The 144,179-nt window shown below is 44.9% G+C and overlaps 1 protein-coding gene and 1 non-coding gene across 2 annotated transcripts; one reads left to right on the top strand and one right to left on the bottom strand.

The window, feature by feature from the left end:
- Nucleotides 1-39,978: 39,978 nt before the first annotated feature.
- On the bottom strand, nt 39,979-105,533 carry LOC140207925 (NACHT, LRR and PYD domains-containing protein 3-like). Its single transcript, XM_072276463.1, has 14 exons — nt 105,453-105,533; nt 89,758-89,943; nt 73,345-73,397; nt 71,550-71,724; nt 70,779-70,958; nt 66,186-66,315; nt 63,581-63,859; nt 62,937-63,124; nt 54,096-54,267; nt 53,933-53,998; nt 43,409-45,146; nt 40,554-40,640; nt 40,231-40,398; nt 39,979-40,066 (listed from the first exon to the last, which is right to left on the bottom strand). The coding sequence occupies exons 1-14, from the start codon at nt 105,531-105,533 to the stop codon at nt 39,979-39,981; spliced, it is 3,591 nt and encodes a 1,196-aa protein (XP_072132564.1).
- trnal-cag (transfer RNA leucine (anticodon CAG)) lies at nt 102,880-102,993 on the top strand. The gene is made up of 2 exons: nt 102,880-102,917; nt 102,959-102,993. It is a non-coding gene; the product is annotated as a tRNA-Leu (tRNA).
- Nucleotides 105,534-144,179: the final 38,646 nt, after the last annotated feature.

Raw genomic sequence — 144,179 nt, 5'->3', positions numbered from 1 at the left:
ACAATTGTCAGAGCGCATACAGGAGTGATGAGCAGGGATCTGGAATAAATGTAGATATTGTTGGTCTGTTCCACTAAAGCAACGACAATAACCACCATCAGATCCGCTGTTGCCATTCCGACAAGGTAACGGGTGATGCATTTGGAGAGACCGCATTTTCCCCGAGATAGGATCACAATCGCCGTTAAATTAACTGCAAGGAATTTGAAAAAAAAATACCGTTAGCAGCTCCAGTCCGAATGCCGTATTCTTCCAATCTTAGGTAGTGTATGGTTTGTTTGGAAGCGCAAAACAACGTTCAGTCAGTGCGAGCTGCGTCGCTGCATTTGTGCTGGGCAGAATAACGGACTGGAATGATATTGGGTTGGCAATTTTCCGTCAGCTTGTTGAGAGCATCTAATATCGCCGATTCACTTACCGGTGACCGCAAGATTGACTGCATTTCCATTACGAATGGCGAAACAGCTGAAGGGATATTTGTTAGTGGTAACAAGGTGAAATGAGGAAGACATAAAACACAGGTTTTGATTTATTGATTTATGGAAGAACAGACATATGTGTGGAAAATAAACTGCCCAGTCATTTGAATAAGCTGCTATGTTGTTGATGTAAGGTGTCTGTATTGATAGAAATTCCCACCTAGAAAACACATGTCAGAATCGCTTCAGAAACCCGAGCAAGGTGCAATTATGAAACAATGACAATATCGTCACCAACTTAACTGGTTAAAAAAAAAAAAATCGCATCGCTTAAAATACGGAAAATGGAAATAAAACTATCCGATGCTGGAATACTCCATTCGGGAAACACGTTTAAGACGAGGGTAGAATTTGTACTGAGTAAAACTCGGAACAAAATCAAAACGAAGGCACCACACGGAGATTGATCAGCTCAATTACCGGGGACACCAATTGCTACCAGGGCAGGATAGAAAATGGCCGCGATGTAGTAAATCGCTGGATATCCCATACTCGGTCAGACACAGCGTTCTGTTGAACGGAACGTTCCAGCTTCTCGTCTGGACTTGTCATCAGTTTTACAGAGTTATATGCAAGTGAGAACAATTCCTCTGGGTCAGTTAGTGCGGTTATCTCATCAGTATCTTTAGTGCAACCAACTGCACAACGCTATATTGAACTGTTTTTGCTCACTCTGTCACCGTACCGTGAATTTCACTGCTCAGGGATATTTCAATCTCTGTACTCTAAAACAAACTATAATGTCAATCTTGTCAGTTTAAATCGCATAACACCGGGCTTCAGCTAATTAAATAGGACATTTTTATATCAGATGTTGTTTCTTACATAGGCAGTCATCTTGAAATACATTTATTTTGTATCATTTGGCGTAGCACATTCGATTTTGAGGGAACGTGCTAGCCTCACATATGAAATGAAGAATATTTCGTGTTAAAGGGGAACATTCGTTCGTTATTTTCTTTCGTTCCCTCTCGTCATTTGGGGTGGTTTGTGTGATGGAAGTCGCAGTAACAGCTGGTGGCATATATCACAATGAAATACATTGTACTTACATTCCTCCAAACATTTAATAAAGAACCACAGTGATATTCCAAGGACTTGTCATAAAAAATGGGTCCGCGCCTTCACGATATTAGCGAGGGTTGTGGGCAGTTTGAAGAACAATGCTTTCCCACACTCATATGGCCGTTCGTCACGAAGACCCTGACCTTTCCCAGTGAATGATTTAACCACTCCATATCTTTGACATTCGGTACGATCTATTTAACAATATGACAATAATCAAAGTACCACAATTCCAACGTTATTTCTCAACCCATTCTCTGTTTGAACAAAAGTAGCAATTCTGTTCCTAGGTTATTCTATTATTTGCCACAAAGATTTTTTTTAACGTGTTTTTCCTGATTTACTTTGAGGTAATCGCCAAAACAAGTTGCCATCAAATGTTTATACGTTATATTAGCATTATTGAATTTGTGTGCTGTAAATCCGAAGTGCTCCTTCTGACCCGGGAGTCACTGCTGAGTCATTACATATTTTACATCATGTTACTTCCACGTTTCATTCAGACACATCAGACTAAAACAACGTGGATCCAACGCTGGTCTTGTGGAAGAAGTCAGAGAGCGGATGTTTGGTTCTTTGACTGTGACTAGTATTCTGCAAGGATTGGTGTTAGGTCCGTTGTTATTTATCATCTATATTAATTATTTAAATATCAATAAAAAAAAAAAACAAGGATCAGAAAAGATGCGGACGTCTCCAAGTTTGGGAGCGTTATGTACAGGTAGGAAGGTCATCCTAGCTTATAGCGTGATCTCGACCGGCTGGGAAATAGTTTGAAAAATGACTGATGGAATTGAAGGCAGGCAAGAGTGAGGTGGTCTGCTCTGGATGGAAAAAGGTACAGCAGAGTAAAACGCGCAGTTTGAATGGTGAGACGTTGCTGTGCAGTATTAAAAAAAAGAGAGAGCCCTGAGAGTACAGATCCATAATTCCAGGAGAGCGAAATGAGAGGCAGATTGGGCTTCATTACTACCTCCAATCACATGAGCGTTCACAATCCATTCAGTGAGTTCAGGAGTTGGTACCTTATGTTGAAGCTGTACAACACCTTGGTGAGGAAGTAGAACATCGTGTGCTGTTCTGTTCGCCTACCTACAGTTTAAAAAAAATGATACAAAATGTGCAGTGATCGTTTACGAGGAGATTTCAGGAATTGAGGACAAGATTTAGAGGGAAAGGTTGAATAGGTTAGCAATTTATTCCCTGGAGAGCCGGAAAACGAGTGTAGAACTTACAGAAGTATACAAAATTTTGACAGTTACAGACCGGGTGAATGCCCGCAGACTTTACCCGTCTACTGGATAAATAAGACCATAAGCCCATAAGATATATGGAGCTGAAGTAGGCTTTTCTGCCCATTGAGTCTGCTCTGCCATTCAATCATGGGCTGATCCAATTCTTCCAGTCACGCCCCTCCCCTGCTTTCACCCCATACCCTACAGCTAGAATCTTCATCTACAGTTCATAGGTTTGTGAAGAAAGATGAAATATGCAGAAGGGGTATGAGGGGATTCTTATTCTCTGAGATAGTCGAGCAAGTTTGGAAGGAACGGTCCACGTAAGTGGTAGATCCGGATGCAATTGTAAAATTTCCGAGGAGTTTGTGTGGGTACGTGGATAAACAGGCAGACGGAAGGTGCAGATAAATGTGAGCAGGCAGAAGATCACAGCGGATTTATCGGGGAGGTCTGAAGAGCCAATTTCTCTGCAGTAAGAATATATGACCCCATGGCGATCTCTATCCAATTTACACATTCAGTGTCTTCTCATTTTCCACTTCGTCACCAATCTAAGTTTGTGCAGAGCTGTGAATGTGTTCAAGTTCACCTTTCCATGACAATTCCTTCTGCTCTTGCAGTACACCACTCCGTGCCTATTGTGGAACTCGCACCGATGAGTGGCTCTCGGTTTATTGGAAAAATAAAATCTAACCATTCTACTTCATTGTGGATCTGGTATCGATGAGCGGCCCCAGCTCACTGTAGGATAAGTCACTTCTTTGTGTCCATTGTGGAACTGGTTTCGAATTGCAGGAGACGGCTCACTGGAGGTTGACTCACTACTCTGTATCCATTGTGGAACTCGCACTGATGAGTAGCCCTCGGTTCATTTGAGAATATCTCAGCACTGATAACATGCTTCACTTTCTGACACTTTGAATGCCAGGTGTGAGGCTGACTGCGTCAGTCTCATCATTTAACTCACCTTTTCTTCTGAATTACTTTTATTCCTATTTCATAAACAGCTGCCCTTTGTTGCGATAGCAGTTCATTTCAATTCCTGTTCAGCCACTTTATTGTCAACAGCGCCATTAATCAATACATCGGTCTATTGATTAATATATCAACGCTCGCACTGTTTTTTTTTTATTCCTTTGCAATATATACGTAGGTACACTGGCATGCAAATGCTTGAGTACCCCTGTTCAAAATGTCTGTTACTGTAAACAACTAAGCGAGTAAAAGATGACCTGATTTCCAAAAGGCATAAAGTTAAAGATGACATATTTCTATAATATTTCAAGCAAGATTACTTTTTTTAGTTCCATCTTTTACAGTTTGAAAATAACAAGAAAGGGAAAGGGTCCGAAACAAAAGTTTGGGCACCCAGCATGGACAGTACGTAGTAACACCCCCTTTAGCAAGGATCACAGATTGTAAACGCTTTCTGTAGCCAGCTAAGAGTCTTTGAATTCTTGTTTGAAGGATTTTCGTCCATTCTTCCTTGCAAAAGGCTTTTAGTTCTGTGAGATTCTTGGGCCATCATGCACGCACTGCTCTTTTGAAGTCTATCCACGGATTTTCGATGGTGCTTCGGTTGGAGGACTGTGAGGGCCATGGCAAAACCTTCAGACTGCGCCTCTTGAGGTAGTCCATTGTGGATTTTGAGGTGTGTTTTGGATCATTATCCTGTTGTAGAAGCCATCCTCTTTTCATCTTCAGCTCTTTTTTTACAGACGGTGTGATGTTTGCTTTCAGAATAAAATGGTATTTAATTGAATTCATTCTTCCCTCTACTAGTTAAATGGTCCACTTTCTGCAAAACAAGCCGAAATCATGATCGATCCACCCCCGTGTTTACCAGTTGGAGAAGGGATCCTTTCATGAAATTCTGCACCATTTTTTTCTCCAAAGATGCCTTTGTCATTGCGGCCAAATAGTTCTTGTTTAGATGTTCCTTTGCAAACACCTGACGCTGAATTTTGTGATGATGACGCAAGAAAGGTTTTCTTCTTATGACTCTTCCATGAAGGTCATATTTGTGCAGGTGTCGCTGCACAGTAGAACAGTGCACCACCACTCCAGAGTCTGCTAAACATTCCTGACAGTCTTTTGCAGTCAAACGGGGGTTTTGATTTGCCTTTCGAGCAACCCTACGAGCAGTTCTCTCTGAAAGTTTTCTTGGTCTTCCAGACCTCAACTTGACCTTCACCGTTCCAGTTCACTGCCATTTCTTAATAACATCACGAACTGAGCAAACGGCTTCCTGCAAACGCTTTGCTATCTGCTTATAGCCTTCTCCTGTTTTGTGGGAATCAGTTATTTAAATTTTCAGAGTGCTAGGCAGCAACCTAGAGGGTCCCATGGCTGTTGATTGATGGAACAAAGTTTGAGGAGTCAGGGTATTGTGAAAACTTTGAAATTTGCATCACCTGGCCTTTCCTAATCCATGTAGAGGAGATATCCTTATTGTCCATCTCTTCTTTTTCCATCTGTCACTTCCAAGCTTCCAGACACATATTTTCATTTGCAAGACTAAATGGAATGCGGTGCACTTATACTGATGTCTTCTCACATACAGTTCTGTAACTTATCCGTTTAGATTTAAATCTACACACTTGTGCAGATCAGTGAAAACAGAAACAGAAGTTGCATAGACATGCGCCACTTGTATTCAGAGGCTAGAGGTGCTGGCCCCAAATTATGAATTCAGAAATATTGTTACTGAATCACTGGCTGTTCAATGGTGTGTAGAACTTTATACTGCACAGCTGAACCTGTCTGCTGCTTCGTGTCGTAAAGAATGCTTTAAAAGTATTCTTCAATATATCCTGTCTCTTTCTAAACAGACATTTAACAAATTGAAACAACGTTTTCTTTCGAATACATTGCAATGTATGCGTCTGCTTCGTTGTTTCCACCCAGTTGTGTAGAAAAGCAAGAAAAACTTACTGCACATCACGAATAAGATGAGCAATAGTCGAGAAGATACCTGCGTCGATTCAGAACAGTTTTGACCACAGAAGGAAGAGAGTGGTAGCAGATGGAAAATACTTTGCATGGTGTTTCGCGGGGATATGGTCCGGGTGTACTGCTCGTTAATTTTATTAAATAAACGATGTATGAGAAAGTGGAAAATTTGGTTTGTACATTTATAGGTGACAGTAAGGTTGGTCATGTTTATCTAGTGTATATGGTTGATTTAACTTAAAATGGGACATTAATATGAAGAGGGACTGAGCTGAGAAGTGGAAGTCGAAGTTCACTTCATACAAGTGTGAAGTCACACCCTGTTGTGGCTGAAATTAAAGGAAGACTATGGGGTTATTGGCAGGATTCTTATCAGTGAGGAGGAACATACCATTTTGCTGACCACGAGCATAATTCAGGGATAACGAGCACATTGATAGTGTTGTTCAGAAGGCGTATCATGTGTTGCCATTTATTATTCGGGAGACTGCGTTCAACAGTCGAGAATTAATGACGAGAACTATTAATTGTGTTTAGACCACACTTGCAGTATTGAGTTCATTTCTGGTGCCCTCATTATAATAGAGTCCCAAACTAGGGCCGTCCATTTCGTACAGAGATGAGGAGGGGCTTGTTTGACCAGACGGTAGTGAATCTCTGGTATTCATTGCTACAGGCGGCAGCGGAAATAACTTACTCAACATAGTATTTAAAGCGGAACTTGATAGGCTCTTGATTAGTAGGGGCGTCAAAAATTATGTGGAGAAGGTAGCAGAATGCTGTGGGCGTGGAACTCACTGTCCGGAGTGCTGTTCGAGTCTGATGCATTAGTTACATTTCAGCGACTCTGTAGTAGGCGCATTAATGAAAAGAAAGGAAACAGAGGGGTGTGTTGGGTTGATCTTGAAGCATATTAAGAGTTCCGCAGAGTTTTGTGGCCTGGTACTGTTCCACAGTCTGCATGTTAGAGTTCAACGGTGGATCTGAGTGGCTGTTGCGCCAGTATCACGCCAGCAGTTTCCACGGGCTCGCCCCCATCTCACGTCCATGGCATAATTATCAATAAGGGGTCAATTGGCTCTGACTCCAGACTTAAAATGTTCTTTTCCATTGACATGCTCATATCAACACTGATAACTCTAACGGAGTGAAAACAGACGGTATATTGAATTTCGTGTGACATATTTAACAAGATGCTTGAGAAAACGGGTGACGGAGATGTTTTCGGGCGAATGAAGAGACATTTAGACATTTAGATCTATCTATCTATCTATCTATCTAACTATCTATCTACCTATCGATTTTTCTGTCTATCTATCTGTCTAAGCATCTATCTATATGTCGAACAATCTATTTATTTACACGCTTACATTGGTGATAAACTGAAAACCTCTTTCTTTGGAATAGTCGTGGTGATGGTTTCTTTGGAACGTTTGCAGAGTCATAACTAGTAAACAAATGCATATTTGCAATGTTTGTGAAAATGGTGCACGGTAAAACACCGGAAGAATATTGATGTTAGCTCCCTGTTATGTCCTTCCTAGTATGTTTGTTATTTTATTTTTAATTACTGGACGTCACTGCTTAATTGTAGGTTCACATCTATTGTTGATTACTTATTACCGGATTGTTCAGCAATTACCTTCAGCATCAGGTCGTCCATTTTCAGATCATTTGTAAATTAACTTTTGTCGCTATGAGCACTTAGTTAGAAGTCGAAGGAGCTCTAATGAATCTATATTTCGTGAGGACACCGAGACGTGCTGCCTTTTTATTCAGTTCCCTGGGTACTGTAACACGTTGGTGAACAATAAAACTACGGCGGGGCTAGAATTTACCTATCTTCTTATCTTTGGAAAACGGGGAAAGCCGTGAGCGAGGACAGACTACATTGACTTAATTGACGCACTCAACAAAGCAACTGAACAAAAACAAAATCAATGATACAATAAAAAACAAAAGCTGATGTTTGAATTCGGAACAGTGCTGGAAAGTATCATCAGAAACATTTGTGCTGCGACTGTTCTGGGATGCAGCGGATAGCAAGAAAGGGAAAGCATGCAAATTGCATCCTGCTTACAGACGGCTACAAATAGAGTGTAGGAGATATTTCCCATGTAGTAAATCCATGCCTATCATAGATTCCATACGAAGTAGCTACTAATTTTCAATATATTCCAACGGACAACATTGATTTGTTTGACGGGTTTCTATACACAGAGGCAACGGCAGCGGTCTCAATTAGTGTGACCTGGTCCTCTGGCCCATCAGTTACAGTACACTGAAAAACACGAGAGATTTTATGATGATAATGATGATGACTATGATGATTATTAATTTTATTCACTGGATCAATTAGCAACAGATTTTGTCACTAATATGACAGATGTCCTAACCACGCTAATTGCCTCAGTGGAATGACTCTGAACTGTATATAACTCTGTAAAACCTGCCACCAGTCCATATGAGCAGTTGGAACATCCCGTGCAACTGAACGCTGCCTCTGCCGGATTATGGGATATCCAGCGAATTATTACATCGTGAGCATTTTCTATCCTGCAATTGTAGCGATCGGTATCCCTGGTAAGGCACTGGAGCTGGTCACTCAATGTATGGTGCCGTCGTCACCTTGCTTTCGTTCGGTTGCACTGTTCGGACTTTTACTGAGCACAGATGCTACCTTCGTCTGAAATCTGTTTCCAGAACTGAGGATTCAAGCATCTGATAGTTTATTCATTCAGCTTCCATATCTTTTCTATGTGATACCTTTTATTTCTTTTGTCAATTGCGTTGTTGCCGATATTGCCATATTTCCATAGTTTCACCTTGTTTGGCTTTCTGAACCGACAGTGGTCGCTTTTCCAGATCCAAAGCTATTTCAATTGACCGGCCAGCTGAATATCCATATACCACTAAATTATAATTTATGCGTTAAATTTCATGATTTCACCACAAATAATCCCTTCAGCCATTTCACCTCAAACAGTGGAAATGGTGTTGTTTATGGAGCGATCGACCTTCACCGGGACGAGACATGGAAATCAGATGCCCGGCTCTGATCTGTCGGAAAGTCATCAACTCACTGCTACTTCTGTCCAGTATTGTCCACCCGGAGAGCACGGACAGAGTCCGCACAAATTGAATTTATGCTTTTAACTTCTAAAAAAAAAATCATATCCTGCATAGCATTGGAAAAATAGTGGGCATTCCGACATTTTCAGCTACGATAATTCTGTGTTGACTTATTTTTTCTCTCCAAATTTCTTATAGTTAATTTAACGGCCATTGTGATCCTATCACGGGGAAAATGCGGACTCACCAAATGTGTCACTTGTTACCTGGTTGGAATGGCAACAGCGGATCTGATGGCGGTTATAGTTTACGCGTTAGTGGATCAGACCAACAATGTCTACATTTATTCTAGATCCCTGCTCATTACTCCTGTATGCGCTCTGACACTTGTAGTATTTGTTGTGGCGAGGGACTGTTCTGTTTGGCAAGACACTGGAGCTGGTCACCATATGTATGGTGCCGTTGTCTTGTTCGCTTTTTGTTCTGCTGCGCTGTTTGGACTTCTACTGAGCACAGATGAAAGGTATTTCCAGAATGGAGGGCTCGAGAAACTGATAGTTTTGTTATTCACTTTCCATATTTTTTCAATGTTATGCTTTTTTTTTCTGTTGTTAATGGTCGCTTTGCGAGATCGGAAACTTTTTCAACTGACCGGCCAGTCGAATATCGACACTCTGGTCTGTTCTTCCATAAGCCAATAAATCATAACTTATTCATTAAATCTCATGATTTCACTACAAATAATCCCTTCAGCTATTTCACCTCAAATAATGGAAATGGTGTTGTTTATGGAGTGATCGACCGTTCACCGGTACGTGAATAGTGGAAATCATATGCCCGGCTTTAAATGGTCGGAAAGTCGCCAACACTCTGCCGCTTCTGTTCACTTCTCAAAAAAAAAACACAACTATACCGTGCATAGCATCGAAAGAATGGTAGACATTCAGACATTTGCAGCTAACCATAATTCTGTGCTTTTTTTTTTCTCCAAATTTCTTGTAGTTAATTTAACGGCGATTGTGATCTTATCTCGGGGGAAGTGCGGACTTTCCAAATGCATCACCCGTTACCTGGTTGGAATGGCAACAGCGGATATGATGGTGGTGATAGTATTCTGTTTAGTGAAAGTGACCAACGATATTTACATTTATTCTAGATTCCTGCTTATCACTCCTGTATGCGCTCTGACACTTGTATTTGTAGTGATGACGAGGGACTGTTCTGTTTGGTTTACAGTCAGTTTTACCTTCGATCGTTTCATTGCAATATGTTGTCGAAATATACGGGAACGATACTGCACTGGCAGAACAGCAATGGCGGTTATGGTTACCATGGTTATACTGAACTGCGGGAAATGTCTCCCATTTTACTTTGCCGTTGCACCTTATGCCATCATTGACAACACCCCCTGGCATTGCGCCTTCACACATGAATACGCTACTTCACCCCTGTGGAAAGGGTTCGTATTAATGGATAGCATTTTAACACCGTTGCTACCAGTCGGCTTAACGCTAGTGTTGAATGGGTTAACAATAAGGCATATCATTGCGGCAAATAGAGTCCGCAGAGGGCTTCGGAACAGCAGTGATAATCAGAAAGATACTGAGGCGGAAAACCGCAGAAAATCGATGATCTTGTTGTTTGCAATTTCGGCTAATTTCATATTATTTTGGATGCCCTATGTAGTTCATACCCTGAAATGGAAAGCGGAAAACTATCTTTATGAGGACAGGTACTTGAGTTCCCCGGTATATATACTACAGCAATTTGGGTTCATGTTGCAGATTCTGAGTATGTGCACCAATACGTGTATCTATACACTGACACAGAGGAAATTCAGAAAAGAGCTAAAGAATGGACTGAAGTGTGTGTTTACATTAAATGGCCTTCGGTGTAGATAACGTCCACCTCCAAATGCAATTCAGCGGAGTCATCGAATAAACAGTTTTAAACATGAGTAGATTTGTCATAAATTCAAAGAATCATTTGCCTGGTCATCCTGAACTTGCATTCTTCATGGAAACTGGGTAAACTTTCAATGGGCTGGCATGATTGTTACATTGGTTGAAGTAAACTCCAAACTATCACAGAAAATTGACAAGCAGAAGGACGGAGTTGGCTTCCAGACATACCCGGGTTCAGAAGTTTCAAAATGGAGAGAATCGGATTACGAGAGTAAAGGGAGTTCCATTGAAACACGGGGAGTGATTTATAGTTACACAACAGCAGCGAGGAGAGAAACCATGGAGATTGTCTATGGACAGAGAATCCAGGATGGTTTGCTGCCTCCCGCGTGCCAGGGTCAAGGATGTCTCTGATCGATTGCATGACATTCTGAAGTGGGAGAGTGATCAGCCAGATGTCGTGGTGCACATCGGTACCAATGACATAGCAAGGAAGAGTGAGGAAGCCCTGGAGAGTGAGTATAGAGAGCTTAGTAGGAATTTGAAAAGCAAGACCTCGAGGGTGGTAATCTCAGGATTGGGGTGAAAATAAATGATGTTAAAAGTTCAAGCAAATCCGCTAATAGAAAGGTTGTGAGTGGTGGTAAAAATCTTCTGAGGTGTATATCTTTCAATGCTAGGAGTATTGCGGGGAAAGCGGATGAGTTGAAGGCGTGGATTGACACGTGGAATTATGACGTTATAGCAATTAGTGAAACTTGGCTACAGGAGGGGCAGGACTGGCAGCTTAATATTCCAGGGTTCCGATGTTTCAGATGTGATCGAGGCAGAGGAATGAAAGGTGGGGGAGTAGCATTGTTTGTTAGGGAAAATATTACAGCAGTGCTCAGGCCGGACAGATTAGAGGGCTTGTCTACTGAGTACTTATGGTTGGAGCTGAGAAACAGGGAAAGTATGGCCACAATAGTGGGATTGTATTATAGACCACCCAATAGTCAAAGAGACTTGGAAGAGCAAATCTGCAGAGAGATAGCAGGCAAATGCAGGAAACATAAGTTTGTGGTGGTAGGGGAGTTTAATTTTCCATATATTGATTGCGTCTCCCATACTGTTAGGGGTCTAGATGGTTTAGAGTTTGTAAAATGTGTTCTGGAAAGTTTTCTAAATCAATATATAGAGGGACCAACTGGAGGGGATGCAATATTAGATCTCCTGTTAGGAAACGAGTTAGGACAAGTGACAGAAGTCTGTGTAGGGGAGCACCTTGGTTCCAGTGATCATAACAGCATTAGTTTCAACTTGATCATGGACAAGGATGGATCTGGTCCTAGGGTTGAGGTTCTTAACTGGAAGAAGGCCAAATTTAAAGAAATGAGAAAGGATCTAAAAAGCGTGGATTGGGACAGGTTGTTTTCTGGCAAGGATGTGATCGGTAGGTGGGAAGCCTTCAAAGGAGAAATTTTGAGAGTGCAGAATTTGTATGTTCCTGTCAGCATTAAAGGCAAAGTGAATAGGAATAAGGAAACTTGGTTCTCAAGGGATATTGCAACTCTGATAAAGAAGAAGAGGGAGTTGTATGACATGTATAGGAAGCAGGGAGTAAATGAGGTGCTTGGGGAGTATAAGAAGTGCAAGAAAATACTTAAGAAAGAGATCAGGAGAGCTAAAACAAGACATTAAGTTGCCTTGGCAGTCAAAGTGAAGGATAATCCAAAGAGCTTTTACAGGTATATTAAGAGCAAAAGGATTGTAAGGGATAAAATTGGTCCTCTTGAAAATCAGAGTGGTCGGCTATGTGCGGAACCAAGGGAAATGGGGGAGATCTTGAACAGTTTTTTTGCGTCTGTATTTACTAAGGAAATCGGTATGAAGTCTATGGAATTAAGGGAAACAAGTAGTGAGATCATGGAAACTGTACAGATCGAAAAGGAGGAGGTCCCTGCTGTCTTGAGGAAGATTAAAGTGGATAAATCCCCGGGACCTGACGGGGTGTTCCCTCGGACCTTGAAGGAGACTAGTGTTGAAATTGCAGGGGCCCTGGCAGAAATATTTAAAATGTTGCTGTCTGCAGGTGAGGTGCCGGAGGATTGGAGAGTGGCTCATGTTGTTCCGTTGTTTAAAAAAGGATAGAAAAGTAATCCGGAAAATTATAGGCCAGTAAGTTTAACGTCGGTAGTAGGTAAGTTATTAGAGGGAGTAGTAAGAGACGATATCGACAAGCATTTCGATAGACAGGGACTTATTAGGGAGAGTCAACATGGCTTTGTGCGTGGTAGGTCATGTTTGACCAATCTATTGAAGTTTTTCGAGGAGGTTACCAGGAAAGTGGATGAAGGGAAGGCAGTGGATATTGTCTACATGGACTTCAGTAAGGCCTTTGAAAAGGTTCCGCATGGGAGGTTAGTTAGGAAAATTCCGTTGCTAGGTATACATGGAGAGGTGATAAATTGGATTAGACATTGGCTCAATGGAAGAAACCAAAGAGTGGTAGTAGAGGATTGCTTCTCTGAGTGGAGGCCTGTGACTAGTGGTGTGCCACAGGGATCAGGGCTGGGTTCATTGTCATTTGTCATCTATATCAATGATCTGGATGATAATGTGGTAAATTGGATCAGCAAATTTGCTAATGATACAAAGATTGGAGGTGTAGTAGACAGTGAGGAAGGTTTTCAGAGCCTGCAGAGGTACTTGGACCAGCTGGAAAAGTGGGCTGAAAAATGGCAGATGGAGTTTAATACAGACAAGTGTGAGGTATTGCATGTTGGAAGGACAAACCAAGGTAGAACATACAGGGTTAATGATAAGGCACTGAGGAGTGCAGTGGAACAGAGGGATCTGGGAATACAGATAAAAAAAATCCCTAAAAGTGGCGTCACAGGTAGATAGGGTCATAAAGAGAGCTTTTGGTACATTGGCCTTTATTAATCAAATTATTGAGTATAAGAGCTGGAATGTTATGATGAGGTTGTTTAAGGCATTGGTGAGGCCGAATCTGGAGCATTGTGTTCAGTTTTGGTCACCAAATTACAGGAAGGATATAAATAAGGTTGATAGAGTGCAGAAAATGTTTACAAGGATGTTGCCGGGACTTGAGAAACTCAGTTACAGAGAAAGGTTGAATAGGTTACGACTTTATTCCCTGGAGCGTAGAAGAATGAGGGGAGATTTGATAGAGGTATATAAAATTATGCCGGCTATTGATAGAGTGAATGCAAGCAGGCTTTTTCCACTGAGGCAAGGGGAGAAAAAAAAAACAGAGGACATGGGTTAAGGATGAGGGGGGAAAAGTTTAAAGGGAACGTTTGGTGGGGGGCGGCTTCTTCACACAGAGAGTGGTGGGAACATGGAATGAGCTGCCAGACGAGGTGGTAAATGCGGGTTCTTTTTTTAACATTTAAGAATAAATTGGACAGATACATGGATGGGAGGTGTATGGAGGGATATGGTCCGTGTGCAGGTCAGTGGGACTAGGCAGAAAATGGTTTGGTACAGCCAAGAAGGGCCAAAAGGCCTGTTTCTGTGCCGTAGTTTCTATGGTTTTCTATGGATAGACTGTGAGTAGATTTCAGAAGCAGAAAGGGATCAATCACTCGTTTGGGAGTATTCTATAGAGACAGCACACCCAACCACCCTACCCCACCCCACCGTATCACCAAAAAAAAAGCAATGCGGAGAAAAGAAGAGCTGTTCGTGAGATAGATTTTGGACATCTGCCATATTAACACGGCTGTTATCACAGGCAACTTAATCTCCGTAATATTCAATGGCACTTCCTCAGGTTAAAATAGGACAGAATTTCTCAGTTCCGTCTCGGAAAGTGTCCTAGCACAATAAGCGGGCAGCGAACTGGAGAACAGGACATCCAGAATCTAGTACCAGAAAATGAAGCAGATCCGATGGCAGATTTTACAAGATCATATATAAGACAAAGGAGCAGAAGTAGGCTGTTCGGCCCATCGAGTCTGCTCCGCAGCTCCCCCATGAGCTAAACTATTCACCCATCTAGTTCCAATTTCCAGCTTTTTCCCCATATCCCTTGATACCCTGACTAATTAGATACCTGTCAATCTCCTCGTTAAACACCCTCAATGATCGGGCCTCCACAGCTGTATGTGGAAACGAATTCCACAAATCCACGACCCTCTGGCTAAAAAAAAATCCTCCTTATCTCTGTTTTAACTGGGTACTCTCTAATTCTAAGACTATGTCCTCTTGTCCTGGACTCACCCACCAAGGGAAACAACCTTTCCACATCTACTCTGTCCAATCTTTTGAACATTCGAAATGTTTCTATGAGATCCCGTCTCATTCTTCTATACTCGAATGAATACAGTCCAAGAGCCGACAAACGCTCCTCATATCTTAGCCCCTGCATTCCAGGTATCATCCTCGTAAAGCTTCTCTGAACTCTCTCCAACATCAGTACATCCTTTCTAAGATAGAGGGCCCCAAACTGCACACAGTATTCCAAATGAGGTCTCACTGATGCCCCATAGAGCCTCATCAACACCTCCTTACTCTTATACACTATACCTCTTGAAATGAATGCCAACATAGCATTTTCTTTCCTTACCGCCGATCCAACTTGGTGGTTAACCTATAGGGCATCCTGCACGAGGACCCCCAAGGGCCTTTGCACTTCCGATTTTTGAATTTTCTCCCCATCTAAATAATAATCTGTCCGATTATTTCTTCTTCCAAAATGTACAACTGTACATTTGTCAACGTTGTATCTCATCTGCCATTTCTTTGTCCACTCTCCTAAACTGACTAAGTCTCTCTGCTACCTCTCCGTTTCTTCAACATTTCCTGCTCCTCCACCTATCTTGGTGTCTTCCGCAAACTTAGTCACAAAACCATTTAATCCATAATCCAGTTCATCGATATACATCGTAAAAAGAAGCGGCCCCAACACCGACGCCTGCGGAACACCACTAGTAACTGGCAACCAATCAGAATAGGATCCCTTTATTCCCACCCTTTGCTTTCTGCCTATCAGCCAATGCTCCACCCATTTCAATATCTTTCCTATAATTCCATGGCCTCTCATCTTATTAAGCAGCCTCATATGCGGCACCTTATCGAAGGCCTTTTGAAAATCCAAATACACAACATCCACAGACTCTCCCTTGTCAAATTTATTCGAGATTACCTCAAAAAATTCCAATAGGTTGGTGAGGTAGGATCTTCCCTTCATGAAACCATGCTGGCTTCCGCCTATCTTGTCATGCACCTCGAGGTATTTCATAACCTCGTCCTTGAGGATTGACTACAATATCTTTCCAAATACCGAAGTAAGACTAATAGGTTTGTAATTTTCTTTTTGTTGCCTCCTTCCTTTCTTAAATAGCTGAACTACATTTGCGACCTTCCAGTCCTCCGGAACCATGCCAGAGTCTATTGATTCCTGGAAGATCATTTCTAATGCTTCCACAATCTCCAAAGCCACCTCCTTCAGAACCCTTGGGTGCACCTCATCCGGACCGGGTGACTTATCTATTCTTAGTCCACTTAGCTTCCCAAGCACTTTCTCTCTAGTAATCTTGACTGTAACTAATTCTATTCCCTGATACCTCTGGCTATCAGGTATATTGATCATGTCTTCCAGTGTGAAGACTGATGCAAAATACTGATTCAGTTCCGCCACCATCTCTTTGTTATCCATTATAATTTCTCCAGCATCATTTTCAATCGGTCCCGTATCTACCCTTGTCACTCCTTTACTCTTCATATATTAAAAAAAATACTCTTAGTATCCTTTTTATGTTAATCGCCAACTTCCTTTCATAATTCATCTTTTCTTTCCTAATGACTTTCTTAGTTTCCTTCTGTAAGTTTTTAAAAGTCTTCCAGTCCTCATTTTCCCACTAATTCTTGCTTCCTTGTACGCCGTTTCTTTTGCTTTTATTTTTGCCTTAACCTCTCTCCTTAGCCACATTTGTGCCATTTTTCCATTCATGCTTTTCTTTTTTCTTGGAATATATTTTTCCTGCATTTTCCTTATTTCTTGTAGGAATTTCATCCAATTCTGCTCTGCCGTCCCTCCATTTAGCTTACTTTTCCAATCGACTTGGGCCAGTTCCTCTCTCATACCACTGTAATTTCCCCTTTTCCACTAAAATATCGATACACCTGATACCATCCTCTCCTTTTCAAATTTGAAACTGAACTCAATCATATTATGGTCACTGCTTCCAAGAGGTTCCTTTACCTCCAGCTCCCTAATCGCCTCAGGTTCGTTACACAGCACCCAGTCCAAAACAGCCGGTCCCCTGGTGGGCTTCTGGACAAGTTGCTCCAAAAAGCCATCCTGTAGGCATTCTACAAATTCCCTCTCCTGAGATCAATTACCTTCCCGACTTTCCCAATCCACTTTCATATTAAAATCCACCATAATTATCTTGACATTTTCCTTCTGACAGGCTTTTTCTATTTCCAGCTACAACTTCTAGTCCACATCCCGGCTGCTGTTTGGAGGCCTGTATATAACTGCTATTAGTGTTTTTTACCCTTGCCATTTCTTAATTCTACCCATAAGGATTCTACCTCTTCTGATCCTATGTCCCTTCTTTCTATTGATTTGATATCGTTACTTACCATCAGGGCCACGCCACCCCCTTTACCTACCTTCCTATCCTTCCTGTACACTGTGCATCCTGGGATATTCAGCTCCCAATCACATCCATCATTTAGCCATGACTCGGTGATGGCCACAATGTCATACCTTTTAACGTGCAGCTGTGCAGCAAGGTCATCCACTTTATTTCTAATGCTGCGTGCATTTAAGTACAGTACATTTAGATCGGTACCTGTTGCCACTTGTGCTATGTATCTATTTTGCAGCGAATTATCCTGTATAGTCACCGGCCTGTCCATCTTACCATCTTTGCTGCACAGTATTTTTGACTTATTTCTATTTTCCTCTTCCTCGATCCTAACACCTTAGTTTCCTTCCCCTTGCCAACTTAGTTTAAACCCTCCCTAACAGCTATTAAACAATCCCGCTAGGATATTAGTACCATTTGTGTTCAGGTGTAATCCATCTCTAATGTACAAGTCGTACCTTCCCCGAAATAGATCACAATGATTCAAGATTGGCTGATTTGTTCCTCAACCCCAATCTCTTTCCTCTCGTAAACCGTTAGCTCCCTCACCAATCAAACATCTTCACACCCCTTTCTTCCCTACACGCAATGACTTGGTGTCCACACCTTCTGCAGCAGCAAAATCGAGACCTCTTGAAAGTTAGCCTTCAAGTTAGCCTTCAGGGAATCTACAACAAGAACTCATAAGTCTCTATGCATCCATTGCTTCGTAATTTTCCCCCATTAGAAGCCTATCTACACCATAATCGTTCGTTACGAAGTGCATATCCCGCACCTCCACACATTGCCTTCCACCTGTCACTTCTTCGCCCACTCGGTCAAAGCAACCCGCTGCTGGCGACACTGCTTGTCTCTGCAGGTAGATCCTGTCCATCTGAATCACATCCGATAGCTGACTCTTCGTTATTGAAAAGCTCATCTGCCGGTCGTATCCTGGTTTATCTCTGTTTCTGAATATGCCGACGGATGATCTATCTCCCGGTATTTTGATATATTACATAATGATCTCTCCCAGGGGCACAACAACCTTTTGATTGTTTCCCGTATTATCCTCTGATAAAGATGGCCGGGATCTGACTACATTCATGATGAACTCCTATAAATCATCCATTCTACAGTTGATAGCACAGTTCCCTCCAGTAAGCTCACAAACTATGTCGGCTTCACCAGTGAATGTAGATGAGATGTATTAATTTAATATTTCTGTGGTTTTCTGTGATTCTACACATAGATCAGCCTTCACACTATCAGTGTCTATTCGACAAACACACCCGACACCCAGGCATGAAGTAACCCATTAACCCCAAATATACAGTATACAAATATACAGTACTGTGCAGTTGCGACGAAGGCCCGTCACTAACTACGGACGGCACATGGGGCACTCGGTAAAACACTCATCCCCAGCAGTAATAGTGACTGGGTCTGAACCAGACCTGCTGCACGGAGCTGTCTCATATAGGGGCAGCAGCAACCTGCACAGGTGTGCTGATGGTGGAGGATACCAGCTTTAATTCGATAATTGAGTTAATTAGCTTTTGGTTGGTCTAGGGGAAGAGGCTTAGCAGTTATAAGCCTTAGGTTACCAAGGCTTTGGGGTTAGTTTTCTTTTGTGTATGGTCTGAGGGGGGCTCTCTCTCTGTATATATATATTGATTCTTTTTCCGGTTTTAGTCTTGTTTTTTGGTAAATAAAAGCACCTCAATTTATTTTTGCGACTCAAACCATCTGGTTATTTTTCTTAAACAATTGACGCACAGTTTTTCGTGACCGCAGTGTAGCAAGGATACCCATTACCGCTAATTTTTAATACTGTACAAAAGACGTAGGCACATATATGGAGCAGGGATGCCTGAGATTACACAGAAACATAGAATCCCTACAGCACAATACAGGCACTTAGGCCCACAAAGCTGTGCCGATCATGTCCCTACCTTAGAGCTACCTAGGCTTACTCATTGCCCTCCATTTTTCTAAGCTCCATGAACCTATCCATGAGTTCCTTAAAAGACCCTATCGGTTCTGCCTCCAGCACTGGTGCCAGCAGCCCATTCCACGCACTCACCACACTCTGTGTAAAAAAGAAATTGCCACTGACATATCCTCTGTACCTACTTCTAAGCACCTTAAAATATGTCCTCGCGTGCTAGCTATTTCAGCCCTGGGGAAAAGCCTCTGACTATCCACACGATCAATGCTTGTCATTACCTTGTACAGTACACCTCTATCAGGTCACCTCTCATCCTCCGCCGGACCAAGGAGAAAAGGCCGTGTTCACTCAACCTATTCTCATAAGGCATGCTCCCCAATTCAGGCAACATCCTTGTAAATCTCTTCTACACGCTTCCTATGGTTTCCACGTCCTTCCTGTAGTAAGGCGACCAGAACTGAGCGCAGTTCTCCAAATAGGGTCTGAGCAGGGTCCTATATAGCTGCAACATTACCTCTCGGCTCTTAAACTCAATCCCACAGTTGATGAAGGCTAATGCACCGTATACCTTCTTAACCACAGCGTCAACCTGCGCAGCAGCTTTGAGTGTCCTGTGGAGTTGGACTCCAAGATCCCTCTGATTCTCCACACGGCCAAGAGTCTTACCATTAATGCTATATTCTGCCATCACATTTGACCAGCCAAAATGAAAAACCTCACAGTTATCTGGGTTGAACTCCATTTGCCACTTCTCAGCTCAGTTTTCCATCCTATCAATATCCCGCTGTAACCTCTGACAGTCCTTCACACTATCTACAACACTCCTAAACTTTGTGTCATCAGTAGATCTACTAAACCATATCTCCACTTCCTCATCCAGGTCAGTATAAAAATCACGAAGGATAGGGGTCCGGGTCCAGAACAGATCCCTGAGGCACACCACTGGTGACCGACGTCCGTTAGAATATGACCCGTTACAACCACTCTTTGCCTCCTGCGGGCAAGCCAGTTCTGGATGCACAAAGCAATGCCCCGCTGGATCCCATGCCTCCTTACTTTCCTAATAAGCTTTGCATGGGGTACCCTAACAAATGCCTTGCTGAAATCCATATACACTACATCTACTGTTCTTCCTTCATCAATGTGTTTAGTCACATCCTCAGAAAATTCGATCAGGCTCGTAAGGCACGACCTGCCCTTGACAAAGCCATGCTGAATATTCCTAATAATATTATGCCTCTCCAAATGTTCATAAATCCTACCTCTCAGGATCTTCTCCATCAACTTACCAACCACTGAATTAAGACTCACTGCTCTATAATATCCTCGGCTTTTTCTGCTCCCTTTCTTGAATAAGGGAACAACATCCGCAACCCTCCAATCCTCCAGAACCTGTCCCGTACTCATTCATGATGAAAAATCATCGCCAGATATTTGCATATTACGTTACTTGTCAACATGGAGAAGAGAGCGTCTTTGTAAATCTTCATTTCCAGTCTTTCCCTCTGCCTTTCGAGTCGTGATGAAAGGTCCCGGCCCGAAATTGCGGCGCCATATTCCTATCCATTGATGCTGCCTGACCTGCTGAGCTCCCTCAGCACAGTTGGAGTATCGCTCTAGATTTCTATCAACTGCTGTATATCCTGTGTCTTTGTAAATCCGTGGGGATCAAAGGATGTTGGATATGGGGAGTGTGGAGCCCCACTGGAGGGGTGTAGGACAGATAGCAGGAACGTAGTGCCAGGGGCGAGGGAGGGAGTGTTGCGGGTGCTGCCCAGCAATGGGATACCAGGCAAGGACATTTAATTGCAAACAATTTATTTATTGATCATTGCAGAATGCCTCTCTGGCTCTTTACATTCCGTCCCCTCTCGACCATGAATCCATTCTCCCTGCCCCCTTCCCACTCTTAGTCCACAATAGAGAAAATTAAGAATTGGTTTTCTTTTCGGCATCAGTACAGTGTGACACTTAAAACTACTGCAGTTCTGAGCGGAAGTCTTAGGCATGGTCACCATACGTCCCACTAATGTACTCTCAGGACCCTTATACTCAACAAGGAACTGGTCTGATTCCAGCTGCCTGTATCTGGCACATATCTCTTCTTTTCCTCTGCTCATGCCCTTCATGACCATTGACAAAAGAGCTGGCCTAATTTTGTCTGCGCGGCCAATTACTCTAACATGGACATTCTGCCACCAATGCCTTGTTAAATGCTGTACACTTTTCCGACGCCCTCTACTAACACATCATTTACCAGTTCCTTCTTATGCCATCGAAATTAGGTTTGGTAAAATTTAGGTCCTTGACCTGAAAACATTCCATTATCCGGTTGGTTGTCCTAAACTGCTGTGGCCCACGCTACTGCACTTCCCCGCAGCAACCCCATGACATAAGAAATCTTTGACTTATCTGTGGAGTAAGTTAACGACTGCTGTTCAAACACCAGGGAGCACTGAAGGAGGAAGGCCCAGCACTTCCACAAATCTCCACCATAGTGTTCCGGCTCAGGGACGCGAGGCTCTCTGGGCGGGGGTGTTGGTTACAGAGAAAGGTTGAACAAGTTGGGTCTTTACTCTTTGGAACGTATAAGACTGAGGGGGGACTTGATAGCTGTATTTAAAATTATGAGAGCGATAAACACAGTTGACGTGGATAGGCTTTTTCCATTGAGAGTGGGGGAGATTCAAACAAGAGGACATAAGTTGAGAGTTAAAGGGCAAAAATTTAGGAGTAACATGAGGGGGAACTTCTGTACTCAGACAGTGGTGGCTGTGTGGAACGAGCTTCCAGCAGACGTGGTTGAGGCAGGTTCGATGTTGTCGTTTAAAGTTAAATTGGATAGATCTTTGGACAGGAAAGGAATGGAGGGTTATGGGCTGAGTGCAGGTCATGGGACTAGGTGAGAGTAAGAGTTCGGCACGGACTAGAAGGGCCGAGATGGCCTGTTTCCCTGCTGTAATTGTTATATGGTTATGGTTATATTAATAATTAGCCAACAAAAACATGAACCCTGCAAATATGGCTGCTCCAACAGAAAGCTCAGATTTTGTCATAATTTCCACTGCTGACGTAATACCAAATAAATCTGATATATTTCTCTTCAATCTGCTCAATATTTACATCAGAGTCAATGGTGTTGAATAAAACTGTTTGCTCAAGTAATTGTAACTAATGACGTTAGTCAGGGGTATAACCGTATCTCTCGAGATTGCTCCTTTGTATAAATCAGGGACATTTTGAAAGCACCAGCTCAGAATTTCTGCCGGCGCTGTGAATTGAAAAGCAATAGAAATCAATTTCTCACTGAAATGAGTTATCCAGTCATCCTGAGAATAGGGGAAGTTTACTATCCTTTAATTTCAGCCTTTGGAATTCCCGGTAAGCCGCCGTATCGTTGCTGTAGGTGGGAACTGAAGTTGAAATCCATTGCTGTAATTGTTTCAGTCGCTGGATTCCACTGACACATGTCCAGTCCCAGTCTGCCGCATTTCAGGAATGAAATGAAAACATCGGGAATGTGGATTTCAGGATCTGGATCTAAAAACAAACCGATGCTGGAATTTAGCGATTCTGGAATTCAACGGCTCAGGCAGAGTTTCCCAGTTGCTTCTGTTGAATAATGTAATTTTCTGCTTTTGGTCCGGTGGTGGCTGTGCTGAAATCGGATATATTACTCCCCGTGTTTATACCGATTGATTGTCTGCATTTGTATGTGAGTGGTCGTGTGAGGTGCAATGATAAAACCGCCGACTGGTAGTAACACTTTAGAAAATGTGAGTAGTTCCATGTTGCAGCATTAAACTTGTGGATTTTTAATAAATGTGTGCGCTGTGACTGACTGTGAAGCAGTTGATGGACAACTCAGTGAAGTCGTTATTGAGCCAATTATCACAATAGACGTGTGGCTTCATAGTTATCAACACCATAAAATGTATTATATTATATCTACATCTGACACAGATTCAGTAATCTGGAAGCGACTCTGAGTTGTCTATAATGAACGATGAATTCCTCTCCCCTGCTTCCCTGTGAAGGTTTCAATAAGAGGTGTCATATCGCTCTCTCACGTTGTGTCAGATTGCGTTTTAATGGCGGCATCAGTCAATGTTCTATTGTAAAGTCACTGGTGAAATTTGCTGGATTAGGAAACAAACATGGAAAATTCTTTAAACACTAAATCCCAATCGGTTTGAATGGAAAGAGAAATCTTAACAGGTTTGTCAGGGACCTCTCTGAGAACGTTTATGAGAAGAGACACTTTAACTGTTTTTTGCTTCCAGAAAGCCTCTTTTGTCTGGATGCGTGTTTCCAGCATATTCCGTTCTTTTGTACCGTCCTTCGATTGTCCTGACAGCGAGCACCATAGAAGCTGATGACTGTCTTTTGGAACTATCATGCAATCAGGGTGCGGATGTACTCATTTTCTGACACGAAATGCGGAGGCGCCGGTAGAAACTGTTCCATCCAGTATGGACTGTGAGGAGGTAATTACCCAGCTTTCATTTCCCGCTGCCACTTCGCATTTCGGTCATCAGTAAGGAATCCGTACACAAATTATATTGCTTTTATTTTACTGTGTAACGTCCTTCCTTGTCTCCCCCAGATCTACGCCCTCTTTGGAATATTCCAGCACTAAACGCGTCAATGACATGGAAGTATTACGGTATCCGCTCACATTGCTGCACTGGGCTCTGTTCGGTATCTTTTTTTCAACTTGCTGTTCCCTGTCTCTCTTTCAGCGAACCTGCTGGCGATTGTGATTGTGTCCCGGCGAAAGTGCGGTCTGTCCAAATGCGTCAATCGTTACATGGTGGGAATGGCCGCCGCCGATCTCTTGCTGGTTATCTCCTATCCGCTGCTGACGTGGACTGCTTGGATTTATTTTCGCCGATCATTCCTTTTCATCACTCCTGTGTGCAGACTCCGTGTATGGTTTGTTTTTGCGAGCACTGCGACCTCAGTCTGGCTGACTGTCGCTTTCACCTTTGATCGATTTGTGGCTATTTGCTGTGAGAAGCTGAAAACAAAATATTGCACCGAGAGATCGGCGGCTGTGGTTATCGGGACAGTGAGTGTACTGGCCTGTTTGGAGTGTGTTCCCTGGGGCTTTGTATACGAGCCTTTGGTAGTAATTGATGGTGTTCCCTGGTATTGTGTTTATACATCGAGTTACAAAATTTCTCCCTCATGGGCGGCATTTGCAATGTTTCACCGCATTTTAACCCCTTGTGTCCCATTCTTTCTGATTTTGCTGTTCAATATTCGAACTGTTAGGAAAATTCTAGCAGCCAGCCGTTCCCGCCGGGGGCTCCGGGGACGAAGGAATGGAGAGAATGACAAGGACCGGGAGATGGAGAACCGACGCAAATCCATCGTTTTGCTCTTCAGCATAACCGCTAGTTTCATACTGTGCTGGATAACACGGCAGGCATTTTATATCCATCAACGGATTTCAATGAGATTTGTGTATTATTCTGTAACAGATCCCCGCTACCTCACTGAAGAAATATCGGGAATGCTGCAGATTCTCGGGTGCTGCACCAACACTTTTATTTACGCCCTGACCCAGAGCAAATTCCGAGAAGAAATTAAGAATATGCTGAAATACCCAATGAATCGGATTTTGAAGCTCAATTAAACGTTAGAAATGAATACTGTAAATTATTACAATCAAGCTGCCTTCGTGATCCCTATTCTGTAAACCACCTGTGTATAAATGGAAACAATGTGATGAACAGAGTTATAGAACTAACACGGGAGAAAATCTGCTGATGCTTGAAACAGAAAACAACACACACAATCATAATTTACTCTTTTCTGTAACTGCTATCTGGTGTGCTAAGTTATTTTAAGATTTTGTGTTTGTTGCCTTAAGGTAACAAACCAGCTGTTTACAGCTGTTTCCGAAGGCATCACTGGCTTCAGCGTCCCAAAGAAATCCACTTTGCACCTTACCTCACTCCCGGATTACATTGAACGTTGTGGCGAGTCCGTTACCTCTGTTTCTCGGCTCTAACACAACTGTCTGATCATGGGGTATACTTTCGTCAGTAAAACCACTGCTGATTGCGTCATAACCCATCCTTTCTTTCCCCCTCGCTTTTGTCTTTAGTGCAGAGAGTGAGAGGGAGAAAGAGAGAGAGAGAGAGATGTGGTGGCAGGGATAGGAGGAAGATATTCTGAATGTCAGAAATAAGTGAAGACAATGTAAAGTTTGGGATACTGATAGTGTACTGGGTCTCGGGGAACATGAGGAATCAACAAGCAAGTCAAATTGTGAATCGTTGGAGTGAATAGTGACGAGGAAATGTCTAGAGTGAAGAGTATTAACGGGAATCCCAAGGCATTTTATACATTGTAAATACTGTAAGCATTGTAAACACTGTAAACACTGAAAGCACTGTAAACATTGTAAACACCAGAAACATGTAAAACACTGTAAACACTGTAAACATTGTAAACACTGTAAACACCGTAAACATTGTAAACATTGTGAACACTGTAAACACCGTAAACATTGTAAACATTGCGAACACTGTAAACACTGTAAACACCGTTAACATTGTAAACACTGTAAACATTGTAAACACTGTAAACACTGTAAACACACCACGATTAAATTGAAGCTTGTGGTGAATCTGTTTCCCCTGCTTCCCGGTTCTGACAAGAAGGCCTGATCTTGGAGTATATTTCCATTTGTAACTATAATATCCCCCATATTGAATGGGATCCTTAGTGTAGAGGCTCAGAGGAGAAGAATTTGTTCGTCGTTATCCTGGAAAGACTGAGCGATATTTACCGTCTATACTACGTCAGTCTGTGCAGATTTAGCATGTCATCTGAAACTTAGCCAACTTCGAGAGTAGTATAGTGGAGAGGATCCTGTCTGGTTGCTTCATTGTCTGGTATGGAAACACCAAGTTCCTTGATTAGAATAAACAACGAGAAGTTGTGGATGCAGCCAGTCCATCAGATGTACATCCCTCCCCGCCGCTGAGAACATCGACAAGAAGTGAAATCACCGGAAAGCAGCATGATCATCAGGGACGCCCGTCACCCAGGTGATGCTCACTTCTCCATGCTGCTGTCCGGAAGGAGTGACAGGAGCGTCAGGTCCCATAGCAACAGGTTCAGCAATACTTCTACTCGTAAATGATCAGGCTCCTCCAGTAGAGGGGATAATTTAACTTACCCCAACAATGAACTCACATGAGAGGACTCCACAACTCATGTTCATGAAATTTACTCAATTAATAATTAAATAAAATCAATAACTTTAGTGTGCTTAGTCCATTGATAGATTATCTCCTTTGTCTCCTACACAACTCGTGACGAGTCTGCAATCAAAACAGTAATCGGTGGCAACTCAGCAAGAAGCTGGTCCCATAAATATCGACCGTATTAGTGTGTAAGTGCGTTGGAACTTGAAGCTCCCCCTTCATTACTCTGGTTCTTGCTGGGTGAAGCAAGTCTCGTCCTCTTATCTCCAATTCCGAAGTCATGTTCTCAATTACAATATTGTAACTTTCCAAAGGACACTCTTTCCACCCGTTGGTATAACTTGTTTTTGTTGTGGCTATAATATGCCTGTCCCACGAAAGCACATTGTAAGAAGATCTCATTCGTTATCGTCAGAGCAGACAATGAACAATCCTCGTAAGCACTGAAAGCATAATCCATGTATTTATGTTTTCTTATCACTTCCGGACAAGCACGTCTTTTTTTCCCTTTTATGACATCTGGATGATTCTATTCCTTACTTGGTACCATTCATAACAATAACACGTGTTGGTGGGTTACTTTAGAATATAAGTCTCCTCGTGATATATTTCCGTAATGCAAACTCTTCTCAAATTGTGGGCTCAATTATTTCGATGTCGGGGAATATGAAATAACATACCGACATAAAACATTCCTGTACTATCATCCCATGTAGCCAGTACTCTATGGATTAGTGTAAACCTTCTAATATTACACAAGACAACTTTACCTCAAACCCTTGTTTCTTATATAGCCCCCCTGGCCACCCTCAGGGTCGCTCGGCTCGCTCTCGTCTAGGGAAACAGCCTCGGCCCCGCCAAACTGGGTAATTTGTTTGTGTGGATGCTGTGTGAGGTACCCCACCCCGCCCAAATAACAGATAATACACCAGATGCAATTAAATGATTTACAGTTTATAGATATTACTAATTCTATGACATTAATATGCATTTGATACCGAGAGGAAAGTAATGGGAAAAAAAAAGGCGCCAACACTTATCAAAGTTCAATCTCTTCGTGCACAAAAACCGTTGGAGCTCAAGGACCTTCTTCTTCACCCTGCGACCCCCTCGGACCACCTCGACCGGCCGCCTGGGACCAACAACGGTGGTCGACCAGACGCTCCACACGAGTCCGTCTCCGTCTCCTCGCCGAACGTTCCGCTCGGGGTCCGACCCCGTTAGCGGACTCACAGCACCTGGTCCATCCTCTGTCTCGCTCTCCCGCCTTCTGCCCCCAAACCCCCTCGCAAACAGTATCTTCAAATACACCAAAAACCATAACAACTATCCCAATTGGTTAATAGCACCCTCTTATCACCCTCTAAACCACAATAAGCTGCTAGCGCAGACTTTCTCAGCGTTTAACACAACAAAGCCGCATTCCCCAGATTAACATAACAAAAACGCCATTTTAATTAGCCTCCGCAGTAACATAAAAGTCGAAACCCCCTTACACTCTCCCCCCACCAAATAAAGTCATGCCCTCATGACTTCTAAATAATTCGTCACCCAGTCCTACAGACACACAACACACACATACACAGATGCACACAGTGACAGTGCTCCCCAAACAGTAGACCTTACTCCCGTCCCACGGGCCCTAAATAGGCCAACCTATCTGGGAGCTTCTTAACCCTCTGAGACCCCCGTACCCCCTCACCTAAACCCAAAAGGCTCAGACACTACTAGGGATACCTCGGGCCTGCTTGCCAACTCCTCTCTCACTCAGGCCACCACTACAGCTCGGAGCCCCCTGTCCCGTGTCCGGGGCCCCGCCTCTCCTCCTTCCTGATCCTGCCGTAACTCAGACTGCCCACAGCTAGCCCTCCCCACTACACCTGACTCAGTGGGAGAAGGGCCAAAGGTCTCTTCCTCAATCACGGGGAAGTTAGCGAAAGGCAGCATGTACCACATATCCAGCACATCATCCTTCGAATCCGTATCCTTCCTCATTCCCTCGATCGATAGCTGCTGGTTAAGTTTCTCCAAACTGAAATATTTAGCCGGGGCTACCCCTTCAGCCTCCTGCAGTCGAGACGTCAGCTTCTTCGGGGACTCCTTCAACTCTCGCCACAGTCTCAGCAGTTCTGACTCAGGGTTCCTGGCCATCTCAATCTGGGACGCAGTTACCCCACCAGCTTCTTCCTCCCTGACCTGAAAAGCAGCAGTTAAAGGATGTTCAGCCTCCGGTTGTTTCTTCCTGAGGGCGTCTTCCAGGTCAACTTTCAGTTTTTCCACATTTAAACTCGCGATAGCCATCTTCAGGTTCCTTTCAAGCGTCCGCCTCCCTTTTCCGAGATCTGTCCTCCATTTCTTTACCTCCTCGGGAGTGTAGTCAAACTCCCCTCCCTGGGCACTCGGTTTTCTGTTGACCTTAGTCAGAACACTTCCTTGGTCTTCCCCAACTTGTAAATCTTCCAATCTGTTCTGAATGGACGTCTTGAGTTTCTGCTGATCCTTTCGAAGGTGGGTCATTGTTTCTACTCGCTGGATTAATTCGTCAGTATATGACCGCAGTGCGGTGCAAATCCCCTCTCTTCCCTGTGTCTCATTCAGATTGACGACCTGGGTTTCCATCCCCCGGTCCACCACCGTCTGTCCCAACACCAGGAAGTTCAACTGGTATATCGGGTCATTTCCCTCACATTGCACCAAACTCCTCCGGCCAAAAACTCCTCCACATTTGACACTTCGCTTCGGTCGCCCGGGCTCAGCCACTCGCCTCGCCTCATAGTCCCCCCAGGCGAATCCAAGCTCTAGGCGGTCATCCATATACGTCAAAACTCCACACACCTTCACTTCCCCCATGGTCTTCCTCATGCCCCGCGGGAAGGATGCAGGGGCTCCAGATATGCCCTTGGGCATCTTTTCGGATCAGAAGAATCCTAGGGAACTAGTAAAGGCCATCTTCGGCTCAACAGCCGCACTCCTCAGGATCTGGCAACATCCACCCCTCAGATGCAGCACATTAAACCGCGTCGCATCATCCACACACATGCTGCCTCCATCTTCCACGCCGCCATGGTCCAGTTGCCGCGACCTCTCTCTCACTGAGGTGCCTTCAGCGGTCAACTCCCCTCCCTCGTAGTGGTTCGGAGCATCTACTAAGAGGGTCTTACCCTCAGCTACTTTCCCCAGACCGTACCACCGCTGGTTCTCGTTTAAATTCGGTACTGGCTCAAGGCTGCTACACACGTCCTCAGAAGCAACTCGACACGCTGGGTGCCCAGACAATGCCCCCATGAACTCCAGGGTCATTAACCAATCATCGTCTTCTGGATAACTACTACCACTAGTACCCAAAGTCTCCGGTGCCCTTGCGGTTGTCAAGGGTAAATGCTTCAGACACCGGTTGTAAAACGAACTGTCCAACAACTTGATCTGTGCGCCGGGGTGGAGGATAGCATTAGCATCGCTTCCCTCTATCCATAACGACACCCTGGGGCGTGGCCCCTCTAAGCCTTCAGGAATAGGGTCTTTTCCTTGCGGAAGTTCAGTGGTACATTGCTAGGAACGTGCTTCCCCAGAGACCGCAGGCCGTACCCCCACTGGGCCTCCACTAAGTTTCCCGACACCTCTCTGATCAGCTGAACAACTGATCCCCTGAAATGATCCCCTTGGTACTACAAGCAATTTAGCCGCCCTCCTCGCCAGAGAAGACACACTGAAAACTTTCCCCCCTCTTTCAAATAACTGACAGCTGTCACTACGGTGTAAGTGAACCTGACAGCTCTAACACCGTCACCAGTCCGCCTACTCAAACTTTCAACCAATCCCTGTCGCTCTCCCTCAACCGAGCACTGCCACTCATCTAACAACTGAGAGATCCGCTCCGCCCACGTCTCACATGTCTCCGCCCCTCCTGGGGTGGACACTATCCCCAGTGCCAGGCGGAGCCTGCCAGAGCTAGAACATTTATTCGCAGACTCTACCTCCAAATCAGACCACTCTTTCCTCTCTCTCCCAACTGCATGGACAGCCCCGAGTGCCACCTCTAACTCGTCAATGCTAGTCTGAACTCGAACAAAGACCGCACCCACAACGCATACAGCAATCACTAGCAAATAACCCACAGAGACACACATTACAGATTTAAGCAGGGCACCCACAGAGCATACCAACAGACTCAAGCATCCCGGACAAAGCCCCCACAATGCAGCCCCCCTGGCCACCCTCAGGGTCGCTCGGCTCGCTGTCGTCTAGGGAAACAGCCTCGGCCCCGCCAAACTGGGTAATTCGTTTGTGTGGATGCTGTGTGAGGTACCCCACCCCGCCCAAATAACAGACAATACACCAGATGCAATTAAATGATTTACAGTTTATAGATATTACTAATTCTATGACATTAATATGCATTTGATACCGAGAGGAAAGTAATGGGGAAAAAAAAGGCGCCACACTTATCAAAGTTCAATCTCTTCGTGCACAAAAACCGTTGGAGCTCAAGGACCTTCTTCTTCACCCTGTGACCCCTCGGACCACCTCGACCGGCCGCCTGGGACCAACAACGGTGGTCGACCAGACGCTCCACACGAGTCCGTCTCCGTCTCCTCGTCGAACGTCCCGCTCGGAGTCCGACCCCGTTAGCGGACTCACAGCACCTGGTCCATCCTCTGTCTCGGTCTCCCGCCTTCTGCCCCCAAACCCCCGCATACAGTATCTTCAAATACACCAAAAACCATAACAACTATCCCAATTGGTTAATAGCACCCTCTTATCACCTTCTAAACCACAATAAGCTGCTAGCTCAAACTTTCTCAGCGTTAAAGCACAACAAAGCCGCATTCCCCAGATTAACATAACAAAAACGCCATTTTAATTAGCCTCCGCAGTAACATAAAAATCGAAACTCCCTTACAGTAAGAACACAAATAACTTTATATACTTGTCGAATATCTGTCATCCACCCCTCAATCGCCAGTGGGAATTTCATTTTCTTGGTGTCCGGAGACTTTCTCCCCAAACCTCACGCCCCCGCCCCCCACACCCCCAGCAAATATACTTGTTCCTGACCCCGTGCTGAACGTTACCGAATCAGCTCAGAGATGACGGACTTTGTACCCAGACTGCTGACAGACGCTGCCTTGTAAACAATGATTCTTGTTGATAGCTCTGTCTTTGTCATCTCAGTGCATTGCCCTGATAGGTGTATCTTCACTGCTGTGAGCTGAGATCCGTAAACGTTATGCTATGTCAGAATGTCCCTTCATATTCATCCACTACGTTTCATTATGATGTTCTGAGCTTTGATCTCTGATACTATCCTTCCCTCACCATAAGAACATAAGAAACAGGAGCAGGAGTAGGCCATCCGGCTCATCGAGCCTGACCCGGCATTCAATAAGATCATGGCTGATCTGTCCGTAAACTCAGCTCCATCTACCTGCCTTTTCGCCATAACCCTTAATTCCCCTACTGTTGCACGGGGCGACTGAGGATAACCCAAGTGCAGGACACCGGCACGTCGACTGAGTTGGGGATGCTGGCGTAGACGTAGACGGAGAACAGCAACCCGGAGGCATCTTGACAAGGAGACGGGATTTACAGGGACTATCTGGAAACTAGAGCTGAACTTGGAACTAAGAACGAATTATTACACGAAAATGGACCAACAAACTGTCAACCTGTGTAGTGCTGCCTTTGGACTTATTTCACAGTCTCTGATGCAAACCAGGTGTACTGTAATTAAGTAAACTAGCACCAATTGGAAATCTAATGGCTGAAATTAGGGCATAATCAGGGAGAAAGGAGCGTTAAAGGGGAAAAGCCAAACGGAACCATGACTCTACTCATTCCTCAAGAGGACCCTCCTGGCGATCCCCCAGGCTTGTCTGGATGGTGCAAATGGAAATCCCGGATGAGAGAATTGTCCAGAATTTAGGAGCGCGGAAACCAGGAACGTTTTTCCGGGCCTTAACCCTCTCAGTCGACCAGGTACTGGAGACCCCTGCCCCGACGGCGGACATCCAATAACCGCCGGACGGTGTACGCCGGATGGTGGTCGATTATCCGGGGGGGGGAGGGGGTAGGCGGGTGGAGGAGGGGGTTCGGTCGGAACGGACAAGGGACTGACCGAGACCGGATTTAACTGGGAGACTTGAAATGTAGGATGGATCTTCATAGACGTAGGTAGTTTGAGCCAGATTGCCGTGGGGTTGATAATGCACTCAACCTCGAAAGGTCCTAGGTCATGGTACTTCGCTGGAACCCTGGACAAGTCAGGGGGTTGGATGGCAGGTGAAGTCGTGATGGTTCTTACAAGGGGAAAAGGCCAAAGGGCCAACTGTAGACAAGTGGCTTGACAAAACGGACTCCATCTGACTATCTTCCCGGTGGACCTATCAACGTAAGTATTATGGCGGTTTAACCAGGGGTACACAAGAACAATTGGAGCTTGAGAGGAGGAGATTAAGTTAAATTGTACCTGTTCCCGATGGTTCCCAGAGAGAATCAAAGACAGTGGTGGGGTATAGTGAGTGAGTAGGGTCAGAAGTCTTCCGTCCAGTGCCCGGGCTTCCAGAGGTGTACTCAACGGCTCCCGAGGAATTCCGGCCTGGGAAGCTATGTCTTCATCCAACAGATTCCCCTCCGCACCGGAGTCTATCAAGGCAGACAAGGACAGGGACTGTTGGTTGTAGCTTACAGTGGCTTGGATTTGCATCCGTGATTGGGGGACAGAAGGGAATGTGGTCTGGCTCACCAGGGTCCCCATTTCTACTGGTGAGCCCTCCCTCTTGGCCTTAGGTAACAGGTAGCGCGAAAATGGCCAGACTGACCGCAATAGAAACAATCTCCTGCTCTAATCTCCGGAGTCGCTCTGAGGGAAAAAGACTGCTCCGTCCCAGCTGCATTGGTTCCTCTCCCGTGGTGGTTGAAACGGCCGGGCCGGATGCTATTCTAGGAGCGGGAGGAGGAGAGAGGTTAGGACTGGTTGTAGATGGTGAATCGTGCCGTGGGGTGGCCAAAGGACGACCGGTTCTCTCTCTCTGTCGTTCTCGCAGTCGGTTGCCCAGCCTGGTGGATAGGGCGATCAATGAATCCAGGCTGTTAGTGTCATCCCTAGCCGCCAACTCGTCCTTCACCTTGTAACAGAGGCCTTGCCGGAATACCTCCTGGAGTGCCTCATCATTCCAGCCGGAGTCGGCCGCTAGCGCCCGGAACTCCACGGAGTATTCTGCAACACTACGTGAGCCTTGATGGAGGGTGAGGAGCCGCTTAGCGGCATCTTTACCGCAGACAGGATGGTCAAAAGCCTTCCTTATTTCTGAGAGTAAGGTGGGAAAGGAAGAACAGGCCTCTGGGTGATTATCCCAAATCGCGGTGGCCCACGCTAAGGCATTTCCTCACACCAACCCCATGATGTAAGCTATTTTAGATCTGTCTGTGGCGTACGTGGCTGGCTGCTGCTCGAACACCAGGGAACATTGCATCAGAAAGCCCGGCACTTCCCCAGATCTCCGGCGTAAGGTTCTGGTTCGGGGACGCGCGGCTCTCTTAGCGGTCGTGTTGTTGACGCATCTGGAGTCGCCACTACAGACTGTCTGGGCTGGTCAGACGGAGTTCCCGGAGTAGGCGGGGTAAGATGGGCGGATGCTCGTCGACCTGTTCACTGCTGTCTCTTACATTTACTGACAGGGAACGGAGGTTTTCCATGACTTCCTGGAGCAGCTGATCCCAGTAGGAAGCCCTGGCTAGCGAGGGCTTGTTGCAGGGGATTCGTGTCCGCTGGATTCATGGTGGCCAGTTTGTTCTGTTGCACGGGGCGACTGAGCAGAACCCAAGTACAGGACACCGGCACGTCGACTGAGTTATGGATGCTGGCGTAGACGTGAACGTAGAACAGCAACCGGAGGAATCTTGACAAGGAGATGGGACTTACAGGGACTATCTTGAATCTCGAGCTGAACTTAGAACTAACGGTTCTAATTGGAGAAGAGGACGAAATATCACACCAGACTAGACCAAGAAACTGGCAACCTGTGATAGTGACGTCATCGTACTTATTTCACAGTCTCCGAGGAAAACCAGGTGTACTGTAATTAAGTAAACTAGCAGCAATTGGAAATCAATGACTGAATTTAGGGCATAATCAGGGAGCAAGGAGCGTTACTAGGGAACAGCCAAACGGAACCATAACATAACTATATATTTTGTTTCATTAACAATGTATAAATATACATTTGGTGTCAATGACAGACTCAGAAATGTTGAATTTGGTCCCTCAAGTTGACACTGTTTGGGAACAACTGGGCTCCAAGCACCGGTCCCTACAACACCCACTGGGACATCCTGCAGGCCCAAGAAGGGTCTGATTATTCCTTCTCTTTAAACACACAGACAACAGGAACAGGAGCAGGCCACAGGACATGGGATGATGTGGAGCGAAATAAGCTCAATGACTGACACTGTGCATGTGTGATATGATACTCTGGAGGGATTCTCACTCTGTGCCTCGCACAGAAATTTTGTAATGGGACGGCCCAAAGTGACATTTTCTCAAGGTCTGACCATGGGTGTTTACCGTGGGATAGTGCGGAGGGAATTTTCTGTCTCTCACCCTGTGACTGTGTGATCCAACGGTTTGGAGGGAACTAAACTCTGTGTTTGATCCGGGATGTGTGTGATGAGCGAGCGGTTTAAAGGGAGCATCACTTTGTGTCTGATCCTGACAGTATGTAATGGGACAGTGATGCGGCAGCTTCACTATGTGTCTGATCCGCAGAGTGTGAGGTAGGGTGGTGCGGTGTGAGATTCTCTCATTGTTTAACCTGCGGGCGTGCGATGTGACGGTGTGGAGGGAGACTCACTCTATGACTGACACAGGAATATTGTAATGGTACGACCGCAGGAAGATTTTTCAATGACAGACCCTGGGAGTGTCTCATCGGATGGTGTGGAAGGAATTCTCAGTGTCTGACCCTGTGAGTGTGTGATTCGATGGTGTGGAGGGACATTCACTCTGCGTCTTTTCCCGGGAGTGTGTGATGGGGAGGTGTGGAGAGCTCCATACTGTGTCTGATCTGGGAAGTATGTGATGGGACGTTATGGAGGGAACTTCACCCTGTGTCTGAACACAGGAGTGACTGATGGGATAGTGTGGTGGAAGCTTCACTCTGTGTCTGATCCGGAAGTGTGTGATGGGACACTGTGAAGGGAGATTCACTCTGTGTGTGATCCGGGAGTGTATGATGGGATAGTGTGGTGGGAGCTTCACTCTGTGTCTGATCCGGGAGTGTGTGATGGGACACTGTGGAGGGAGATTCACTCTGTGTGTGATGGGATAGCGTGGTGGGAGCTTCACCCTGTGTCTGATCCGGGCAGTGTGTGATGGGACTCTGCAAGTAGCTTCACTCTGTCTGATCCGGGAGTGTCTGATCGGAAGGTGAGGAGGGAGCTTCAATCTGTATGTGATCCAGAATTGTATGTCGGGACAGTGTGGGAGGATCTACATTCTGTGTTGACCTTGGGAGTGTGTGATGGGACAGTGTGGAGAGAGTTTCACTCTGTGTCTGATCTGGGCAGTGAGGGATGGGACAGAGTGAATGGAACTTCACACTGTGTCTGACCACGGGAGTGTGTGATAGGAGAGTTTGGTGGGAGCTTCACTCTATGCCTGACCCTGGGAGTGAGTGATGGGATGGAGTGGAGAGAGCTTCACTCTGTGTCTCACCATGGGAATGATTGAAGGGCTATTGTGGGGAGGGGGGGGGGGTGTTCACTCTGTGTCTGATCCCTGGAGTGTGTGATGGGACAGTGTAGAAGGAGATTCTTTTTTTTTATCTGATCCAGGGATTCTCTGATGGGGTGGTGTGGAGGGAGCTTCATTCTGTGTCTAACCACGGGAATCACTGATGGGATAGTGTGGAGGGAGGTTCACTCTGTGTCTGATCCCTGGAGTGCGTGATTCGATGGTGTGGAGGAAGATTCATTTCTCTCATCCAGGGATTCTGTCATGAGATGGTGTAGAGGGAGCTGCACTCTGCGTCTGAGCCGGGTGTGTGTGATGGGATGGTTTCGAGTAAGTTAAATTCTGTGTCTGATCCAGGGAGTGAGTAATGGGATGGTGTGGAGTGGGATTCATTGTGTGCCCAACAACTGTAGTGTTTACTGGGAAGATGACGAGGGAGAATTATCCTGTATTATCTCCGGGGAGTGTGTGGTAGGGTTGTGAGGAGGGTGATTCTCTCATTATCTGACCCTGGGACTGTGTGAAAGGATGGTGTGGAGGGAGCTCCACTCTGTGTCTGACCATGCGACTGATAGCATATGTTGGAAAGAGCTTCGCTCTGTGTCTGCCCCTGAGACTGAGTGATGGAATGGTGCGGAGGAAGCTTCACTCTGTGTGTCTGACCTCGGGAGTGTGTGATGGGACGGTGCGGAGGGAGATTCACTCTCTGTCTGACCCCGGGAGTGTGTGATGGGACGGTGTGGAGGGAGATTCACTCTCTGTCTGACGCCGGGAGTGTGTGATGGGACGGTGTGGAGGGAGATTCACTCTGTGTGTCTGACCCCGGGAGTGTGTGATGGGACGGTGCGGAGGAAGCTTCACTCTGTGTTTGACATTGCGAGTGTGTGATGGGACGGTGCGGAGGGAGATTCACTCTCTGTCTGACCCCGGGAGTGTGTGATGGGACGGTGTGGAGGGAGATTCACTCTCTGTCTGACCCCGGGAGTGTGTGATGGGACGGTGCGGAGGAAGCTTCACTCTGTGTTTGACATTGCGAGTGTGTGATGGGACGGTGCGGAGGGAGATTCACTGTCTATCTGACCCCGGGAGTGTGTGATGGGACGGTGTGGAGGGAGATTCACTCTGTCTGATCCAAGGAGTGTGTAATGGGACTGCGCTGAGCGAGCTTCACTGTGTTTCTGAACCCAGGAGTTTGTGATGGCACGGTGTGGAGGGATCTTCACTCTGTTTCTGGCCCCTATAGAGTTGTAGGAAATTCACCCTGCGTCCGATCTTCGGAGTGTGAGGTAAGGTGAGGTGTTCTCAAAGTCTGGCCCTGGGGATGTGTGACGGGACAGTGTGGAAGTAACTTCACTCTGTCTGATCCGGAGAGTGGGTGACGGGACGATGTGGAGGGAGCTTCACTCTGTGTCTGACATAGAAATTTTTTAATGGAACGAATTGGAGTTAGATTTTCTCAATGCCTGACCCTGGGAGTGTATTATGGGATGGTGTAGAGGGAATTCTCTGTGTCTGACCCTGTGACTCTGTGAGGAGGGAGTTTCTTTCTGTGTCTGATCCAGCGAGTGTGTGAAGGGACTGTATTGAGGGAGCTTCACTCTGTTTCTAACCTGGAAGTGTGTGATGGGACGGTGTGGGGGGAGCTTCACTCTGCGTCTGACACAGGAATTTTGTAATGGAACGAATTGGAGTTAGATTTTCTCAATGCCTGACCCTGGCAGTGTATCATGGGATGGTGTGGAGGGAATTTTCTGTGTCTGATCCTGTGACTCTGTGATCCGACTGTGAGGAGAGAGTTTCTTTCTGTGTCTGATCCAGCGAGTGTGTGAAGGGACTGTATTGAGGGAGCTTCACTCTGTTTCTAACCTGGGAGTGTGTGATGCGACGGTGTGGAGGGAGCTTTTCTCAGTGATTGATGGGATGGTGTGTTAGTAGCTGCTCTCAGTTTCTGACCTGTGGACTATTTGATGGGTCAGTGTCGAGGGAGTTTCTTTCAGTTTCTGAGCGGTTAGTGGGGACGAGATGGTGGCGGAGGAAGCTTCACTGTGTTTCTGTTCCCGGGATTAAGTAATGTGATGATGCAGACGGAGCTTCACTCTGTGTTTTATCCCCGGGAGCGTGTGATGATATGTTGCGGAGGAAGCTTCACTCTGTTTCTGACCTGAGAATGTTTGACGGCTCTTTGTGGAGAGTGTTTTGGTCTGTGTCCGACCAAAGGAGTGATCGATCGGAGACACGGGGGGAGCTTCACCCTGTGTCTGATCCGAGGAGTGTGTGTTGGACAGTGCAGTGTGAGATTCTCTGAATGTCTGACGCTGTGACTATGTAATATAACGGTGAAGAGGGAGCGTTACTGTGTGCCTGACGCAGGAATTTTGTAATGGGACGGCTCAGAGTAAGCTTTTCCCAATGTCTGGCCCTGGGACTGTAACATGGAATGGTGTAGAGGGAATTCTCTGTGTCTGACCCTGTAAGTGTGCAAATGATACCGTGTGGGGGGAGATTCATTTTGTGTCTAATCCAGGGATTCTGAGATGGGACGGTGTTGACGGAGATTAACTCTGCGTCTGAACCGGAGTATGTGTGATGGGACTGTATGGAGGGAGCTTCATTCTGTGTCTGATTCAGGGATGTTGTAATTCAACGTCCTGGAGTGAGATTGAAGGGATGATGTAGACGGAAATTCACTCTGTCTGACACGCCATGCTGTTTGCTTCTGTTCCATTCTCTTGTTCTCGACCTTTGTGGATGCAGGTCAGATATTATACAGTATGTGAGCTTACAATCCCTTTTGTCGTTTTTGTCTGTGAGAGCAAGGAGAGCGCGCAGGAAGGTGGTGGCTGGAGAGTGCGTGAATCTGGGGTGTGAGGAAGCGGTCGTCAGCCTGGATGGGGATGGGGAGTGAAGGGGTCCTGGGGACCAGACACCACCAGACTGACATCCCTCAGCCTGGAGCTGAGACGCTGCTGTACCAGTGTGAGGAGCTCAGACCCATTATTGCAGTTCACCGGGTGCGGGGGGGGGGGGGGGGAGGGGGGCAGCAGTAACCCCAGGTCACTGTTTCTCCTCGAATGAGACTCAAGTCCGACACCAAGACGGGAAGTTTAAGCGGTTTATTGATTTCATCATTTCAAATGTAAATTAAACAATGTGTGAGCTGCTGACGTGCGGGAATAAATAAACTGCTCCCGACTCACTCAGTCACACTCAATTAACCGACCGGCAGCAACCAGTGACAGTTTGAATAATCAGTCCCGTTTCTCACCGTCACCCTGCATCGGGGAATCGATGATTATAAAATCACACCAGGGCCGTGAAGATCGCTGCAGATCCAGGGTCACTGCCGGGATATTTGTCAATTTAACATTATTATATCAGCCAGACTTCCCAATTCACCGTCCTCAGCAAAGTGAAAAAAAGGATTCTCTCCCAGGATGATCCCACCCCGGGAAACTGGAGTCCCAGACTGAGCTCCGGCCGCCGGGCTCTTCCTGTCTCTGTAATTCCCCTGGGTCTCACGTGGGGGAGTGTCAAACCCGCACATACGGCGAAGGAGGCGCCACAAAAAAGGCGGAAATACGTCATGCAGGAACTCTTCTGCTGTCGCAGAGCGCGAGACTGGAGCCAGTTCCGTTAGAACGGTTGGAAGTTATTCCTGGCGCGCGGCCATTAAAGGTAAGGGTGGGAATTAAAGGGGAGGGCAGGAGTTAATGGGGAGTGCAGGGAATCGGCCAAAATCTCCCTGTCCCACAGGCAGGGATAATTCACATATTCAAATATTCACAGATCCACTCTCAGTCCGAGTCTGGGTTCCTGCAGAGATCTCAATTCCTTCTTCCCAGTCCGACTGAACTGATTCCCGTACAGCCTGAAAAAGATGGAAGAATAAAGATGAAATGAACAAATTACACAACGGTGTCGGTAACAGGGGACCGGAGTTAATGTTTCAACAACACTCACAGACAAATATCACCAGAAAACCCGCAGATCCGCTGATATTTTATCACATTGAACATTATGAGAAACACTCACTCGATCCACTTCATATTCGGGTTTGTCAGTATGAGGCGGCGGAGAGCGGGGACAGATCGGTCTGTGAGCGAGTTTGATATCAGGTTCAGCTCCCTCAATGATGGTTTTGTACTGAGAGCGAAGACAAGATCCTCGGCACCAGAATCTGTGAGACCGACATCCCTCAGCCTGGAGATGAGAGAGAGTGAGGGTGAAGGACAGAGAGAGACAGGAGACGGTACAAATCCCCAGTATTTATCAGTAACACAATTACTAATCACATTAATATTCAGTGTCAGACATCTGGTGGAAGTAAACACAATCTCCCACAATCTGGTACTTACCACAGTTTCTGTATTTTACACTCCGGGTTCCTCAGAGCCGCAGACACCAGTTTCACTCCTGAATCTCCCAGCTCATTCATCCCAAGGCTAAACACAAAACAGACAAATTGATGAAAAAAATGATTCAAACTGTGGGTCTGAGGGAATTTCTCTCACTCGGATATTTCAGGAAACATTAAACCCTTCAGTAAATCACTGATCGGAGTTCCCATCACTGTCAACGTCCCTCACTGACTAGCTCCAGGGTATTCACCGAATGTCAGTAATGTAGTCTGTCGGTGTGACCCTGTAAACTCCACATATTCTGTCTCATTCCCTGATGGTGAGAAAAGTGTTCCCGATCTGAGGGAGTGGGAAGGAGCAGTGTTAAAATGGTGGGAGAAAATCCCACAGTGAGGAAGATCTGTGAATGGGAATGTGTCGATGGGAGATGGTGGAAGAGACCCCAACTGAGGAGAAGGGATAGGAAGACAGAACTTGCAGGTGGAAGGGGGTGAGGAAGAGGGATCCCACAGGAGGAAGGAGAATAGAGAAGAAATATCCCACAAGAAGAAAGCGGATGGGAAAGTGAAATCCACAGGAGGAAGGGGGTGGGGATGAGAGATCCCACAGGAGGAAGGGGGTGGGGATGAGAGACCCGACAGGGGGAAGGGGGTGGGGATGAGAGACCCGACAGGGGGAAGGGGGTGGGGATGAGAGACCCGACAGGGGGAAGGGGGTGGGGATGAGAGACCCGACAGGGGGAAGGGGGTGGGGATGAGAGACCCGACAGGGGGAAGGGGGTGGGGATGAGAGACCCGACAGGGGGAAGGGGGTGGGGATGAGAGATCCCACAGGAGGAAGGGGGTGGGGATGAGAGATCCCACAGGAGGAAGGGGGTGGGGATGAGAGACCCCACAGGAGGAAGGGGGTGGGGATGAGAGACCCGACAGGGGGAAGGGGGAGGGGATGAGAGACCCGACAGGGGGAAGGGGTGGGGATGAGAAATCCCACAGGAGGAAGGGGGTGGGGATGAGAGACCCGACAGGAGGAAGGGGGTGGGGATGAGAGACCCGACAGGGGAAGGGGGAGGGGATGAGAGACCCGACAGGGGGAAGGGGGAGGGGATGAGCGATCCCCAGGGAAGAAGGTGAATGGAGAAGAGAGACGCCTCAGGAGGAAGGCGGATGGGGTAGTGACGACCCTCAGGAGGAAGGGGAACGGGGGAAGAGAGATCCCTCAGGAGGAAGGGGAACGGGGAAGAGAGATCCCTCAGGAGGAAGGGGAACGGGGAAGAGAGATCCCTCAGGAGGAAGGGGAACGGGGAAGAGAGATCCCTCAGGAGGAAGGGGAACGGGGAAGAGAGATCCCTCAGGAGGAAGGGGAACGGGGAAGAGAGATCCCTCAGGAGGAAGGGGAACGGGGAAGAGAGATCTCACAGGAGAAAGGGGGATGGGAAAGAGAGATCCTACAGAAGGAAGGGCGCTTGGAAGAGAGATCCATCAAGAAGAAAGATGTGGAAGAGAGATCCCTCAAGAGGAAGGGGAACGGGGAAGAGAGATATCTCAGGAGGAAGGGGAACGGGGAAGAGAAATCCCACATTAACAAGGGGAATGGGGAAGAGAGATCCGACAGGAGGATCTGATTCTGAGGTAGATCGCTGGTGAGTGGAATGTCGGAATTAGGGCCCATAATCGGTAGAGAACATGACCAATTGGGGGCGGGGTATTGCACACAGTCACACAGGTGGACTGATGTTGATGGTCACACACGTGGAAGGCCAGCGGGAAGATAATCTTAGAGGTAACTCTCTCCTTCTCACTGAAACAGTCTGGTGAAGTTCTCTTGTCCCTCACCAGGAAGGCGTTGTACAGCTGGGACAGTCCGGTGATAGGCTCCTGTCCCTCACCGGGAACAGGGTGTAAAGTTTTGACAGTCTGCTGACGGTCTTTTGTTCCTCTCTGGGAAATGGGTATGAAGCTCTGAGGCAGAGTAATCCCACAGGAGAAAGGGAGATGTGGTATAGAGACACCACTAGAGGGAGGGGAACAGAGAAGAAAGATGCCACAGAAGGAAGGAAGATGGGAAAGAGATATCCCCACAGGGCGAGGGGGGTGGAGAAGAGAGATTCCATGGGAGAAGAGGAATGGAGAAAAGAGATCCCACAGGAGGAAGGGGAACGGGGAAGAGAGATCCCTCAGGAGGAAAGGGAATGGGGAAGAGAGATCCCATAGGCGGATGAAAAAGAGAGATCCCATAGGTGGAAGGCAGATGGGGAAGCGAGATTCCACAATAGGATGTGATGCAGACGTAGAACGCACGGGAAGGGATGGTCAGAATTGAACCCCACAATTGGAAGAGGTGATGCCCACATGAGTGCTGGGTATCTGGCAGTGAACAAAGTCACACTGTTGCAGTGATCGTGATAGTCACACGCGGGGAGAGGGGTTGGGGAGGATAATCTGAGAGGTATTTCTCTCTCTCTCACTGGGACATTCCTCTGACCCTCTCTTGTACTTCTTCGGGAAGAGGTTGCTCAGATCCGTCACACCTGCTGCAGTCAGTGTTGGTCTGGGTGTCAGTAACTGTGAGAAGGAACATTGTCAATGGACGTGTCACAGGCAGCGAGAAACACGGCCATTCCTGTGATTTACTACCATTAAACCAATGGCCGTTGTTCACTGATCTGATGAAGACTCCAATATCCCCTCGCAAGGAAAAACAGAAACCTCCCCAAGTCCTTGGGGAATTACTGTCCGAACCCCTGACATTTGTCACTATTCTTTAAATCTGATCTGTTTTTATCCAAACCCTTTACGTTGAAACAACACAATGGAACAGTTTCACAGTTCAGAGTCAGAAATAAATCAAGTTACCTCAGCTCCTGGCACTTGTACAGCCCGGGTCCCAGCCGCTGGATTCCTTCACACTGAATGTGGCAGTTCCAAAGGTCGAGGTGTTTTATTGTATCACAGAGTCCGATGACATGAGACAGGACAGCACAGTCAATCGGAGTCAGTGTCATTCCACGGAATGAAAGTGTTTCCACAGATCTCATTGCAGCCTGAACCAGTCCACGATTCTGAGACTCAAACAGGTAGTGCAATGCGTTCAAGAGGCTCCTTTTACCAGTTTCACTCCATGTGTTTCCACTTTGGCGTTTAACCTCCTCCCTCACCCAGTCAATCACACGGCAGGTTGTTTCATGAGGAAATGAACCCAGAAACTCCTCCAGGCCCCGAGCTGTCACGGGCGAGGAGAGACCAGCAATAAAACGGAGAAATACCTCAAATCGCCCATCTGTCGTGCTGTGGGCTTCAGTGAGGAATTTCAGGATTTTCCTGGGACGTAGAGTCAGGAATTTTGCGACTGCAGCTACAAACTCTTGGATGGTGAGGTGTGGGAATGTGTACACCACACACCGGGCAGAATCCTCTCTCTCCAAAAGCTCCATCAAGAACCCGGACAGGAACTGGGAAGGCTGCAGATCATAGTTGATCAAATCTGCATCTGTAAATACTATCTTATTCTTGGACACTCCACTGAAGGCCATCTGACCAACGCTGAGAAACACGTCACGGGGGTTCTCAATCTCACGGCCGTGGTTTTTCAGGATGTTGTAAATATAGTAGGAATACAGCTGGGTGATGGTCTTGGGAACTCGCTGTGGGTCCCTGTCTCTTTGTGTGAAGAAAGGGCCCAGTGCCAGAGCGAGGATCCAGCAGTAGGAGGGGTTGTAGCTCATGGTGTACAGGATCTCGTTCTCCTCCACGTGTTTAAAAACAGCTGCCGCCACTGTCTGTTCTTCAAAATACTTGATGAAATATTCCTTCCGTTCCTCACCAACAAATCCCAGGATTTCAGCCCAGACACTGATTTCTGCCTTTTCCAATAAATGTAACGCAGTGGGGCGGGAGGTCACCAGCACTGAACACCCTGGGAGCAGTTTGTGCTGTATTAAACTGTACACAATATCCGATACTTCACACCACCACTCGGGGTCTGGGCACTGGTGCTTGGGTTCTGTATCTCTCCGACTGTCAGCAAAATCAATTTTGTGTTTGAATTCATCCAAACCATCGAATATAAACAGCAATCCCTCTGGGTTCTTCCAGACCTCTCTCAGGATATTCCCGAAATAAGGATACTGATCCAGAATCAGTTCCCTCAGATTTATTCTAGTGTTAATGGAGTTTAACTCCCGGAATTTGAAACTGAAGACAAACTGGAATTGTTGGTATATTGTCCCTGTGGCCCAGTCATAAACAATCTTTTGTACCATTGTTGTTTTCCCGATCCCTGGGACTCCAGCCACTGTTGCCGAACTTCCAGATTTGCATTTATTCCGGGAAAAGCTGCTCTGGAATAACTGGTCAGTCTGGATTTTTTCCAGCTCTTGGCGGAGATGTTTCTGTCTCCACTCCTCATGGACTCTGCCTCTCGCCAGCAGTTCATGTTCTACCAGTCTCCGCTCTCGAACAGTGGAAATGACCGTGAGCTCAGCGTATCGATCAACCAGCTGGAAAACCTTCACCTTCTCCCTCATCAGGATGGTGTTCACTCTCAGTGCTTCAGTTTGTGCCCGCAGAGTCTCCTTGTGTTTCTGTTGAACATCTTCCATGGGAACAGAGACATAGTCAAAATGTTAAATGGCTCACCTAACAAAGAGCTTTATAATTGCATTTCAAGATTCAGTGTTTGAGATTACAGGAATTCAATGATTCCATGGATATCGGGGCACGAAGTAAAGTTCTGTTCACAGATACCGGAATTGTCAGTGATGGAGTTCCCAGAATTTCACATTTTCTGGTACTATTTGTGAAGGTGAACATTCCCCGGTGTCCTGTTGCAATCCTGACTTCAGTTCCGTGGAACGACATTTCACTACATTTAAAGCGTTGTTTGCTTCATTAACAGACAGAGTTAATGTTGATCTGGTGTGGAAATATGGAGAGCAGGGCACTGTGCATTTTGGCAAAGCTGCACGCTGGGGAGTCACAGGTGTCCACTGCTTTTGCATCAAAACAGGAGCAGAATATGTAGGAAATACTCAAGTTCGGCAGCATCTGTACAAAGAATCACTGAGAAGTTTCAGAGCAACATCCCACCAGAATGACAAGAAAAAAATGGGCAATTTTCAGTTTCAGTGAAGGTGGAGGTGCAGAAAGGTGGAAAGGAATCTCCTTGAATGGGAGAGACCACAAGTGTCTCAGTGATGTGCACCATGCTTCTGAGAGAGGGTGGTGAAGTCTTGGCAACTGCTACTGATGAGTCTGGCACTGGGATGTGAGATGTTGTCTTATGTGGCTTCCGTCTGTCTGGGTTGACCATGGGCGTTGCGCCCCAGCTGACTAGATACGCAAGCCAGGACACTACGCTATGGAGTGCAAGCTCTTAACCATGTAGGAAGCTCCCTCTCTCCATGCACCTGATGAACCCAAAGGAAGAGCAGAGCCTGATACAGCTTGGCACCAGAAGTGTTGCCAGTCTGCATCGAACACAACCTACGTCTGCCTCAGGTGCTCCATCTCCAGCTTCAGGTGTTGCCCTGCGGGTTTACTCCCAAAGTCTTCCGCATGAGGTGCAGAGTTGCAGGGCAGTGGAGTTTTGAGATCAGAGTGTTCTCTCTCCTGGACAATCTGCCAACAATGGCTGACAAGCCCCATCTGCCCAAAGCAACAGGTTCAAAAGCGCCAGTCAACCATTTCTGCCGGGCTTAGTCGCTTTTCCACACATGAAGGCCAGGATCTGGACTTGGTTTTGGGAGGCTATTTGAGTCGCATGCCACTGGGAGCAATAACAGGTTATGGAAGCTTATCCCCACTACCACCCACGGTTGTAACAATTTTAAGGAACCAAGGGGTGCCATAAAATAAGTCGGTAAATTGGTCTATTATTATCACATGGAAGCAGTGTTGCAGTTGTCAAAAATTGCAGTGCAGGCAAACAATAAGTTACAAGGGCAAAGGAGCTGCGCCAGGTTGTTTTAAAACTATGCTGCTAAAATATAGAATTCAACACCTAAAATATAAAATTCTGAGGCACATTTGTACACTGGGAACCCCTGGTCAAAATTTCTGTTATTGTGAATAGTTAAGTGAGTAGAAGATGAATCGATCTCTAAAAGTCATAAAGTTATAGATGAAACATTACTTTCGACATTTTAAGCAAGATTAGTGTACAATTTTAGAGTGAAAAAAGGAAAGGAGCACGATGCAAAATGCAGGTGATGCAAATTTCAAAGCTTTATGAATACCCTGACTCCTCAAACCTTGTCCCAACAATCAGCAGCCATGGGCTCTAAGCAGCTGCCTAACACACTGAAAATTTAAATAAGTGACGCCCAGAAACCTGGAGAAGGCTATAGCAAAATAGCAAAGCGTTTTCAGGTTGTCGTATCCTCCGTTCGTAATGTAATTAGGAAATGGCAGATAAAAGGAACTTTGGAGGTCAGGTTGAGGTCTGGAAGACCAAGAAAACTTTCCGAGAGAACTGCACGTAGGATTGCTATGAAAGGCAAATCAAAACGACCATTTGACTGCAAAAGACCTTCAGGAAGATTTAGCAAAGTTCTACTATGCAGCGACACCTGCACAAGTATGACCTTCATGGAAGAGTCATCAGAAGAAAACCTTACCTGCATCCGCACCACAAAATTCAGCGTCAGAGGTTAGCACAGAAAGACCTAAAAAAAATATGCATTTTCGAAACAAGTCATGTGGACTGATGAAGTTAAAATAGAACTTTTTGGCCGCAAAGAGAAAGGTATGTTTGGAGGAAAAAAAGGGTGCAGAATTTCATGAAAAGAACACCTCTCCAACTGTCAAGCATCGGGGAGAATCGATCATATATAACCGTATAACAATTACAGCACGGAAACAGGCCATCTCGTCCCTTCTAGTCCGTGCCGAACGCTTACTCTCACCTAGTCTCACCGACCTGCACTCAGCTCATAACCCTCCATTCCTTTCCTGTCCATATACCTATCCAATTTTTCTTGAAATGACAATATCGAACCTGCCTCTACCGCTTCCACTGGAAGCTAGTTCCATACAGCCACCACTCTGAGTAAAGAGGTTCCCCCTCGTTCACCCCTAAGCTTTTGCCCCCTAACTCTCAACTCATGTCCCCTTGTTTGAATCTCCCCTACACTTAATGGAAAAAGCCTATCCACGTCAACTCTATCTATCTCCGTCATAAATTTAAATACCTCTATAAAGCCCCTCCTCAACCTTCTACGCTACAAGGAATAAAGACCTAACTTGTTCAACCTTTCCCTGTAACTCAGGGGCTGAAACACAGGTAACATTCTAGTAAATCTTGCTCTCTATTGTATTGACATCTTTCCTATAATTCGCTGACCAAAACTGTACACAATACTCCAATTTTGGCCTTACCAATGCCTTGTACAATTTTGACGTTACATCCCAACTCCTATACTCAATGCTCTGATACGTAAAGGCCAATTTACCAAAAGCTTTTTTCACCACCCTATCCACGTGAGATTCCACCTTCAGGGAACTATGCACCATTATTCCTAAACCACTCTGTTCTACTGCATTCTTCAATGCCCTACCATTTACCATGCATGTCTTCTTTTGATTAGTTCTACCAAATTGTAGCACCTCACACTTATCAGCATTAATCTCCATCTGAAATTTTTCAGCCCACTCTTCTAACCGGCCGAAATATCTCTGCAAGATTTGAAAACCTGCTTCATTATCCACAACGCCTATCTTCGTATCATCTGCATACTTACTAATCCAATTTACCACCACATCATACACATCATTAATGGATATGACAAACAACATGGGACCCAGTACAGATCCCTGAGGCACACCACTAGACACCGGTTCCAACCTGACATTTATCCACCACTACTCTCTGGAATCTCCCATCCAGCCACTGTTGAATCCATTTTGCTACTTCAATATTAATACCTAACGATTCAACCTTCCTAACTAACCTTCCGTGTGGAGCCTTGTCAAAGGCCTTACTGAAGTCCAGAAAGACAACATCCACTGCTTTACCCTCGTCAACTTTCCCAGTAACCTCTTCAGAAAATCAGTAAGATTTGTCAAACATGACCTTCCACGCACAAATCAGACCCTGTCTATCCAGATAATTATATATACCATCTCTAAGAATACTTTCCATTAACTTACCACCACTGACGTCAAACTTACAGGCTGATAATTGCTAGGTTTACTCTTAGAACTATTTTTAAACAATGGAACTACATGAGCAATACGCCAATCCTCCGGCACCATCCCCGTTTCTAATGACATTTGAAATGTTACTGTCAGAGCCCTTGCAATTTCTTCACTAACTTCCCTCAAGGTCCTCGGGAATATCCTGTCAGGAACTGGAGACTTATCCACTTTCATATTCCTTAAAAGTACCAGTACTTCCTCTTCTTTAATCATCATAGTTTCCATAACTTCCCTACTTGTTTCCCTTACGTTACACAATTCAATATCCTTCTCCTTAGTGAATACCGAAGAAAAGAAATTGTTCAAATTCTCCCCCATCTCCTTTGGCTCCACACAGCGCTGTCCACTCTGGTTCTCTAAGGGATAAATTTTATCCCTCACTATCCTTTGCCTATTTATATAACTGTAGAAACCCTTTGGATTTATTTTCACCTTACCTGCCAAAGCAACCTCGTATCTTCTTTTAGATTTCCTAATTTCTTTCTTAAGATTCTTTTTACTTTCTTTATATTCTTCAAGTACCTATATTGCCTATATTTATTGTCGATATCTCTCTTTTTCCGAACCAAGTTTCCAATAATCCTTGAAAACCATGGCTCTCTCAAACTTTTAGCCTGTCCTTTCTACCTAACAGGAACATAAAGATTCTGTACCCTCAAAATTTCACCTTTAAATCACCTCCATATCTCTATTACATCGATTCCCATAAAACAAATTGTCCCACTAAACTCCTTCTAAATCCTTTCGCATCTCCTCAAAGTTAGCCTTTTTCTAATCAAAAATCTCAAACCTGGGTCCAGACCTATCCTTCTCTATAATTGTATTGAAAGTAATGGCATTGTGATCACTGGACCCGAAGTGCTCCCCAACACATATCTCCGTCACCTGACCCATCTCATTCCCTAACAGGAGATCCAACACTGCTCCCTCTCCAGTTGCTACTTCTATGTATTGCTGCAAACAACTATCCTGCACACATTTAAAAAGCTACAAACCATCCAGACCTTTTACAGCATGGGCTTCCCAGTCTATGTGTGGAAAACTAAAATCTCCCACAATCACAACCTTGTGCTTACTACAAATATCTGCTATCTCCTTACAGATTTTCTCCTGCAATTCTCGCTCCCTATTAGGTGGTCTATAATACACCCCTCTAAGTGTTACTACACCTTTCCCATTCCTCAATTCCACCCAAATAGCCTCCCTGGACGAGCCCTCTAATCTATCCTGCCAGAGCACCGCTGTAATATTTTCTCTGACAAGCAATGCAATACCTCCCCCTCTTGTCACTCCGATTCTATCACAGGAATATTTATCTGCCAATCACACTCCTCCTGCAACCATATTTCACTAATACCTACATCATACTTCCAGGTGTCAATCCATGCTCTAAGTTCATCCACCTTTCTTACAATACTCCTAGCATTAAGATAAATGCATTTAAGAAATTTTTCACCTCTATTGTCTGTTTATCAATAACGGTGCAAGCAGCCTTACTATCTTCTTTTTCTTCCTTCTTCCATACATCTGTTCCTACACTCTGGTTCCCCTCCCCCATTGTATCTAGTTTAAATCCACTGGAGCCTCTCTAGTAAACCTACCTGCAAGAATATTTGTTTCCCTCTAGTTCAGACCATCCCGCTAGAACAGGTCCCCACTTCACTGGAAAACAGCCCAATTATCTATAAATCTGAAGACCTCCCTCCTGCACCATGTCTTCAGCCACGTGTTGATCTACGCTATCTTACTATTTCTAAACCCGCCTGCACATGGCATTGGTAGCAATCCTGAGATTGCTATCCTGTAGGTCCTGTCCTTTAACTTGGCGCCTAACTCCCTAAATGCTCCTTTCAGGACCTCCTCACGCTTCCTACTCACGTCATTGGTCCCTACATGGAAAAAAAAAAGCTGAAGATGAAAAGAGGATGGCTTCTACAACAGGATAATGATCCTAAACACACCTCAAGATCCACAATGGACTACCTCAAGAGGCGCGAGCTGAAGGTTTTGCCATGGCTCTCACAGTCCCCTGACCCAAACATCATCGAACATCTGTGGACAGACCTCAAAAGAGCAGTGCATGCAAAATGGCCCAAGAATCTTACAGAACCAGAAGACTTTTGCAAGGAAGAATGGGCGAAAATCCCCCAAACAAGAATTGGAAGACTCTTAGCTGACTACAGAAAGCGATTACAAGCTGTGATACTTGCCAAAGAGGGCGTTGCTAAGTACTGGCCATGAAGAGTGCCCAAAATTTTGCTTCGCGCCGTTTTCCTTTTTTGTTATTTTAAAACTGTAAAAGATGGAAATTTAAAAAAAAAAAAGTAATCTTGTTTAAAATATTAAAGAAATGTGTCGTTTTTCACTTTATGTCTTTTGGAAATCAGGTCATCTTTACTCGCTTCGCTATTCACAGTAACAGAAATTTTGTTCCAGGGTGCCCAAACTTTTGCATGCCACTGTATATGAATAGGGTGACAAAGACTTTTGCAGCTACTGTTAAGGGATGGAGACACCGGTTGTCACTTTTAAACGCCAGCACAAAACGTTTCATTGAAACTTGGTTATGACTGACAACATTTTGTCTTTTATTTGCTAGTTTGCACTTTACTCCATGCAATTTAAATGACGTCGTCTGGATGAAAAGTGCTTTATAAGTAAGTTAATATTTTTATTTTTTTTTCCAGCTCAAACCAGTAAATCGTGAGCTACGGACATAGTCCGGCACATTCAGTTCTGAATTGTAGGAAATTTTAGACTACTGTCGTTGTGTATACTATTGTGGCTTTCCGTAGATTTACATATGTGGACCTAATTGTTTAATACTATTGTGTAGTACTTTTGGGATGATACCAGTTGTCAATATTACTGTGGGACAATGCATACCTTGTTCATGTCCCACAGACTTTCAATTTCCTCATTTAATTCAGCATATATCTGGGGTTTTTCATTAAATGATTTCTGTAAGTTATGTCTATTTGGAATCTCTATCTATTAAATAAGCTGTTTTTACTTGTTTATCCGGAAAATTATATCCGGACAGTTATAATGGATCAATCACAGCATGACAGCAAGACTGTACAAGTGAATCAGGATTGTTTTCATAGTTTTTTTCAGTTTGTATACTAAAGCGAGATTTTTTTGAATGACATTTGCTACTTGTATGTGTGCACCCACACAGTCGTTTCAATTGATTTAGTAAAATACACCTGTATCTGCAATGTCCGACTTCAGGTCAGTTTGTATCGTGGCAAAAACTATAACATGAAGACAGGAGAACACTCCAAGTAACACTGCAAAAAGGTTTTTGATAATCACTAGTCAGGAGATGGATGCAGGAACATTCCCAAGTCACTGCGTATCCCACGGAGTACAGTTAAGTCACTCATCAAGAAGTGGAAATAACATGGCGGAACTCTAAAATCTACCTAGAGAAGGAAGTCCTCCAAAACTGAGTACCTGTGCAAAAAGGAGACTAGTGAGTGATGCCACCAAGAAACATATGACAACTCTGGAGGAGTTACAAGCTTCAGTGGCTGAGATGGGAGAGACTGTGCATGCAGCAACTGTTGCCTGGGTGCTTCACGAGTCGCAGCTTTATGGGTGATTGGTAAAGAGAAAGACACTGTTGAAAAAAAAAAACTCACATGAAATCTCAGATACAGTTTGCTAGAAGGCATGTCGGATACTCTGAAGTCAGCTGGAAGAAGGTGCTAAGGTCTGATGAAACCAAAATTGAGCTTCCTGGCTATTAGACCAAATGCTAGTAGATTTGGCGTAAGCAAAACGTCACACTCCTTCAAAAACACACCATACTTACCGTGAAGCATGTTGGTGGCTGCATCAAGCTGTGGGATTGCTTCACTGCAGCAAGCTCTGGAAAGCTTGTGAAGGTAGAAGGCAAAATACAGGGAAATATTGGAGGAAAACCTGATGTAGGAGAACTGTGACTTGAAAAGAACTGCTCACTCATGATCCCCATGCAATCTGACAGAGCTCGGGCAGTTTTGTAAAAAGAAAGGGGAGGTATTACACTGTCCAGATGTGCAAAGCTGATCCGCACAGACTAAACGCATTGACTAAATTTTAACTTGAAGTGGACAAATACATATGCAACCAATACTATATATAAATTATTTTAGCTTTACTAATGCAACAGCGAATAATTTCGAATCATCCATGTTTAGGAGAATAAAGATAGAATTTGTTTGTTTTTTTTCCTGATTTGAGACATGATTTCTGTCCCATTCAGTAAATTAGAGAGCAGGTTTAAAGCTATAGAGAGCAATAGTGGGCTTAGCAAATCGCTCTGGAAAATGCCCAAGTTTGTATTGATAAACATGGTTGTTAATACGGTGATTATGTACGCCAATGCTCCATCAGGTGTTGTAGAAATTTCACAAGTATTGAGTGCTTCTTGTATATTAGAAACTTCTATTAACCATGAATGAGGGACAGAATAAAATGTTTCTTTGTTGATAGTCAATATAACACGAACGATTTCTGCTTTTGCTCCTGGCTACATATAAAATTACGTCTATTATCAGTTGTTCTTTAAAATCGTTCATACTCTGACAGCATTCTTTCAGAATGGCTTCACCGGGATGTTGCCTGGATTGGAGAACATGTGCAACAAGGAGAGTTTTGATTAACTTGATTTGTTTACTCTGAAGTTCTGACATGACATGATGTATGATTGAGAGAGACACAGTTTGAGTAGACAGCCTACAGTTTGTTTTTTACCCATGATTGAAGTGCCTATTACCAGAGGGCATTTGATTAAGTTGCGATAGCATTTACAAAACATGTACGCTGTTTTTTTTTTTTGTTTTTTTTTCCCCCTCGCAGAGTGGTGGGTGCCCGGAATGCACTGACTGAGGCAATTGTAATTGGTCGGAAGAAAGAAAAGTCACCTGGGCTGGAAGATGCAGTGTATCAGGAGACTGCCTGGGGTGTGTGGAGATTCCCATAACATTAGGACCTGAAGTGAAGGCGCCAGCGAACCAACAGCTGGATTAATAAAAAAACGTTGTAGAATATTCAGGCTGCAACGAGAGATTCTCTGAATTGTAACCTGAATCCAGAGATCAGCGAAAGATTTATGGTGAATTTTGATTCCCAGTTTCTGCCAAGTCACAGTCTAACATTTGAGATGTGGTTTGAACGGTGCATTTTATCACTCACCTATCAGTTGAGTGGGTAACTCAGATAACCCTCGGGCGATGTACAAGTATTCCTGCAGATCAGGGCCTGTTTAAATCAAAAAGCTCTCATGAAAACAGAACTAATATAACTAAAACTGTTTATTTAAATATGCCTTTGCATTCAGTGTGTGGCTTTAACATACCGAGCTCCTGTATTTCCTTCAGTACTTTGTCCAACTTTGGTAACTCAGTCCTCCATGTCATAAAGGATTCCCACATCGCCCTCCGGACCCGGGAGCCTTTCCCCATCACCAAGCTGAGGAAGAGTGTGGAACTCTCTGTCCGGTTTCCATTCTCTGTCAGTTCAGTGACTTTCTACAAAAAGGAAGTAATGAATATATTGTGGAGCAGAGAGAAAGACATGCAGAATGTGGAGTAAAATATCTGTTCATGGTCCTGGTAGCTTCAAAACATATGCAGTCACATGTCCACTGCCTCATCCTCCCTGGGTTCAGTCATTACAACAGAGAAGCAGTAACTGAAGCAAATTCTAAATAAATACGGTGAATGAATAAACAAGAAACTGAAAACAAATGGAGAGCAGTCATCACGAAGTCATGGCTGAAAGAAGATCATACTTGGGTGCTTATACACAGGAATACATATCGTATCAAAAAGACAGGCAGGGGGGTTGGGTTGACTCTGTTGATTTAAAAAATCCTTAGAAAGAGGTGACATTAGATTAGACAATGTAAAAGCCTTGTGGGTAGAGTTAAGAAACTGCAAGTGTAAAATGACGCTGATGGAAATGATATTAGCCAGGATGTAGGCTACGAATTACAATGGGAGATCGAAAAGGCATGCGGAAAGGTCGACGTTAAAATATTCTTCAGGGATATCAATATGCAGGTGCCTTTTTTCGAAAATAAGGATGGTGCTGAATCCCAAGAAGGGGAATTTGTCAATTGCCTATGAGTTGTTTTTTAAAGCATCTTGTGGTTAAAGCCACTATGGGAAAGGTGGATCCGTATTCTGTGTTGCACATTGAGGAAGATTTGATTAGGGAGCTTAAGGCAAAGGAACCTCAGGAGACAGTGATCACAATATGATAGAGCTCACCCTGAAGTTTGGGAGGAAGAAGGTAAAGTTAGATCTATAAGTATTACAGTCTAATAAAGGGAATTACAGAGACATTAGAGGGGACCTGGCAAATTGGACAAAGAGTCTAGCAGCAATGATGCAGAGCAAGAATAGCTGGAATCTCTGGGAGCATTTCAGGGGTGCAGGATAGATAGTCCTAAAGATGAAGAATTGTTTTAAAGGTAGGATGAGCAAACATGGCTGACAAAGAACTCAGGAAAACCAGCACAAAAGCCAAGAAGGGGGCATAAAACATAGCAAAAATGGTGGAAAACTAGAGGACTGGGATGCTTTTTCAAACCAACAGAAGACAGCTAAAAAGCCTTAAGCAGGCAAAATGTGAAATATGAAAGGAGCTAGATAATAATTCAAAGGAGCTTACCAAAAGGTTCTTCAGATACATAAATAATGAAAGAGAAGCAATAGAGCACACAGTAAACCAGGAAGATATGGCAGTAGCAGGCGGATAAAGAATAGCGTGAGATAACAGGAAGTATTTTACGTCAGCCTTCACTGCAGAAGACATGAGAAATGTGCCAGAAATTTGAGAATGTCTGGGGCAGAAGTGAGTGTAGTTGCAATTATTAAGGAGAAGGTGCTGGGGAAGCTGAAAGCTCTGAAGATAGATGAATTTCATGACCAAGATAGACTACACCCCTTTGCTTCCAAAAGAGGTAGTTTAAGAGATTGTGGAAGTACTAGTAGTGATTGTTCAAGAAACACTAGAGTTTGGAATGGTTATGGAGGACTGGAAGATTTTAAATCTCACTCCAGTCTCTTCAAGAAAGGAGGGAGACAGAAGAAAGGGAATTATAGGCTTGTTAACTTGACCGAAGGTTGGAAGATGTTGGGAGTCCACTACTGAGGAGGTTTTGGGGTATTTGGAGGCACATGATAAAATGAGTCAATGTCCATTAAGAAAAATCTTGCCTGACAAATCTGTTGGAATTCCTTCAGGAAATAAAAAGCAGTATCGACAAAGGAGAGTCAGTGCATGCTAATTCCTTGGTTTATCAGACGATTTTTGACTTGGTACCGCACATGAGACGGTTTAACAAGATAAGAGCCCATGGTAAGAGAGGAAAGATGCTGGCATGGATAGAGGAACTATGGTTTCTCCAGGGAAACTTTTGGCTGACTGTCAGGAAGCAAAGAGTGGGAACAAAGAGGTCCTTTTCTTGTTGGATGTTGGCGACTAGTGGTGTTCTGCATGATTTGATTGGGGTATTTTCTTTTCAATTATATGTCAATGATTTTGATGACAGAACTGATGGCTTTATGGCCAAGTTTGAAGTCAATATGAAGATACATTGAGGAACAGATACCTGATAACACCTTTACACGGTGCCTCACATGAGGCTGCTTAGCAAGATAGGAGGCCATGGAATTACAGGAAAGTTCCTAGCATGGGGAGAGCATTGGCTGGTCGGTAGAAAACAGAAAGTTGGAATAAAGGGATCCTATTCTAGCTGGCTACCGGTTACCAGTGGAGTTCCACAGGGGTCGGTGTTGCGACCATTACTTTTTAGAATGTATGTCAATGATTTGGACTACGGTATTAAGGGATTTGTGGCTAAATTTTCGGAGTATACAAAGGTAGTTTGAGGAGCGGGTAGTGTTGAGCAAACAGAGCCTGCAGGGAAACTTAGATAGTTTAGGGGAATGGGAAAATAAGTGTTGGTAAGTGCACGGCTATGCACTTTGGTGGAAAAAAATAAATGGCCAGACTATTATTTAGATGGGGAGAGAATTCAAAATGCCGAGACACAAAGAGACTTGGGAGCCCTTGTGCGAGATACCCTAAAGGTTAACCTCTAGGTTGAGTCAGTTGTGAAGGCGGCGAATGTAATGTTGGCATTCATTTCTAGAGGTATGGAATATAAGAGCAGGGATGTGATGTTGATGCTCTATGAGGCACTCATGAGACCACACTTGGAGTTTTGTGCGCAGTTTTGGGCTCCTTATTTTAGGTATGCTAACATTGGGGAGGGTTCAGAGAAGATCCACAAGAATGATTCCAGGAATAGAAGGTTTACCGTATGAGGACCGTCTGGCAGCTCTTGGGCTGTATTCCCTGGAGTTCAGGAGAATGTGTGGGGAATCTCATAGAAACATTCTGAATGTTATAAGTCCTGAACAGGTTTTATATGGCAAAGTCATTTCCCATGGTAGGGGAATCTAGGACAGGAGGGCACGGCTTCAGGATTGAAGGACTTCCATTTAGAACGGAGATGCGGAGAAATTGCATCAGTGGTAAATCTGTGGAATTTGTTGCCACAAGCGGCTGTGGAGGCAACGTCATTGTGTGTACTTAAGGCAGAGATAGATAGATTTTTGATTAGCCAGGGCATCAAAGGGTATGGGGAAATAGCAGAGGAGTTAGGATTACTGGAAGTATTGGATCCGCCATGATAGAATGGCAGAGCAGACTCGATGGGGTGAATGGCCTACTTCTGCTCCTATATTTCATGGTCTAACAGGAAGCCTTGAGGAAGGACAGTTATCAGAAGGACATAGACTGATTGGAAAAATGGACAAAGCAGTGTCAGGTGGAATATAGTATAGGGAAGTAGATTGGTATGCAATTTTCTAGAAGTAATGAAAATGTTGACTATTTTAGTATCCGGCAGAAAAAGAAGAAATCAGAGTTTCAAAGGATCTTGGGAGACCAAGTGCAGGATACCTTGCAGGTTGAGTTGGAAGGCAAATGCGAGAAGATTTCGAAAGGATTAGACTGCAAGAACACGGGTCTAATGTTGAGACCTTACAAGACATTGGCAAGACTGCACTTGCATATTGTGAGCAGTTTTGGTCCCTGATTTTAGAACAGGTGTGATGGCATTCAACAAGGTTCAGAGTAGAATAAAGAGAAGGATCGCTATAAGGAAAGTGTTAATGTATGAAGAATAGTACGTAACTCTGCACCTGTACTCGCTGGAGCTGATGAGAGGGGAATCTTATTGAGACTTATGGAATGTTGAAAGGCGTACTTAGATGCTTCCTATAGCGGGGGAGTCTAGAACCAGAAAGCACAGCATTAGAATAGGGTAACATCTACATTGAACTGATGAGGGAGAATTAATTTCGCTGGAGAGTAGTGAACCTGTAGAATTCATTGGCAGACTGCTGTGGAGACCAAGTCATCGAGTAGACTTAAAGTGGAGGTTCATAGGTTATTGGTTAGTCAGTTCTGCAAGGTTTACAGGGAGAAGGCAGGAGAATACGGTTGAGAGGGTTCATAGATCACGACTAAATGTGCAGCAGAATTGTTGGGCCAGAAGTCCCATTTATGCTTCTATATGTTATTTTCTTATTATTGATATGTAAAGACAACAGAACGCTAGGACTGTTATGCTGCTGTCTCATGACTGAGATTGTCACATCTATGGTGGAATGAAGGTCATCGAGGATGCTACTGAAGATGGATGGGCCCAGGACATTGCCCTGAGAAAAAAAAAAATGTACTGATTTCCTGAGGCTTCGAAGATGCATCTCAAAGAATGATTGACATTAGGGAAATGGAAATATTTCCCATAACAGGAATAATGAACTATAATTATGTAATAAATCAGCATAATTCCCTGATGGTCTACTGCGCTGGCAAAGAATCCCTCAGTTTCACTGAAAAGAGGTCTGAAGAGTTACATCTGTGAAAAGGATTTTAAGGTTTAAGTTCCACAGCAGTAAATTTGAAAGCTAAAGATGATGGATTTATTGATGAACATACATATTTATAGATTACTCCTCTTGCATGAGCAGAGGTCTTTGGATAAAGCCTATCTGATTAATTACATATAGCGCCAATGAATCACAATGTGAACAGAGTCACTCAAGGGTGTAATGCACTTAATTTTCGAATATTACTCATGGATGGATAGGCCAGACCTAGGACATTACCATCACTGTTTGTGAGGACCATGTACAGTGACGCGAAACAGCATATCCCTGTCTCTTGTCAATTAGATATCCAGCTCCTCAACAGACATTTTTCTTTCAGTTTTGTCCATTTTCTGCACTTTCAGGGCAACCTCGTGATGCCGGTGAGGTTGTGTAGAAGCATCTTATAGAGTTTATTTCTGAGAATGTTACCAGAGGGAAAGTTGGTGAAGGCAAGTAAGAAGATATTGTCTGTATGGTCTTTAGCACAGCATTTGACAAGTTTCCACATTGGAGATTGATCGTGTTCAGTCGCTTGGCATTCAAGATGAGGGAGAAAGTTAGATTAGACATTGGCTTTGTGGGATGCCAAAGACTGGAAGTAGATTGTTGCATCTTGGACTGGTGGCCTGTGACTACTGACCCGGTTCTGGGGCCATTATTGTTTATCGTCTATCTCCACGATTTGGATGATAATGTCGTTTACTGCATCAGCAAAATTGCAGATGACACCAATATTGGGGGTGTAGTGGAGTGAGGAAGACCATCAAAGCTTGCAGCGAGATCTGGACCAACTATAAAAATAGGCTGAAAAATGGCAAGTGGAATTTAATGCAAACCGGTGTGAGAGTTTACACTATGGTAGGATCACCAGGGTAGGTCTTACACAATGCATGGTAGGACACTGAGGTGTGCAGCTGAAGGAAATGGCGGTACATGTAAATAGGATCATAAAGAAGGTTTTTGGCATATTAGCCTTCATAAAAGAAAATATTGAGCACAGAAGATGGGATGCTATATTGAACTTGTGAAAGACATCGCTGAACCCTAATCTGAAGTACTGTGTGCAGCTCTGGTCACCTACTTACAGGAAATATGAAAATAAGATTGAAAGAGTACAGGGAAAATTTATAAGGATGTTGCCAGAACTGGAGGACCTGAGTTATAAGGAAAGATTTAATAGGTTCCTTGGAATTTAGAGGATTGAGGGGAGATTTCATGGAGGTGTGCAAGGTAATTGCAAGCATGCTTTTCTCACTAAGTTTGGGTGGTACTACAGAACGCCATGGGGAACATGAGGAGAAACCTGAGAGTGAGAGGGTGTGAAACGAGCTACCAGCTCAAGCTCAACTATGGGTAGATAGCCTGTATGTCAGTGGTAGCCCAAGTACAGGTTGATGGGAGTAGGGTTTAAATGGTTCTGCATGAACTAGATGGGCAGAAGGGCCTGTTTCCGTGCTGTACTTTTCTATGACTATGAAAGGTCAGCCACGTATTTGGTTGGGAACTCAGATGGAACTTGGGTGGGGTTAAGATGGCGCTAAATAGTTGCCACTTCGATCTCATCTGTGGCAACTGCTTAAACCCCTCCCTTTAATGTCTGATTTTCCCTTCTCAAGGTGGCTGGGCATCCATCAAAGTCCCTGATCTCGTCCATGAGTTTCCATTCCTGGGAGCTCACTGACCGATCAGCCATTTTCCGACATTCTCCAGGTGTTTGGACAAGCGATTCCATACCGCTGTTACCAACTGATGTGTTGCAGGAGGAGGAACATCAGGCTTCCACCTGCTCTTTCTCTCAATGTTCAGGAGAGTTTGCTGCCAATTCTCGAGTCATAAAAAAGTGCAGACTCACAATGTAACTGACTGTTCGTCTCCCATTTCCCTGTGAAAAGGGTGACATCTCTCTGTCTGTTGTTAGTGAGAGACAGAACGTGTGGTATTTCGAACTGTCGGGTAAGCTATAGTTTTTATTTACTGCAGATCATTGTCTCTATTTCGGTGCTTGGCTATAGCTTGTTGGGTGGTGTGCGTTGACAGTTCTTTTTTGCTGAAATGGGAAGGGGAGGGAGGAGGATGATGCTTCACTGCTGCTTCCGTTGCGGAGGGGAGGGGGGCTCTGGAGTTCTAAATGTTTTTGTCGTTCATTCTTTTGGGGTCCGTCTGTTCTTTGTGGATGTCTGTGAAGACCAAGTGTTTCAGGTTGCACACATTCTCTGATAATAAATGGAACCATGTGAGACTAGAAGAAGTGTGATTAGCAGGTTTCCCTCCTTCAGTGATTAATCTGACAGCTTAGTATTAATGAACCTGGGTGAATTTGATCAACCGTCTGGACAAGGTGTGATATTAATTTTGAGCAGAATGCTTGTTCAGCAGTCCAGATACACAGCCGCTGTGTGTTTACAAAGACAAGTGTGCAAACAGGGCCCGAAGGACAATTAGGGACCCTAGACACCCCAATCACAAACTATTCCAGCTGCTACCATCTGGGAAATGGTACCACAGCATAAAAGCCAGGATCAACGGAAGAGCTTCCTCCACCAGGCCATCCGACTGATAAATTCATGCTGATACAATTGTATTTCTATGGTATATTAAGTGTCGTGTTGTACATACTATTTATTACAAATTACTATGAATTGCAGATTGCCCATTCAGACAGAGACGTAATGTAAGGAATTCTGCTCCTCATGTATGTGAAGTATGTAAATAATAAAGTCAATTCAATTCAATTCACTGCGCTTAGACATTGTGTTTTTGGAAGGAGACAGAGTTGTAATAGACTGCTGCATCTCTGACTGGGAGTTTATAACTCATGCAGTTCCACAGGGATTGGTGTTGGGTCCGTTGTTGTTTGTCATCAATATCAACTATCTAGAAGTGAAAATGCAGTTTACTGGATCAGCAAACTTGCGGATGACATCAAGAGTGGGTACATGTAGTGGAGAGTGAGGAAGACTGCCAACGTTTGCAGTGGTATCTAAACCAGCTGAGAAATGGTCTGAAGTATGACCGATGCAATTTAATGCAGACAAGTGTGACGTGCTGCACTTTGGAAGGGTCGATCTTATACAGTGACGACGAGGCACTGAGGAGTGTGTTAGAACAAAGTAAAACTGGGAATACAGGTCCGTAATTCATTAAAAGTGGCAGCAAAGGTGGATAGATCAGAAAGAAAGTAGTTGGCACAATAGCCTTCACAAATGAAAATATTGAGTATAGGAGATGGGACATGATGTTCAGTGTGTATAAGATGTTGGTGAGGCCTAATTTTGAGTGTTGTCTGCAGGTCCGGTCACCTATTTATAGGACAGATGTAAAGAAGGTTGAAAGAGTGCAGAGAACATTTACAAGGATGTTGCCGGGACTGGAGGAACTGAGTTATAAGAAAAGATTGAGTAGGTTAGGACTTTATGCCTTGGAATACAGAAGATTGAGGGGAGATTTGATAGAGGTATAACAATTATGAGGGGTATAGGTAGGGTAAATGCAAGCAGGCATTTTGCACGGACATAGAGAAGTACTACAGAAGATGTCTTGAGTAAAGGATGAAAAGTCAAAAGTTCAAGGAGCACAAGAGGGGAAACTTCTTCACTCAGAGGGTGGAGAGGTATAGAACGAGTGGTACAAGTGGTTAAGAGAAGTCTGCATAGATACATGAATGTTAATGCTATAGAGCGTCATGGCCTGGGGGAGGCCAATGGGAATAGGCATTTTATGTCATCCGGCATGGAATAGATGGGCCAAATGGCCTTTTTCTGTGCTGTACCTTTCTATGACCACACAAGCGAGTCATACATTGTTCGGGAACTCAGATCGAGACCAGACCAAGTGTGGTTAGCAAGACTCCCTCCCTCAATACCGCAGTGAAGCCAGTTGGCCCAATTTACAACCTGACAGTTTCGTACTCATCCTGGATTAATGATCTCAGGTGAATTTGACAGCCGGTCCTGATAAGATGCAAGATTAAATTTGGACTGAATGCCTGTTCAACAGTCCAGATAAGCAGCCACTGCTTTTATAATCACACTGATAAATACAGCAGGCATGAGAGGAAAAGGTGACGCTAAACCTGTAGTCCCAGTGCTCCCCACCTTAATAGCTGAAAACAAGTCTACTAGACAGAAGGCAGAAACCTTCGTCTCTATTGTCATGTAGAACTCCTGGAACGTGCAGGAGATTAATATTGATCACTATTCCCTCTGATACCAGCAGTTTGGTGACAATACACTAAATACACTCACCTCATTTTCCTCTCTACTGAAATGTCCCTCCTCTGTCAACATCCAACCGAGTCTTTCAACCTTTTCTTCAATCGCTTGTTCCAGTCTGTCCCTGTAGAACTTTGTCAGTTGATACAGTCGATCTTCGCCCCCCTGTGCCAGGAGGTCAGAGATTGTAAACACTGGCTCTGTGAATATAAAAAGAGAATCTGGACACGAACTCAAATATCCCTCATCTCCACCGCTCTCACCCAACTCAACAAAACAATCATGCCTGGAACATCAGTGTTCACCGGTCTTCAGCCATTAAAATTGATTTATTCCTAATCCCCAACACTGGCCTTAAACCTACCCAGCGCTGATCTGAGCTAACATTACCAGAAGGACCATATTTAGTACAAACCTTCCTGGTGAATACATTTCCCCTAATTCATATCCCAGAAATACTCTCTTATCTGGACAGCTGCATTTCCTCCAATACACACCCTGTAAATCCTCGGAGCCGCTAGTACATTCCCTGTAGTGGGTTAATGGGTGCCTCACTAAACCACTTCTTCCACACTCACACATTTCCCCTCTCCTCTGACTAGCCCTCCAACAAGGCCTCACATTTACCCTCCACCCTGCAGCATTCTGTGACCCCATCACCCTCATATTTCACTCACCAGGTCCTTGTTGGGGACTTGACAATTCCGTGTTTAATGAGCTTCCGAGCTGACAGACAGTCGCCTCACTTGCACCGGTTCCAGGGTTCTGATCAGTGTCTCCGATGCCACTGTCTCTGAGCTGACTTTGCTCTCCCTCCTCTGCGGTCGGACTGCATTCAACTGAGACATTGCTCTCAATCCGATCCTGTTTTGGTACCGTGTCCCGATCAGCTTCCCTCGGTGACCCGCCTGGTATAAATCTCTTCAGTACCTCCTGTACCCAATTTAATTTCCCGCCTGAAATAAGTGATGAATTGCAGGTTAACGAGCGTGATTTAGAGCTGAGCAGAACAGATTCAGACTGGGTAGGTACATTGGATCCCAGACTCTGGCTGACCAGATTTGGATTGGGACTGTGCTGGTGAATGCACGATGACCATCCCGATAAGCCGGTGACTGGACACATCAACTCGCAGAAAAAGAACAGGATGTACACAGTAATACTGATCATCGGCTACGCAGCAGTTGAACACACTGTAACCAGGGGATCTTAATGGAACAGTGTCAGGTAACACCGGAAAATATCACTGGGATTATCTTCCACAAGCAAGAATCTCCCTGGGTCACAAACTGTCCACTGCCTGTATCACACACAGGTCAGCCACTAGATTATGCACTGTCCGATCCCCTTGATCACAAACTCTCCATCCGCTGTGTCACAATGTCCTGTCCTCTGGGTCACAGACTGGTCATTGCCTTGAGACACACACTGTCGGGTTCCTTGAGTCACAAACTGACCATTGCCTTGTCATGCATACTGTCCAGTCCCCTGAATGAATCTTTTCTGTACTCTTTCCTTGCTAATGACATCTGTCATGTACCCTACCTATGGGTATAAACAGCTCCAGGGAATCATGCAATCGTATGCTTGGATTCCACCCCCCCCCCCCCCAAGTTCTATAACACTTTTCAAAGCCCTTTTATTGACTATGCAACTCCTGCCCTATTTTAACTTTACAACGTGAACCCATGTTTTGGTGCACTTTCCAAGTTTGTGAACTGATTATCACCCCTTCATTGTCCATTGTACCACAATTTTTGGTGACACCTGCTAACTTACAAACAACATTAACAACTTTATCTACCAAATCTTTAATAGAAAGGCAACAGTAGGCCCAGCAGCAATCCACACCACTGGTCACAAGCCTCCATACTGAATAGCACTCGATGATTAACCCTCTGATTCCTTCCACCTCGCCAGTTCCATATCTAGTTGGCTGTTTCGCCCACAAGGACATGAATCGGTGTTATATACGTTGACATACATGTACTTTGATGATAAATTCACAGTGAACTTTGAACTTTAAAACTCCAAAGATTACAGGTAGACAATGTGTGGAGTCAACAGTTGGCATGTTTGCCATCATTAGCTGCAGCACAGAATACAGGTGAGGAGAGATCTTGTGACAAGGTTGTAAACTGTTGGTTGGACCAGTTGGAGCAGCGTGTGCGGTTCTGGTACCAATACTACAGGAAATATTTATTAGCACTGGAGAGATTGCAGATTGAATATTTCAAAGACAAGAGATTGGATTGGATTGGATGAGCACATTTTCAGATTCAGTCTCAGCTCAGAACTAGGTTATTCATTTCCCTCCATAGTTGCTCCATTAGTTTGTGTGCTACCGCTTTATTTCCCCTCTTGAAACGCCGTGGAATTCAATTTACTCCTACTCACCAATGACATTACATTGTCCCGATTGCCTTCTTTGATTCCATGTTTGTCTCCTGCTGTTTAATATTTCCCATGCCATATCAGCATTGGAGTTCCTTCAACATCTTTTGAGAAATGCATGATCATTTTTTGTCCGCAGACCTTACATTCTTTGGGGTTTTGAAACACCTAAGCAGCTCACAAATTTATCTAAAATGAGCTGTCCTCTGATCCTCAGCCATTCCAAACACTGGTAATGTTCTCGTCTCGGCTACAGAAAAGAAAATTTTGGGGACTCCCCTCATCTCATTTGCGCAGCAGGTGAGAAAACCAGGGGAGGGTTAATGGCAGCCCTTCCAAAACCTGAAATGCTGTGTTATCACAAAGTCTCCGAAATCCTGGAAATTTTCCTATCTGTCATACTGGGGCGCTGGAGACTGACTCAGATGCAAGACACAGACACTGAAGAACGAAAAAACAGGCTATGACTGTAAGAATGCCAGGGAAGTCAGGAAGCAATTATTGATCAGAGGTGAATCCGGGAGAGAGGAAAGCATAGCGGGAAGAAGCACAGCTGGAGACGGCCACAGGCCCTGGACAAGACAAATACTCAGGGCCTGGGCTGGGACTTGGACTAGGAACGCTGGACCTGGAAAAAACAACTTGGAACTAGGAGCCTGGACTAGGACTACTGGACCCGGACGAGGAACGAGGAACAAGGAGCCTGGACTAGGAACTCGAAACGCCGGAACCAGAGTCCAGACAAGGACCCAGAACCTGGGTCTTGGTTGGGACTCAGAACCAGGGTCTTGACTGAGAACCAGAACCCGGGTCCAGTAGAACTTGGGATAAGGATCTTGGCAAGGACAGGACGTGGCTACAGCACAGGACGAGGAATCTCCAGCACACGGCTGGGCGAGAGAACTCCTGGGCTGGGCGAGGCACCAGAACTAGATGAGAACACGAAGCTCAGACTTGGACAGGCTGGAACACGGCACCTGGACAAGGTCTTGGGGCACAGGAACACAGAGCCCTGGACCTGAGCACAGGAACACAGAGCGCTGGACCCCTCTTTGGGAACTGGACTTAGGGCCGGGGCTCTACACAGAGTCAGGACCCCTGCTTGTGTACAGGGCGTTCGGCTGGGACTCTTCTTTGACACGGACACTAAACACGGGGGCACAAAGAGATACTTCCAAGCTCAACGATAGATAGTTCCTTATCTTGGCGTGGCAAGGCTCCGGTCTCACTCCGGCTGTTGAACTTGCAGCGACGCAGGCGAGGTTGCAGGCGAGGTTGCAGGCAAGGTAGCAGGTGAAGGTAACAGCTGAAGGTTAGTGCCAAAGTAACTGTTGAGATAAACTGCCGAAATAACTGCCAGGGATTCAGAAGGGAGGCGAAAGGGAGAGAGAACAGTCCAGCCAGTAATCTCTGGTTTGCAGAGGTATGTATGTGGCAGCCTGAAACGAGAATCAGATGCATTAATTACGGAGCCCAACGGAACCAGTGAAAACAGGAAAACCCGGAATACGGATCGACAGACCGTACCGAGAACCGGAATGTGGACTTCACGGACCGGACGATGACACTATGATATGGTTCTGAACTTTATAAATGAAATTTTGAGATGTCTTACACATCAGGGCCTGTCTAGAGCTGAAACAGACCATGACCCTTGACATTCACATAACCCAGAAGATTGCCATCACATTTTTGTCTGTGTTTCAACAACCACCACATGATTCAGGACCTTTTGCTCCTTTCACTCAGGTGAAACTTTGCACAGTGAGCAGAATGTCAGGTCCTGTGCTGGAATTGTTGAATTGATCTATCACTCATGGCTGGTTTACCAGTGGGATCAATTACCCTCTTTGATGACACTTTTCTGGGCCCGGTTAGTACCTGCGTAAGTTTCTTCATCTGAACTATTGTTCACCAACAGGAAAGAAGTTTAGTTATGAAGGTCCCAGTGAACATACCTGCAGCCATTATGATTCTGATTGTCGTCTTCTTGTTTACACTTTGGTCCTGGTGCAGGAAAGCTCCACCTCCTGGTGACGCCCTGAATTACACATAACAAGCAGACAGTGAGAGAGAGAGTGAGAGAGTGAGAGAGTGAGAGAGTGAGAGAGTGAGAGAGTGAGAGAGTGAGAGAGTGAGAGAGGACTTTACAAATACAGCAGTATCTCCATCCCCTGTATCAGAGCAGCAGTTGGCTTAGGGAGCAAAAATTTCCTGTTAACATCAACTTCAACACCATGTCTGTATATCTGTCCAGTGATAACTGGCGCATCTACTGATAGAGCCACAGAGCAGATACAGACCTTTTTGCCCAACGAGACAATGCTGATGACAGTGACGACTGAGATGGTGCCAATTTCCTGTGATGTGCCCATTTCCCTCCTGGCCTCTTCACTACATCTACACATCCAAACTGTTTCTGGAATTGAACAATTGTGGCTGTCTCATCCACTTCCTCTGGCTGTTCCATCCACATAGTCACCAACCTCTGCATGAAACCATTTCTGCTTGTGTTGGTTTTGCAATCTATGTACTACTCCTCTGCACATTTAGGTCCCTATAGGCTACGGTAATTTTCACTGTGTACACCATCTACTAATTCTGTGTCATCTGCAAACTCACTAGTCAAGCCTTGCACATTCACATTCAAATGTTTGTAGGATAGTAACCTGGTGGTGCGCGTCCTGAGGCATCTGTAATTCTACCTGATGGCAGCAGTGAGAAAAGTGCAGGCCTGGGTGGTGAGGATCTTTGATGATGGATGCTGCCTTTCTAAGGCAGCATTTCATGTAGATACACTCAATGGTTGGGAGAGCTTTACCCGTAGCACACTGGGCCGAATCCACTACCTTTCGCAGGATTTTCTGCTCAAAGGCATTGGTGTTCCCCAACCGGTCCATAATGCAAGCAGTCAGCAGACTTTCCACCACAAATCTACAGACGTTTACGAACGTTTTTGATGACATACCGAATCTCCACAGACTCCTGAGGAAGTAGAGGCGCTGTCGTGCTTTATTCGCAATTATATTTATAAGATGGGTCCAGAACAGGACCGCTGAGAGTGACCCCCAAGAATTTAAAGTTACTGACCCCTCCAACTCTAATGCTCCAATGATCACTGGCCCAGGGACCTCTGGCTTCCCTCTCCTGAATTCTACAATCAGTTTTCGGGTCTTATTGATATTGAGTGAGAGGTTGTTGTTCTTACACCACTCAGCCAAGTTTTCAGTCTCCCTCCTGTATGCTGATTCACCACCCCTTTTGGTACAGTCCACAGAGTTATTATCAGCAAGCTTATATACGGTGGTGGAGCCGTACTTAGCCACACAATCACAGGCTAAGTACACATCCCTGTGGTACTCCTGTGGTGATGGAGATTGTGGAGATGTTTTTGCCAATCTTAACTGACTAGGGTCTACAAGTGAGGAAATCCAGGATCCAATTGCACAAGGAGGTATTGAGATCAGGTCTTGGAGTCTACTCATTAGTTTTGAGCGTCCAGTATGAGGCAAATGACATCGAGCTGCAGCTCCAGTTCCTGAACATATTCTCTGAGGAGATGCAACTCGGTGCACCTGGTTCAGATGTGGTTATCTGGGAGGCTGGGGGTCTCTCAGAATTTCCAGTAATTTCTCTTTTTTTTATTTTGAATAATGCACAAACACAGACTGTTTTCAAGATGCTTGTGGCATTCTGAACAGATTTTGCAGAAATACAATATCCATATTAGTTTTCTCTCCAGTCCAATACATTCCATACAGTCAATATTCACAACAGCTCCCCCCCCCCCCCCCCACGCCGCCTCCTCACTGTCAATCTGTTGCATCTGCTCCTGAGGTCACTTGTCTCTTCACTGGGGTCAGGGATCAAAGAACGAAAACAAAACATGCAACACTCCTTCGTCGGCTGTTACTGAATAAGTGGCTCACCAAAAATAATCAAGAAGCACATGGCAAAGCTCTACATCGTATACTGTGAGTTTAATTATGACCAAGAGTAACGCGGCAGCATTCTGTAACAATGAAATTAAAGTTGTAATGGCCCTCTTTACTCTGCCTCGTGCTGCATTTAATTCAACCTATGCTTGTGATTTTTCCACTGGCTCCCCGCCCCAGAGGGCGAGGATCCTCTCCCAATCCCGACCCCGCAGACTATCCCAACACAGAATGGAAAGGAAACCACCATCCTTCCAGGAACCGTGAGCATGAGCAAAGTGATTGTTGCATCATCAGTGCGGGGGGCAGGGCTGAAATCAAACCTGCAGATGCTGCAGATCTGCGGTAAAATGAGAGGGGGACACCAAATCCTGTGACTGGTGGAGAGTCTCCCATGACAATAAACTAGGTCCTCATTTTAATTGTGTGGAATGTTACGTAAACGGCAACAATGAATATCAATCGAGACAGGTTTATATAAAAACAACCAGACATTTATTAAACACGGATAAACGATAAGGTAAAAAACAACAAACAAATCCTTAACCAGAAGTTAACCGATATGCAGCCGTTCAACAACTCGTCATTCGGCACTGGTTTTTTAAAGCGTTAAATGCGAAAACAGTTCTAAAGCAATAAAGTCAGATATAGTTCTTAAAATGGTAAGTTCGAAAGTCCAACAGATTTATACGTTCAATTGGGAGAGACTTCTCTGGAGAAGGACTTCTTCATAGACGCGACTTTCTTGCTGGTTCTATCCACAGGATTCACGATGCCGAAAATAAACGGTTTAAAACAACTGACCTTAAATTCTTTTAGAGAGAGAACAAACCTTTGCATAAACTCTTTGCTCTTTTTGGCAAGAGTTATATCCGATGCAGGTCGCTACTCCTCCAACGAAGAGTCAATAAGGTCGACCCTTTGTTAAACTGCCAAACGATGCCAACTCCTCTCAATCGTTCGATCCTATACTTCGATAAAGTCTTCACTTTCCATTCTACTGTTGGAATTGAGTAAATCAGCACATCGCGTTAGAAATTTCCAGTCCAATATTATTGTATCTTGCGATCGAACGAAGCACTCCGTTTTAAAAATGAAACTGCGTCACAAAAGCAAACACGCAACAGAAACGAAGAGACAGCACGTCCTACCTGGAAATCTACAAACTAAAAACTAACTGCGTCACCTGGGATATTCCCTTATATACCCATAGTGCACATGTCATCACGTGACCTCACATCGGCGGGAAAATCACATCAGGTGACCTCCAAAAGACCATTATATCATTCTCACAAAACAAGAGCACAGATCTCCTTGAGCATGTAACAGGAAATATCAAATAGACCGGAAATTCTGGACGGAGGCTTTAGTGAAGTGTACACATTTTTGAGAAGGTCAGAAAAATAGAAAAGGCTAAATTCTCACATAAATGGGTAATATACCCAGAAAGATTGGCTGCATTTCGGCAGGTCGTAATAGTGGAATGGAGTTAAGAAAAACATATTCCCCACCCACAACCAAAGGACGTGACAGATGTCGATCTCACTGCCTTGTCCAAACAGGCGAAAAATTGGTGTGGTCCCAGCATCACCGCCTCATCTCCCCTCCTCCTGAGGAACAGAACAACAGGGGCTGAGCGGCCGCTCATCTCAGGCGGTTCGGTGTGAAGGTCCCACAATCCGGACTGACCCCGGCAGGTCCCGTCCAGGAAGCAGGGTAAGGCCGCCTATTCAATTGGGTTAACGGGACCCACAGCCCAACATCAGACCCCTTCACTCGGGACTAGTCCCAATACTTACCGGTGGAAACTTAATGTCTTCACCCCGCAGTCAGTGATCCCGGCCGGGGGTCTTTACCCGATCCCGAAACCGATTCAACAAAGAATGCCAAGGAAACCACTGCCCATCAGGGACTGTGAGCATGCACAATATGACCCATGCGTCATCAGAGGGGAGGACTGTCCAGGGTGATCTGATTTGGGATGGAGTGGCTGCAGTCAGTGCAGAGTCTCGTTTTTTTTTAAATTTCTCATAAACAAGCATTGTATTAACTGGAATTGCCAGCAGAGTAAACACAGATTGCAACAGGTAACAGAAAACCTCGCGTCCATTGTCTTTGTCTCCTGGAAAACTAAACACTTTGACAATGTCGACCGTTCGTATCCCTTCCTCTAAAAGTGAGTGAATCATTCAGATCGCTGATCAGTGAGAGGAATTATGTTTATTGGTCATTAAAGTTCGCCCAGGGTGGATTGGATGGAGTCGATGTCGAGTTCCAGGTGTCACACTGAAAGAACCGGACAGGCAAACGCTCTGACCTTGTGATCTCCGGCCACAGATGGTGCTTCGGAGAACCGCCTGCAAAGCGCAGACACGGCGCCGGTCCCAGCTGTCGCCGGTGGTTCTCCTCTACGAGCGGCGGTGAGGAAGGAGATGATCTCTTGTTTGTGTAAATCGAGGGTGAATGCGGTGGGAAAGGGCTTGGACCGAGCTCTGCCGGACAGACACAGGCTCCGAGCTCTCCGGTCTTGTAGCCCTGATTTTGCGCTGAGCCAGGATTGTGGGGTCAGTTAGTTGTCGGTCCCCAAGCCAGGAGGGTGGACGTGGGTGAAGGGGATCTGTCTACGTGTGCGGGTGTGGGCTGAATGGTGGGAGGGATGTGGGCGATTGGCAGTGTAGAGGGAGGTTGGGGTACTAAGCGTTATCGGATGCAGCATGACCCAGGGAGTATGGACACGGGACAAATTAAGTTGTAAACAAGGGATCAGACAGCTCAGCTCGTGTCCCCTTTCAGTAACAATTGTTTTTTTTCATATTAATCACTGTTTAATCTTGCTGTTAACTTGCTGTGTTTGTTACAGAGCCCCAGAGTCTGGGAATAGCTGTCACAGTCATAGGCTGTGAGTGCAGATTGGGATGCCGGTGGGGTGTCAATGACCTCTGCATCAGAGAGGGACACGGGTTCGAACAGCCTCTTGTGAGATATAAATGTCCTTACAGTGGATTCAGATCTGGCTGCAGATCTGGAGTAATGAATCTTATTGTTAAATGAGATCTTGCCCAGCACAACTTGCCATCACATTCCCTGTAGGCTAACAGGAATAAAGTGCTTATAATATAAAATTGAAAATAAAGTGCTGGAAACTCGGTATATCAGATTGGATGTGTGGAAAGCGAAACTGTGGAAGAACCAATATCAGAACTGGGACTGTCCAAGATGCTGCCCGATCTGCTGAATATTTCCAGCATTTTCTCTTTTTACTTTAAATGATGCTCAACTATTGACTGATTACAAGATGTTTGTGATGGCCTGAACAAAGTTGCGCAAATGTAATGCCGACATTTATTAGTTTTCTCTTCATTGCAATGCAAGGATAATGCAATTGATACAGTCAACGCTCACAGTATCCTCCCCACCCCACTATCAGTCTGTTACATCTGCTCACGAGTCTCCTTCTGACAAAGATTAACACAGCGGACATTTGGTAACGTTGAAACTAAAATTGTAATGGCATTTAAATGGCTGTCTTTATCCTACCTTGTATTGCATTGAATAAATCCTCTGGTAGTTCGAGGTATCAAACACCGATTTCAGAAATACCCAGTGAGACAAAATACTTCACAGTGAAGACAACGGTAGGAGAGAGATTGTTGATATATATCTTCAGAGAAGATTCACTAGAATGATTCCAGGAATGAGCGGGTTAACACATGAGGAACGTTTGTCTGCTCCAGCCTCACCATCTCATCCCGCTCCCTGGACCACAGCACCAGGGGCTGAGCAGCGCTCATCTCAGAGGTTTGGTGTGAAGGTTAAACAACCCGCACCCACCTAGCTTGTTCTGTCCGGGAAGTGAGGTGATGGGGCGGGGGGAGGAGGCCGGCTGTTCAGGGAAATAACGGGAGTCACTGACCAACATTGCTCCAGACCAGCCTCAATTCTCACCGACAGGATCTCATTGGTCTCTCCTCACGGAGAATGTTGTTTTCTCCGGCTCCCCGCCCCAGGGGGCAAGGTCGCTCTCCTGATCCCAACACCACACACAATACGCCCCATCCAACCACAAAAAAAATCACTGCCATCGCAGTACTGAGCATGCGCGAAGTGATCACGCGTCATAGAGCGGGGGCAGGGCCTCAGAAACAATCCTGCAGATGCTGCCGATCTGCGGTAAAAAGAGAACCGAAACAGGATCAGGTGATGGGTGGAGGGTCTCCCTCCTGAACCAGTGACTCTGCTCCTCGCTCCTCACACGCTGCCCGATCCACACATCTGCTTTATGTGAGGATGAGCACTGAGTCTTCACCGGCCTCTGTGGTGGGGATTTACAGACACTCACCACCCTTGGAGTGGAGATATTTCCCTTCATCTCAGTCCCGGACAGTCCACACCATTTTCAGAGACTGGGATCCCTGGTTCAACCGGTAATGATGTTGTGCATTTCAATGTGTTCACCCCTCGGTCCTCGATTCTCTAAATGAAAGGGTTATCACATTTGATCTTTCTTCATATGATGACCCACCATTCCAGGGATCAGTCTGGTGAATCTTCATTGCACTTTCTATAACAAATACTCTCTAACCTCTTTGTTAACCCTCTATGGAATTAATTTCCATCTTCTGCAGTCCCGTGTTGCCCCAACCACTCACCTCCCACCCCTGTCACTATTTCCACCTTCCCACCTCCCCCTCACCTGGATCCACCTCTCACTCCCCAGCTCTTGCCCCATCCCCACCCCTCACCTCTTTTCTCGGACTATTTCCCGTCCACTCTCAGTCCAGAGGGAGGGTCTCGGCCCGAAATGTTGACGGTCCATTTCCCTCCACAGATGCTGCCCGACCCACTGAGTTCCTCCGGCAGTTTGTTCTTTGGTCTGTATAACCCGTGTTAGTGTGGGGAGCGGGATTTTACACCATATTCCCGGTACAATCTCAGCGAAGCTCAAGTAACTGTGAAAGTCATCTTCACTCTTATACCCAGTAACTCTTCCAATAAATGCAATGTTCCTTTGACCTTCCTCCCTACCCACTGCACCTCGGTCCTTCTCTGTTTAAACACACTCTGTGTGTGTTTCTGCTTCTCCTACTGAAGTGGGTGATCTCACATTTCCCACATTGGGCTCCAGCTGACCTGTTGTTCCCACTCACTTATTTTGCCTCCGTAACCCCGAAATATTTCGACAAGAAACACAGAACATAGAACAGTACAGCAGTGGAACAGACCCCTCGGCCCACAATGTTGTGCTCAAAATATTCAATTAATCAAATTGCCATCTAAACTAATACCTCTACACTGTTTTCCCTCACATTCATTTGTCTATGTAAACATCTCTTAAAAGTCCCCGATGTATCTGCCGCTATCATCACACCAGGCAGCACATTCCAGCAACCCACGACTCTGTGTAAAAAAAAACACTTCCCCCTCACATCTCCTTTCAAACTACCCCCTCTCACTTTAAATGTATGCATCTTGATTTAGACATTTCTACCACGGGTATAAAGTTATTCTCTGTCTACTCTATCTATACATCTCGTAACCTTATGAACCTCCATCTTCTCACCCCAGTCTGTACCACTCTAGAGAAAATAAACCAAGTTTGTCCAACCTCTCGTTATAGCTCATGCCCTCAAATTCAGGCAATATCCTGGTAAACCTCCTCTGCACCCTCTCCAGGGCCATTAACATCCTTCCTGGAATGAGGCAACCAGAAATGCATTAAATACCCCAGATGTGACCTAACGCACGCTTTATGAAGCTGCAGCATAAGTTCCTGAATTTTGAATATTTAAAAATTACGACCAATAAAGACAGGCATGTCATTTGCCTTCTTAACCACCCTGTCAATCTGTGTAGCCACTTTCAGGGAGCGATGAACGTGCTCATCGACACTGCTATCTCTTTATAATTGACCTACCGAGATGATAATCACTAATCAAATTTCAGAGTTTTCTCAGGTCCTGTTGAATTTATTGACAAGTGCGCATGTACAGGGAGATACAGGTACAGAGAAACACTGACTTGCAGCAACATCACAGGCAAGTACATTCAGATAACACATGGAACATAATTTGCACAATTCTGTGTCATTTTCAATATAGAAATACCAGTTTTATGTCATTAACAATGTATAAATACACATTTCTTTCAAGAATAGCGTTGGAAATTTTGAATTTGGTTCCTCAAACAAATTGTTGACAGTTTGGGAACAACTGGGCTCCAAGCACCGGACCTTACTACACCCACTGGGGAATCCTGCAGACCCAAGAAGAGTCTGGTTATTCTTACTCATTAAACACACAGACAACAGGAACAGGAACAGGCCACTCAGCCCATCCAGTCCATCTGGTCATGCAATAAGACACAAGACCAGCCCATCCTTGTCCCCCAACACCACTCCAATCCACTTTGCCCAAACAATTGGCCCCACTTGCAGGTCAACCATCTGCCGGTGTTTGCCCACCAGAGTGGTGAATATCTCTGCTAATACCTCTGGCTATCCACACCATCAATGCCTCTCATCATTTTATACACTTCTATCAGGTCACCTCTCATTCTCCATCACTCCAAGGAGATAAGTCCAAGCAAGTTTGCAGCAAGTAAGTTCAAAGAATTATTTTTTGAATGACAATAAGTATAAACTCTGCCCTTCGTTTCCATCTCCCCACTGAGAGGTGACCAAAAGCTACTTCACAAGATGCAAGACCTTGAAATGAACGAACACTGAGGGAATATGAGTGACTTTAAACAGCTGGGATACTGACAACACATTAGCAGATCTGGAGTGATTGTAACTGGTCTGACAGAGGCATAACTGGTACTTCTGGGCACATTCAGTCTCATTCCAACTATTTTCTATCTTCTTTTGTGTAGGTATGCAATATCTAAAGGACCAGTGTTTGAGTAAATAAAACTCACCAAACTCACCTGACTGAATCAATGAAAAACTCTGAGTCAGAAGGGTTCTCTCCAGTTGATGCTTTCAGTCCTTGGGTAGGTTCACTTGTTGCTGTTCCCTCGTCTTTAATTGTGATTCACTTCCAGTTGTGGGACTTTCTTCAAATAAACCTCTCACCACAGGTCTAACTTTAACCAGAGAGATAATGAAGCACTTTAGCAATATAAAGGAGAACATTTCCGCTCAATGTTCCAAAAAACAAAACACTGAATTTTAAACGTTGAAGACAAATATAATGATCGCAGTGAACAAATCTGTAATTGTCCCTGACATGTCACAAAACCTGGTATCGGATACCAAGGAGTCATCATTCAGTCATGGTCGGACATAAGACACAGGAACAGAATTAGGTGACTCAGTCCATTGAGTCTGCCCCAGCATTCAACCATGGCTGAGATTTATTCCAACACCATATTCCTCCCGTAACCCTGAAGCTACTTAGCAATCACATATATATTAATCTCTGCATAAATATACCCAAATGGCAGCCTCAACCACTATCTGTGGCAACAAATTGCACAGATCAGCCACCGTTTACTTGTTATTCTCCTCATCTCAATTTTAAAGGGAAGCTTCTGTATTCTGAGACTGTGCTGTCAGATCCCAGACTCTCCGTCTAATGGAAACATCCTCTCCATGTCCACTGTATCCAGGCTTTTCAACAATTGGTAGGTTTAGTTAACCATACATCTCCCCCCCCCCTCCACCCACAGTCCCTCTGAACTCCACTGTGCACAGGCCAGAACCATTGACTAACAGACTGGTGACAGTGAGGAGGAATTTCCAAACATGGTTGGAACACTGAACCCCTGTGTCCAATTCTACTGTTCCAACGATTTAATCACAGCTTCTTCCAGTGAAGGATGGAATGGGATCTCATCCTCTCCTCAGATTAGCAGTCATTGCTTTCAAAGGAACTCCAGAAACAAACATCTGATCCCAGACCAGAAATATTCGCTCAACACCTCATAAGCCCCAGCAGCTCGATGCCCAGATCCATTTTACCAGGGTCAAAATCTGTGATAGGGTGACACAGCTGAACGTGCCACTTACCGACCCCAGAAAACTGGCACATCATTCCCACATCGGGGATTTCCCCACAACCAATGCCCAGCAACCTGGGACATCTGATTCATTGTGGAAGGAGGAACATCCAGCCCCATCTACAGAAGTACTGACCTGGGCCAAATTCCAAGTACTGACACTTCCATATTCCCGGAGTTTACATCTCAGGATAATGGACGAAGCACCGATTTTCCCAGGACTTCTTGTTAGCAGTAAAATGCTGCAGTGTGTCGGCCATTCAGAGTTCAAAAACTAACACTGCTGCATCAAAACACAAAATAAGATGCAGATGCTGGGGTCAAAGCAGCACTCGCAACGCGCTGGAGGATCTCAGCAAGTCGGGCAGCATCCGTGGAGAAGGTCGGTCGACGTTTCGGGCCGGAACCCTTCGTCAGTACTGTACGGGGAAGGGGCGGAGGCCCTCTAAAGAAGGTGGGGGGAGGGTGGGAAGGAGAAGGCTGGTAGGTTCCAGGTGAAAAACCAGTAAGGGGAAAGATAAAGGGGTGGGGGAGGGGAAGGAGGGAGGTGATAAGCAGGAAAGGTGAAGAAGGAATAGGGGAAAACACAATGGGTAATAGAAGGAGGCAGAACCAAGAGGGAAGTGGTAGGCAGCTGTGGGAGAGGGCAGAGTGACATAGAGATAGGGGAAGGGAGGGGGAGGGAATTACAGGAAGTTGGAGAATCCTATGTTCATACCAAGGGGCTGGAGACTACTTAGACGGTATATGAGGTGTTGCTCCTTCAACCTGAGTTTAGCCTCATCATGGCAGCAGAGGAGGCCATGTATGGACATATCTGAATGGGAATGGGAAACAGAGTTGAAGTGGGTGGCTACCTGGATATCTTGTGGCGGACGGAGTGGAGGTGCTCGACGAAGCGGTCCCCCAATCTGCGTCAGGTTTCACCGAAATAGACGAGGCCGCACCGGGAGCACCGGATGCAACAGATGACCCCAACAAACTTACAAGTGAAGTGTTGCCTTACTTGGAAGGATTGCTTGGGGCCCTGAATGGTGACAAGAGTAGAGGTGTACATCTACATCTTCTACAAGCCCAATGACTCTCATAACTACCTCAACTATACCTCTTCCCACCCCACCACATGCAAAAATGCCATTCCCTATTCCCAGTTCCTCCGTCTCCGCCGCATCTTCTCTGAGGATGTGGTTTTCTGTTCCAGGACATCTCAAATGTCCTCTTTCTTTAAGCATCGTGGTTTCCCTTCTGCCATCATCAATGATGCCCTCACCCGCATCTCCTCCATTTCCCGCACTTCGGCCCTCACCCCATCCTCCCGCAACCACAACAGGGACAGAGTTCCCCTTGTCCTCACCTATCACCCCACTAGCCTCCGGATCCAAGACATTATCCTCCGCAACTTCCGCCAACTTCAACAGGACCCCACCACTAAGCACATCTTTACCTCTCCACCCCTCTCCGCTTTCCGCAGAGATCGGTCCCTCCGTGACTCCCTGGTCCACACGTCCCTCCCCACGGATCTGCCACGCGGCACTTATCCCTGTAAGCATAAGTGCTACACCTGTCCCTACACCTCCTCTCTTGCCAACATTCAGGGCCTCAAACAGTACTTCCAAGTGAGGCAATACTTCACTTGTGAGTCTGTTGGGGTCATCTATTGCATCCGGTGCTCCCGGTGCGGCCTCCTCTACATCGGTGAAACCCGACGCGGATTAGGAGACCGCTTCGTCGAGCACCTCCGCTCCGTCTGCCAAAACAGACAGGATCTCCCAGTAGCCATCCACTTCAACTCTGCTTCCCACTCCCATTCAGATATGTCCATACATGGCCTCCTCTACTGCCATGATGAGGCTAAACTCAGGTTGGAGAAGCAACACCTCACATACCGTCTAGGTAGTCTCCATCCCCTTGGTATGAACATAGAATTCTCCAACTTCCGGTAATTCCCTCCCCCTCCATTCCCCTATCCCTATGTCACTCTACCCCATCCTCCAGCTGCCTACCACCTCCCTCTTGGTACCGCCTCCGGGGATGCTGCCCGACCTGCTGAGTTCCTCGAGCGCGTTGTGAGTACTGCTGCATCAACCTATGGCAGAATGGGAACCTGATAGTCCTCTGACTGGGCCAGATATTGGGCTGGAAAACCTGGGCGTGGGTCACCAGCAGGCAGGGATAGGCTTCACATTGTCTCCGGCAGCTAAGCTGAACACATGTTATCATTATCTTATTGTTAAATGAGATTTTGACCAGCACAATTGGCCGTCACATTTCCTGTAGACTTTTCATTTCAAATTGAAATTAGTTGCTGGAAATTCAGCACATCAGATTGGATCTGTGGAAAGAGAAACTGTAGAAGACCCATTATCAGAAGCGATGTTGCCTGATCTGCTGAAAGTTTCCAGCATTTTCTCCTTTAACTTGAAATTATGAAGAACTATTGACTGATTACAAGATGCTTGTGACGGCCTGAACAAAGCTGCACAAATATAATGCCCACATTCCTTAGTTTTGTCTTCACTCCAGGACTCTCTTGAAGCACTAGATGGAGTAATTCGCCCTTGAATTTGCTCCGTTCTTTTTTTTTTTCATTTATTTACCACCCGTTTAGTATTCACATTGAAATGTTTACAATATTTTTGTATGCTTGAATTTTGACTTTTAATTCATGAAAATGACAACCAGAGGGAAAAGGAGACTTACTGAGAGCAAGGAAGCCGACAATGGAAATATAGAAGAAGCAGGCGACCCTAAACAGTCTAACAGCCTAAGCAGGCACAACTGACTTCGGAAGCTGTATCCACGCTTTTAGATGACAAACTTGATATATTTGATAAAAGATTCTCTAATCTCGAGATAAAGTTAAATAATATTGAAGATCAATTCGGAGCACTTAAGCGTGAGAATGAAAAGCAACAGCAACTAATTTCGGATCTTGATGAAAATGGCAGACAAAGAGACCGCAGATTGAGCTCGTTGGAGAAGAAATTAATCTCGACCACACAAACGCTGGAAGAATGTAAAATCAAGATTATTGACTTGAAAAATCGCAGTCGCAGACAGAATCTACGGATTATAGGACTTCGTGAGGATGTGGGAAGTGGCGATCCCACCAAGTATTTTGCTCAATTTTTAATGGAGGTATTCGGTACTGAAGTGTTTTCTAATCCCCTTATACTCGACTGCGCTCATCGCTCTTTAAGGGTTAATCCTCCGAAAGATTTAAAACCCAGAGCCGTTGTTCTACGATTCCACTACGTGCATACTAAGGATCATTTAATTCGAGTTGCACGTCGGAAAGGAGTGGCTGAGCTCGGGGATCTCAAATTTCGTTTGGTGGAAGATTTTAGTCCAGAGCTGTTACAAGAGAGGTCTCTTTTTAAGTCAGTGATGTCGGAATTATAGCAAAGGAAATATCACCCTGCGTTGTCATGTCCTGCGCGTAAATGGTTTAAATCGGTGACGGAGGCACGTCAATTTCTGGAAGATCTTGACTAGATTTCAACTGTTTAATAAATTTACTGCTTTCTCATGTTTGAATGTAGTTGACTATTAGCTTAAAACTAATGTGTAGATTTGCCTTTAAAGTTCGGGAACTTTCATTCTTGGTTGGATTATACCAGTATATATATTCTTTGGAGTATAGATGTTTATTATGCTTTTATGTTAAGATTTTTTTTTCTCTTTTATTATTTTATGTAAGTATTTTTAACTGTTCGTTCAACATTTTGACTTGGCGACTGTTTTTTTTTGAAATATTAATAAGATTGTATTACGTTGCTGTCTGTTGTAAGGAACATGTTTAACCAGTGTGGAAGGCTGGTGTTAATGCCCACATGTTCAAGCTGGGGCACCGTGCCAAATGCCTCACTGAAGTCGAGTGTGATCAAGTCTGCTTGTCTTCTATTGTCAAGAATCTTTGCTAAGTCGTTGATCAACCCTGCAAGTTGCGTGTCACAAGATCTGCCCTGTCGGAATCCATGCTGATGGTGAGGAAGAACATTGTGTCTGTCTAGGTGGTCCACAATGTAACGGTGAATAATATGTTCAAGAATTTTACAAGGGATGGAAGTGAGTGAAAGCGGTCTGTAATTTCCCAGGTGTGTACGCTCGCTCTTCTTACAAATTGGAACGACATTCGCTTTCAACTGATCGTCTGATAATGTCCTTGTAGCAATAGACTTCTGCAATATGTTTTGCAAAACTGGAGCTAGACTGGAGGCACACTCTTTAGAATCATAGCTGGTGTTTGATCAGATCCTGGTGCTTTCTTAAGCTGTAATTCCTCAAGAAGTTTCTTATCGCCTGTTACAGTTATAATGAGATCTGGCAAGTCTGGGGTATTGCGGGGGTCTAAAGTAGGGAGTTCATTCAAATGTTCCCTTGTAAGCACAAAGCAAAACTGCTGGTTAAGTGTTTGTGCTTTGTCTGCATCAAGAGATATAGCGGGGCCCCCGGATAACGGAGAAGAAATGTCAAAAACTTCTTGCATTGTAGATTTAATCAAGCTCCAGAAGGGTCTGGTGTTGACACTCTTTAAGATCTCAGCTATTACCTCATTAACATACTGATGGTAAGCTAACCTGATGTTTCTATCAATAAGTCGGCACAAGGATTTAAACTTTTGCCAGTCTTCATAATGACCGGATTTCCTAGCTTTATTATAGAGCCTTTGCTTTCTACGTATCGCACGCCGGGTGGACTGGTTTACCCATGGTAAGTTGAACCCAGAAGAGCTCATTTCAGAGGTGACATACTTGTCAATTTCTGCCTGAAGGACCGCTTGGAAGTTAGGTCAAAGAGTATCAATACTGACCGATGCTAAATATTCCTTAGTTAGTGACCAGTCAAAATCACTAACAAGTTTTGCAATTCCACTAAAATATGCTGTCCTTTAGAGAAATATTCTCCTTTTGAGAGTTTAATTAATTTCACAGTAAGCTTTGCATTCACAACAACAACATCATGGTCGCTAATCCCTACAGTGACATGACATGGTGATTCACAACTAAAGCTGGATTTGACACAACAAAGTCCAGTATGTTACTTTCTCTAGTTGGATGTATAACAATTCGTGTCAAATTAAAATCAGCTACAAGATCAATCATTAGTTTACTGACTGCTATATAGCTACCCCCTTGGCAGACAATACTGCTGTCCCAAACCACACTAAGCAAATTAAAAATCTCCAGGAAGCCAAAAAATGCTGATTGAGGGATTTTTGAGAGAGACAAATCCAGTTCCTTTAAATAATCAACATTGGATGATGGAGGACGATAGAATACTTCAACCTACACCGGTTTTAGATCTTTAACATGAATACTAATCCACTTTATTTCACAATTTGAATCTAAGGAATCTAGGGTTTCAAATCCAACAGAAGGTAAGCAAAACGACATAAGAAGGGAAAAGTTTAAATGAGAGGGAAAACTAGCCAATATATAAAGCAGGATACCAAAAGTTTGTGTCTCAGTTACATGAAGAGTATAAGGGAGGTGAGAGCTGATATTAGATACTGGAAAAATGATGCTGGTAAAGTAGTACTGGGGTCGAAGAAATGGAAGATGAACACCATGAGTACTTTACATCATACTTCACTGTGGAAAACACTAGCAGTGTGCCTGAGGTCCATGGGTGACAGGTCTCATTCCCGAGGACTGAAAAATTGCAAATGTTACTGCACTGATTAACAAGGGAGGAAGGCGAAAAAAAGAAGGAATTGATAGGCTAGTTAGCCTAGCCTCAGTAGTTGGGAATGTGTTGGTGTTCATTATGAAGAATGATGTTTCTCGTATCTGGGGATGAATGATAAAATAGTCAAAGTCAGCATGATTTCTGTCAAGGGAAATCTAGCCTGACAAATCTGTTAGAGTTCTTTGACGACGTAACAAGCAGGGTGGACAAAAGAGAGACAGTGGATGTCCTTTACTTGGATTTTCAGAAGACATTTGATATGATAGAGTAATGATTTATTTATTACTCGGTAATGATAGAGATCTGGATGATTATAAGGCGAGCAGGAAGGAGCTGAAGAGGGAAATTAGGAGAGCCAGAAGGTGCCATGAGAAGGCCTGGGAGGCCAGTATTAAGGAGAACCTCAAACCATTCAACAAGTATGTGAAGAACAAGCAGATAAGAAGTGAGAGAATAGCAACAATCAAGTGTGATAGTGGAAAAGTGTGTATCGAACCGGAAGAGACAGCAGAGGTACTTAATGAATACTTTGCTTTAGTATTCACTATGGAGAATGATCTTGGCGATTGTAGGGATGACTTGTAGCGCCCTGAAAAGCTTGAACATATAGATATTAAGAAAGAGGATTTGCTGGAGCTTTTGGAAAGCATTAAGTTGGATAAGTCACCGGGACTGGACGGGATGTACCCCAAGCTAATCTGGGAGGCAAGCAAGGAGACTGTTCAGACTTGGGCGATGATCTTTGCATCAACAATGGGAACGGGAGCAGTTCCGGAGAATTGGAAGGTTGCGGATGTTGTTCCCTTATTCAGGAAAGGGAGTAGAGATAGCCCAGGAAATTATAGACCGGTGAGTCTTACTTCAGTGGTTAGTAAGTTGATGGAGAAGATCCTGAGAGGCAGGATTTATGAACATTTGGAGACGTATAATATGATTAGGAATAGTCAGCATAGCTTGTTCAATGGCAGGTAGTGCCTGACGAACCTGATTGAATTTTTTGAGGATGTGACTAAATGCATTGATGAAGATAGGGCAGTAGATGTGGTGCATATCGATTTCAACAAGGAATTTGATAAGGTACTCCGTGCAAGGCTACTTGAGAGAGAAAGAGGCATGGGATCCAAGGGGACATTGCTTTATTGGCAGGCATGATGTTGTGAACACCACTAAATCATGTCTGAAGGATGTTTGTAGTTGAGAGCTGAATGTCCAAGGTTACACGTTGTATTGAAAGGATAGGAAGACTCGCAGAGCGGGTGGTGTGGCTCGACTGGTTAAAAAAAAAACGGTATCAAATCAGCTGGAAGCCCGAGAAGAGTTTGTGACGGTTAGCATTCGCTCCAGACTCCGTCCTCACCCCAACCTCCTTATGCAAGCTGTCTAATACAATACTGATTTGCGCTGTTTAATTACACCCTCCCCCCCTCCCCCCACCCGTATTCAGACAATGAACATACTGGCAGCCACTATCTCAGCTCTTCACGCAACACACAGAAGACACTGGAGGAACCCAGCGGGCCAGGCAGTATCCATGGACAAGAGTAAACAGTCGACGTTTCGGCGCGAGAATTTTCACGCGGATTTCATTGAACAAGCGTGGCAAGCCTGGACGGTGTTTGGTGATCTTAATTCAGTCCAAGACAGATAGATAAAAAAATTAGGTAAAAGTTTTAGTCCCGATAAATTGCAACATTGTTGAAAGTTGGACTCTCAATGTGGTCCTATATAAATAGAGGAAGGTGTCGTTGTTCCTTTCCTCAAACGCCTCTCCGAAATAAAAGCAAATGTTCCATCTCCTCATATGTTCGTTGGCTTTCATAACTCACAGTATTGAGGACAAGAGTAAGGATGTGATGTTGAAGTTGCATAAGAGGTTGTAAGGTCTAATTTGCAGTAGTGTGTGAGTTTTGGTCACCAGGAAAGATGACAGTAAGACTGAAAGAGTGCTGAGTGAATTTACAAGGTTATCGCCAGGAAATGAGGACATGAATTATTGGAAAAGTTTAATAGGCTGGAATTTTACTCCCAAGAGCGTAGAAGAATGAAGGCAGACGTGATAGAGAGGCGCAGAATTAAAACACAAAAGGTGAAGAGTTTAAAGGGATCATGAGGGTAGCTTTTTCAATCAAGGTTGGTGAGTTTGGGGAAAGAGCTGTCAGCGGAAGGGTTGGATGCCGGTTGAGTTTCAACATTGAAGAGAAATTTAGATAGGACAAGAGTGCACGGCCTCAAGAGAGAGGGGCGTTTATTCAAAACAGAGATCCGGATACATTACTTTAGCCAGAGTGTGGTGAATATGTGGAATTTAATACTATAGACAGCTATGGAGGCCAGGTCCCTGCGTGTACTTTAGGCAGAGATTGAGAGGTTCTTGACTGGACGCGACAGCAAAGGTTACGGGGAGAAGGCCGTGGAGTTTGGGCTGAGGAGGAGGGGTAAAGGATCAGGCAGGATTGAGTGGCGGAGCAGAGTCTATGGGGCCAAATGGCCAAATTCTGCTCCGATGTCTTATGGGCTTATACATAGGTGCGTGGATCGGAGGACTGTGCAGGGCTATGGTCCAGATTCTCTCTCCTTAGTGTAACACCATGAGAAAGGTATCACCGCTAACGTAATGCTCTTTCTGTAGAAGCAGTGTCTGAGTTTTCTTGAAAAATAGCAGGTGCTTTGGAATGTGAGCTGACTCCTTTGTTTGGAGGGAGATGAAGAGAAAAGACGCTGGAGAGGAGCGGTCGTTGGATGCGACGCGATGAGGAAACCGTGATTAGATGGAGATAGGTGCCGAGATCGACTGAGGATCGGTGAATTGAGCTCCAACTTGTGCACATTTGACTGTTTAATTATAATGGGCCTTTTCGTGTTTCTCTTCTTTCTTATCTTTACTAACCTTTTAGTTAACATTCACAAATATAGTTTATTTATGAACTATATACCACGTGGTATATTTATGAACTATATACCTAGGCACGTGGTCGAGTGAGTATTCGAATAAAATAAATTTCCACCACATCGGTGGACCGATGCCCTTTAGATCTTGGGATTTGTCAGCTCTCAGGAATTGAGTTCGGTAGTTTTGATCTTACAGATGTAAATTTTATTTTCTCTTTCTTGCTTATTTAGTTTTCGAACGCTAATGGGAGTTATTTCCTTATGACACCTATTATTTAATTCATGGTATGGATTAGCGATGGGCTAATATCTATCCTCCTGTTTTCCAAAGGAACACGTTTTAAATTTGAGCAAAAAGTTACGAAGACAAATAAAAATAAGAAAATTAGTCTCAGGAAGGTTCTTGGTCCGAATCTCCGACTGTTTGCTCTTTTCCATAGGTGATGCCTGGTCTCCTGAGTTCCTCTAGCATTTTGTGCGTGCTGCGTGCGGTTTTCCAGCATCTGCAGCTTTTCTCGCGTTTCTGATAAGAAATAAGTCTTTCCTTTAGTGGATGCCGTCCAAATGGATTCACTAGAACAATAAACTGACAGGGTATATTGTTTCACACACAAAATGCTGGAGGAAATCAACAGGCCAGCCAGCAACTGTGAGAAAAAAGTACAGTCGACAGTTAGGGCGATTCCTTTAGGAGAAAAGAAAAGCTGAGGAGTAGATTTCAAAATTAGAGGGGGAGGAAGGGAAGGAGAGAAGCACCAGATGATAAGTGGACCCTAAAGGGGGAAGGATGAAGTACAGAGCTAGTAGATTGTGGGAAATCCTAACCATGACAAGGATTTGAAATAAAAACAACCGCGACCGAATACATAATATCGCCGGCAGAAGAGAGCCGGTGACTCTGGGATCCCTGACTCCTAAACAAAGACACTTAAAAAAAGTGTTGCTTGAATGAATACTGTGAGATGAACAACAGAAACGGCATTATTCTCGCCGAGATCCCGCTTAAAAATGCTATCCCTTGTTTGATAACTTTTCCGAATGGATTCATGCAGCCAGACAGCTGAGGGGCTTTTGGCTGACTTGGACGGTGCAGGCTGTTATCCTGTGGGACTCAGAGCTCAGCATCTCTCTGCAAACAGCTGCCTGCCCGCAGGACGAGTTCCAACAAGCACATTCCTCAGGACAGGGAGCGGCCTCTCTGCTGAAATCTTAGCAGCAGGCTCGGTAGCTTGCTGTCAATCAATACTGATGGAACTTGGTTTAATATTTTATTTAACCATTCATTTTCCACGGAATGGCAGCAACATCGATACAGAAATAATATTTATGTGATTTCCATCCCAGAGTGAACTACTACCCGTTCCAATTGGTGCCCGAAATGCTGAGGGTTTATAATCCTTTCTATTTTTTTTTTAATGTTCGTGTTCGGTGCACTGTCCTGATTCCTTCAGGTTGTTACAGCCAGGGGTGGTAATGGGGACAAGGTCTCACTGTCTATTAAATGGTCCCAATGACTTTCACCTCAAATCACCTTTGACTACCAAGTCCGGCTCCTGGCCTTCACGTGTGACTTAGCTACTGACCCGGACGGATCAGTTTCTACTGACATGAGAAGGGGCAGAGGCCTTAATAACAGCCGCTTCGGGCAGATGGGTCTCGTCAGCTGCGGCTGGCAGCTCGTCTAGAAGGAATACTTTGATCTCAAACCTCCGCTGCCTTATGGGTTGACCCACTCATGAGAAAAGCTCCGAGAGTAAACACAGAGGGAAAACTCCGGAGCTGCAGTTCCTACGTTGAGTTCAACGCTGACTGGTAATTCCGGCGACGCTGCCGGTACCAAACTGTATCGATCTCTGCCGATCCTTTGTGTTCATCAGGCGAGTGGAGCGGGCGGAGCCTGCTACATGGGCAACATCTTGCTCTCCGTATCGTACTGACCTGGCTCGCGTACCTGGACAGCTAGGACACAACATCGATGCTAAACTCTGGCCGACAGAGGTCCTCACCTCACACTGCCCTACGAAAAGGAGCCAAATACTCGAGAGTCAGACTGTGCCCTATGGACCTTGACTGATCCCATACCGCGTTTGTGGGAGGGGGATGCAGCAGGACTGGTAGAACCACTGACATCCCCGGCCTGGGGAAAAGGTGGACACCGCAGTCCCGGTTCCACCCACCTGACAGAGCGGTCGGGTCTGGCTTTGGCAGCGGGGTAGAAGTGGTTCACCAGGTTGATTCCAGAGATGAGGGGTGTTAAACTATGCGGACAGATTGAGTCACCTGCCACTGTACTCGCTGTAATTCAGAAGATTTTGAGAGGAGATCTGATTGAAACATATAAAAATATGAAAGGGATTGATAAGATCATAGTCATACTCATAGTCACACTTTATTGATCCTGGGGGAGATTGGTTTTCGTTACAGTTGCACCATAAATAATAAATAGTAATAGAACCATAAATAGTTAAATAGTAATATGTAAATTATACCAGTAAATTATGATATAAGTACAGGACCAGCCCATTTGCTCAAAGTGTCTGACATTCCAAGGGAGGAGTGGTAAAGTTTGATGGCCACAGGCAGGAATGACTTCCTATGACGCTCTGTGCTGCATCTCGGTGGAATGAGTCTCTGGCTGAATGTACTCCTGTGCCCACCCAGTACATTATGTCGTGGATGGGAGACAGTAACCAAGATGGGATGCAACTTAGACAGCATCCTCTTTTCAGACACCACCGTGAGAGAGTCCAGTTCCATCCCCACAACATCACTGGTCTTACGAATGAGTTTGTTGATTCTGTTGGTGTTTGCTACCCTCAGCCTGCTGCCCCAGCACACAACAGCATACATGATAGCACTGGCCTCCACAGACTCGTAGGCTCGTAGATAGAGGCAGGAAAGTGTTTTTTTTTTCCATTGGTAGGAAAGACTAGAACTAGAGGACAAAGTCTCAAGATTCGCGGAGCAGATTTAGAACGGAAATCTTTTTTTTTCCCAAGAGAGTAACGAATCTGTGGAGTTCTCTGCCCGATAAAGTAGTTGAGGCTACCACAGTAAATATATTGAAGACAAGATTAAATAGATTTTTCTATACTAGGGGAATTAAGGGTGACGGGGAAAAGGCAGGCAGGTGGAGATGTGTTCATGGTCAGATCAACCATGACCTTATTGAATAGCAGAGCAGGCTCGACGGGCCAGATGACCGACTGCTGCTCCTATTTCATATGTTCTTATCTTCTTATCTTCGACCCCGGCAGGTTGGACAGTGGGTCGAGGAGGAGCAGGACTGCGAACAGGGGAATTCCTGATAGGAACAAGATGAAACACATGCAAAAATATTAAAGTTGCGTTAACCTTACCTCACGTTCAAAAGTAGTTTCTCAATTGATTTCTGCGCAGATCTCACACGTTCTCTCTTTGTTATTCAATCCCAGCTGTCCCCAACCTGGCGCCCACGGATAATGGTAAGGGTCCATGGCATCTCATCGGTCGGAAACGCTTGCTCGACACCGAATATGAGGAGGATGTTCTCTCGTTAAAGTCTGCAAGTCCCAGGCTGTGAATTCGAGCCGCCCACGCTCTGCAAGGTTCGAAGCTCTGCCAAGCAGGTCCCGTCCTGCCCGAGACAAGACGATTTTCAGCTTAAACGTCCCAGCACAGAGTCAGCTGCCCAGTCGGAATTAAGGAAAAGCCCTTCCTCAGCTCCCTCCCACTTCAACTGTGAACAAGTTAAGTCAAGCTCCTTGCCAAACAATTCCATTTGCAGGGAATTCAGCATACACTAATCTGTAAACTAATTTCCTTTTTTTTTCTTTTTGCTTTCAATTACCGAAGTTTGGCTACAAAATTCATGTTGTTTGCATGCATTTTTGCTGTAAATGTGGTCGTGGAACCCCCGCCCCTTATGTCACCCCCCACCCCCCAGCACCGTGTAATATAAGTTATACCAAAGAGGGACTGTCCAATATAACGAATCGGGAAGGTTGCTTTTCTGGCTCGCTGGGTATTTGCTCCTTGGGCCGGATGACTTTCAGTCGCGGTCCGGGAGCCTGATGTTGGCTGTCTGACTGCTCAGCGGCGTGAATCTCTCTAATATTCGCCGGCCGCCATCGGCACTCGATATCAGGAATCTCCTGCAACGAATAAAGTGGCCACTGAGTGTATGTGCTCGTGGTCTTCTGCTGGAGACCATCCACTTCCAGGCTCCTCAAGGTTTATTCAAATGGCCTTACTGTTAGGATTTTTTTATTTTTTTTTTTGAATAACGCTCGCTTTCCGGAGATCCCGCTTGCAGAATCGTTCCTGGCGGGAAATGTCCTGCAAGGTCGGGGATGCTGATCGTAATACCTCAGGTAAATTTCCGTTCGAAATCTCAGCGGATAGACATTGCCCCATTTCACTTGCATATAAATCCAGTGGCCATTAGCGGGAGCGATAAAACTCTGCAACAGGCAGCTGTGTTGAATGGAGATAAGAAGGAATTTCTTCAGCCAGAGAGTGGTGAATCTGTGGAATTATTTGCCACTGGTGGCTGTGGAGGCCAGGGCTTTATGTATATTGAAGGCAGACCTTGACAGATTATTGATGGGCTCGGGCGTGAAATGATACTGGAGATCAGAGAGCATAGAAATCTACAGCACATTACAGGCCCTTTGGCCCACAATGCTAAGCCGACCATGTAAACTCCTCTAGAAAACGCGTAGAATTTCCCTACGAAATAACCCTTTATTTATTCTAAGATCCATGTACCTATCTAATACCCTCTTAGAAGACCTTATTTTATCCGCCTTTACCACCGTCGCTGGCAGTTCAGTCCACGCACTCACCAGTCTCTGTGTGAAAGACTTACCTCTGACATCCTTTCCGTACGTACTTCCAAGCACCTTATAACTATGGAACACCTCCCACCACCCCCACCCCCTTGTGTTAGTTATTTAAACCGGGGGGGGGGGAGCCTCTGGCTATGCACACGCTTAATGCCTCTCATCACCATATGCGCCTTTATCAGGTCACCTTTCATCCTCGAAGGAGAAAAGGCAAAGTTCACTCAACCAAACAAGACAAGAGATTGCGGCTGAGAGGGAAAATTAGATGCACCATGATGAATTGACGGAGCAGACTCGATGGGCCAGATGGCCGAATTCTGCTCCTATATCTTATGGACTTATATATTCATACGGAAATATGAAGCGGCTCTGACTTGTTTTCACAGGAGAGACAATTTTTCTGCTCCTATATCTTATGGACTTATGTATTCATACGGAAATATGAAGCGGCTCTGACTTGTTTTCACAGGAGAGACAACTCCTTTCCCCTGAGCTATTGGCGACTGTTTGCGCTGAGACTCGGTCTGCACCTGGCAGCACCATTCATTCACACAGGGAGCTCACCGCCTCCCAGGCAAAAGGGGAGGATCAAACTGGGAGCGCTGAACAGGAAATAGACTGAACGGTTGCCGTGGCAAGGGAAAGATACGACTATATAGACGACAGAAGTAAAAACGGGAATGCCCCTCGATATAAGTCAGGCTCTAGGAGGCCATAAGATTCAATTCTCCGTTTGCTCTCCACTCAGTCCTTGCTCCGTCCCCCTTTGCTGTCGGACCTGCTCCACGTACAGGGTCGGAAAAGCTGCAGAAAGTTGCAATCTCAGACAATTTGATCTCGGTCAATTCCAGCTGTAACTGCATCCTGAACATTTCAATGGAAAGGTCACAGTTACTCCTTGTGAGTAGCAATACCTCTAGTCCCACTACCCTGAGCACTGCTGCACCCCAGGACGATGTGCTCAGCGCATTGCTGATGCACAATGCTATCACGGGATTCAGTTGAAACCATGTCATCCATTTTAAGAAATCACAACAGGTGCTGTGGCCTCACCAACAACGGTGCTGAGTCAGCGTACAGAGATGAAGTGGAGTGGAAGTGTGAGAACAGCAACCTAAGCCTGAACATGGAGAAGACCAATGAAATGATTGTGGATATTAGGAAGGTGCAAATAAAGTACCCCCCTCTGCAAATTAATGACTCCTCTGTAGAGAGTTAAGTGCACACATTTCCAAGGAGTTCACGTCATGGACGACCTCACCTGGTGTCTCAACATCACTTCTCTGAACGAGGCAGCGCAGCAGCACCATGAGTGGAATTTTACAGGAGTCCTGGCAAGCTGCATCCACATCTGGTATGGGAATAGCGCAGCGTCAGACATGAGATCCCGACAAAGGACTGTGAGAATAGCGGAGATTATCATACAGTTCGCAGGAGATTTCAAGTCTATATTTTCACCCAGAAGATCTTCAGCGTTTGGAATGCAGTTCCTGAGAGAGTATTATCTGGATGAGCACTTGAATCAACAAGGTGTAGGCGGCTAGGAAACAAGTGTGCAGAATTAGGATTAGTATAGATAGGTACTTGATAGACAGCATGGTCTGGATGGGGCAAAATGTCTGTATGTACTGCACGTTTTTATGACTATAGTTGTTTCCAAGTTCAAAGTCAAAGGCAGACTGGTGGAGATAGCATCATGCCATGGAGATGCTTTTCAGGAGCAGGGACTGGAAATCTGGTCAGGATTGATGGGAAGATAAATGCTGGTAAATACAGAAAGATCCTGAATAAGCACCTGCTGGCTCTGCCAGAAAGCTTAAACTGGTGCGGAAGTTAGTCTTTTATTAGGACAACAGCCCAGTGCCAGAGCAACCATGAAGTGGCCTCAAATGAAGAAAATTGTTGTCCTTGAGTGGCCCAGTCCGGTTTCTGACCTTAATCCAGTGGAACATCTCTGGCACGACCTCACGATTGCTGTCCACCACTGCTCCCCACTAACCCGGCACAGCTTCAGAAATTTTGCAAGGAAGAATAGGCAAACTTTGCTCCATAACCTTCTGGAAAGTTAATACAGCCTTCTCCAAAAAACACTCGTCTCTGCAATAGCTGTGAGAGGTGGTTCAACTAAATAATGAGCAAAGGGGAATGAACACTTTTGAATTTTGAATTTTTAGCTATTTACTCTTTCCAGTTCCCCCTGGTTTTGTCATCTATTGTGAAAAAAAAGCCTGTGATTAGCAAATAAAACTACTGAGTGAAATTGATCAAAATCCCTGGAAGTAATATTCAATTATCTGACCAATTGGTTGGAGGGTGAATACTTATAGAAGGCAATGTAGTTAGATAGATCGATATATAAAGGCGAGAACATGAGCTGTAGAGCCCTTGAAAGTGATTCCATACGTTGTGGAATCAGTTTAGTATTGAGGTGAGTGAGGTTGTCCACGCTGGTTCAGCAGTCTGATGGATGAATGTCCATAAATGTCCTTGTCTGGTAATGTGAGACCTCAGGCTCCTGTACCTCCTGCTCAATGGTCGCAGTGTGAAGGGAGCATGGTCTGGATGTTTTGGGTCCTTGGTGATGAATGCTGCTTTCTTGTGTCTATACACCTAATAAATGTGCTCAATGGCAAGGAGAGTTTTTTTTTCTGGGACTGGGCTGTATCCACCACTTTCTGACAGGCTTCTCTGTTCTTTGCACTGGTGTGGGACTGGGACAGATCGACAGGTGAGTGGCAGCCTAGACATGAAGGACAAGGGCGAAGTCCTCTTGCTCCTGGTGTGTTGTCTTCTTGAATAATGAATTGGAGGGGCCTCAGGAGGTGTCACTACAGCATGTCGTGCTGGTTTCAATCTACACACTAATCACTAGATTAAATGAACACAGAAAACTGCCGACCAGGAAGGTGGAGACAATAATGTGGGATGACCGTAGGGTCAGTGTTAAAATTTTTCGATGATCAGCATGTACTCGGTTGGTCAAAGTGCCTGTTTCTGTGTTGTACGTTCTGTTCTGTGCGGCACCTCTCCCTCCTCTCCTATCTTTGTTGTCTTTCACTCTCACATTCTCCCCATCTCACCCTCAACACATCACTTTATACTAATTTCACTTGATTCAACCTGTGTCGTTTCATAAAATGTTACCTATGTCTATGATGTGAAAACCCTTCTGTTCTCCATCTCTGCATCAGGTGGCAAACAGGAGAACAGAACGGGGCAGAATTAACCAAAAGGGTGATTCTATTGGATCAGGAATGACCACAAAAGCAAGAGTGAATAATTTGTAAAGTTTTGCAAGGAAATTGAATATTCAGCCCCAGAAACTGCATGACATCTCTCTGACCCCTTCTACCTCTCTCGCTCTTTGTTCCACATCACTACCACACTCCAGGAAATTCTCTCATCTTCTCTGTGGGTGAATTTACATCTGTGGCTATCAACATGTGATACCTATGTGAGTGAAGTGAACAGTCCTTTGTTCTCAGTTTCTGTGTTTCTCTTTGCAAACGTGGTGGCAGAACGAAACAGGGTTAAAACTTGTAGTGTTTCTATGCAAACTCCAGTAGCTGAAGAAGTCAGGGTAAGTAATTTAGGGGAATCTGTAAAAAACAGGTCACTTGGAACAAAAGTTCCTCTTTAAGTATACCCAATGACTTCGGCTCCACAACCATCTGTGGAAATTAATTCCAATGAGCACTCTCTGGCTAAAGAAATTCCTCTTCATTCTTATTCAATGTGGAGTCCCTCTATTCTGGGACAGGAACCCTCAGACCTAGACTTCATCACAACAAGAAATATCCTCTCAAGTCCACTCTATCCAGTGCTTTCAAAATCCGATACGTCTCGATGTAAGATACTTCTCATTCTTGTGAACTCCAGTTCGTACCTACTCAGAACCACCAAATGCTCTTCATATGTTAACCCTTTCATTCACAGGGGCATTCCCGTGAACTTCTTCTGGAGTCTCCAATGCCAGCACATTCTTTCACGGGACAGGGTCACAAAACCACTCAAAGGCAGTCTGACAAATGCCTTATAAAGCCTCAGCATTCCATCCTTGCTTTTACATTCTATTCCTCTCAAAATGAGTGTTAAATGAGTCTTTCTCTGGCGGACAAAGCAGGATCTCCCAGTGGCCACACATTTTAATTCCACAACCCATTCCCATTCTGACATGTCTATCCACGGCCTCCTCCACTGTAAAGCTGAAGCCACACTCAGGTTGGAGGAACAACACCTTATATTCCGTCTGAGTAGCCTCCAACCTGATGGCATGAACATTGACTTCTCTAACTTCCGCTAATGCCCCACCTCCCCCTCGTACCCCATCCGTTATTTATTTTTTTACACACATTCTTTCTCTCACTCTCCTTTTTCTCCCTCTGTCCCTCTGACTATACCCCTTACCCATCCTCTGGTCCCCCATCCCGTCTTTCTCCCCAGACCTCCTGTCCCATGATCCTCTCATATCCCCTTTGCCAATAACCTGTCCAGCTCTTGGCTCCATCCCTCCCCCTCCTGTCTTCTCCTATCATTTTGGATCTCCCTCTCCCCCTCCCACTTTCAAATCTCTTACTAACTCTTCCTTCAGTTAGTTCTGACGAAGGGTCTCGGCCTGAGACGTCGACTGTACCTCTTCCTAGAGATGCTGCCTGGCCTGCTGCGTTCACCAGCAACTTTGATGTGTGTTGGTTGAATTTCCAGCATCTGCAGAATTCCTGTTGTTTGCCTCAGTAAGATTAGATTAGATTTGATTATGAGGACACGCAGTGCGCTTTTATTGTCATTTAGTAATGCATGCATTGAGAAGTGATGCAATATTCCTCCGGTGTGGTATCGCAAAAACACAAGGCAGACCAGGACTGAAAAACTAACAAAACCCACATAATTATAACATATCGTTACAACAGTGCAACAATACCACAACTTGATGAAGAACAGACCATGGCACAGTAAAAAAGTTCAAAGTCTCTCCAATGTCCCACATCTCACGCAAACGGGAGAAGGAAGAAAACTCTCCGTGCCATGCCCGACCACAGTCCGACTCTGAGTCGCCCGAAAACTTCGAGCCCCCGATCAGCTCTCCGACACCGAGTACGAGCACCATCTCTATCCGAACGGTTCGATCTCAGCCTCGGTCGCCAGCAGCAGGAAAGGCCGGGGATTTGGGGTCCTTCCCTAGGGAAGATTCTCGATCGCACAGTAACAGTGGTAGCGAACCGATCTGAGGAAATGAAAGCTTCTCCCATTGCCAAGACCACAACCTCAATATTCGTCTCTGGCATTGTTTACTTATTTTGTTTTAATTTAGTAATTGTTATGCCTTGCACAGTTCCGCCATCATAAAACATTTTGCGCAATGCATGTTGGTGCAAAAAGAAACAAATAAATGGCCGGCTGGTGGCGCAATGACATCAGCACTGGACTCTGGAGCGATGGTTCCCGAGTTCAAACCCAGTCGGGCCGCTCCCGGGCACGCTTTCCATCCGTGCCGGGTTGACTGTCTAGCTCACAACTTGGCATCGTTAAAAAAGAAACACTGTCCTGTGAAAAGGGAATGTGGGAGGCCACTAACAAAATCGTTCCTCCAAGAGAACCACTTGAAAAAGTGGTCGCCGAGGCTCCGGCAGAATATGGCACACACAGAAAAAAAAAATCTGTTTCCCAGCTCCAAATCTCACCATGGCCGTGTTTCCAATTGTTGCTCAATATTGTCCTGTGTTTTTTCACTAGATATGTTGTCTTTGGGTCTGACACAGAGAGTCCTTTGTTCACTCGCTGTCAGCTTCCTCTCACAAACACAACATCAGTATGGGGCACCAGCGATGGCTGGAATCTGGAGCAGCATACAAGGTGGTGGATGCATTCAACAGTTCAGGCAGCATCTGCAGAGGGAAATGAACAATCAAAATATCTATGATCAATTACTTCCTCAGAGTTAATCCAGCCCCAAATTGTGTCCATGCCCTCACAGCGTACATAGGATTGTAATGGACAGAGAGTGAGAGGCAGACTGCAGGATTGATCCTTCCACACCACCACAGTGTCAGATATGCGCTTCCTAGAGGAAGGTGGGATTAGATCAGACTGGCAACGTGGTAGTTACAGATATCCTGGTTCAAATAGACTCTTCCGCTGCTGTACTGCTTTGTGCTTGAGTGGCGTTAGTGTTTTGTATATAGAATGCATTACACTGACACCACAAACAAGAGAAAGCTTGCAGAGACTGGAAATTAGAGCAATACGCACAAAATGCTGGAGGAACTCAGCAGGCTAGGCAGCACCGAAGGAAAAAAGCACTGTCAAAATGCTTTAGCAGGACTGGCGAAAAACAAGCCGAAGGACAGATTTGAAAGGTGGGTAAGTGGAGAAAGAAACACAAGGCGATCGGTGAAACCTGGAGGGGGAGGGATGAAGCAAACAGCTGGGAAGTTGATTGGTGAAAGAGACAGAAAGCCATAGAAGAGAAAAAGGGAGCTCTGGGGAGGAGCACCAGAAGGAGGTGATGCGCGGGGAAGGGGATAACGGGAGAGAGGAAAAGGGGGATGTAAAATGGTTAAAGGGGAGTTACTGGAAGTTTCAGAAATCGATGTTTCGATGTTCATGCCATCAGGTTGGAAGGCACACAAACGGAATATAGTTTTTTTTTCCTCCAGCCGAACTGTGACCTTTTTACGACAGTGGAGAGTGACGTGGGTGGACATATCCTAATGGGAATGAGAAGTGGAATTAAAATGGATCGCACTGGGAGATCCTGCTTCTTCTGGCAGACGGAGTGTAGATGCTTGGAGAAGCGGTTTTCCAATCTACGTCGGGTCTCTTTGATATACAGGAGACCACAGTGAGAGCGCTGAACACAGTATATGACCCCAACAGTCTTACAGGTGAGGTGTCGTTTCACCTGGGAGGACTGTTTGAGGCCTTGAATGATAGTAAGGGAGAGGTGAAGGGGCATGTTTAGTACTTGATCTGCTTACAAGGATAAGTGCCAGGAGGGAGATCAGTGGGAAGGGAGGAATAGACAAGGGAGTCGTGTATGGAGTGATTCTTGGTTAAATGGAGAGTCAGGAGAGCGGGCACCGAGGGAAAGGAAAGGAGGGATGAGGAGTTGAGATTGAATAAACAGAGAGAGAAGTGAGTGGAAGGTGAGAAAAAGGGTGTGCCTCATTCTATGATGCTGGGAGAGCAGTTGTCAATGGTAACCATCACAAAATGGCCGCCAGTCAGGGTGAGATGGGCGGGGATAGAAGAGGAGAGCGAGGGAACAGAGAGCAGAGTATTTCAGGAGTAACAGGATGCCGAGGATGGAACAGGGCCACTCGTAACAAGGGAGCTGGAACACTGAGGGGTACCCATGGGGAGGAAGGTAGCTACGGGAAGAGCTTGGCACTGTTACCACCCCCTCCCATATCCACAATACACCTTGATCTTTCTCCCTCCCCTCCTCAGGTCTCCTGGTACGACCTCTTTCAGGCTGTCCCGTAGATTGGGGAACGTGTCGTCACTGAGTCCCGTTAAAGGCCGTAGTGGGCGCGGGCTTGCTGGAGAAGATGGAGTCGAGGTCTGTCGGTGCAGGCTGGTGAGCAGGGGACCGGGTGAGTGTGAGGGATCAGACTGAAGGGGGATGGGAGAAAGAAATGGTGCGGAGAGGAGACGAGATGAGTAAAAACATCATCGCCTCTGCGTCGTCCATTACCCACTTCCCCACTCTCTCTCTCTTTCACTCCCCTCTTGCCCCTCTGTCCCCTTTTCCCTCTCTATCTCTTCCCTCATCCTGTCCCCCAGCCCCTCTCACCACCCTTTATTTCGTTTCTCCCGCTGTCCCCATCTCTCTTTCTTTACCCCTCCCGCGCTCTTTCTCCTACCCTCTTTTACTCTCTTCGCCCCCAGTCTCTCGACCCTCCCGCAGGTCAGCTCGCCCCGTCTCTATATCCCCAGTCAGATCCCAAATCTCTCCCTCATCCCGGCTGATCTCTCATCTACGATTTCTCTCCCTCTCCTCCTCGTCTGTCTCCCAACTTGGTCTCTCCCTGTCTGTCACTGGCTTTTCTCCCCGTCTCACTCTCCTCCCTCCCCAGTCGTTCTCTCTCCGCCCTCCTAGATTCTCTGTCACTCAGATTCCCTCTCTCCATCAGTCTCTTTCAAAGTTAAAAGCAAATTTATTATGAAAGTACATCTATGTCACCAGATTCAGTTCAGAAACATAGGAAGCCTACAGCAAAATAGAGGCCCTTCGACCCACAAAGCTGTGCCGAACATGTCGTTTTCTTGTAGGCATACACGACAAATACGGGAAGAGACAGAAAAAAAATAGAAAGCAAACCCCAGGGAGGGAGTGAGAGAGTAAGTCCGAGAGAACAATGTGTAAAACCGAGAGAGGGAGAGATAGAGTGAGAAAGACACAGAGCAGTCAAGTGAATGAGAGAGAGAGAGAGAGAGAGAGAGAGAGAGAGAGAGAGAGAGAGAGAGAGAGAGAGAGAGAGAGAGACTTGCACCACAGCTCGGGAACAGGAGGAACTGGCGAACGGAGCGAGAATGGGAAACCTCAGACAACTCCCCTTGTGCTACCTTGGTCACTGTGTTTGGGTCAGAGAGAATAGAACTTCCCAATTCGCCGTCAGAGTGCATGTAGCTCCCTCATCATCTTCTCTCATCTGTCCACACGTCTCACCTCCTCCATTCCCCCAACCTCCTCATCCGTCACGATCTTCACACAGCAGTATGTCAGTAAATCTCCAGAAAAGCACAATACTAACCACCATTGGAATAGTCGGAAAGTTCTGAGCAATTCAGAAATGAGTGTGCCCGTACCTCTGATTTTATCAGCTTCAGCCGAGAAAAACAAAATAATACGTGTTGACGTGTATAAAACATATGTCGCATAATATCTTGGTCTGAAACCGATCTGGAAAATTTAAAAAGGAAAATAAGGACTGAAATGACGAATTTTAGAAAACACCATGTACACTCAAACCCACCGACATTAACTCCAACGAGGAAAGAAGGATGAACAGAATAAGACATAAATACTTTACAGAACAGTTAGATAAAACTTCTAAGGATATATTTTCATTAAGGGAAACATGATTAACCACTCCAACGAACATATACTATTCTGATAAGAAGTACACGAAACTGAAATAAATGAAAGCACAAGGATGGAAAATGAAGGAAGTATCACGACAGAAGAAACTGTTAACCAATGGAAGAGCATGAACTCCAGACCCGGCAACATCCTTGTAAATCTCCTCAAAAATGTATCATACCACTTCAGCGTGACATCCCATCTCCTGAACTTAACTCCTTGATATATGAAGGCCAATGAAAGTAGAGCTTTCTTTATGGCCCTATCTACCTGTGACGCCACTTTCAACAAAGTATGGACCTGTATTCCCAGCTCCTTTTGTTCTATCGCACTCCTCAGTGCCCTACCGTTCATCCTCCCTTGGTTAGTTCTACTGAAGAGAAACACCTCATATTTGTCTGTATTAAATTCCTTCAGCCATTTTTCTGGCTGCTGCGGATGCCGCTGTAAGTCATTATAGCCTTCCTCGCTGTCCACTACCCCTCCAATCATGTTGTCGTCTGCAAATTTCCAGTAAACCACATTATCATTCAGATGGTTGAAATAGACAAGAAACAAAAACGTACCCAGCACTGATCCCTACCGCACTGTCGGAGTCACAGGCCTCCAGTCAGAGATGTAACACTCTACCTCCACTGTCTGGATTCTCACTCACTGACTACAAAGCCAATGTCTTATCCTGTTTACTACGTCATCGTGAATGCCGAGCGACTGAACCTTCGTGACCAACCTCCTATGAGGGAACTTATCATCTCGTTACTTACACAGACATAATCACGTGGCAAACATAGAACAATAGAACCATAGAACACCACAGCACATAAGAGAAGCCATTCGGCCCTTCTAGTCTGTGCAGAAACTTTATTCTGCTAGTCGCATTGACTTGCACCCTGTCCATAACTCTCCAGACCTCTCCCGTCCATGTATCTATCCAATTTATTCTTTAAACTTAAGAGTGATCCCGCATTTACCACGTCAGATGGCAGCTCGTTCCACACCCCACCACTCTGAGTCAAGAAGTTCCCCACGAAGTAGTTTCCCCTCATGTTCCCCTTAAACATTTCCTCTTTCAGCCTAACCCATGACTTCTCGTATTTTTCTCTCCTAATCTAATTGGAAAGAGCGTATTCGCATTTACCCTGTCTATACAGCTCATAATTTTGTAAACCTCTATCAAATCTCCCCTCATTCCTCTATACTCCAAGAAATAAAGTTCTAACCTGTTCAATCATTCCCTGTAGCTCAATTCCTGAAGTCCCGGAAACATCCTAGTAAATTTTCTCTGCACTCTTTCAATCTTACTGATATTCTTCCTATAGTTAGGTGACCAGAACTACACACAATACTCCAAATTTGGCCTCACCAATGTCCTATACAACCTCACCATAACTTCCCAATTCCTATACTCAATACCTTGATTTGTGAATGTAGGATGCCAGAAGTTTCTCTACAACCCTGTCTACTAGTGACGCCACTTTCAGGGAATTATGTATCTGAACTTCCAGATCCCTTTGCTCCTCCGCACTGCTCAGTGCTCTACCATTTACGTCCTACCTTCATTTGTCCTTCCAAAATGTAACACCTCATACTTGTCTGCATTAAATTCCATCTGCCATTTTCTGGCCCATTTTTTACAGTTGGTCCAGATCCCTCTGCAAACTTTGAAAACCTTCCTCGCTGTCCACAAATCCTCCAATCGTAGTGTCATCAGAAAACTTGCTGATCCAATTTATCACATTATCATCTAGATCATTGATATAAACAACAGACAACAATGGTCCCAGCACAGATCCCCAAGGCACACGACAAGTCACAGGCCTCCAGTCTGAGAAGCAATCATCCACTACTACTCTCTGTCTTCTCCCACACAGCCAATTTCGAATCCAGTTTACATTCTTTCCATGGATGCCTAGTTTCTGAACCTTCTGATCTAACCTCCCACGTGGGATCTTGCCAAAGGCCTTACTAAAGTCCATGTAGACAACATGCACAGCCTTTCCTTCGTCTACTTTCTTGGTAACCTCCTTGAAAAACTCTACAAGATTCGTCAAACACAATCTACCACGCACAAAGCCATGCTAACTGTCCTTAATCAGCCCTTGGCTATCCAAATACTTCTATATCCGAACTCTCAGAACACCTTCCAGTAATTTACCTACTACTGATGTCAGGCTCACCGCCTTGTAATTACCTGGTTTACTTCTGGAGCCTTTTTTTGTTCAACGGAACAACATGAGCTTTCTCGCTGTCCACTACCCCTCCAATCATGTTGTCATCTGCAAATATCCAGTAAACCACATTATCATTCAGATGGTTGATATAGACAAGAAACAAAAAACGTACCCAGCACTGATCCCTGCGGCACTGTAGGAGTCACAGGCCTCCAGTCAGAGATGGAACAACGTACAATCTACAATCCACCGGCACCATCCTCGTGGCTAAGGACATCTTACATATTTCTGCCACGGCCCCTGCAATTTCTACTCCAACCTCTCACAATGCCCGAGGAGATATCCTGTCAGGCCCGGGGGATTTATCTAACTTTATTCGTTGTAAGGAAGCAAGCACCTCCTCCTCTTTAATCGCTATATGTTCATTGACACTGCTGCTTGTTTCCCTTCCTTCCATTTATGCTATGCCAGTTTCCTCAGTAAATACCAATGCAAAAAAAACTGTTTAGGATCTCCCTCATCCCGTGAGGATCCACACATAGACAACCACTTTGTAATGGTGATGAGAACGCTTGGGAGACTCGGTGTCTTCACACGTAGGAAATTTCACCTCCTGTGTTCAAGTTTCTGTTGACTTGGACATGATCACCTCTCATCCAGGAGTGTCAGATTGAGTCCTACCATAAACGTCTATTTCCTCACTTCCCTACGTGTGAAGACACCGAGTCTCCCAAGCGTTCTCATCACCATTACAACCTCCTTCCCAAATTTCTGCTTATACGTGTCTAACGAGTTTCGATCTGTAATTTTAACACTGCTTCTCTTTCCACAGGTGCTGCCTAACCTGAGAAAACTGTAACAAGCTCGTTTTCATTTCCGATTCCCAGAGTATGTTTGTGTGTATATAACTTTGTTCTCAAATCAGGCATTCAATCTGTTCTCAAACACAACCATTTGTATTGGATGTGTAGTGGCTGACGTAAAGTTATCAGGGTGGCCGAGCGGTCTAAGGCGCCAGACTCAGGGAATGAAAGTCCTTCTTACAAGCACGAGTGTTCTGGTCTCCATCTGGGGGCGTGGGTTCGAATCCCACTCCTGACATCTTTTGTCATTAAACATTCAATCGAGAGGATGTTATTACTGCGAAGAAAACGTGGGTTGTTTGTGTGAATTAGAAAAACGGTAGAAAGAAAAGATTGTGATTTCGTCACGGCACATCACAACACAACAGATCATCGTACATCCAATCCTGGGTGCCGGATTTCTTCAGAAAGAATTCCCTAGTGGAGGATCTCGGACCGAAATGTCGACTGTTTACTCTTCTCCGTAGATGCTGCCTGGCCTTTTGAGACCTTCCAGACAGACTCAGCTAATAATATATAAAAGCGTTTAAAGTGAAATCATTGGTTGTCGGAAATGTGAGCCACGTGATTGTAAGTTATCACCTTTTGATCAAAAGCCTGATGTTTGATGGATAGTGACTGTTCTTGAACCTGGTGGAGCGAGTGAGTCCTCAGGCTCGTGTGCCTTCTACCTTCTACCTGACGGCAGCAGCGACAATAGAGCAGGGCCGGTGGGTGAGGATCTCTGTTGATGGATGCTGCTTTCCGATGACACCGGTTTATGTAGATTAGCTTAATGTTTGGCAGAGCTTTACCCGTGATGGACTGGGCCGAATCCACTAACTTGTTTTTAAGATTTTTCTTCAAAGGCCTTCCTGTTGCCGTATCAGGTCGTGATGCAGGCAGACAATATACTCTCCACTACACATTTATAGAAGATCGTCTAGCTTTTTAATGTCACGCCGACTCTCCGCAGTCTCCTAAGAAAGTAGAGGAAATTGTATTGCCAACCCATTTAAAGTTACTTCCGCTCTCCACCTCTGATCCTTCGATGAGAACTGGTTCATGGACCTTTATTTTTCCCTCTAGTGAAGAGCACAATCACTTCCCTGGTCTTGCCCACATTGAGTGACGGGGTATTGTCGCATATTCTTGAAAATTATCCCCTCTTAGTTGAAATGTATGCCCGATGGTATAAGCCATGTCGACCGTGGGATGCAGATAATCTCTCTGTGCTCTACTTTATTTATGCCTCTCGTAGTCTCAGAAACATCTATCAGATTCCCGCTCGCCCTCCGCTACTTCAGAGAAAATAACACAAGTTTGACCAAAGTCTCATTATCGCACAAATTGTCTAATTCAGGTAGCATCTTGGTAAACCCTTTCTGCCCTCTCGAAAGCCTTGTCACTCTTTCTATGACAGATAGCCTGAACTGTATGCACTACATGTTCCAGTGCTGACCTGCCGTATGTTTTAATTTCGCACATGCTTGGCAACCTGAGGAAATGCAACATGTCTATTTTCATTTCAAATCCCAGAATATACTGTGTGTTTGTATGCATACTCTCTCACCAAAACAGTCATACAGACTCTTCTGAAATACAGCTGTTTATGTTCGATGTGAAGAGATTACTGCAGGGTTGTCAGGGTATCCGAGTGGTCTAAGGCCCCAGACTTAAGGCGAGAACATCGCTTCCTCGTAAACGTGAGTGCTCTGGTCGCCACCTAGAATGGTGGGATCGAACCCCACTCCTGACAACAACTGTGCTTTACAAATGCACAATTCAATCACTATAATGTTATTGCAGTCATCAAAGCACGGTCCGTTTGGTAGAAATATAAAGATTTTGTTTTCGTCACAGCAGAGAGCAGTACAACGGGTCACATGACCTCGGATTCAAGCTGCGGAGTTTGAAGAGAAAGAGGCCGCGGTGAAAAGTGTCTGTGGTCTGTGTCACCTTCCCAGCCGTGGCTGTTGGTTGGACTGAAAGACATCGGTGCCATTCAGGCACGTTGTTGGTCTCTATATTGAAACGGCAGTTTACATCGTCGTTCTTAGGCGTACATCTGCCGCGGAGCTCAGATCGTGCGTTTAACAACAATCTGAATGTGGGAATACCGCATTGATCATTCCGGACTGGATGATGTTCACCTTCTGTGGTTTAACAGGCTACTCTTCCTTATTTTTCAAAGCACATGTTTTAAGACGTACAGTACAGAAAATAGCCTCCGGCCCAACTAGTTCAAGGTTCAAAGTAGAAAGTAAATTTGTCATCACAGCGTATATATGCATATATCACCATGTACAACAATGCGGTTCACCTTCTCACGGGCATCCAGGAAACACAATAAAATCCATGCAGGACCACAATAACACAGCGGTCAAAAATCAATATGTATAACAGAACATACAGTGCAACGTAAACGAAATGATAGTGACCATAGCAATATTAATTGTTATATTATGTATTATTCCAGGGCGACGAATCCCGCTATAGTTTTTTTTTTGAGATTTAATCCCTCTCTCAGAGACAACTTGACACAGGATTGAAAATGGTCGATGCGAAATTGTTCACACCTCTATCAGTGAAGCTGAAATATTCTCCCCAGTTGCAACAGAAAACACCGCTCACTTCCCTGATCTAGAGAACTCTGTGTTCTTTCTGCCACTGCGTTGTCCGTTGTCCTGATCTGTCTAAGTTTAGGAGCCTCTCTACTTCTTCCAGTTGTCCCGTCGCGTAGTCGGCAGTCTGGATTAAAACACATTTGCCCACCGTCTGGTCAAACTGCCGTTCCATGATCGTAACTTTCCTACTATTTACGGTCATTAAAAGCCTTAAACAACAAATCATCTGGGCTCTTCTTCAGACACCACTTTGTCCTCGCCCGTCCGGTTGTGGCTTGTCCTGTTTATCCAGACTGTGAATTTTATGCTCAACTTCCTGTCGAACAGTGACCCCGGGAAAGATACGGAGGACGTAGCCAATCTCTAGTATTAAGATTTGGAGTGGTTGGGGACCGGTGTGTGAGGCTTTCACAAGAAAAGCGCAAAGTGGGAGAATGAGTGGTAGAGGCGTGGTGCTAGGCAAACAAATTCCCTCATTACAGGCCTGACCGAGAATGCACGCAACTCCACCGTCAGATATGTTTCTCATGTAAAAGAACGATATCCCGATTTGTTTGCTTCGTGATGTCCCAATCGAGTGTTTCCCGGCCTAACCCCCTTCTCATTCTGTATCCGCAGATAAATACTACTATTTACATCCCAGCAACAGGTTCCCGATGCACTCCCAGTTTCAAACCCGACCTCGGCGATTAAAAATTCGCAAATATTTTGGCAAAATAAACAAAAACACGGGCATATTCCATCTCATTACTTTGACGGAATGATCTCTTTGCCTCGTTTCTCTCTTTTCTTTCGTCTCATTCTGAATCTTTCCCTTCCCACCGGTGAATTTTCTCCAACCGTCAACCAACTGTACTTCCCCCCACCCCGCACCCACCAACCTCTCTTTCTCAGCCTGGGCTGCCTCCCACCCAGAATCTGTCTGACATGTAGTCAGCGGGATTCTCCTTCATCGTCACCTTCAGACATTCTGTCCTCTTCTCGCTCTGTGCTGCGATCCCAGTGCGGTAAGTACAACGGCTGAACTTCACGGCAAACCATCGGCAGCACCTTCCTGCACAGCGGCCTGTCAACATTCCACGCTGTCGCTTAATTCCACCTGTCACACTTGGGATCACTTTACTATTTACCCGCCAAAGAATGGACCATGAGTAGTGTGTGTTCTTTGAGTGGTGTAAAAAACCTGTGAAGGCGTCCGTGATTTCGATGCGAACGAGCTGTGCTGATGGTGACAGAGTTGGCTCACTAGGTTTTGTGTGGGAGGATTCAGATCAGTATAATAGACTGTTGGGGAGACGTGTGGTTGTTAGGAGCTCGTGGAAGAAGTGTTTTTTTACATGAGAGAGCGTAGTGATGGCGAATAGTCAGTGGTGCAACCTGTGGATAGACGTGTTTCAATGGGTGCCACCAGTGCGGAAGGCACTAGGTGATTGGAAGTGGCTAATGGAGGAGTGGTGGTGTCTCCGGAGGCAATCTGTTGTCGAAGGTGGTGTCAGTCTATATGTCCATTCCGAGACACACATAGACAGTTGGAGAGTGTTGTGCAAGAGGCGTGTTTAACCAGACGCCAGCTATAAGATTTTCTCTGAGTGAATTTCGTAAGGGGAGGATATCAGTGATTCATTTCTAAGTCTGGAGCGTAGCGTGACATTGTTATAGTGCAGTTGGTTACAGATTTTGAAATAAAAGTGATTTTATTTGATATTGAAACAACATATGTTATGGAAGGAAGGAATGTTGATTAAATTATGGATTTTACGAGTTATATAACCATATAACCATATAAAAACTACAGCACGGAAACAAGCCATCTCGGCCCTTCTAGTCCGTGTCGAGCTCTTACTCTCACCTAGTCCCACAGACCTGCACTCAGCCCATAACCCTCCATTCCTTTCCTGTCCATATATCTATTCACTTTATCTTTAAACGACAACATCGAACATGCCTCAACCACTTCTGCTGGAAGTTCGTTCCACACAGCCACCACTCTCTGAGTAAAGAAGTTGCCCCTCGTGTTACCCCTAAACGTTTGCCCATTTAACTCTGAACGCATGCCCTCTTGTTTGAATCTCCCCCGCGCTCAATGGAAAAAACCTATACACGTCAACTCTATCTATCCCTCTCATAATCTTAAATACCTCTATCAAGCCCCACTCAACCTTCTACGTTCCAATGAATAAAGACCCAACTTGTTCAACTTTTCTGTGTAATTTAGGTGATGAAACCCAGGTAACATTCTAGTAAACCTTCTCTGTACTCTCTCCATTTTGTTAACATCTTTCCTATAATTTGGTGACCAAAACTGTACACAACACTCCAGATTTGGCCTCACCAATGCCTTGCACAATTTCAACATTACATCCCAATTTCTATACTCAATGCTCTGATTTATAAAGGCCAGCATACCAAAAGCTTTCTTCACCACCCTACCCACATGAGATCCCACCTTCAGGGAACTATGCACCATTATTACTAGATCCCTCTGTTCTACTGCATTCTTCAATGCCCTACCAATTACAATGTATGTCTTATTTTGATTAGTCCTACCAAATTGTAGCAACTCACATTTATCAGCATTAAAATCCATCTTCCATCTTTCTGCCCACTCTTCCAACAGACCTAAATCTCTCTGCAAGCTTTGAAAACCTACTTCATTATCCACAACTTCACCTATCTTAGTATCATCTGCATACTTACTCATCCAATTTAACACCCCATCATCCAGATCATTAATGTATATGACAAATAACATTGGACACAGTAGAGATCCCTGTGGCACAGCACTAGTCAGCGGCCTCCGGTCTGACAAACAGTTTTCCACCACGACTCTCTGGCGTCGCCCATTCAGCCACTGCTGAATCCATTTTATTACTTCAATATGAATACCCAACGATTGAACCTTCCTAACCAACCTTCCGTGTGGGACCTTGTCAAAAGCCTTACTGAAGTCCATATAGACAACATCCAGCGCTTTATCCTCGTCAACATTCCGAGTAACCTCTTCAAAAAATTCAATAAGATTGGTCAAACATGACCTTCGACGCAAAAATCCATGTTGACTGTTCCTATTCAGACCCTGTCTATCCAGATCATTATATATACCATCTCTAAGAACACTTTCCATCATTTTACCCACCACTGACGTCAAACTCACAGGCCGATAATTGCTTGGTTTACTCTTAGAACCCTTTTTAAACAATGGATCAACATGAGCGATACGCCGATCCTCTGGCACTATCCCCGTTTCTAATGACATTTGAAATATTTCTGTCAGGGCCCCTGCTATTTCCACACTAACTTCCCTTAATGTCCTCGGGAATATCCTGTCAGGACCCCGAAACTTATCCACTTTTATATTCCTTAAAAGCTCCCGTACTACTTCTTCTTTAATCATCATAGTTTCCATAACTTCCCTACCCGTTTCCCTTATCTTACACAATTCAATATCGTTCTCCTTACTGAATACAGAAGAAAAGAAGTTGTTCAGAATCTCCCCCATCTCTTTTGGCTCCACACATAGCCGACCACTCTGATTCTCTAAGAGGCCAATTTTATTCCTCACTATCCTTTTGCTATTTATATAACTGTGGAAACCCTTTGGATTTATTTTCGCCTTACTCGCCAAAGCAACCTCATATCTGCTTTTTGCTTTTCTAATTTCTTTCCTAGGATTATTTTTATATTCTTTATATTCCTCGAGCACCTTATTTACTCCATGAGTTGGGGTGTACATTTTTTTTTCTTTGTTTCATCTGGTCCGTCTATGTAAGGGTGCACAATTTATTTTCTTATATTTATAGCCGTCTATTTTTTATGCTTAAATATATTCTATATGATAGGCACTGGGTGGGTAAATCATTACATACAGTGGTGGAGTTTAATAGATTAGAGGCAGGAATTTGTATTTTACTAAGTAGGATGAAAGTATCAGTCAATAAGTTCAATCTATATGCACATAGATGAGGTTTTAAGGTTTCAGTCGCGAAAATGCAAGTTATATCTTTTACAAATAGTATTAATAGATACAAGTTATATCTTTTACAAGTAGTATTAATAGACCCGCAGCTTAGTTCAAACTCTTGACAACATCAGTAAAATAAGTGATAAATGTAAAGTGTAAAATGTAAAATATTTACAAATGTCAATGTCAATATTCTTGAGTTGTCACTCGAACATCTTTGTTGAACATCTAATTTTTGCTTAATTATATGTTTTTGATTATGGCTGTATGGCTTATGGATCAGATTAGTTTCTTCTTTAAAAAGTTTGGGTGTAATGCAATACAGGTTTTAGGATTGTGTTTTGATGAAGTAAGGTGTCTGGTTTGCTGGTTGTAATGGAACAGGTACATTTACAATTTCGGAGGTTGAAGTTGCTGTTAACATGCTGGATTAATTTGACAGAGGCAAAATAATGAATATTTTGTTAAAGGTGTGCTGGACGACTGATGGTAACATCACAAGAAGGTTTTATTTTTTTTTGGTTAGGGTGGCTGGGATCAAATCATGCTAGGAATATGGGTATGTTGGGTTTTGAATTATGTCCCATTGTCCCATTCTCTGTAGCTCCACCTTCTTATTTTTCCAATGACTTCAGTTGATTGTAGTTTACACGATTCAATAAGGACTAAGGATTCCGTTATGCCTGACAGTATGTTGGTTTATCATCATGATCGGATCATTCGTGAGGCAGGGGCAGAAATAAACAGGAGTTACAGGGAGATAGTCGCTCCTAAAAGTCAGGAGACATGTAGTTTGGTGACTGTCAGGAGAGGAAAGGGGAACAGAAAGAAAGAGCAGAGCACCTCTGTGGCCGTTTCCATCAATAATAAGTATACCGTTTTGGATACTGTTGGTGCGGACGACCTACCAGGGACAAGTTGTAGTGGTCGCGTCTCTGGTAATGAGACTGGACCCTTAGCTCAGAACAGAAGGAGGGAAAAGAGGAGAACAGTTGTGATAGGGGATTCGATAGCTAGAGGGACAGATAGGTGGTTCTGTGGGAGAGATCGAAAGTCCCGGATGGTCTGTTGCCTCCCTGGTGCCAGGGTCCGCGATATCTCGGATCGAGTTCTCAGTATTCTCAGGAAGGAGGGTGAGCAGCCAAATGTCGTGGTCCATGCAGGGACCAATGACGTGTCTTGCAAGAAGGAGGAGGTCCTGCAAAGAGGTTTTAGGGAGTTAGGTGCAAATTTGAAGGACAGGACCTCCAGGGTTGCAATGTCAGGAAGGCTACCCGTGCCACGTGCTAGTGATGCTAGAAATAGGAAGATAATTCAGCTAAATACGTGGCTAAGGAGTTGGTGCAGGAGGGGGGACTGCATGTTTTTGGACAATTAGGCCTTGTTCCAGGGAAGGTGGGACCTGTTCCGATGGGACGGGTTGCACCTGAACTGGAGGGGGACTAACATCCTTGTGGGAACGTTTGCTTGTACTGCTCCAGCGGGTTTAAACTAGATTTGCAGGGGGAGGGGAACCAGAGTGTTAGAGCAGATAGTGAGGTGGAGGGTGATAAAGGTTACGCAAGAGCTGCAACTGTAGTGTATGGAGAAAAGCTGGATCGAAAATATAAAGAGGGTTTGATGAAAGAGAAACAGAATAAAAGATGTAAATGCAGTTAGGTAGAAGAGCTAAAGTGCATGTACTTTAATACAAGAAGCATCAGGGACAAAGGTGATGAACTGAGAGCTTGGATATATACATGAAATTATGATGCAGTGGCCATAACTGAGACTTGGCTGGCACCAGGGCAGGAATGAATTCACAATATTCCTGGATTTCAGTGTTTTAAAGGGGATAGAGGGCGCGGAAAAGGGGGATGAGGGGTGGCATTACTGGTCAGGGATACTATTACAGCTACAGAAAGGGTGGGTAATATGTCAGGATCCTCTTTTGATCAATATGGGTAAAAGTCAGGAACAGGAAGGGAGCAGTTACTCTATTGGGAGTATTCTGTAGGCCGCGTGGTAGCAACAGAGATACCGACGAGCAGATTGGGAGGCAGTTTTTGGAAAGGTGCTAAAATAACAGGGTTGTTATCATGGGTAACTTTTAATTCCCTAATATTGATTGGCACCTGATTAGTTCCAATGATTTAGACGGGGCAGAAGAGGGATGAACAGAATAAGACATAAATACTTTAGAGAACAGTCAGATAAAACTTCTAAGGATATACTTTCATTAACAGAAACATGACTAACAACTCCAACGAACATATACTATTGTGATAGGAAGTACACGAAACTGAAATTAACTGAAAGCACAAAGATGAAAATGAAGGAAGTATCACTACAGTAGAAACTACCCGTGACGCCACTTTCAATAAATTATGGACTTGTACACCCAGCTCCCAGCTCCCTTTCTTCTACTGCATTCCCCAGTGCCCTACCGTTCAATCTCCCCGGTTATTTCTACCGAGGGCAACACCACGCTCTTCTCTGCTCTAAATTCCATCAGATATCTTTCAGCTCATTTTTCCAGCTGGTGCAGATCCTCGCTGTCCACTACAGCTCCAATCATACTGTCATCCGCAAATATCCAGGAAACAACATTATCATTCAGATGGTTGATATAGACGAGAAACTAAAATGTGTCCAGCACTGATCCCTGAGGGACTGTGGGAGGCACAGGTCTCCAGTCAGAGCTGCAAAAATCTACCTCCAGTCTCTGGCTTCTGCCACAAAGCCGGTGTCTTATCTTAGTTACTACGTCATCGTGAATGCCGAGCGACTGAACCTTCGTGACCAACCTCCCACGCGGGAGCTCGTCATCTGGTTACTTACACAGACACAATCACGTGGCAAACTTCATTCACCAAAATCTTGCTTTAAAAGGTGCCATCCATTACTATAAATCCTCGTCATGTTTCATAGTCAGGGTCCTACAATAACATGACGACCGATCCAATATTATGTGTAGGGCAATCCATAATACATGGGATAGCACACCAGGACACCCAGTCCGAAGCAGGAAGTAAAGGTGATAATGCGTGTGGATTTCAAAGATAGGTATACGGGTAGTAATATTATATTAATAATAATAAATAGTAATAATAGTAATAGTAATAATGATAATAATAATACTTGACGAACAGGGAGAAGAGCGAGAACATACATTTCAGTTAAAAATCTAAAAGGTATGAACCCTACATTCGGTGGCATAAGGAAGGAACAATGGGATTAACATGCACGAAGCAGCGCACTCTAACGCCTTCACCAGCGTTTTGGAGGATGTCAGCCAGGCCAGTCTGGAAAAAAATCACGATGATTTACTGTCAACAGATTACTTGCAATAGCAGAGGAAACAACACACTGAAACACTGTCACACCACCATCAAGTATGCCTACCGTGCTATTCCACGCCCTCACTTATGGTCACTACCTCCTCATGGCTCCTTTACCTCGAGGGCCCGGATCAAATCCGGTTCATTGTACAACACTAAATCTAGAATTGCGTTCTCTCTGGTAGGCTCCAGTACAAGCTGCTTTAAGAATCCATCTCGGAGGGACTTCACAAACTCCCTTTCTTGGGATCCAGTACCAACCTAATTCCTCCAGTCTAACTGCATGTTGAAGTCCCCCATAACAAATGTAGCATTACCTTTGCGACATGCCAACTTCCTCCCCTCTGCCATCCGATTCCTAAATGGGCTCCGTATCCGTGAACACTGCCTCAATTTCTGTTTTGCCCGATGTTCTAGTCTATTCAATACACATATACTGTAATTGATTACTTAATGTTTTATTCTATGATATGTATTGCATTGAACTGCTGCTGCTAAGTTAACACGAGAGGGCGCACAGGAACGAGATACACCAACTAGTGGAGTGGTGTCTTAGCAACTACCTTGCACTCAAAGTCAGTCAGACGAAAGGGCTGATTGTGAACTTCAGGAACGGCAAGACAAAGGATTAGATACCGATCCTCATAGAGAGATCGGAAGTGGAGAGAGCGAGCAGTTTCAAGTTCCTGGGTGTCAAGATCTCTGAGGACCTAACCTGGTCCCAACATATCGATGCAGCTATAAAGAAGACAAGACAGTGACTATACTTTAGTTTGAAGAGAATTGGTATGTCAACAAATACACGCAAATACTTCTATAGATGGGAGAGCATTCTGACAGGCCCTATCACTGTCTGATATGGAGGGTTGGGGGTTGAGGTGGGGGTTGCTACTGCACTGGACCGAAAGAAGCTGCAGATAGTCGTAAATATAGGCAGCTCCATCTTGGGTACCAGCCTACTAAGTACCCAGGACATCTGCAAGGAGCGGTGTCAGCGTCCATTATTAAGGACTCCCAGCACCCCGGGCACGGCCTTTTCTCATTGGTACCATACAGAAGCCTGAAGGCTCACAGTTAGCGATTCAGGAACAGCTTCGTCCCCTCTGTCAACCGATTCCTAAATATCACATATACTGTCATTGAGTTACTTATTTCTTTCTTCTATATTATGCATTGCATTGAACTGCTGCTGCTAAGTTAACACATTTCACGGCACATGCCGGTGATAATAAACCTGATTTTGATTCTGTAAGTATCTGTTTGCATCCGGAGAGAGTGATGGACATGTCAAGACACAGATGACCTCACGGTTCTTCACTGGAAACAAGAAAGAGGTCAGTTTGTGACGGTTGTTTGTACCATTGAACACAGACTTCTGAGGTCAAGAGAGTGAAACTGTTCCAATGCAACTGATTTTGCAATTTACAACACTGTCTGTCTGTCTGTCTGTCTGTCTGTCTGTCTGTCTGTCTGTCTGTCTCTCTCTCTCTCTCTCTCTCTCTCTCCTCTCTCTCCTCCTCTTCTCAGTCTCTCTCTCTCCCCCCTCTCTATCTCTCAGCCAGACTCAAGCCCCTCTGCTTTACAATCATAAGATTCAAAAGAAATCTTTTGAAACAAATATCGTTTACTTTTTAAACGTGATTAATAAGGGAAACTACACATTTTACTTCATCTTCGAAATCTACTTTGCCTCATTTTTTGCTAAATCTGCTGAAAAGCGTCCAAGCAAATTATGAATATATAAAACTTTAATGCTGGAAGTTATTTGACAACAGCTCCCCACACCTGCTGCTCAGCTGCTGTGCAAAAGGGGTTAACTGCATCTGTTATTTCATTAAATGCCAATGACGTCATTTCCACAGAGGGTTTTGGAGACACAAGAGAGTTTCGCTCTATTACTAATAAACATCGGAATCACTGAGTTCTCACTGAACAGCCGCTCCGGAACTCACAGCGCTTCGCTGATCCACACAGCGGGACAGAGAGAGCACATCTGCGGAAGGAAGGCTTGCTCGTTCCGTAATGGATCAGAGTCCGGGAACAGCAGCGTGGAATGCGACAGAAGCTCCGAAGAATGTCTTCTGGGCTGCTCAGTTGATCTTTGCGAAGTATGAATGGATGACCTTGGATCTTCGAATCGCTCACGCATTAAAAGTCATTCAAGTGATTTACTACCCTGGTCTCGCTATCATTGCTCTTCCCGGTGAGTGTCTCTTCAAAGCTCAACTATACAATGTTAAATTTACAATTCTAATGTTTATCACCCATTTGAAATTATTGCTACTGTCGCACACTCCAGGTAAGAAATCTCCAAAGGTTCAAATTCTGCAACAATGCTGTTCACTGTGGCTCTTGTAATTGTGCGGGTGTAATGGCCAATGATCCAAACAGTAAACTCCGTTCAATCGTTGCTCACATCAGTTCATGAACGAGGTTCTGATATTTTGCCTCTGGAAGCGTTGCTTCCTTTCAGTCGCTCCATCATCCGCTCGAAAATATCGACTTTTGAAACAAGTTGCTTCAAACTCCTTATGTTTGCAACGGAATTTAATCTGACTTCCAAATACGGATTATTCTCGCAGACAACCGCTGTGACTATCAACTACCCGCCATATTCACTGCACACCCAGCGCCGCCAAGCTTCGTACGTGCCTGCCACGGCATCGAACAGAACATTCTGCCTTCCCACTTCTCCCAGAACCGACTGTCTATTCTAAAACTCTTGGGCTGTCCAGGGAATCGGTGGTCCTTCCCTGACGGATCACCGTTGGCATTCGTCCCGCTGCAGCTCCATCTCCACATTATCGGAATTTGTCAGCAAATGTCTGAATTGTTTCACCTCTGCCCTTTCCTGTGGTAATTCACGTGATTTAAAACAATCCTTGATTCGCTTTTCAAATGTCTCTTCTAGGCTTTCGCAGAACTGGGTTATAATAATGATAAAGGGAGACTGCTTATTATCTGTCTTCTCCTGAGAGAAGTTACATTATGGTGAATATTCTCGACTCTCTTATTCTCTGGTTATTTCAAACAACATTAATCTGAATAACACTGTGCAGCGGAAAATGTAGTTGTCTGTATGGACTGAATTCTGCAATTCCATTCGAAGTTCAGAATTCTTCCTTGAATTCCAGTGGCATTTTATTCAAAAAAAAAGGAAAGAGATCTCATTTTTACTATGTTATCGTTAAAATATCCTCGCAATCATTCGCTCTCCTCTGACGATCCACCTCCAATCGATATCGTATCGGATTTGACTCTATGATTGGAACTCAACAATTATAAAATGCCACTGTCCTTTCTGTGTGTTTTATTTTTTTGAATTTTTGACCCGCGAAAATTGGCTGTGATCTCAGTAATTTAGAGTAGTCCTGGTACAAAACTGATTCCATTCTCCTATTGAAATTCAAAACCGTCCTCAACTGATGATGTTATTATCGTCGGCGTTTACATTTGACTGTCAACTCGGAGGAAGGGAGGGAGCGGGAAGCACCGGGGAGACATTCTGTAATTGGCAATAACTTTCAACATCATTTTCCTCCGCCAGATCTGCAACCTGGTTCTCCGCTCTACCTTGACAATATGGTATTGTGCAAAACGCTTAAGACTACCGAACTATATATATGTTTGCCAAAGACTTTTGCAGAGTAGTGTATAATGATCAGGGGAGGGAGTCTGCCCTTCATCTAACAGTCATTGTTGAGAAAATTTATCAACTGGAATTTAAGTTTCTGTAGATTTCCTATTTGAAGTTCCATTTGCATCTTTCCCCTCAACATATACAAAGTTCCCAATTACCAGTGATCGTTATCTGTGTTATTCACTGCTGTTTCCTGTGCGATATCGGCCCGAAAATATTGCGGTTGATTTTTCATGATTTCACTTACGATTTGATTCTAATAATTAATTTTCTTGGTAGACTTCCCGAGGAACATTTATTCACTCATGTGACTAGACACAGAGAACAAATCCGATAAATTGTATGATAATAGAGAATGTTTCCGGGTGTGTCTCCATTCATTGTGATTTATGCTTCTTGCAGTGAACCTGGTGACGATTTTAATCCTGTCCAGAGGAAAGTGCGGTCTCTCCAGAGTTGTCACTCGCTACCTAGTTGCCATGGCAGCGGCGGATCTTATGGTTGTTGTCCTGGACCTGATACTAAGCAAGATTCCGAATATTTACGTGCCAATTGAACTTCTCATCTGGGCTGCGGACACACCAGTGTGTCAAATCCACGCCGTCCTACTTTACGCCGCCACCGATTGTTCGGTCTGGTTCACCGTCACTTTCACATTTGACCGGTTTGTGGCCATTTGTTGCCAGAAGCTGAAAACAAAATATTGCACCGGGAAAACTGCGGCTGTGATTCTGGGGACAGTGACTGCGGTATTTTCGACTCTCGGGGTATTATGCAATGCTGATCGCTCCATTTATTTGTATAGATACCGCAGATTATGTGTCTTTATTTGTCGCAATGTCAATTGACTTATTTCATAATCTTCTCACTCCTGTAATCCCATTCCTGCTGGTTCTCCTGACGAATGCATTAACCATCCGGCATGTTCTATTCACCAGCAGAGGGCGCAGGAGACTCCGGTGTGCTGACAAGGGTCAGAGTGCCAGAGACCCGGAGATGGAGAACCGCAGAAAATCACTCGTTTTACTGCTGATCATCTCTGGCAATTTCGTCCTGCTGTGGGCACCGTTCACTGTTTATACTGCTTGGAACCGACTGTCTGCTTTGTCTGCCGTGACGCTTCCAGATAATTCTCTGCGAGAACCGGGCTCGATGCTGCAGCTTCTGAGCTGCTGCACAAACACGGCTCTTTACGCCGTCACCCAGACCAAGTTCAGGGAGCAACTGAAGGACGCGATAAAACATCCCCTGGCTTTCATTGCTGCAAGGATGTCATGAGTTAGTGATGTTTCCCTGCCTGGCCCAAATAATTCACTACCCATTGCAGGCAATCTCTGCACCAATGGAGACAGGCGTTCTCCTTGTTTGTCTCATTCATCGCCGGCATGATTCCTCGCACTGGCTCACTGAAGATCATTTTAATCGTTTTTTCCTGCATTCACCAGTTTCTATCCCCCCTCTCCTCCCCAGTGGAACGACCTATATTTGTTAGTGTAGACCAGCGCCATCGTTGTGACCCACAGTTCTGACGTCAAAATCCCACTGTTCGCCCGTTCCAGCCGCCCTGCTCCGCTCCAGCGTGAACCCTCTCCTGTGTTCCCGATACCTCTCCCGTTTAACAGTGACTGCGGACGGTCCGGTTCACCCAGCTCGCAGGTCATACTGGAAATTAGCTCTTGTCCCGGGTACCGCTCTGATAAATTCTAGCATTCCAGAAGCATCATGCGATCACAATGTTAAGGGAAGTTTGAAAAATCGATGTTAGTGTTGAGGAAATGCGAATGCCAATCCGCAATGAGGAGTGCAGTTGCTCTCGGTTTTTTTAGTTTTACCTTGGCCGCAGCGGCATCCGAGGGCAGACATGTCAAGGGATTTGCATTGCATTTGCAGTCTCTCCCGACAGGGCTATTGCAAGGCCTGGGCAAAAGAACAGGTGTTGGTACAGATTTCCAGCTTTGTCTGTCTTTCCCAGCTAAATTGTTCGATCTTACGGTACTGTGTGGTGACAAAATTAACAATTTCTTTAGAGCACGGCCGCTATCAGGTTTTATCGAACGCGGCTGGTTGAAGAGAGCCGAAACTCTACGGGTTGCCGCCATCACAGAGGCCGGATTAGACCGAAACTGTATCACTGAATGTGTCTCACTGAGCAGAGAGGAAGGAAAGCTGACCGAGGAGCTGTTTTCTGGAAAGATCAGGAAAGCACGAGTAAAACTACAGAGTACAGCAAATACATAACTACAGGCTCGGGCAGGTCTTCTACTCCGCTGATAAAATATTGTTGAAATGATCCCGAGTACGATAATATTGTTTCTTCACCTCCCAGTTTATTCCGTTGTGATTTTCCTCCTTTTTTGTCTCCTAGTTGTTCAGTGTATCTGTAGTTGTTACATTTTATTCAGCATTGTTATTGTTTGACCTTGTTCTGTTTATTCTACTTCACGGCTCTATATAATGATTTGAACTGTACACAGGACTGGATTTTCACAGCATCTCAGTACATGTGACAATATTAAACCGATTCCAATTCCATCTATCTGGAGAGCAAATCTGAATCGGTCTCCCCGCCATGGGGGAGTCACAGTACGTGGACAGATCAGGCCGCTCACATGGAGTTCCCTTTTCCGGATCACAGTGAGAAGTGAGCGGCTACTTGGATATCACAGGTTCGCAAGTTCTCAGAGTACGAAACGGCGTCACGTCATTTCCGGGAAAGGTATTCTCCATGACTAGAAGTGGATACCGAAACTTTTATGCCCCTTCTATCCAAATGCTCACCCAGATCCTTCTGATCTGTCAGACTGTCTGCCGCCGCCGGGCGCTCACGCAATCGGTTTCAGATCTTCAGCAACTCACACGGTGACGAACAAAGCGATCAGATATTCACTGTGTTCGCTGTACTTCAGAACCAGCTATGGTGCCTGGCTGCTGACGCCTCCTTGCGTGGGATATATTACAAACTGGTTATCGTCTGCCAATAATCGCGATCCTCTCAGCCTCAGGGTGTTTCGCTACAGCGGTCACAAACCTGTCCGGCTCATCGGTTTCGTGCTGGTTTCGGATTAGTCCTCTCACGTGTACCGAGATACAGTGGAACTGTGTCTGGCGTTTTGTTCCATGAAACTCCAATGATTACACAGTGTATTGAGTAGAAGGATGTACAACAATATCATGTCTCTGTTCTTGTGCGCCGTGTCTCATGTAATTAAAGGAAGCATGCATTCCAGTTTAGATGGAAATGTTGGGCTGGGGATTCATCGTTCACTGGCTCCGGGAATCTGTTACATCCAGGAAGCCGTTCTGTTCTCACCCCGGTCTGGGTAAAGAAACGCGGGGGAAATACAGCGCATATTCTTTGGTGTTTTGCCTATGGGGATCTGTAGACTTAAAACTCTGGAACAGCTCGTTCCTTCAGACTTATCACAGATTTAATGTCATTGGCGTGAGTTCTAAATTTATCAGACTTCCCGAAAATCTGTTAGAGTCACTTAGCGTCTTTGGATCAGCCGGAAAATTGAGTTGAAAAGTGGTAGATGGAATTTCATGCACAGAACTGCGAGCCGTTGAACTTTGGGAGGCTTACACGTTGAATGTTGGGGCACCGATGAGTGCGGTGGAACAGAGGGATCCGGGAATAGAGATCCATAATCTCTCGAAGGTGTCATCACAGGTCGACAGGGTGGTAAAGAGAACTTTTGGTACATTGACCTTAATAGGTCAAGGTATTGAGTATCGGAGATGAGATGTTATGTTGGAGTTGAATAAGACGTTAGTGAGGCCGATTAGGTATATTGTGTGCAGTCCTGGTCACCTTTCGGAAGGAAAGATAGCAATGAAATTGAATGAGTTCATAGAGATTTTTAGGGATTGGATCGGGTAATTGTAGGCAGGCTCTTTCCCACTGAGGCTGGGTGGGACTAATGGTCAGAGGTTAAGGGTGCAGGGTGAAATTCTTAAGGGGAACATGCGGGTGGTGAGAGTGGAACAGGCTGGCTTCGGGAGTAACGAGCGGAGGATTGATTACAACATGTGTGGGGTTCTCAGTAATGTTAGCTGCTAAGACTGCTGTAGTGGCTTCCTTGTATTGCGAACTGCTGATGTACTGGTTTCTCTGTAGCTGCGATGTTTGGGTTATACTTACAGATAACGGGAAACTAACCAATGGGAGACATGTTATTCTATCTTGTATGTCTGGGAACCGAGTTTGCTCGCGGGCTTTCGGTCGAGGCGAGGAAACAGGAAGAACGAGTGCGGGGAGCGCTCGGTGTTCAGCGGACGGAGAATATGGGAATTCGAGCGTCCGGAGAATGGTGGCGTTTCGGCGGAGGTCGTTAAAGGAGGGACCCCAGAGGCGTGAGCTTCAACAAATTGTGTGCACGAAATGTTAACTTTAATAAGAGTGGCGCTTTTGTCTTTTATATTTCTACTAACCACACAACAAAATAAGAGTTATAACGTGTCATCATTGACTCGGTTATTGCGTACTGTCTGAAATTGCGTTGTGAGTTTGAACTGGGGTACTTACACAACATCCACCCAAGTTTGAATGCTCTGTTTTGGTGGGGCCGAAAGCTGATTTCCCTAGACGAACGTGCGGGCAAGCCTAGTCGGCTACACATGCAACAGAAGTTTGGATAAGTACAGATGCAACAGGAGTTTGGGAATGGAGTGCAGGGCTATGGTCATGGTGCAGGTCAATGGGACTCGGCAGAATAGTTCAGCATGACTACACGAGCCGAGTGGGCTGTTTCTGTGCTGTGTTTCTCCATGTGTTTAGAAATTTCCACCCAGACTACCACACACGCCATGGGATAAGATCTGTCTCAGCCCTGGGAATTTGTTCTTTTTTTACGGACATGAGAATATCGATAATTATTTATGGAGAACAGCGGTAGAATTTCCTCTTTCTTTTAGTGAGCACTACAACTGCAAAGACCGATTTTCTGACGAATATCGACAGGAAGTATTATTTTTGTGTCCTGTCTCTATGTTTAGAACTTCTGCTCTCCGTTTAGATTGAATATATTGTACCTCTACGGTACCAGCACTTTCCATCAGCGTTTGCGTGTCCATGTTATGCTGAAAAAAAACCTTTGCATTAATCCTAATGTCGTCAGCCAGGGAATTCCCTTCATCTCCAATTGGTCATATTGACAGTTTCCTGAACTGGACAGGTTACTGTGAATGCGCGCAAACAATATGCTGTAGATTCAGGTATTTCATGAATGAAAGCAAAGTTTCGCCATCGAGCGTGAAGATTAGCAATTAATTTCTTTACACTTCTCGAACGTGAGTGAGGTCACTGGCAGGACTTCCTCCTTCAAAGTGACCCATCACTTCAACATACAGTAAACGGAACGATCAGACCGCCGGTGACGCATCACTGATATCTAGTTTACTTTTATTTTCTTCAAGTAATTTCTCACACTTCAACTGAAGCTGTTTCACATGCATCAAGCCCGTACCTCTCTGACCCTGTAACTCAGTAATCCTTCCTCTGAAGGTTTCTACCTCCTTTCTTTCTGTTTCAATCTTTTATACTGAGTTTCAAATTGATAAACATAACAATGATAACAATACAAATAGATCGGGATTACATTGATAACGATTAACGTGTACAGACACAGACTCCGAGTAATATATTTCATTTAAAGCTCCCAATCTCTTAATAACTGAACATGAAAAGAAAATAAAGCAAATTTTTACCCCCTACACTAAAAAAAAACAAAATAAAACAAAACAAAGACTGGGCTGCCATATTTCATCGGTTAAAGTCATTATTTGTCATTAACTCCGCTCCTCTATACACAAACAAAAAGTTATTTAAAAAGATTTGGAAAAGGTCAGCTGACATCATATGAAAATGTTGAATAAATGGCCTCCACGTTTTTTTTTCAAATTTAATGGAAGGATCGATAGTACCTCTCCTAATTGTTTTACAACTTTAAACATGTTATGGTTTGGGGAAAAAAACATTGAAATGTAGTAGGGGGATTAGAATCTTTCCATTGAAAAAATGGATCTTCCGGATATTAATGTAACAAATGCAATCAAACGACAAGCTGAAGGGGATAAATGACTGGAGTCCATCACTGGCAGTACAAAAAAAATGCAGTAATAGGATGAGGTTGTTAATGAATCCGCAAAACTACTGAAATAATATCAAAAATGTCTTTACAATATTTTTCCAAAAGCATGAAAAACAATAAGATATGTGTCAAGGGAGCTAGCTCAGAATTACATCTGTCACAGACAGGATTTATATGACCATAAAAAACAGCTAACTTATCCTTAGACATACGGGCCCTATGAACCACATTATATTGTATCAAAGCGTGTCTGGCACACATTGAAGAAGTGTGAACTAGTTGGATAATTTTCTTCCATTTCTCTATAGGTAAAGATGCCTGAGGTTCTCTTTCCCATTCATTCTTATTTTTATCAGCCATACCTAAAGGTATTTTCGTAATTAAATCATAAACAATTGCTATTAAACTCTTCTGATAGGAGTTTAAACCTGAAATATTTTCTGAAATTTCAGCTTGATGTGATATTGGAAAAGTAGGTAAAATAACCTTCAAAAAGTTTCTAATCTGTAAATATCTCAAAAAATGTGATGTAGGCAAATTGTATTTATTGGACAACTGTTCAAAGGACATGAGATAATTATCCATGAATAAATCACGAAAACATGTTATTCCTTTCGTTTTCCATAAAAGAAAAGCTCGATCAGTTCTGGATGGTTGGAAGAAAACAAAATTGGATCTAATAGGACTTGATAGGACAAATTTATTCAATCTAAAAAAAATTACGAAATCGAAGTCATACTCGTATTGTATGTTTAATTATTGGATTAATCTTTTGTTTATTTAGTTTATTAAGTACAAAGGGAAGACAAACCCGTAAAATAGAAGCCAATGAGAACCCCTGTACAGACTCACACTCGAGGTTCACCCATCGTGGACATTGAATTTCATCCAAATCTTGTATCCAGAACATCAGACATTGAATATTAATTGCCCAGTAATAGAATCTAAAGTTCGGCAATGTCAAACCGCCATCGTTTTTTGATTTCTGTAAATATTTCTTACCTAATCTAGGATTTTTTATTCTGCCATATATATGAAGAAATTTTAGAATCAATAATATCAAAAAAGGATTTAGAGATGAGGATTGGTACCACCTGAAATAGATACAGAAATTTAGGTAAAATAGTCACCTTGACCAATCAATGATAAGGACAATGGGGATCAGTTGGTAAGCAATTGTTTAACATGACAAATGAGGGGTAAAAAGTTAACTTTAAATAGATCCTTATGCTTCTTAATAATTTTAACAGCCAAATAAGTAAAATAATCTGTAACCAGTCCAAATGGTGATTGTTAATAGATTGGAACTTGAATATTTAATGGAAAAAGCTCACTCTTATTAAGATTCAATTTATAACCAGAAAAAAAACTACTAAACTGAGCAAGTAGTAATATTACTGCAGGGATGGATTTCTCTGGATTAGAGATATATATTAACAGGTCATCTGCATATAATGATACCTTATGCGTCCCATCCCCACGAATAATGCCAAAAATATTGGGTGAATCACGAAGAGTGATTGCCAAGGGCTCCAAGGCAATCTCAAATAGTAGGTTTCTATGTCCTTTTGGAACCTTTTGTGTTCTCCCTCTAACCTCTCTCGCTTGGCGTCAGCTCTTTGCAGATATTCCAGAACTTCCTGTTGTAACCTATGTCGCTCGGCTTCTGCTTTATGTTGACATTCGTCATCCCCTTCTAATCTGTGCCATTCTGCGTTAGCACTTTCTCGTAATTTAATCAAATCATCCATTAAACTAGCAACTACGACTGATTTTTGTAATTGTTTAAATTTTCTGCCAGTCATCCTCCATTCAAAACAATCCAAGTCTTTTGGACTTTCTGAATTTCCTGAATTCTTCTTCCTGGGGGGTTGGAGGTGGAAGCAACCGCTAACTACCCAGTCTCAGATCTCTCTGTACCTCACACACGGGGTCCGACTCGAGTCTCCAGCTGAACAAAGAGATTTATCCTCGAACCCCAACAGGGACGCCAGTTCTGTTACAAGAATTACCCTTTGTAATAATGATCAGTGAGGCACAGAGAATCAGTGTTTGCCGAAAAGTATCTGCTATTTTCTGAACTAAAAAGCGCGGGTTCACAAACTATCTCCCAGGCGTGCACCCTACTTGAATGAAGAGAAAAGTTATTACCCTGGAAAAGGTGACTTGGCTGTCCAGGCATTGCCTGTGGTCCCGATCACCACGTGTCCCTGGGATCCACCTTATCCGCGGCGGTAGGTCTCTGGTTGCTGGAGAGTTATCGCCCCTGCGTATTTGGAGCTCCTGAGTCTTATAACGTCCCTCATCAACTGGACTGTTGGATCTCCGTCCATTTGGCTCAAGCTCAGCTGAACTACCTGGGTGACCTTCTCACTGGTCATTGTACAGGGCTACAACCAACATTGTTTCGTGATTCTGCCCACCCTAGCCCTGTATCTTTCTGCCTTTACACTCTGACTGGTCCAGTACAGTTAAAAAAGGCAACCCAGGCAGAGATTCACGAGATTACAGATTGCTTCTTTGGTAAATCTGGCATTGTACATAACAAGTAGATACTCCCGTGAGAACGCCTCAGATTTAGCAGGTCAATACTTTATTGCTTATATCCATATTCAAATACTCCTATTAGATTATCCAACAGCAAGAATCAATTCAGCGTCCACAAAATAGGGGGAAACAATGACAACTAGTCTACCTGCGTCTCCTGTCCTTGATTAGAATGTAGTCTCTTCTGGCCAACACCAGGGAGGAAGTTATGTGTTGGAGCTAGGGACAGAGTTAAAAAGCCAGACTTTAAAATTGTCACCAGGGAGAGAGTGAAGCGCCGAGTTAGTATCGTCACTAGGAAGCGGGATGACAATGGTCACCAGGGAGGGAAAATACACAGAAAGAAAATGGAAAATACACAGACAGAAAATGGATATCAGGAAAGTGGCGACTTACTGAAATCCAAAGGGCGTGGCGGGCCGACATGAAATGATCACTGACGCCTTTGTTATTTTGGCCGAAAGGAGGGAGTGACGGGCAAAAAGGGAAGGAGAGGCCCACCGGATAAAATGGCCAAAGGAGAAGGACTGACACATTGAGAAGAAAGAGAGGGTAATGGGTTGATGTAAAATGGTCGATTGGGAAGGAATGACGCACTGACCGAAAGTGTCTGATGGGCTGGTTGGGTTAGTGATAACTTGGTTAAAAAGAGAGCCTGGAAGGAAAGGAGTAAAACGTCGATTGAAAACGACCGTCACAACGGTTAATTTTGTCCAGGCAAAGGGAGAGGTGTACTGGCTGAAAAAGAACCCGTCGGTTGTGTTGACAGGGGCACCAAGGAGTTAGTGACGCCTTGGTTAAAGTGAGCGGCAGAGAAGGAGTGAATGTGTGAATGACACATCAAAAGGTCAGCGGAGACGTAGAGCGGTGTGGAAGAGGGAGAGTCACTGAGACAGGCAGGGGCGCAGGAGAAGGAGGGACGCGGAAGGGGCAGAGCGTCACCCGGTTCGGATATGACCCAAGTGCGGAGTGAGAGACACTGGAGCCGGTCGATATTTCACAGACCTTAATGCGAACAGTGTTAAAGGGAAAAAAGAAAACAATAACCACTAGACCAAACAGGGCCGTTGACCAAAATGCTCAAATGGAAAACGAAGCCAATACTGCGGCTGAAAAGAACAACCGAGAATAAAACGAACACCGCCAGTCTTCAGAGTCAGCTGAATCCACAGTCCAATGTTTCAGCCAAGATGGAATACAGATAACAAAGCGTAGCTATGTCCAAGTCTCGAACAAGCACTACGAAGACGAGTGTGGAGTTCAATATTACCACAATGAAGTAATAATTACTTAACACGTGCATGTCAACAAGCGCAATTGCCGAATCCGTGTTTGTGACACAGAGAGGCTACGGGTGGATTTCAGAACCACAGCGGTTAACAATCACATTTGACTTCTAGGGACGAGAAGAAGCCCAGAATGACTCCAAATGCCCGCCGCGTCACTGGAAAGGGAGTGATGGTAGAAATGAGCACAAAGTTTGGAGTGACGTACTGACTTAAAATGGGCGAATCCCTGGTTAATGTGAGCGTCAGGGATGCGGTGAGACATTCACTTACAGTGGCTACTGCCGGACACAGAATGGCTGGCGAAAGAACATCCAATGTCCACCGATACAATCCGGGATCGACTGTGTTCCAGATGGCAATAGCGGTATTTAACCTTGAAACAGTAATGGACTGTTTAATATCGTCTTGCGTATATATGATTTAATTCTAAAAACTGACTCATTGAATTCACATGTGTACATATGTTCCTCGGGGGTGGGGGAGGCACCGATGGGCCGGGGTGAAGAGGAGGAATAGGACAAAGAGGACACTGGTGAGACTCTGGGCGTTGTGAAGTACCTTCTACAACAATAGGCGACGGGAAGGGCAAGGAACTCTCATGTGAGTTCATAGTTGGGGTAAGTTAAATTATCCCCTCTACTGGAGGAGCCTGATCATTTACGAGTAGAAGTATTGCTGAACCTGTTGCTATGGGACCTGACGCTCCTGTCACTCCTTCTGGACAGCAGCATGGAGAAGTGAGCATCACCTGGGTGATGGGCGTCCCTGATGTTGAATGCTGCTTTCCTGTGATTTCACTCCTTGTCGATGTTTTCAGCGGTGGGGAGGGATGTACATCTGATGGACTGGCTGCATCCACAACTTTCCATTGTTTATTCTATTCAAGGAACTTTGTGTTTCTACACCAGACAATGATGCAACCAGTCAGGGTACTCTCCACTATACCACTCTAGAAGTTGGCCTAAGTTCAGGTGACATGCTAAATCTGTACAAACCGACGTAGTATAGACGGTAAATATTGCTCAGTCTTTCCAGGATATCGGCGGACAAATTCTTCTCCTCTGAGCCTCTACACTAAAGATCCCAGTCAATATGGGGGATATTATAGTTACAGATGAAAATATACTCCAAGGTCAGGCCTTCTTGTCAGAACCGGGAAGCAGGGGTAACAGATTCACCACAAGCTTCAATTTAATCATGGTGTGTTTATAATGTTTCCATTTTTATTTACACTGTATGGATAAAATTGCCTGGGATTCCTGTCAATACGCTTCACTCTAGTCATTTCCTCATCTCTATTCTCTCTCGCGATTCACAATTTGACTTGCTTGTTGATTCCTCATATTCCTCCGAGACCCAGTACAATTTCAGCATCCCAAACTTTACATTGTCTTCACTTCTCTCTCTCTCTCTCTCTCTCTCTCTCTCTCTCTCTCTTACACACACACACACTCTCTCTGCAGTAAAGACAATGATATTTTGTTGTTGTATGTAAGACAGTTACAATTGTGCTACTGGAAGATAGTTCATGACGTCAGAGAGAAAGAGAACCTACAGGTTGAGAAAGAGGAGAAAACGAGGGTGAATGAAAGGCCGGGTTATGACAGGAGCAGGAGTGGTTGTTACTGACGAAAGTATACCACATGATCAGGCAGTTTTGTTAGAACAGGGAAACAAGGGTAACAGATTTGCCACAATGTTCAATGTAATCGGGGCGTGAGGTAAGGGACAAGGTGGATTTCTCTGGGACGCTGAAGCAAGTGATGCCGCCGGAATCAGCTGTAAGCAACTGGTTTATTGCTCTAACACAAAACACACAAAATGTTAAAGGAACTCAGCAGACCAGACAGAAAATATATAAAAGAGTAAATTATGATAGTGTGTGTTGTTTTCTATTTCCAGCATCAGCAGATTTTCTCCCGTTTTCGTTCTATAAGTCTGTTCATCACATTGTTTCCATTTATACACAAGTGGCTTTACAGAACAGGGATCGTGAAGACAGTCTGTTTGTAATAATTTACAGTATTTATTTCGAACGTTTAACGAGTTTCAAAATCCGATTCATTGGGTATTTCAGCATATTCTTGATTTCTTCTCGGAATTTGCTCTGGGTCAGAGCGTAAATAAAAGTGTTGGTGCAGGAACCGAGAATCTGCAGCATTCCCGATATTTCTTCAGTGAGGTAGCGGGGATCTGTCACAGAATAATAAACAAAACTCATTGAAATCCGTTGATAGATGTAAAATGCCTGCCGTGTTATCCAGCACAGTATGAAACTACCGGTTAAGCTGAAGAGCAAAACGATGGATTTGTGTCGGTTCTCCATCTCCCGGTCCTTGTCATTCTCTCCATTCCTTCGTCCCCGGAGCCCCCGGCGGGCTCGGCTGGCTGCTAGAATCTTCCTAACAGTTCGAATATTGAGCAGCAAAATCAGAAAGAATGGGACACAAGGGGTTAAAATGCGGTGAAACATTGCAAATGCCGCCCATGAGGGGGAACTTTTGTAGCTCGATGTATAAACACAATACCAGGGAACACCATCAATTACTACCAAAGGCTCGTATACAAATCCCCAGGGGACACACTCCAAACAGGCCAGCACACTCACTGTCCCGATAACCACAGCCGCCGTTCTCTCGGTGCAATATTTTGTTTTCAGCTTCTCACAGCAAATAGCCACAAATCGATCGACGGTGAAAGCGACAGTCAGCCAGACAGAGGCCGCGGTGCTCGAAAAAATTAACCATGCACCGAATCTGCACACAGGAGTGATGAACCGGAATGATCGGGGAAAATAAATCCAAGCAGTCCACGTCAGCAGCGGATAGGAGATAACCATCAAGAGATCGGCCGCGGCCATTCCCATCAGGTAACGATTGACGCATTTGGACAGACCGCACCTTCCCCGGGACACAATCACAATGGCCAGCAGGTTCGCTGAAAGAGAGACAGGGAGCAGCAAGTTGAAGAAAAAAACACTGACTGGGGCCAATGCAGCAGTGTGAGGGGATGCTCTAATAACTCAATGATATTGTTGCGCTTAGTCGTGGAAGGGTCCAAAGAGGGCGCAGATCTGGACGAGAGAGAGAAGGATTTTACACTGTAAAATAAAATCAATATAATTTGTATACGGATTCATTACTGATGACCGAAATATGAAGTGGCAGTGGAACGTTAAAACTGGGTTATTACCTCCTCAGAGTCCATACTGGATGGAACATTTTCTAACGGCGCCTCCGCGTTTCGTGTCATAAACTGAATAAATCCGCACCCTGACTGCGGGATACTTCCGTGAGACAATCATCAACTTCCATGGCTCTCCCTGTCAGGACAACCGAAGGACGGTACAAAAATATACGAGAAATGCAGAAACACGCGACCAGTCAAAACAGAATATGTGGGATAAACTGTTAAATTGTATCTTCTCATAAATGTTCTCAGAGGGGACCCTGAAAAACCTCTTAAAATTTCTCTTTCCATTCAAGCAGATTAGGGTTTAGTGTTTAAAGTATTTCCCAGTCTCTTTCTTAATCCAGTATTTGCCACCTCAGTGACTTTACAACAGCATATTGACTGTTACCACAATTACAACGCAATCTCAGACAACGTGAGAGAGAGATAGGACACCTCCCATTGAAACCATCACAGGGAAGCAGGGGAGAGGAATTCATCGTCCAGTAGCCAACTCAGTGTCGCTTTTAGATAACTGTATCGGTGTGAGATGTAGATATAATATAATACATTTCATAGTATTGATAACAATGAAGCCACACGGCGGTTCGGTTATGATAGTTGGGTTAGTAATGACTTCGCTGAGTTGTCCATCAACTGCTTCACAGTCAGTCACAGCGCACACATTTATTAAAAATCCACAAGTTTCACGCTACAATATGGAACTCCTCACATTTACTAAAGTGTCACTACCAGTCGAAGCTTTGATTATTGCACCTCTCACGACCGCTGACATACAAATGCAGACAATCAATCGCATAAACACCGGATGCAGCGTAAACACAATATTTGCGATTTCAGTGCAGCCACTACCGGACCAAAAGCACAGAAACCCGAACATCACACTGTTGAACCGAAGCAGCTGGGAGAACTCTGCCTGATCCATGAATTCCAGTATCGCTGAATTCCAGCGTCGGTTTGTTTTTAGATCCAGATCCCCAAATCCACTTTCCCGGTGTTCATTACATTCCTGAAATGTGGAAGACTGGGAAAAGACATGTAGCAGTGGAATCCAGCGACAGAAACAATCACAACATTGGAATTCAACTTCAGTTCCCACCTACAGAGGCTGAAACGGCGGCTTACCGGGAATTCCAACGGCTGAAATAAAAGGATAGTAAACTTCCCCTATTCTCAAGATGACTGGATACCCCATTTCAGTGAGAACCTGACCTGTCGCTCCTGAATTCACAGCTCCGGCAGAAACTCTGCGCTGATGTATTCAAGACGTTCCTGATTTATACAAAGGATCAGTCTCCAGAGATACCTCTGACTAACTTCATTAGTTAAAATTACTTGAACAAACACTTTAAATCAACACCATTGACTCTGATGTAAATATTGGGCAGTTTGAAGAGAAATATATCAAAATTCTTGGGTGTTACGTCAGCTGTGACTCATTCGGTGGAAATAATGTCGATGTCTGAGTTTTCTCTCAGAGCAGCCAATTTACAGCGCTCATGCTTTTGTTCATCAGCAAACAGATTTCACCGACACTGTGCTTCTGTCCCTTCGATTTCCCATTTTCAACTGTCCTATTGTGCTTCAATTCCCTCCTGCTCCTACCCCACCCCACACACACATACACACACACACACACACACACACACACACACACACACACACACACACACACACCCATACACACACAGACACACACACACACACACACACACACACAGACACACACACACACAGGGATACCGACAGCTCATCAGTTCCACTGTCTCGGACAGAAGTCATTCAGTTTCACACTGAGCAAAAGCCAATTACATATTCCACTGTTACACTGAACCACACACGTTCATTATCTTAATTGCATTCTGTATCACTGTGTCGTACAGGTAGAGAGACTGAACCAGATCCGAAATCCCCACAAACTAATCCATCCACCTGCATGTTGTCTATATCCCTTCGTTCCCTGTGTGTTTCTTTGCCTGTCTAAGAGCCTCATGAACGCCACTGTTTCACCTACCCCCAGCACCACCCCAGAAATGGGTTCCAGACACCCACAACTCTTTGTTTGCTTTCTTTTAACGACGTGTGCTTTGAACGTTTTCCCCTCTCACCGAACTGCATGCCTCCTGGTATTCGGTATTTTGATGCTGTGAGAATGATACCAGCTTCCTACTCTATTTACGAATGGTATAAACATTTCAGTCTCCGTTTCTCTTCTGGCACTCTGCGAAGAACAATACAAAATTGTGCAACTCCTACTTTCCAAAGTTTCGGCATCCTTCCTATAGCGGGGCGACCGAAACTAAATGCAATATTACGGATGTAACCTGACCAATGTTTTATAACGCTGCAGCATTGCTTCCTGACTGTTGAACTGAAACCCTTTATTAAAAAGGCAAAAATGTCACACACCTGGGGAATGAAGGAGAGTAATATATCGGTGTGATGCTGCAGAACTGGAAATGAGGAAAGAGAAAAAATAACGAGGGGCATGGAGATGGCAGATGAACCAAGTGAATATTTTGCACAAGACTTCACTGTGGAAAGCCGGATGTTAAAGGCTGTGAGGGAACAGACGTGAGTGCAGTGACTATAACAAGGAGAGTGTGCAGTAAAAGCTGAAAGACCTGAGGGTGCATATGTCAGCCGGACCAGATACTTTATACTTTATACTTCATTGTCGCCAAACTAATGATACCGGAACATACAATCATCACAGCGACATCTGATTCTGCGCTTCCCGCTCCCTGGAGTACAAATCGATAGTAAATATTAAAAATTTAAGTTATAAACCATAAATAGAAAATAGAAAATGGAAAGTAAGGTAGTGCAAAAAAAAAGAAAAAAAAAAACAAGAGGCAGGTCCGGATATTTGGAGGGTACGGCCCAGATCCGGGTCAGGATCCGTTCAGCAGTCTTATCACAGTTGAAAAGAAGCTGTTCCCAAATCGGGCCGGACGAGTCTTCAAGCTCCTGAGCCTTCTCCCGGACGGAAGAGCGACGAAAAGTGTGTTGGCTGTGTGGATCGTGTCCTTGATTATCCTGGCAGCACTGCTCCAACAACGCACAGTGTAAAGTGAGTACAAGGACGGAAGATTGGTTTGTGTGATGTACTGCGCTGTGTTCACGATCTTCTGCAGCTTCTTTCGCTCTTGGACAGGACAACTTCCATACCAGGTTGTGATGCACCCTAGAAGAATACTTTCTGCGATCATCAAAAAAATTAGTGAAGATTTTAGGGGACAGGCCAAATTTCTTTATTTTTTTTCAGGAAGTAATGGCGCTGGTGGGGCTCCTTGCCAGTGGACTCTGCTTGGTTGGACCAAGTCAGGTCACTTGTGATATTGACCCCGAGGAACTTAAAGCTTTTGACCTGTTCCACTTGCGCACCACCAATGTAAATGGGGTCGTGCGGTCCACTGCTCTTTCTGAAGTCAACAACCAATTCCTTCGTCTTTCTGACGTTGTGGGATAGGTTATTGTCTTCACACCATGCCACCAGATTCTTCATTTCCTCTCTGTACTCAAACTCATCATTACCCGAGATACGGCCTATAATTGTTCTCTGATCAGCAAACTTATATATTGAGTTCGATGGAAACCTGGCGACACAATCATGGGTGTACAGTGAGTACAGCAGGGGTCTGAGTACACAGCCTCGTGGGGCACCGGTGCTCGGAGTGATTGTAGAGGAGAGCTTGTGCCCTAGTTTTACCGCCTGGGTTCTGTCTGTGAGGAAGTTGAACATCCAGCTGCAGATCTGAGTGCTAAGGCCCTGGTTCCGGAGCTTAGGAATCAGATAATTTGGAATGATTGGATTAAAGGCAGAGCTGTAGTCAATGATAAGGCGCCTTACATATGCGTCTTTATTCTAGGGAGGAATGTAGAGCCAGAGAGATGGCATCTGCCGTTGACCTGTTGCTCCGGTAGGCGAATTGCAAAGCGTCGTGGTTGACTGGTAGGCTGTGGTTGATCTGTGCCAAAACCAATCGCTCGATGCACTTCATAGCAATTGATGTCAGAGCCACACTAAGGTTCTGAAGCAAGTAGCGCTCAAGATTGTGTAGGCATTCGTAATGATCTTTCAAACATTAATCAGGCAGAGGACTGAAAATTGCAAATGTCTCTCTACTCTTTAAGAAAGCAGGAAGACAGCAGAAAATAAATTATAGATCAATTAGCCTGACAACAGTGATTGCCAAGGTTTTGGAGTCAATTGTCAACGAAGAGGTTGTGAAGCACCTGGACACACAGTACAAGACAGGACAAAGTCGGCATGGTTTCCTAAAGGGAAAATCCTATCTGACGAACCTGTTGGGACTTCTTGAGGAAATTAAACATTCGATACTAAAGGGGACATGGACGTGGATACTTAGACATTCAGAGGGCCTTTGACAAGGTGCCACACATGAGGCTGCTTACCAAGTTAAGGCGCCATGGTATTACAGGAAAGGACAAGGTGGATGATCTTAAAGGGAGACTCACCTACTGCAAGGAGATGCAGAACTGCTGTGTATTCTGTTTCACCGACACCTGGCTCTCCCCTGCCACCCCCGACTGTGCCATCCGACCGGAAGGATTTTCGATCCATCGGATGGACCGTACGGCGTCTTCGGGCCAGACGAGGGGAGGTGGTGTCTGCCTACTGATCAACACTGCGTGGTGCTCGGACACAGTGGCACTGACAAGCTCCTGCAGCCCAGACCTGGAACACCTGTCGGTGAAGTGTCGTCCCTGCTATCTGCCACGGGAATTCACTTCGGTCATGCTGACAGCGGTCTACGTTTCCCCCAGGCGGACGTGAAGTGTGCTCTGAACATACTGTATGCCAACATCAGTGAACTTGAGTCCAGGTATCCGGAAGCCTTGCTCATTACAGCCGGCGACTTTAACCAGGCCAACCTCAGAAAGGCGTTGCAAAGTTATACCAACATGTCTCCTGCCCCACTAGAGGCCCGAATATACTTGACCACTGCTACACAGCAGTCAAGGATGCCTACCGTTCCGTCCCACGACCTCACTTCGGAAAATCGGACCATCAGGCCGTACTCCTCCTCCTGGCTTACAAACAGAAACTGAAGCGGGAGGAAACGGTGTCAAAAGTAGTGTCGCGTTGGACGGAGGAAACAGATGAGGTCCTCCGTGACTGCTTTGAATCGGTGGACTGGTTATTATTCAAGGACTCGGCAGCTAACCTCGATGAGTATACCTCAGCTGTCACGGACTTTATTTGGAAATGCACGGAGGACTGTGTGTCTCGCAAGACAATCCGGGTATTCCCTAACCGGAACCCTTGGATGAATTACGAGCTCAAGTCCCTTTTAAAGGCTAGAGCTGCTGCTTTCAGGTCCGGGGATACCAGTCACTACACGGAATCCAGGCGTGAACTCCGGAAAGCCATTAAGGGCGCCAAGAGGCAATATCGAGCCAAGTTGGAAGCCCAGGATAACCAAAGGGATGCAGGGTCTAAATGAGATCACTGGGCGCAAAGAAAAGGTTGGGAATATCAATAACTGTGGCGCTTCTCTTCCTGACGAACTTAACGTATTCTACGCAAGATTCGAACAGAAGAGGAGCGTCCCGCTCCCTCCGGATGATCCGGACTTGGTGGCATCGAGATTCATCGTCGCCGAGGAGGACGATAAAAGGGCCTTCATGAAGATAAATCCAAGGAAGGCGACGAGCCCAGATGGCGTCCCAGGACGGGTTCTCCGGGGCTGTGCAAGCGAGCTAGCTGGAGTGTTTGCTGACATCTTCAACTGCTCCTTGCTTCAGTCTAAGATCCCCTCGTGTTTTAAGAAGGTAACGATAATCCCAGTGCCGAAGAAGAGCAAGGTGGCATGCCTGAATGACTATCGACCTGTGGCTCTGACATCAGTTGCTATGAAGTGCTTCGAGAGATTGGTTATGGCACACGTCAACCACAGCCTACCAGCCAACCTCGACGCTTTGCAATTCGCCTATCGGAGCAACAGGTCTACGTCAGATGCCATCTCTCTGGCCCTACATTCCTCCTTAGGACACCTGAAGAATAAAGACGCATACATAAGGCTCCTTTTCATTGACTACAGCTCTGCCTTTAATACCATCATTCCAAATAAACTGATTCCTACGCTCCGGAACCTGGGCCTTAGCGCTCAGATCTGCAGCTGGATCTTCAACTTCCTCACAGACAGGACCCAGGCTGTAAAAATAGGGGACAAGCTCTCCTCTACAATCACTCTGAGCACCGGTGCCCCACAAGGCTGTGTACTCAGCCCCCTGCTGTACTCATTGTACACCCATGATTGTGTAGCCAAGTTTCCATCAAACTCAATATATAAGTTTGCTGATGATACAACAATTGTAGGCCGTATCTCGGGTAATGATGAGTTTGAGTACAGAGAGGAAATTAAGAACCTGGTGGCATGGTGCGAAGACAATAATCTATCCCTCAACGTCAGCAAGACGAAGGAATTGGTTGTTGACTTTAGAAGGAGTAGCGGACCGCACAACCCAATTTATATCGGTGGTGCGCAAGTGGAACAGTCAAAAGCTTTAAGTTCCTCGGGGTCAATATCACAAATGACCTGACTTGATCCAGCCAAGCAAAGTTCACTGCCAAAAAGACCGACCAGCGCCTTTAATTCCTGAGAAAACTAAAGAAATTTGGCCTGTCCCCTAAAACCCTCAGTAATTTTTATCGATTCACTGTAGAAAGCATTCTTCTACGGTGCATCACAACCTAGTATGGAAGTTGTCCTGTCCAAGACCGAAAGAAGCTGCAGAAGATCATGAACACGGCTCAGCACATCACACAAACCATCTTCCGTCCGTGGACTCACCTTACACCTGATGCTGTCGGAGCAGTGCTGCCAGGATAACCAAGGACACGACCCACCCAGCCAATACACTTTTCGTCCCTCTTCCTGCGGGAGAAGGCTCAGGAGCTTGAAGACTCGTCCGGCCCGATTTGGGAACAGCTTCTTTCCAACTGTGATAAGACTGCTGAACGGATCCTGACCTGGATCTGGGCCGTACCCTCCAAATATCCGGACACACCTCTCGTTTTCTTAGCACTACTTTACTTTCCATTTTTCTAATTTATATTTATGATTTATAATTTAAATTTTTAATGTTTACTAATTTTACTATTTTTAATATTCAATATTTGTAATCCAGGGAATGGGAAGCGCAGAATCAGATATCGCTGTGATGATTATACATTCTGTTATCAATTGTTTGGTGACAATAAAGGATAAACTATAAGTACTATTCATACAGTATCTGTGTATTGCTGGAGGACCATCAGTGATTGTCCGTGATCCCTTCTCCCACCTGGTTCCATATGCTCATTTCTGCCCATCTTGTTCAAACTCTGTCCAGTCTGCTCATCCCACCTTCCTCCACCCCCCCCCCCACCCCGCTTCAGTGATATACATCAACCTCGGTCCACCCTGCATCCCACCTCCTCAGCAGTCTTTCTTCTAACCTTTGTCTTCATTGTGAACTGTTCTTTTGCACCTTTTGCCTCGCTGATTTATTTCCAAAATCGTTTTTTGGAATGCCTGAGGGTCATCAGGTACCAGTTCTGTTGTACATTGGTGTGGAGGAGCTAGTTTTTAACTGTGACTGGCTGACACACTGTAGAATTTTACTGGCAGCAAAGAGTACTGGGGGAGTTGGTGCTTGGGCTATAATCCTGTGATCTACATTCCAGGCATAATGGACTGTCGGTGTTTTGGCTTTGACTTTGGTTAGTGCTTCTACAGATGGGGCTGGATGGTTGTCCTTCTGCAGTGAAGCAGAAATTTCGAGCAGCTGGACATTGGTTGTGGGGAAATCCCGGATTGCACTACCCAGTGTGAGACGTGGGGACAATGTGTGAGACTCTCAAGGTCGGTGAGTGGCAGATTCAGCTGTGTGACTCTGTGAGGTTGGGTCCTGGGATATCACTGTTTTTGATCCAGGTAAAATGGACCCAGGGATCGAGCTGTTTGGGCTCATGAGGTGTTGAGCGAGTATTTCTGGTCTGGGATCAGATGTTTCTTTCTGGAGTTCCTTTGGAAGCAATGACTGCTAATCTGAGGAGAGGATGAGCTGCTACTCCATTCTCACAGGGAGAGGCTATGAGTAAATAGGCTGTTCTATAGACCCTTGAGTTTGGCGTTCAAACTATGTTTGGAAATCCACCACGTTCACTGTCACTTGTCTGTCACTCCGTGGAAATCAAGCAGAATCTCAAGCTGATGGAGATCTGCACGAAAAAGTGAACATGTTTGAGTCTGTTATGTACTCCTAGGAGGTGGACTGTCACTTTAAGATGCCGAGAGAAATGGTCTGACTTTTGGGACACTTTTGGATTTCTACTGTCTGCAGAATTGCTCGGTTGCTATGGAGAGCAGCTCATGTTATGGTTTCTCTGCAGCGTGTTTGCTTTTTTCAAGGGCACTTACAGACACGGAGAAACAGATGCTCAGAGTCAAGTTGGATTCGGTCAATGAAGGACACCAGTGAGTGAGGTCCTGGTTTAAACTTTCAGTAACCCAAAGGGGTGAGTTGAGATCGATCCGGAGTATTGATAATTGACTCCCACAAGTGCTGCAAATGGAAGTTTGCAGAATAGAGAGGAGAGGAACGTTTGAAACAGAAGAAACCGAGTGACAAAGACGTTACTGTTTGGACTCTCTCTCCAAGTAGCTCGTAAGGGGTGAGTTTGAGTTCAATTCGAATGTGAAGGTGTGACTGTCACGTATTTAATCCACAGGAGTGGGTTCTCTGGTGAGGGGAAACCTGCGACGTGTGTGTTACCCTTGTCTGGCTGTGGTAGTTCACTGAAGAAAGGCACCCCTGTGGAAAATCACTGTTGGAGGTATTTCGTAATTCACGGAAATGGATAAGTGGCTATCACGTTGTGGGTAACCTTGTGGAATCCACCGGTGTGTCGACCCTTGCCTGGGTGGTGGTTCCCTAGAACAGAGTTCCCTTTGTGATAAGCTACTGTTGGTGATAATCCATACGTGGATTCTGTTTGAGTATCCTGTGACCACCACTTTGGGATGACCCGTAGCTGAATTCTGGTGTGGTACCACTTGTGTTGAAAGGATATTCGTTGAAGATCACTGTCGGTGATACTTCGTGTGTGGGGTGGAACAACTTCGGAGATAAAACCTACTCTGCTGTTGTTATCTTGTATTGTTATTGTGGGATCTGTGGAATGTCGACGTAATTGCCTTCTCACAACATTCGCCTTTTGGGTCACAAATATCTCTCATTAATTAACCTGAGCATTGAACTGAACTGTCTTACCTTCCATCGTAAGACTGTACCTTTTACCACCTAAGTTTGAAGAAGTTTGGGTTTTATATTTACACACCTGTATATATGCAGAAACTGTGCTAACCTGTTGGCTTTATCTCGGTTTTATATCACTGTATTGCGTCGTTACTAATAAAAATTAGAGTGTTTTCACAGCAGAACCAGACTCCAGGTGTGTTCCATTCCTGCTGGTTCCTTAAACTCATTACGGGATACGTAAAAAGTTATTATGGCAAAACGTTATTAACCTGAATTGTAAAGTTTATTCCTTTCCCCACAGCTGTTCCTTACCTGCTGAGAGTTTGTGGTAATTCCAGATTCGTTTTTATTACATTCACCCTGCAATGGTTTATATTTCCTGAAATGGACCTCATTTAACCTGGAAATGGAAATAGCTTGTTCTGTGATAGTCGAACAGTAAAGAAAGCACAAATTTTCCCTGTAAATTGTCTTGGTACCAATTTGTTATTCCTGGAACTGTTGCTAACAAGGTTTACAAGAATAATCTCAGGAATGATCGGCATTATGTATGAGGAGCATTTGATGGTTCTGGACCTGTGCTTGATGGAATTCGGAGGGACGGTGGTGTGGTGGAGGGATGTATGATTAAGAAAATCTACTGAAAACTGAAAAGCCTGGACACAGTGGACATGGAGAGGATGTTTCCATTAGACGGAGAGCCTGTGATCTGACAGCACAGTCTCAGAATAAAGGTGCTTCCCTTTAAAACTGAGATAAGAAAATTTTTGGCTAAGAGATATCTGATCGGCGGAATTTGTTGCCATTTGGGTATATTTGTGACAGAGATTAATATATTCATGATTGCTAAGTAGCTTTAGGGTTACAGGAGGAAGGCAGGAATATGGTGTTGGAATAAAACTCAGCCATGGTTGAGTGGTGGGGCAGACCAGATGGATCGAAACACCTAATTCTGTTCCTGTGTCTTATGTCTCACCATGTCTGAATGATGGCTCCTTCTTATCCCATATCGTTTTGTGACGTGTGAGGGACAATAAAAGATTGCTCACTGAGATCATTATATTTGCCTTCAACGTTTAAATTTCAGTGAGTTTTGTTCTTAGCAACATTAAGCAGAAATGTTTGGTTCTCCTTTCTATTGTTAATGTGCTTGGTTATCTTTCATGTTAAAGTTAGACCTGCGGTGAGAGATTTATTGGAAGAAAAACCCCAACTGGAAGCAAAGCACAACTGAAGACGAGAGAACAGCAATAAGTGAACCAGCCCGAGGATTGAGAGCCTCAACTAGAGAGAACCCATCTGACTTGGAAATTCCAGTGATTCAGTCAGGAGAAAGTTTGGTGAGTCTCATTTACTCAAACACTGGTCCTGTAGACATTACATACCTGTACAAAGGAAGGTAGGAATGTCCCCAAAAGAAGCAGCTATACCTCTGGCAGATCAAGTTGCAATCACTCCAGGTCTGGTAATGTGCTTCCAGCAGCTCAGCCCTTTAAAACCACTCCCATTCTGTGGAAGTCGAATCCAAATAATGTCACTCAGAGACTGTGTAAGTACAAACTCTTTATTCGAAGCACCCAGGACTTACTCAGTTAGTCACTCAAACAGGAACAGTCTATGATTGTTCCCGCCCAATCCACTAAATGACGAAAAATTCCCCTTACACCTCAGATATATCTGTCCAGATAACACCCCCCCCCCCCCCCCCCCGCCACAGCAAGACAGGCTGGAGCCAAAGTAATTTACTACATGACAGACCCTAAAGACAAATTACAAAATATTCATCATGGCTTAAACACAGAGAACAGACTGAAGCTGTCCTATCTCTACTCAGGAGTGCACATGGAGATAAGCATCCTGAAACACTAGCTAGCGACCCTCAAGAAGAAATATGGCTCAGCATGGCTTTGCACATCTATTGATCCTCAGCAGTTTCATTCAGAAGAACAGGCTGCTATTGTTTAACGAAGTGTTAACTCTTTTACATACTTTATCATTCCCTCCTTTTGATTATTACTTGATCTACAAAGCAGTAACTTATTTACAGAAAAAAGCAACCGAGTACAGCATTGACTCATCAGTGGGTAAAAACAGCAGACATCAGTAATGATAACAATGATATGTACAACTATTAGGCCATAATGCAATATCTCGCCCCACATATTACCGAACAGGCCTTCGAAGACCACCATTTTGACCCTTCGGTGAACCCGTGTAAATCCTGCCCTACTTTCTTGATGTTGTCAGTCTCCTTGGCAGTGTGCTCGGAGAGGGATGTAATGTTAGTAGAGTCATCAGGGATATAGATGCAGCATTCTGTGTCAATAATAGCACAGGTTCCCCCTTTATCAGCCAGGATAAGATCTAGAGCCATACAATTCTGTAGGAATGTTTGCCGAATTGCAATCATTGCAGTGGATATTTCTGTTACTTGGGCCTATGTTTCTGTCAGGGCCCCTGCAGTATTGTGGCCAGCTCCTCAAGTGCTGTAGCCAAATTGATTATCTCTCGTGAATTCCTGTCTACTCTATAGGAGAGAAAAGTGATCATCCAAAATCGCTCAGTCTCAGCTTCTCTGCTGCTGGGCACCTGCAAGTATGGCCAGGATGCATGTTTCCCAGTATAGGAAGTTCTGTTTGGTTGGGACCTGAGATACCATCCCTCAAAACACTGACATCCACAGTCATCTCTGACTGGACCACAGTTCGTCACCTCACTTCCCCGGGTGTTATTTAAGAAAGCCCAGGCTGAGAGTTCCTCACTCTGGTTGAGTGGGATTACTGACATTGGAATCATAGTTTTACCATGCTGGGGAATTTCACCACAAACCCAGCAGGCCCCTAGTTCTATCTGTTTGGCGTAGGTGTGACAGAGAGACAGAAAGGTGTTAACATGGGGGCCCCCGGATTCTGGGGTGAGCCCTCTCAAAGACATAAACACGTACACCAATACATTTTCCTTTAGTCCGAGAGAGTCCAACCACAATGTTCCTTCAGTAACACGTTTGTTGTCTGTTTGATGTATTCACCGAGATTCCCCCTTCAGTTTCACAGCCGTGGGAGTGGTCAGTAACACCTGATATGGTCCTCTCCACCGAGGTCCAAGTTTCCCTCGATCCCAGTTCTTGATCAGGACAAAATTCTCAGGTTCTATGGTAGGATAGTCACCCCTCTCTGCGGGGTAGTTCTCTTCCTTGTAAGCCTGTCGTACCTGTGAATGTAATGCTTGGAGTATTTTGGTTAGTTGGCATATATATTTCCCCATCTCTTCCCCTAGGGTATGCATATCCAATTCTGCTGGTAGACTTTCCGGGAACAAGGGTACACAAGGTCTTGGTCCTCAGAGTGTCCTCATGGGCCGTCCATGAAAGATTTCAGCTGATGACAACCCTGTTTTCCCCGGTGGGGTAACCCTCATGTGGAATAGGACTAGTGGGGCCTTCAACCAAGTGAGTCCAGTCTCCACCGTTAGAGTGCTGGTTTTTCTGTTGTATCTGGGGCCTGATTCATGATCATTATCATTTCCTGAGGCTTCCAGGGTGCAGACACAGGAATCACTGAGGTCCCTCCTCCTGCTCGTGGTTTGGGCAGCATTCGGGTCAGCAATTGTCTTTGTGGAGCCATTAACTCTGGGGTTTTATTGGATTCTTCCCTCCCTGTCTTGGAATAATCCTCGGTATTCCCTTTCTGGATCTCAGGGCACAGAGAGCCTCCCCTTCCCTGATGCCGCTGTTTTACCCGAGCAGCCACCGTATCTGAGTACCCCGAGGATTGGGGTTCACGGGCACTGGGTGCACTTGGCCCCTGGTAAGCTGGGGAGGGTACGGTGGGTGCCCACTCCTCATCACGGTGACTGCCCTCAGACAGGGTCGGTATGCCAGACATGGGTTCGGGATCCTTGTTTCCCTATCAGTTCGAACTTTAGACTGACGTTCCTGCCCTTCTCTCCTATCATGGCCAGCCTTGGTTTGCTTACATTGTTTTTCCTGCTCTCGTTTCCGGTGCCCATCCACCCATTTACACTCCGCTTTTTAGTGTCTCCCAACCTTTGGCGTTCCTTCTGCAGTACATACCTCGATCCCTTTGTCACATGCATTATTCCTCCAACTTGCTAATAATATACTGTTCCTCTTTACATCTGCCTTTTCCTTCCATTCCCTTTTTAACAATTTCCACTTCTTTCCACAGTTCTTCTTCCATATCGAATTTACTGCTTGTTCTCATCAGGTAATATCCCACCACAGTCTGCTTGGCACTCCCGATATTGGGATCCTGTTCTTGACTCCAAATGTTAAAGTCGAATCTGAATAAAACTCGGGAGACCAGATCATCACCACAGTTTATTGCACGTTCTCCTGCAGGAGTTTGAGACCCAGTTGTCAAAGGGAAGGCACGTAAGCTCTGTCACCAACTGACAAGTGGAATGACTTAGTCAGGTTACAGCCATGTATTTATACATAGTAGCCCCATACATTACTATTCGAAGATGTTATTTAAACTGGTACGCCCACAAAGTCTGTTGGTGCGAAACTTAATTAACTAGATAAGAGCGTTCGCTAAATCAAGGTTTTAATTACAGATAGATGTACTGTCCAGTCTGTATCAGTCATTCCCTTTGCAAGGCCCTGATTTACTTACAGACAAATGTTCATTCCTGTTTTTATCGGCGAGTCCTCCTCCCTTTACTCAAACGAGCGTACAATACATAATGCTATCATCTAATGAGAATACAATGTATAATGTTATCAGCTCTCAGTCTGTCTCTCTGCAAGCTGCAGAGAACTGGTAATGAGCATGTCTTAGCTAACCGCTGAAGACAGAGTTTACTTCAGTTCAAACATTCCAATTCAGTCCCTAATATTCTTTTACCCAGAGGTTACATAGATTCAAAATGATTTTTTTATATATATCCTCAATTCCTCAGGAGGATTCAGGGGAAATATTTATGTCCAATATAGAAACTGCTGTTACCTGTGTGTATTGTGGCGATGCAAAAGTTTCTGGAGAATCTACAAGTGGGAAGAAGTGGAGTGATATTTGGAAATCTGACTATTTGAAGCTTAACTTAGCAGGCAAACTTCATACGGACAGTGTGCAAAAGCTCTGGTGAGAAGATCATTCATTACCCGTTACAGGCCTGCTACATAGGTTGTGTGAGAGTGCAGATTAACTCCATCGAACCCAGAGGAAATCAAAGTTCTTTTCGACAGTTATTTGCCAGCTGTTAAAATGAATACCACCTTATATAAAATTCACTGTGCACATTATGTCACGGCATGAAAAATACACAGTACAAGATATATGTCCACACTGGTCATTACAAATTAAAGGGGACATTGGTGGGAAGGTGGGGAGACTCCAGTGTCCCTGATGCCCTCACCTACAAGATATGCATCCAGCTGCAGCTTGTAACCCTGTACTTTAAGGAGTTAGAACTTGAAATGGATGAATTCCAGATCATCCAGGAGTTGGAGGGGGTGATAGATATGACATGAAGAGAGGTGAGTT

Source organism: Mobula birostris, chromosome 13, assembly GCF_030028105.1.
Source record: "Mobula birostris isolate sMobBir1 chromosome 13, sMobBir1.hap1, whole genome shotgun sequence".
Classification (NCBI taxonomy): Eukaryota; Metazoa; Chordata; class Chondrichthyes; order Myliobatiformes; family Myliobatidae; genus Mobula; species Mobula birostris.
Note: the sequence above shows the minus strand (reverse complement) of the source record. Positions and strands in the feature narration are given on the sequence as shown.

Bases quoted from the DNA above. Each gene is read 5' to 3' on its own strand.
- LOC140207925 (XM_072276463.1), bottom strand. From the start codon at position 105,533: ATGGAACGGCAGTTTGACCAGACGGTGGGCAAATGTGTTTTAATCCAG. The intron at 71,725-73,344 runs GTGATCACTTCG...TCTGTCCGGCAG, and splicing joins CTGCCCCCGCTCTATGACGC to AGCTCGGTCCAAGCCCTTTC. The intron at 53,999-54,095 runs GTATGTTAAAGC...TGATTTAAACAG, and splicing joins GAAGGAAATACAGGAGCTCG to GCCCTGATCTGCAGGAATAC.